This window comes from Phyllostomus discolor, chromosome 1, assembly GCF_004126475.2.
Source record: "Phyllostomus discolor isolate MPI-MPIP mPhyDis1 chromosome 1, mPhyDis1.pri.v3, whole genome shotgun sequence".
NCBI classification, from domain to species: Eukaryota; Metazoa; Chordata; class Mammalia; order Chiroptera; family Phyllostomidae; genus Phyllostomus; species Phyllostomus discolor.
In genome coordinates this window covers 66744121-66856128 of record NC_040903.2, presented here as the reverse complement: position 1 = coordinate 66856128, position 112008 = coordinate 66744121, and the positions used below count along the sequence as shown (strand labels likewise).

The 112008-nt window shown below is 39.8% G+C and overlaps 3 protein-coding genes across 10 annotated transcripts; 1 reads left to right on the top strand and 2 right to left on the bottom strand.

Moving 5' to 3' along the window:
• Positions 1–9901: 9901 nt before the first annotated feature.
• MEIG1 (meiosis/spermiogenesis associated 1) lies at positions 9902–26427 on the bottom strand. 3 transcript variants are annotated; one of them, XM_028507775.2, is made up of 3 exons: positions 26311–26427; positions 15548–15714; positions 9902–10229 (listed from the first exon to the last, which is right to left on the bottom strand). In XM_028507775.2, the coding sequence occupies exons 2-3, from the start codon at positions 15683–15685 to the stop codon at positions 10101–10103; spliced, it is 267 nt and encodes an 88-aa protein (XP_028363576.1). In that variant the 5' UTR covers positions 15686–15714; positions 26311–26427; the 3' UTR covers positions 9902–10100. The 3 variants fall into 3 exon arrangements, with proteins under 3 accessions (XP_028363576.1, XP_035879963.1, XP_035879958.1); XM_036024070.1 differs by having other exon boundaries at positions 26334–26416; XM_036024065.1 differs by lacking the exon at positions 26311–26427 and adding an exon at positions 25959–26164.
• Positions 26428–33067: 6640 nt separating this feature from the next.
• Positions 33068–71277, top strand: DCLRE1C (DNA cross-link repair 1C). Of its 6 annotated transcripts, XM_036024047.1 has the most exons (15): positions 33153–33256; positions 36813–36864; positions 37891–37975; positions 39015–39099; positions 43314–43373; positions 45542–45597; positions 46151–46252; positions 46624–46696; positions 46851–46991; positions 50221–50322; positions 52880–53016; positions 53748–53802; positions 57310–57398; positions 58064–58158; positions 66540–71277. In XM_036024047.1, coding segments are annotated over exons 6-15 (1713 nt in total). In that variant the 5' UTR covers positions 33153–33256; positions 36813–36864; positions 37891–37975; positions 39015–39099; positions 43314–43373; positions 45542–45595; the 3' UTR covers positions 67457–71277. The 6 variants fall into 6 exon arrangements, with proteins under 6 accessions (XP_035879926.1, XP_028363200.2, XP_035879929.1 ...); XM_036024033.1 differs by lacking the exon at positions 37891–37975 and having other exon boundaries at positions 33068–33256; positions 66543–71277; XM_028507399.2 differs by lacking the exon at positions 37891–37975 and having other exon boundaries at positions 33068–33256.
• A 1765-nt stretch (positions 71278–73042) lies between these two features.
• On the bottom strand, positions 73043–99393 carry SUV39H2 (suppressor of variegation 3-9 homolog 2). The gene is given in 11 exon segments (XM_028507132.2): positions 73043–73246; positions 74044–74116; positions 74119–74164; positions 75980–75981; positions 76371–76415; positions 76418–76447; positions 76450–76513; positions 78160–78242; positions 78245–78824; positions 96503–96648; positions 99238–99393. Coding segments are annotated over 11 exon segments (1215 nt in total). The 5' UTR covers positions 99269–99393; the 3' UTR covers positions 73043–73131.
• Between the last annotated feature and the right edge of the window lie 12615 nt (positions 99394–112008).

The following is a 112008-nucleotide window of genomic DNA, read 5'->3' as shown; positions in this document are numbered from 1 at the left end:
GAAAACTGCTAGAGGCATTTATTTGATTGGAGTCCCAGAGGCAAGAAGAGAGGGAATCAAGGAGAAGCAATCTTCAAGAGGCAATGGCTAAGATTTTTTCAGAACTGCAGCATGATACCAGTCCAAAGATAAAAGATGCCCAGTGAATTCCAAGAAGAATACTTTTTAAAAAAGTAATCTACATATAGATGCATTATAATAAAACTGCAAAACAAAGAAAGAGTAAAGACAAAAAATATTCAAGGCAGCCAGGCAGTGAGGAAGTGGGGATGGACTGTTATCTAGGAAAGAATAGCAGTTAGACAGAAATGTGAAAAGCTACAAGAGTGTATAATGGCATCTTCAAGTGTTAAAAGGAAAATTGCTAAATTAGAATTCCCAACTTTTTTTTTATGCTCACCCAAGGATTTTTTAAAAATTGATTTTAGAGAGAGAGAGAAATATCAATGTGAGAGGGAAACATTGATTGGTTGCCTCCCCTATCCCCCTGACTGGGGATTGAACCCACAACCTCATGGTATACAGGACAACGCTCCAACCAACTGACCCACCCAGCCAGGCTTCAGAACAACTTCTAAGATACAGGGTAAACTAAAGACATTTTCAGATAAGTAAACATGAAGTTTGTCACCAGAAGATACTGTCTAAATGCAATTTTAAAGATAATACTTTGGGCAGAAAATAAATGATCCCAGATGGAAGATTTGAGATGTCAGAGGAATGAAAAATGAAGACAGCAGTAAATATTTGAACAAGTGTAAATAAATCACATTGATTGCATGAAATAGTAATGACTCACAGGCTTTTAAATATATATAGAATTCAAATACCTGACAGAAATAATATATGCTAGGAGCAAGTAAAGAAAGATCCTTATATTATTATCTTAGAGGTTTTATTAAAGGTAGGCTTTAATAAATATTCATGCTTTGTTTTTTTTTCAAGATTTTATTTATTTACTTTTTAGAGAGAGGGCAAGGGAGGGAGAAAAAGAGGGAGAGAAACATCAATGTGTGGTTGCCTCTTGCACATCCCCTAACTGGGGGCCTGGCCCAAAACCCAGGCATGTGTCCCAACTGGGAATTGAACCAGTGACCCTTTAGTTTGCAGGCCAGCACTTAATCCACTGAGCCACATCAGCCAGGGCCACCCCTGCTTTTTAATAATCAGTACTTCACTTTGGAAAACTGCCCCTGCAGTCTGAGACACCCTGGGATTTCAGCCAAGGCCACAGTGGTGCCCAGTGCAGGCTCCCAAGATGATGACTCATCAGTTCATTGTGGAGCACAGCTGCAAGACTAAGACTGCGGGGCCCACAGGCTACTCCCCCTCTGCACACTCTGAGATGGGCTGGTCTTCCCTCACCATTCTTAGGCCCCAGTATTGCTCTGCACTTCCCCCAACACTGTATTTCCTCTTGGAGTTCCTTTGTGTCCTTTCTTGCCCATCAGGAAAATGCTAATGTTGAACTTCAGAAATACAGAGTCTGCCCTTTCCTTCTGAGAATCTCCTAGGGTCATATAAAAATTTCAACACCTCTTTCTCTGCTAGTAGTTACACATACTGAGGGCTAATTGGGAAAGCCAGCCTTGCTTGAGTTATGAAAGGTCTATGTGCTCCTTAGGGCCATGGGTGTCTCTCTGCCTCCACCTGACTTAAGCAGTTGGAGACATTCAGGTTCTCATCAAACAGCCAACTGGCTCATACCTTAACTTCAGGCACTTTAGGAACTTCTGAAGTTCCACCTTGCTATTCTGTGTGTGTGTCTCCCTCTCTGTATCTCTCCCTCTCGTTCTCCTTTCCTATCTCCTCTTCCTCCTCCTCTTTCTCTTTCTCTTCTCTTCCTTTTCCCTCCCTTTTTTCCTCACTCCCTACCCCTTTGTTACTATTCATATGCTAATAACGATAAAGAAACAAAGGAATCAGTCATGCTTATATGCTTAAATTCAAAGTTACAAAAGGATTTGACCTTCACAGTCACCCATAATCTGGATTAAATTGGCCCAGAAATCCAAATTTATAAGTCTTAAAAATGAGAAAACCACTGATTTCTAGCAATATTCCTGCTACATATATAATATCACAGTATGTAAAACTGCTGAGTTCAATACTTACCTTCCTTGATGGAGGTAAGAAGGAAGGAAACTTTTTTTCCAAGAGGTGGAAATGAAGGGCAAGATTTAGTTGCCACCTGTCTGAATTTAAAAACATGTTGATTTTCATGCCCTCTGAGAACCACTTCAGAAATCACTTCCTGTGCCAGAAATGGCAATTTTGAGAAACTCTGTGCGTCTAGCACTTTGAACAGCAAGTCACAAAATTCTCTGTGGGGTGGATTTCATTTGTGTGTTTTATTTGTGCCTGGTCAAGAAGTCTCATACTAGGACACTCCCCAGCTGCCAATTACCTGCAAGGCAATAAGGCCAAAGGGCAGCTGTCAGCAATGGGTCTCCGGATGGCTCTGTCAGAGGGTTTTCATTAATTATGTGCAATAATAAAAGGAAATTTGGTAAACTGCTAAAAATCATTCTGTAAAAGACATAATAACATTAATTAAGCATTATTAAAATACATTTCCTCCACACAAAATGTGTAGTTGGCTATCATTTAGAACAAACAGGAAGGGCATAGTGAGGGCTTTGAACCCAGGACGTCTGGCCCATAACCTGTCTCTAATGTCAAGCCGGTTCTGTGACCTGAAGCCAGGTGCTGAACCCCAGTGGGTTACTATGAGAATTTGTGAGTCTCAAATTTTAGCCATAGTCACTTTGATCAGGAAAAATATGTACCAAAATTGTAATACATTTTGTGTTGGGCATGGAACCATAGGCGATTTAAAATTTTTCTACTCAGGATAATTTCCTAAATGTTCTTTTAAAAGTGTGTATCATTTTCAAATGAAAAAAGACAGTTATCCAATGTTTCCCTTTTGGAATCTACTTTGATTCCATTTTCTGATGTACCCGATTTGTCCCAGTAATAAATTATCCCCTACCTTTATAACATAGGGCCCTATCAAAGTTTTTATAATAGAACCACATTTTGTTAGTCATTAGTGATATTATTACTTCTTTGTTAGCATTCCCGTCATTCATTTGTCTATCCACCCATCCATGCTAGAACTACAGTGCCAAGAGATACAGGCAGACAAACACTGAAGGTTTTTGCCTCCACGAACTCATAGACGTGTGGTGGGGAGGGGGCAGGGAACATAAGAAAACAGATTTTTACAAGAGTGTGATAAATGCTGAAATAAAAATGCTCTGACAACATGTCAGGGGAACATGACGACATGATTTGGAGAAAATGAGGAAAGGCTTTTCTGAGGTAACTCCAGGTGAAGCAGAGAAGCAAGAGTGGGACCTATCCTGGAAAAGAACAGACTTTATGGAAAGAGTGGCAGCTAGCCAATGAGAAAGGTGTTTGCTGAGAGAAAGCCAGATGGTATAAGAATCTGAAATCCTTGCATCATCTGGGGTAAGAGGCTCTCAGAAAGACACCCAAGGCAAAAAACAGGGACAAGGTCACAAAGAACCACACAAGACATCTGGATGGCACTTAAGCTTCATTTTAAGAATGATGGGGTCTTCTGAAGAGTGTTTTAAATGGGTCAAATTTCAGAATTGTACTTTGGAAAGCTCATTCTGGCTGCAGTGAGGACAATGGACTGGAAGGGAAAGGAGTGGAGGCTGGGAGAACCAGCATGGCCAGTAGTGTGATTGTGCAGAAAGCAAGAGATACAGCCTGGCCTGGGGTGGCAGTAGTGGGGATGGAGACTGTGGGGAGCTTGGAGAGATAGATACCCACTTCCAGGACTTGGGGAACAAGGAAGAGTACAGAATTCAAACTGACCTCCAGACTCAGGGCCTGAGCAACTGAATGTTTCTGAGGGGAAAGAGGAAACATATTTGAGGTAGCATTCAAACGATGTATTAACAAGCCCTTAAAGAGCTACTCATACCAAAGCAAAAGAACTTGACCTTGTTTTTTATTCCTTTTCAATTAAGATAATAATAAGTAGGTTCTTCTGTAACTAAACAATAAGAAGACTCCCTGGGTTCTCAAAGATCCTTTCTGTTTGTCATTAGGATTTTTCTTGTGCCCTTGATAAAGCTTTGAGGTGATTTCATGAGGTCATCTTAGAGCTCAACTTAGAGCTTGTCTTAGAGCTCGACAGCACACCTAGAGTTACTGTACAAGGAAAGGGCCACACTCTCAGCTATGAGTTCAGCAATGACCTTGGGTAGGGCTGAGGTTGTATGGATGTGCAGAGACTATAAGTGAAAGACGCACACCTGGTCCAGGTGAGGTGGTTGCCAGCACTATCTACAGAGTACATGCAGAAATGCTCCAGAAGACTTAGGCTGGAGATAGAAGGAGGCAATGACACTTCTAGGAACTCAGTGGTAATCTACAACTTGTATCATCCACAGCTGAGTGACTGTTGGAACAGCCTTTGACTCAGAAAAGTTTCTCTTTGTCAGTCTTGCATATGTATCACCGATATGGCTATTGTTCAACCTAGTTGCATGTTCTCCTGTAGATTAATAGGCCCTGTTTGATTTAGCTACAAAATATTTTGTCAGTCTAAAGCTATCTGTGGCATTTTTCAATGTGGCAGCAAAGTCAGTGTCTTCCTTCCTTGATTCATTCAACAAACATTTACTGGGCACTTACTGTGTGTATGAGGCCCACCCACATTAGGCACTGTGTCGGGCACTGGACACAAAGATGGCTGAACCATGCTACCTGCCCTCCAAGGGACCATGCAGCCCAGTTGAAGATTTACTTGGTAAGACCTAGGAAGTTCTGCATCTATGACTAGTTTTAATCTGCTCAGATTTTGTACTTCAAGATTCAGCTCATGTTCAAAACTTTCCAAAAAGTTTACCCTAATTTCTCCAGCCTATAAAATTCATGTGTTTTTTTTTCATTTGTGCTGCAGAGCTCTTTACTCAGTTCAACATGAGTTTATTTTGTTGTCTTCTTAACTGGGCTGTGGTCCTGGGAGGGCTGTATTAGAGTTCTCCAGAGAAAAGAACCAACAGGAGATACAAGGAATTGTCTCAGGCCTTTATGGCAGCTGACAGGTCCCACAATGTGCAGATGGCAAAGCTGGGAGAGCTGAAGGTCTAGTTCCATCCTGAATAAAGGAAGACACTGATGTGCCAGCTCAAGAAGTCAGGTGGAAGGGTTCCTTCTTCCTCACAGGAGGGCAGCCTTTTTATTTAAGCCTCCAAGTGATTGGATGAGGCTCACCCACATTAGGGAGGGCAATCTGCTTTACTCAGTCTACCATTTTATATGTTAATGTCATCCAAAAACATCTTCTCAGACACACCAGAAAAAGTTTGCCCAAATACTTGGGCACCCATAGCTGACCATAAAATTAGCCATGACAGGGTCTACCAGTGTTTCCCCTTTCTTTAGCAGCATGACCTCACATGCCATGGGCTTAGGGTCTAGACCCCCTTCTTCCCCCTGGACAGGTAAGGCCTAGGCTCCATCATGGTATCAGAGAACCTGGTAATGTTCAGGGTTTGGGACTGTCTCAGCTCTCAGGCTGCAGTGCATGGAACCATGGGGCACTCTGAAAAGCAATATTGTGAAGGGAAAAAAGATACTCTGAGTAAAAGAGCCAGACCCACAGTCCAAAAAGTCATCAGAGTGAGATGAAGAATGTGGGATCAAACCTAAGGGAGAGGGAAACAATGCAAAGCAAAGAGTAGGAGTAGAGCCAGAAGAAATTCCCAGATCTGGGGAGTGTATGATATGTTTCTGCTCTTGGTAGAGTTAGGTAGGGGCTCCTAAAGTCACCAGCCTGAACCTGGTATCTTCTCCTAGCTCTAAATTCTGTCCCCTGACAAGGGGGCCCAACGGTCACAGAGCATGCTGGAAGTGGGCACTAATGGCACCTGACCCACTCAGGGGGTGGATGGGAGCTTCTTACAATAGCTCTATTTGCTGAGAGCATTTTTAGGGAGCCAGATGGTGAAGAGCTCATAGCCCCTCTCCTGCCATACAGTCAGGCACTCCACTGCGAGCTGAGGGGGGCTGCCATGGGGTACCAGACAGAGCACTGGGTGAAACAGGGAGGAGGATCTGTGCAGAGGGGGTGATCATTTTTCTCATTCAACAAAAATGTGTTAGAGAAAGACAAGTACCACTTGATTTCACTTACATGTGGAATCTAAAAAGTTTAATAAATGAGCAGACAAAATAGAAATAAAATTATAGATACAGAGAACGTTTTGATGGTTGCCAGGTGGGAGGGGGGCTGGTGGGGATGAGTGGGAAAGGGGGAGGAGTTAAGATGTGCAAATTGCCAGTTATAAAGACAGTCACGGAGATGTGAAGAACAACATAGGGAATAGAGTCAATAATATTGTAGTAACCGTGTCTGGTGTCAGATGGGTACTAGACTTATTAGGGTGATCACTTCACATGTTATATAAATTTCTAATTACTTTGTTATACATCTGAAGCTAATATAATATTGTATGTCAACTGTACTTTTAAAATTAAAAAATTATTAAAGAAGAAAATATATTATAAGAGCTTAGTTAATGCCTAGAGAATATATGTGCTCAATAAATGATAAGTCAGCTGCATTCATTTATTTAAAAAACATCATATTGAGGATGTATCAAATGATGGGAAATGGGGTAAGTGGGTGTGGTTTCTATATCATGAGTAATATGTTTTAGTACCAGTTGCCTCCACAATTTCTTATCATAAACTCATTAAAAAATTTCTGAGCACTATTCCTCATATATAAAAGTATATATTATTTTGTAAACTATATGCACATACTACTGTACTGAAAATTATGTACTTTATAAAATATATACAATAAATACCTGCAAAAGAAATTTTAAGAAGAAAAATCTGTTGAGAACTGAGCTTACTGGCCTGGGCAAAGCCACAGTGTTTAAGGGTTCCAAGTGTTCCCTCTGACTGGCCTGGTCTCAAAGAGTGAATATGTTGTTACTTTGGTGCCCTGGTGAGCCCCGCTTTGATTTGTCCTTCTGGCAATGAAATGTTGCTCAACATGGATTGCACAGCCTCACATGTCACAGAAGCTTCTCTACAGTTGCACCTGAAACTACCCCTGCGTGCTAAGTGCTTGTCTGGGATCCAGGCTTGACACTGGCAGTCAGGAGACGCTTGAATGTTGGGCCTGAACTATATAGAAAGCAAGAATCTAGGGCAATAGTTTTCAACCTTGATCACATGGTAAAATCACCTGGGGAGTCTTCACTCCGGCTTTTGAAAAATGAAAACCAATGCTTGTGTCCCATTCCCAGAGATTTTAGTTGAACTGGAATGCAATGGGGGCTCAGGCATCAGCGTTAACACTGAAAGTTCCTTGTGCTATTTCAATGTGCAACCAGGTCTGAAAACCATTCACCTTGGACGAGTGCACAGTTAGCGAGCACTTGCCCGTTTCTTTCGTTTTAGGTACACGGTTTTCTTAGCTGACTATTTTTAGAGCAGTTTTATGTTATAACGACATTGAGCAGAAGGTACAGAGTGTGCATACACGCCCTGCCCCCACACAGGCACAGCTCCTCCCACCATCAGTATCTCTCAACACAGTGGTGCTCAGTCTTACAATCAGCGAGCCTATATTGACACATCATTGTCACCCAAAATTCATAGTTTATATTAGGGGTCACTCTTGGTGTCGCACATTCAATGGGTTATGACAAACGTATAATAACATGTACCCACCATTACAGCTCCATACAGAGTGGTGTCACTGCCTTAAAAAAAATCCTCTATACCCTGCCTCTTTTTCCTTCCATCCTCCCCAGCTCCTGGCAACCACTGACTCTTTTACTGACTGTATAGTTTCTCTGTGGCTTCTTTCACTTAGTAATATGCATCTATGTTCCCTCCATGTCTTTTCATGACTTGATGCTCACTTCTTTTTTTTAACCTTACAATTACAGTTGACATACAATATTACATTAGTTTCAGGTGTACAACATAATGCTTAGAAATTTATATAACTTATAAAGTGGTCACCCTGAACAGTCTAGTACCCCCCTGACACCATACAGATTTATTAAAATACTATTGACTATATTCCCTATGCTGTACTTTACATCCCTGTGACTACTTTTAAAACAGGCAATGTGTACTTTTTAATCCCTTCACCTTTTTCATTACTTCCCCCCAATCCCACTTCCATCTGGCAACCATCAAATTATTCCATCTATGAGTTTACTTCTGTTTTGCTCGTGTATTTATGTTGTTTACTAGATTCCACATAGAAGTGAAATCATGTGGTATTTGCCTTTTTCTGTTGAACTTATTTCACATAGCATGATACCCTCTAGGTCCATCCATGCTGTCACAAATGACAAGATTTCATCCTTCTTTACGTCTGAGTAACATTCCATTGTATATATGTACCACTTCTTTATCTGTAATCAATTGTGTTCCAGGGTCAAAAATGCTGGACGATGATGCAAGCTCCTTGTCGATTCCAAGACTATAGACGGTTGTCTGCTCCATCTGTGTATGCTTCCTACTGCTGCTGTAACACACTGCCACAAACGGAACACTGTGAAACAGTATGAATTTATTCTCTCTCAGTTCCTGAGGCCAGAAACCTGCAAAATAAGGTATTGTTAGGGCTGTCTTCCTTCTTGTGATCTAGGAAAAAGTCCATTTTCTTGCCTTTTCCAGCTTCTGGAGGCTTGATGCATTCTTTGGCACTTGGCTCCTTCCTTGCATCCCTCAGACCTCTGGTTCCATCACCAATGGAAGTGATTATATTGGCCCCGCCCAGATACTCCAGGACAGTCTTCCCCTCTCAGGTTCTTTAACTTAATTACGTCTGCATGTTTGTTTTGCCATGTTAAGGTACCACATCCACAGGTTCCTAGGGTAAGGATGTGAATGTCTTTGGAGATGATCCCAAGCAACATTGGAGAAGGTGCAAGAGAGGCTTGCCAACTTATTTATCTTCTCCTACTGATTTGTTTGTTCAAAGAGAAAAAGTGCTGAAGGAGGACAACTTTGAATTGGGAAAACTAATCTTCATGTGGCCATAGTTCTGGAGCCAAAGCTGAATAAATCAATGGATATGAGTCCCCTCTACAAAAAAAATCTATGAAAGGTCATAACTTGTACATGGCAACAAATAAAAAAAAATCAGTGACAAAAGAATTAAGTAAAAAGGATATATTTTAACCATTTAATCTGAAATTACTCAGGAGTCACTAGTTTGGGGAGACCCTTCACGTCTTACAGGTTAATTATTGCCTTCCCCACGCATTAGCACTTAAGCTGCTTTTGCAGCAATTCGCGGCAGCACTGGAGCATGAGTTGTCCAGGTGGGGGGCCCAGGAGCCGACCCTGGGATAAGATGTTGAGTATAAGGCGGTGAGTCAGGAGAGTAAGAACCCCTGGCAGGCATGGGGGCACTGGCAGGGAAGGGAGGCAACCGATGGTTGATGTTGCCAGGTCAGATACAGCTGCAGGTGACTGAAGCTTAGTTCTGCTGGGGAAACTGCATGTAGGTGTAAACATACACCTGGGACGGATTCCCCCCAGGTGCCAGGTTGCTGGGCATTTATCTACCTTCTCCCCTTTGGTCGATCAGTGGCTGAAGGCTGCTCCCAGAGGGGCATGATAACTTGGGAATTTGGGTCTACTCAGCAAGAGGCAAAGGACTCCTAAGGGCAAGAGAAGCCCTCAGGCTGCAAAATGCAGACCTAACAGTGCAAAGTGACAGGCTTGTAAAGCGGTGGGTGACGGCTGAGGGATGTGCGGGTAGAGCGATAGCCTATTCACAACCTTCCTGATGGGGGAAAGGTTTCCAGTGGGGCTCTTCCCTGCGCATGATGGTATTTTACCACAGTTAAAATCATCAAAAGAACAGGACCAAGACAGGTGCAGCTTTAATGCTTCTGCTGTTACATTTTTGAATAGAACAGAATGGTTAATAGATACCAAGTTTCATGGCTTCTGTGTTTCAGAACATTCCATTGAAGTCTGCACCTTGAATTATTTTGTAAAATGACATTTACATGATGTAGAAATGGCAATGGAATCTTAAAGGTAATGACAACACAAAGAACAAAGGCCTAGTAAGCATAAATTTTCACTTTGTGGACTTCCTTGTCCTCGCATTCCCTCTGTTTGTTGTAGTAGTAGAAGGTGTTGTCCCTTCTCTGGAGTTTCTTCACGTATCCTGTCTCTGGCCAGCGATCTACCTACATGTCAAAAACCAAAACACAAACATTGTCATGTGGTTTTATTTTATATAATATTTTGCTATCAAATAGTTAAAGGTATAACTCACATCAAAAAGTTAAAGTATAACATTAAAATACTCGAGCTCTTAGAGAGTATTACACCCCCCCCCAAAACACATCACTGTAAGTTGCATCCTTTTACAGCAAAACAAATAATTTGGTGCTTTTCTCTAGATTCCAATTTTTAGATTTAAATTTTTACTCAGTGGCCAAGATACTCTAAACTTTATTCTTCTGTTTACAATGCTCTAAACTTTATTTTTAAAATAGTCTAACCTTTATTCTTATGTTTACAGATGATTTCAAATGTTTTTACTTCCTAACTTTGAAAAGCAATATCCCAGAAGGAATTAGTGTGAAGCCCAGAAGGGGTTCTGAAAGCACCTGCAGCCGCCTGTTGGGGTGCAGGAGTGACTGAAGGAAGCAGCCCGACTCGCTGTATCTATGGGCCACAGGCGTTTCCTCACACCTGCATTTCACGTTTACCTTGACACTCAACTTTTGATAGAAATTCGAGGTCATGATATAGTCCTCAGCCACCTTTTTCTTACCTCCCACCATAATTCTTTCTCATACGTCTTATTGGTTGGCTTACTTTATTGTTTGGCCTGATCTAGTTTGGACACTTTTCTCCTATTCCTCTCAGACTCATGTTATGGCCTCTTAATCAGGCCAATGTGTTTCTTGGATATTTTTTTTTCCTGGACTTTGTGAGATGTACTGTCATTGTCAAAACCCTGTTATTTAGGTTTGACGGTCTAGGAAAACCAAATCCTGTCCTTCAACACCATCTGTACAGGCAGCTTCACTTGTCATAGTCCCCTCTTATAAATCGTAATTTTCAAGGGGAATATTAATATGAAGGAACACATATCCTTTATTTCCAACAGCGTGTTTTCATTTTCTTCTATTGTCTCATTTATTTAGAAAGCAGCAGAAGTAGGTGGCGGCATATCTGATAAACCGTGGCAGGCTCCCTGACATATACAGTATAAGAAAAGTCATAAATTCTGTCACTTAGATCAAGCCTGCCTTTGGAAGCTCCCATTGCTCTCCGCAGAGAAAGGAAGGTGTTCTCAAGGCACCCTCACAGTTCTCTTCCTCCTGGGGCCAGTAGCAGGTTCCTTTCCATCTGCTAGGGTCCTGAGCAGCATGTCATGCAGTGAGGAGACAGTACGTACGCTGCCGCTTCCACAGGACACACACAGCCACCTCCCATGGGACACAGCCTCCAAACAGCTACTTGGTTCTGCACTCATCAACATCTTCGCTATTTCATAATTTTTTTCTTCTTGGCTTTTCATTTAATCACTCCCATTCAATCTAGGAAACCTTCACTCCTGAGAGAATATAGGCATGAGTGGCTAGGTCCAATTCCCTTGAGGCAGGGAGAGCAGCGACACTATTATTGCCCATGAGGGTGAGTGCCTCAGGTCAGGACAGAGAACTGCACTCCCACCCTTCAGACTGCTGGCATGTGCCACTCAAGGCAAGCCTTCAGCCCCGCCCTCTCCATCCTTTAAGGCCCACTGCAAATGCCTCCAGGGGCATGAAGCCTTTTCCAAGGATGATCCCCAAAGGAAGTGATACTGATCTTCCTCTGAATTCCTGTGCTTCTTTTTTTAAGGCCTATCATTTGGCTTGTGTAAGGTTTTCTTGTTCTTGTCATTCCCAATCTTCTTCAAGATATAGGAATAATAAAAATTATTATTCATTAAACACTTTCTGTTCATTCACTCAACAAATGATCACTGAGCACTACATGTCAGGCACCTGAAACCCATGCTTCCATTTCGTTGCTGTGACAACAGTCTCACGGAGGCACCGTCATAACTATTTTGCAATCGGGCTCAGTGAAATCAAAGAACGTTGTTTGGGATCACCCCGCTAGCCAGGGGGAGAGCCAGGGTGCAACCCTTGGACAAACTGATTGCAGATCCTGTACTCGTCCCACTGCCCTGCTAAATTTCTTGAGGTAAGGCATGTGCTTATATTTTTATTTCCAAAAGTGCTTGGCACAGAAATTTGCACATGGTAGGTGCCTAATAAACATACACTACTGAGGCAAAATGCAGAACCTCTCCAGAGCTGGCAAGTCATAGAGTGAATAGGTTGTTGTTTCTTTCTTCTCTCTCTGCCTCTCTCTGTCTCTGTCTGTCTTTGTCTCTCTCTCTCTCCCTCTCTCTCTCTCTCACACACACACACACACCCTTCTTAGGTGCTTTTTGGGGCTCCACTTTAAGGATGTCCTTATTTTCCTCTTAGACCTGATTTTACCTCATTTATAACAGTATTGGCTGTGGAGGTACAGGTGCAACTGTGCCTGCATGATCACATTATCATTGTGATCCTGGATCTTCTATACCTTTTAGGGGCATCCCAATCTTAAGGCAGGGTATGAAGCCTATTTTTGAACAGAATCAAAATGTTCATGCTTGTGTTGCATGTGTTTAAAAGCCATAGATGCAACAATAATGAAGAACATCTTTTGGTCACAGGGACAGAGGAGAATGTTAGATGTCAGAAGACGGGCACCGCTGGCTCTCTGTATCTGCCGGCTTTGGATCTGCAGATTCAACCAGCCACTCATTGAAAATATTTGGAAAAAAAATCTCAAAAAGTTCCAAAAAGCAAAACTTGAATTTGCCATATGCCAAGCACTGCACTGAATCCACTCAGGTAAAGTGATATATAGGTAGATGCTGCTGTAGCCTATCAGAAAATATAGGCATATGCGAATACCATTTTATATAGGGACTTGAGCATCCATGAGTTTTGGTATCCTGAGGGGTCCTGAAACCAACCCCTGGGACGCAGAGGGATGACTATACATGAAAATCATAGTCATCAAATCTTCATTTGATCTATATTTATAACTTCATTCCTCACCAGCCCTCCTAATGTGTGTCAAATTAATGTCCATTAAATTAAAGAGTCTATTACATTTTAGCTCTGAAATGCCTCCAATTCCTTTTCCTATCTATTTTTTTTTATTGTTGTTCAGTTACAGTTGTTCCATCTTTTTCCCCATTGCTCTCCCCTACCCTGTCACCCCCACTCCCACAGTCATCCCCTCAGTGTCTGTGCCCATGAGTCCTCTATTTGCATTCCTTTGTTCACCCCTCCCCTTCCTTTCCCTGTTATCCCTCCCCCACTTCCCCCTGGTCACTGTCAGTTTGTTCTTTATCTCCAAGTCTCTGGTTCTACTTTGCTCATTTGTGTGATTTGCTGATTAGGTTGCACTTATAGGTGAGGTCATATAGTATTTGTCTTTCACCACTTGGCTTATTTCACTTGGCATAATGCTTTCCCATTCCATCCATACTAAGTAGAGATCAAAGAGTAGATTGAAGGAAAAGAATATAGAGATCTGAAAAATCCACATGGGAGTTAGTCTCAAAAAAATGGAGGATAGCCCTGGTCAGCGTGGCTCAGTTGGTTGTAGCATCGTCCTGTTACAGGGTACAGCCAAGAGGGGGGCCCCCAAATAGGCATTTGAAATGGGGTCCAGAACTTAAGGTGTTCAGGAGATTTTGGGATGTCTCCATACCCCACCCCAGGGTGTGGGTTGGGGGAAGGGACAAATGGAGCAGGGCCATTGAGAGCTGTTTAGCATAGCAAAAGTCTTGCAGCTAAGCTCTGGTGTGGTCATTTAACATATCTATAGCCTTTGGCTGGTTGCATAGATATGTTAAGTAGCTGTGATCAGCTCTAAGACAGGGGAATAGAAGTAACTTCCCCACCCAGAAGTAACTTCCCCATCTAGATGTAACTGGGGGCGGGTCCCCTGCATTACAGCCCCTGCGTGGGAGCTCAGAGAGGATTGGCTCCAGGACATGGGGCCACACCTGCCCAGATTCAAGATGGCAGCCCAGTAAAGCTGGAAGGATACGAGTTCTGGCATGTGAAGCCAAGTGTGGGAGGAGTCGGAAATGAGGCTGCAGAGGAAGATTGGCCGTGGGGATTTAAAACCCAGACTTGGCGGCCATTGAGAGGAGAAGGAGAACCATGTGGCCTGGCAGAGTGGGGACCCCCACAGCTTTAGAAGGGGGAACCACCACCTGGTTTTAGCAGAGATCCCGGTGACTCAGCTGAGGGTGCCGGGAACCCAGGGAGGTCTCCCAGTCGAGAGGGAGTACTAACTGGGAAGAACCAGAGGACTACCTAAGCCATGGACTTCTATTTCCTTCCCTGAGATACAGTACTATGGACTGGGCAAAGGGGGAAGGAAGGAAGGACTGTGTGTTTGTGGGTGTTTTAAGGGACTTTGGGATTTTGGTGAAGACATTAGGTCACTACTTTAAGTTTGTATAGCATTAAATAAACGTTTCCTTTCCTTTTCACGAATCTCTGGTATTGATGTCTTTCCTCTGGTGGCGGACATAACGGACCCGGGGCCCTCTTTCAATAATAGTATATCATCCCAGGCCCCCCCTTGTTGTGTTCTGTAACAGTCCCACAAACCAAAAGGTCACATTTCGGTTCCTGGTCATGGCACAAGCCTAGGTTGTAGATTTAGTTCCTACTTAGGGACGCCTACGAGAGGCAACCAATCGATGTTTCTCTCACACATCCATATTTCTCTTTTCTCCCTCTCTTTTTCCCTCTCTTCCTTTCTCTCAAAAAATCAATAAGGATGTCCCCAGGTAAGGACTTTTTAAAAAATGGAGAGTAAATACTAAATAAATAAGTTAATAATAAATTTTGTTGTAACCTAAATCTGAGCATGAAAACATATTTATGAATACTACATATCACATTCTATAATATTCTTAAAAACCCTGTCTCCTAGTATTTGGTCAATGAACTATTTACAAAGCCCACTATGAACTGGTGCCGTGTCTGCATTCTGATCTAGTCTTTGTACAGCGAAGTCACATCTTTAATCTCTCAGGAAAGCCTGGGAAGCACAACCGGTGTCAGGGGTTGTCCTCTAATGTTTTTGTGGTTTTTTTGTCACCTGTAATAGCCATAACAAACAGAATTTAACCCCTTTACAACTCATGGTCAGAATGGAAAAGAAACTGGTGTTTAGCAGAGCACAGTTGTTCAATAAAAGCTAGAAAATCAGCTATTTGCATGCTGCGGAAGCACCTCTTTCCCCGATCTGCCTCAAAGTGACTCTTCCGAGCTTGGTCTCCTGTTCAATAAAATGAGAGAGTTGAAGAAGAATTCCCTTTCAGTTATTCTCCCTTTCAGTTCTTTGTTTTGTTTTCATGCTTTTACCACATAACGAACTCATTTTGAGCTCAGGTTTACAGAGGCATAAAACTTACCATAGATACTTGTTTCACTTGCTTATATTCAATTTCATCCCGATATCCTGCTTGTTGAAATCTGTACAGATTTTCTATCTCTTCTGACCATTTTTTGGCACGACTTATTGATTTTGGTTTCACGTCAGAACTCGCCATGGCTGCAAAGGTCTTATTACTGATTAATTCTGAAAGATATTAAAACAAAATTAATAGATGACATAACAGCAATAATGTGAAAGTTTCTTTAAGAATAAACAAAATTAGTATTTAAAGATAATTAACAGAGTTGAGAGTCCCACAGACAATGGTATGGTAACTGCCAGAGGGAAAGGGGGCCAGGGAGAGAAAGAAGAGGGTAAAGGGAGATAAATGGTGACCAAAGGAAACTTGACTTTGGGTGGTGAATGTAAAATGCGATATATAGATGATGTATTATAGAACTGTATACTTGAATCTGTATAATTTATTAACTAATGTCACCCCAATAAACTTAATAAAAGTTAATTGGTCTTATGTTTCCTCCTACTTCATCTAGATTTTTATTACATTACTTATTGAAGATTCTAAAGTTGTTTGGACTTAGCTCCAAACAATTTAAATGAACTGAAACGAAGTTACCTGGGTCACATAGTTCTTACCTAAGTGGATATATTTTTAGTATTGTTTTGCATTTTTTTGCATTTTTTGCAATGTGCATACCAACATATATATTGACTAGACCAAACAAAATTAAGGTATTGGTAATATTTGACATTTTTCAAAAATTTGATCTTTATTTATTAATTTAGGTTCAGGTTCATGTTGCATTTTAAAGCAATACATTGTTATGTCATTGTATAAGTTTATGTACAATTTGGAATACCTGACAAAACAATAGATAAACCGTATTTCAATGAAACCCTTGTCCTTCAATTCTATTCATTTGGGTGGGAGGTTCATGGTTTCATCACTGCACACCATGCTAGGTAGATAAGACGGGCAAGTGGGCTGGACGTGTGCTACAGCCCAACAACCCATTAATATACATGACTATATAAATATGCATTCCATAGGGAAAAAGGCACTAAAAATGTGAAAGGGGAAAAGGTGCTAATTCACTGTTAAATACATTTTCAAAAACTAGTCATGTTTTTATATGAATTCAGTAGCTCTATTACTTATGTTTCTTTTACAGATGAAGCACATTTTCTAGACATAGTGGTATAAGGCACCCAGCTAGCTCAGTTGGCAGAGCACGAGACTCTTAAAAATAGTGGTATAATCTTAATTTTGTCATACCCAAGTCATTTTTGCTTTATTCATATTCATTCAAAAAGCACTTTCCTAAAGTGCCTGAGTAACCTTTTGTCATTTTCAAACAAAAAATCATGTCAACTATACATATTAAAATGCTACATTTTTATGTAATGGGTGAAGAGGGTCTCAAAAAGTACAAAAGAATAAATAAATATGATGCATTTGTGAGCAACACCAGAAAAAAATAGTTATCATAGTTTTTATATAGTTGTCCCCCCTAATCCATGGGGGAGGCTTCCCAGACTCCCGGCGGATGGCTGAAAACTGGACATACCAAACCCTATACATACTATGCTTTTTCCTATACATACATACCTATGATAATGTTTAATTTATAAATTAGGCCTAGTGAGAAATGGATAATAACTAATAATAAAATAGAACAATTATAACAATATACTGTGATCAAAGTTACATAAGTGTGACCTCTCTCTCTCTCTGATTACTGCTAATAACCCATGTGGCTACCAGGTGACTAAGGGGGAGGGAGCATCTACAGTGTGGTGACATTAGTCAAAGAGATGATTTGCATACTGGGTAGGGTGGAGCAGGTGAGTGAGAGATTTTATTATGTGATTTTTAAAAAGATTTTATTTATTACTTATTTTTAGAGAGAAAGGAAGGGAGGGAGAAGGAGAGGGAGAGAAACATTGATGTGAGAGAGAAACATAGGTTAGTTGCCTCTCATAGGTGCCCCAACAGGGGACTCGGCCTACAACCCAGGCCTGTGCCCTGACCAGGAATTGAACCTGTTAAGTTTCACTTTGCAGGACAATACTCAGCCAACTGAGCCATACCAGTCATGGGTCATCATGAGATTTTATGATGCTAGTCAGATAGCATGCAATTGAAAACTTATGGTTTGTTCTGGAATTTTCCATCTCCTATTTCCAGACCATGGTTGACTGTGGGTAGCTGAAAACACAGAAAGCAAAACTCTAGTTAAAGGGGGATAGCTGTAATTATTTTGTGTGTCTGTGTGTTATCAGTTCAGGTACTCTGAAAAGAAATTTATCAGGGGTACAGTTTATGAAACATAAGGAAAGGAGCAGGAGTCTGCAGGAAAAGCTTTTACATTCAAGATGCACCCTGATACTTGTGAATGGAAAAAGAAAAGGAAGTAGAATTGGGTGGGAAGAGCTTCAGACATTGGGACAGCCCTAAGAAAATGTTGGTTCAGCCGATGGGGAAATGCAGCACAAAGAATTCCTATGGAGGACTCTTGCTTTAGGAAAAGATGGTCAGGCCTAGTCCCACCACCATTTCCAATCACTGACCAGGAGCTACCGGAAGAGAGCTTGACCTCAGCTCAAATGCTGCATTACATCCCAAAGGCAAGGGGGTAGTCAGGTCACTGCAGGGAGCAGCAGGTTCTCTCTTGTAGGGAGTGCTGAGAAGTGCAGTGTCATGGCTGCTACAGTCTGATTTGCTAAAATGCTCAATCTTCCAGGCCACAGGTGCAGTCATAGCCTATTTGTATTTCCAACATTTACTAGAGTGCCTGAAACTCAGTAACTGTTCAACAAATGCTTGATAAAATGACATTTTTATTTTTTAAAAGGTACTTATTTTATTTTTTTTGAGAGAGAGAGAGGAAGGGAGAGAGAGAAACATCATTTTGTTGTTCCACTTATTTATGCATTCATTGGTTGCTTCTTGTATGAGCCCAACCAGGAACAAACCTGCAAACTTGGTTGTATTGGGACGATGTTCTAACCAACCGAGCTACCCAGCCAGGGTTTTGAAATAACATTCGTAAATGCAGCATGGTAAGTTAGGCATTATAGATGCAAAATGTATACAACGTATTACCTGTTTGATTATATAAATCATATAAAAATATACATGACACTACTAGGTAACAAACCCTGGGTGACACAGGAAAAAGTGCAGACAGACATTGCTCCAGGACCATAAATCTTACACAGGATGGGCCTTGGGTCAGCTGTAAAGGTTTGGCAGATTTCACATTCCCAAAGCCATATCGACAGACAACTTTTGTTATAGCTCATGGGAATTAACTTATGAATGTGTTTGGCACAAGCTAGGATAACTGATGAAATTGAGAATGATAGATAAGATGTTCAGAACTACATGCACCTTTGCACAGTACATGGTGCAACTCTGAAACTTATGAGATCTGATGGGACCCTTGCCCACTCAGACTTGCCATGTGTCCACAGGAAAACCGCATATGATGGTGCTATAATCTCATACATCTAATATTATCAAGCAGTTTCTCTATTATGTACTCTAACTGGGCCAACTTCCTTGTGCTTATTTAGATAAATCTTGTTTGATCTACCCAAGTGGTATCTGAGTATGGCTCCTTTCAGCAATCTAAGCCTGTTATTAACATTTTCAATATGGTGGCTATTCAGATTGATGGCAACAGTGAAACCGATGCAAAAAACACCCCTCTGAGACCTATCATGGCTACATTCTAAGGAGAAAGTTCTGGGATGATGGAGGGCAGGGAAATAAAAGGGTGATGCCTAGCTGCTTTGCTGTCCCTCTATGATTTGAGATGATTATGACCTTAATGCAAGTGATGTAAGGGACAATTTTTCAGTGAAGACTGAGTAATGTGCCATTAAAGTTCAAAGGTCTGGCCATCTGAATAAAAAAATAATAATAAAAACTCCCAGCCATGATTGTTGTTACTCAGTGGGTTGGGTGTCATCCCACAAACAGAAAGGCCTCAGGTTCGATTCCTGGTCAGGGTGCATGACTGGGTTTTGGGCCCTGGTTGGGGTCGTGCAGGAGGCAACCAACCCATGTTTCTCTCACACATCAGTGTTTCTCTCCCTCTCTTTCTGCCTCCTCTCTCCCCTCTCTAAAAATAAATAAAATCTTTAAAAAAACTTCCAATGGCTGAGTAATTCTTGGACACAGTAATGAGGTACTTTTTAAAACTTGGGGAGTGATAGGAAGGAGAGACAAAGAACAAAGGTGACAATCAGTATAGAGATTTGAACCACAATGAGAGTTATATGATGGGTTGGGACAGTAAAAAAATACTTGAAGGAAAAGGTGAGTTTGAACCTAGTTCCTTCTTTTTAAATCCTCACCCGAGGATATGTTTATTGATTTTAAAGAGGGAGGGAGGAAGGAAGGGAGGGAGGCGGGGAGGGTAACATCAGTCGGTTGCCTCCTACACATGCCCTGACTGGGCATCACACCTGCAACCTTTTGGTGTATGGGACAACACTCCAACCAACTCAGTCACCCAGCCAGGGCTCAACCTAATTTTTAAAGCAAAGACATAAAAATATGAGTGGGTATTGGTAGAGGGCATTATGAGAAAAAAAGAGTTGCAGAAATAGAAGAGAGCTTACAATGTTCTACATATAGGAAGGAGGCCTTTGCAAAGAAAGGTTGAGAAATTACTTGTTCATTGATGTATGTATATCTTGTCTTGTTCCAAAAAGGATTTGTGGAAGATTATTGAAATATTAGATTTAGATCAACTTGTATAGGACCTTGCATTTTAGGACATAGAATTTATTATTCCATGAAGAATGAAGAGTGTCAGTAAGAACTGTGTTTGAGAAATTTCCATCTTTTAGCAAAGTGTAGAATGATTGCCTATGAAGATTGTATATATTTAAAAGCAGAGGCCCAAAGATTAATTTCTAAGGAGCAACCTTAAGAGGCACAAATATCTTTTCAGCCTATACCACAAATAAGGCAAGTCTTATTTGTGTATCTAAATCTTGTGTGCATCTATAGTACAACTGTTTACATTTATGCTGTAATTTCTAAGAGTTATAAATAGCTGCATTTAAAAGTAATAGCTGGCCCTGACATCCCACAAAGTGAAAGGTTGACAGTTTGATGGCAGGTCAGGTCACAGGCCTGAGTTGCAGGTTTAGTCCATATCAGGGTGCATACAAGAGGAACCGATCAATGTTTTTCTCTTATATCACTGTTTGTCTCCCTCTCTTTCTCTCACCCCTCCCCTCTCTTTAAAGACCAATAAATAAGATCTTAAAAAAATAAAAGTAAAGTCTGGAGGATATTATGCTAAGTGAAATAACTCTTCACTTATATGTGAGATCTAAATAGCAAAATAAACAAAATAGAAACAGATTCATAGATACAGAGAAGATACTAGAGGAACGCACGAGTTAAAAATTTTAGCTGTAGTTAAAGCTGATAGGCTTAAGTAATAAATGCATATGGAAAGCTATTATTCCAAAACTACAAGGATCTGTGCAACTCTAGGAGGTGGACAAAAAGTTCCACCTTTGTGCCCCAGGGAGTCTGCATGCCACTGTGTTCCAGGGAGGGAACATACTTTACGCAGATAAACAACTATTGAAAAGCATATAATGAAATACTAGAAAAATCATGCCAGACTCTCTTATCTGATTAAACATTTTTTCCAAACCCTTACCTAACTTTTTTCTTTTCTTTTTAAATATATTTTATTGATTATACCATTATAGTTGTCCCATTTCCCCCTTCACTCCCCTCCACCCTGCACACCTCCTCCCACCCACATTCCCCTCCTTTAGTTCATGTCCATGTGTCATACTTATACATTCTTTAGCTTCTACTTTTCCCATACTATTCTTACCCTCATTTTCTACCTACCATCTATGCTACTTTTTCCCTGTACCTTTTCCCCCTCTCTCCTCCCACTCCCCTGTTGCTAACCCTCCATGTGATCTCGAATTCTGTGGTTCTGTTCCTGTTCTAGTTGTTTGCTTAATTTGCTTTTGTTTTTGTTTTAGGTGTGGTTGATAATAGTTGTGAGTTTGCTGTCATTTTGCTGTATACATTTTTTTCTTCTTTTTCTTAGATAAATCCCTTTAACATTCCATATAATAAGGACTTGGTGATGACGAACTCCTTTAACTTGACCTTATCTGAGAAGCACTTTATCTGCCCTTCCATTCTAAATGAAAGCTTTACTGGATAGAGCAATCTTGGATTTAGGTCCTTGCCTCTCATGACTTGGAATACTTCTTTCCAGCCCCTCCTTGCCCATAAGGTCTCTTTTGAGAAATCAGCTGACAGCCTTATGGGCACTCTTTTGTAGATAACTCTTTCCTTTTGTCTTGCTGCCTTTAAGATTCTCTCCTCGTCTTTAATCTTGGCTAATGTGATTATGATGTGCCTCAGTGTGTTCCTCCTTGGGTCCAATTTCTTTGGGAGACTCTGAGCTTCCTGGACTTCCTGGAAGTCTATTTGCTTTGCTAGATTGGGGAAGTTCTCCTTTATTATTTGTTCAAATAACTTTCCCACTTATTGCTCTTCCTCTTCTCCTTCTGGTACCCCTATAATTTGGATGTTGGAATGTTTAAAGATGTCCTGGAGGTTCCTAAGCTTTTCCTCGTTTTTTTTTTTTTTTTTAAATTCTTGTTTCTTTGTTCTCTTCTTATTGGATGTATCTTTCTTCCTTCTGGTCCACTCCATTGATTTGAGTCCCAGTTCCCTTCCCATCACTATTGGTTCCCTGTACATTTTCCTTTATTTCACTTAGTGTAGCCTTCATTTTTTCATCTAATTTGTGACCAAATTCAACCAATTCTGTGAGCATCCTGATCACCAGTGTTTTGAACTGTGCATCTGATAGGTTAGCTACCTCTTTGTCACTTAGTTGTATTTTCTCTAGAGCTTTGATCTTTCATTTGGGCCATTTGTTTTTGTCGTGACAAGCCTGTTACATATAAGGGGGCAGGGCCTTAGGTGTTCACCAGGGTGGGGCAACCCACATTGCTGCATTGTGACACTATATGTGGGGTGGGGTCTGAGAGGGAACAATGGCGCTTGCTCTGCTCTCTGCCATATTTCAGTCACTTCCCCCACTTCCCACAAGCAAATTGGGCCCTTCTGGTGCTGATTCCTGGATGGGTGGATTTGTGTACATTCTAGGACCCTGTTGATGTCTCCAACAAACTTTCCTGTGAGGCTGGGAGTTTCTCCCACTGCCACCTCAACCCCCACAGGTGTTTTCAATCAGTGATTTGAGGCTTACTTCCCAGCGCTGGGGCCCTGAGTTGTGCAGTCTGTCCCGCTCCCCAGTTTTTCCTGGTTTATCTGCACTCAAATGTGGAACCACCCATTCCACCAGCCACCACCTCACCAGCCAGCTGCAGCCTTGAGAGCTCCAGTCCACCTACTGCTGCCTTCCGCCAGTCCTCTCCACCCTGCTACCTGACTCCGCCCCTTTTACTCGTCTGGATGAGTGTGTCTTCTTTAACTTATTGGTTGTTGGACTTCCATAAAGTTCGATTTTCTGTCAGTTCTGGTTGTCTTTTGTTTTTAAATTGTTATTGTCCTTTTGGTTGTGTGAGGAGGTACAGTGTGTCTACCTGTGCCTCCATCTTGGCTGAAAGTCTCTAACCTTTCTTCTCTTTATAAAAATGTTGGCTTGAGATGAGATATTAAGATGGTTTTTAGGTACATGACCCACCATCTTCTCCGATCACTGGCATCTAAATGAAGCGCCCATAAAGATTCAATCCTTGTCTCTACTTATTGGTTCTAGCAGTGACAGGCAGCACGAACACAGACTTTTCTGTTTCAAACAGACTAATGGTTGCCAGAGGGGAGGAAGATTGGGGGACTGAGTAAAAAAAGATGAAAGGATTGAGAAGTAGTACAAATTGGTGATTACAAAATAGTCATGAGGATGTGAAGTACACATAGGGAATATAGTAAATTATATTGTAATAACTGTGTATGGTTCCAAGTGGGTACCGGAAGTGTTGGGGGGACAGCTATATACCTGAAACTAGTAAAAATTATTGAATATAAACTGTAATTGAAAAATAAAACTTGCTCTGGTGGCATAGCTCAGTGGATTGGGCGCGGGCTGTGAACCAAAGGGTTGCAGGTTCGATTCCCAGTCAGGGCACATGCCTGGGCTGCGGGCCAGGTCCCCAGTGGGGGCCACTCAAGAGGCAACCACGCATTGATGTTTCTCTCTCTCTCTTTCTCCCTCCTTTCCCATCTCTAAAAATAAATAAAATCTTTAGAAAAAAAAATAAAACTTAAATAAAAGCCAAGGCTGGAGAGAGTGGGTATAGGTGAGTTACAGACTAACAGCATGATGTAAAACATATGTGTCTACTTGCAGGCCACCTAAAAGGGCAAAGGGATCTCTATTTTCAGTGGATAATCAAGAATACACACCTTCCTAAGCCACTCTTATATTTCATTGTCATTAACCATCTGGTACTCCCTAAATCTTTTGTGCCTTGGGAGCAAGCAATTCGCATGGATGTGTAATCTCAAATTGTTTCTCAAAAGCTCAAACTCAGAAAGTACACGTGAAGAGATCAATTGTAAAATCATGGACATGTCCAGACAAGAGCAAATAAGGGGGGGGGGGCAGATTGGAAACAGAAAAACAAACACAAGATATATCATGAAGAGTTGAAAGGATCTGGCAACTCATTAGATGTGGAGAAAAAGCTATATTTACTAGTAGAGCAGTAAATATGCTGCATTTAGTTGAATGACTAGGGCATTCAACCACAGTTTGAGAAAAAATGCCATTTTTCTCAAGAGAAATATACCTCTTGTAGACATATCAGGCATCTTAAAACTTTGTTTTCCCCAAATAGCTAAAGGAATCATGAACACATTTCATCACAACAGGAACCCTAGTGGCTACTGTAACTATACTGTAGTACTATAGTTGTGGTGCAAAAAGAAAGAAAGAAATTTCTTTCTCTTTTTTTTGTCTCTCATAACTTTCTACTTACTAAAACACAGAATGAAACTTCAAAGATCAACTTACAACTTCTTGATTAAATGTTTCATTGATTCTGGAAAATCCAGTGGCAGTACTAATTTTGCTAGTAATATTCAGCACTTTGAAATTTAACGGTTTCTCTGCTGACAGTCTTTGCAAAAAATATTTGATATAAAATATATTTGATCTCTATGATACTATTGTACCTGCAGAAACAGGAAATGGCAATGCCTGACTTTCCAGTTTTTGAAAATCAAATTTAATTAAACAGTATTAGGATTTACATGGGTACCAACATCAAATTCATGACAATCAAAGGCTCTTATTTAATCTAACAGAAGACTTTGATGTCACCAGTCACCTCAAACTCCCTTCTCTGCAAAACCCCTTTTCACCTGTTTTTTGCTCTGAAAAGCACTTTTACTTTTAGTGGTATTAAAACTTCAAGAGCATTAGTATCCCTAATCTTCCATTTCTTTCCACATTTTATATTTTTTTCTGTTCCTAGACACAGCAGGATATGGCACAGGGTCTGTTAACTAGCATGTAACCTCAGCCAAGTCAAGCAACATCCCTGGACCTCAGTTTCATGAACTGTGAAAAAGTCTCATTGGACAGTCTCTAAAGTCCTCACACTTCCCTTCCCAGAGTTTTTGGGTGTTCAGCTGAAAAACAAAATTGGTTCACAAAATAGGCCTTTGTGGTTCACGGTACAGGTGTGCTAACCTGCATTTGTCAGCACAAAGCCACTCCATTCCTGCCCACACACCCACACAAATGATTAACTTGCCTTCTCCGGTGCTTCACTTTTTTTTTTTTTTTTTGCCAGAAATCACCAGTTATGTGTGTAAGATAAAATCTGCCTGGCCCTGGTCAGTGTTTTCAGTTGGTTGTAGCGTCATCCCGAAAACCAAAAGGTCACGGGTTCAATTCCAGCCAGGGCACATCCCTATCTTTTAAGTTCCATCCCTGATGGAGGCCCAAAGAGGAGGCAACCAATCAATGTTTTTCTCTCACATCAATGTTCCTCTCTCTCTGAATGCAATGGAAAAACATCTTCAGGTGGGGATTTAAAAAAATCTGCCTAGGAAAGGCTGACATTGAAGAGGTATTCTACAAACTGGGGATCCATGTATATTCTTCAGCTAATCCTTTCACCTTTCATCCAGTCATCCCTCCCCTCTGCCAGCTGCCAGCTTGTTCCATGTGTCCATGCCTCTGTTTCTATTTTGTTCGTTAGTCAATTTTGTCCCTTAGATTCCACATGCGATCACAGATGCATCACCCATAGACAGAGACAACAGTGTGGTGATATAGCCTGAGGGAAGGGGGAGCGAAGGCTGGGTGGAGGTAGACAAAGGCAGAAAAAATGGGGACAACTGCAATACTGTAAACAATAAAAATACAGTTAAAAAAAAAAACCTGGGGATCCAGTGATTGGCCCGCGGCAGGAACTCTCGGAGGAAGCCCCAGAATCGCGGCCCCTAAAGCCCAAGGGGCCGAGGGGTGGCTGGGAAACTACTGGAGTATCGGAATCCGAAACTCAGGAGACCAAATAAAGATCCTCATTAAGGACGGGGAAGGTAACGCCAACACAGCAGCGAGCAGGACGAGTCTCTGAACCAATTAGGAGCACATACGTGAAAGGGGCGGAGCCTGGGCTTAGGGGCTGTACCTTGTGTGCTCAGGAGCGGGGCAGTTAAGGACAGTTCCCTCAGCAACGCATCCACCCACCCCTGGTCCAGCTCTTCGTGGTTATCCGCGTTTAGCCGACCTGGAGAGGATGGGTCACCCCGCCTGGAGCTCACAGGAGAGCGCAGAGGTGCTTTTGTTCCCCACTCGGGATCAGAGGGCTGGGCAGCGAGAGTCCTACAGTCGTGGCTTTGGAAACCCTTCTGTCTCCTAGCAACCTGCTGTAGCGCCCTACTCATTCAAGCCCCGCCCCCCACAAACTAGTCTGGGTACGCAAGCGCGAGGATTGGACGGGGCTTTGGCGTTAGGGGAGGAGGAATTCAAGTCGGTCCCAAAGTGGGAGGGACTCTTGAAATGTCTCATCCCTAAGAAGAGTTGGAGAGGCATAGGTGTTTTTTGGCTGCATCTTAAAACCTGGACAGAATTCCTTGAAACAGTGGATTAGAGAACAGAGACTACTGGCGATTCGGATCCCTGATAGTAAATACTTCTGGTTTGTCTTACCTCCTTTCTCATTTTGTTGGGATTAATTGAATCGATCTACAGGATCCTGAATAATGCCTGACAATTAGTACACCTATAATAAAAGACATCTACGGCTTTGTTTTTTCTGATATTACCTTCATTTTTATATTTGAAATAACCTGTTCACTTAACATCTTTCAAATTTATTTCCTCAGATTTTCAGATCTCTCTCTGGACTCTAGACTTGTATTACCAATATCCATCCGCTTGGTTGTCCAAAACAATACCCTCCAGAGCCTCCGCCCCCGCATCTGCTCTTAACACAATCTTCCCCTTTCAATAGATGGCTCCCGGAGTTCACACTTTCTCTTAACCCTCCACATCCATCCTTCAGCAAAACCTGTTGGCTTTACTGCTGCCACCCAAGTCCAAGCCACCATCATTTTATCCCCTCTGGTTATTACAATAGCCCTCAACATGTCTCTCTCAATCCCCATAGACTGTCTATTCTCAATACAACAATCAGTGAGATTTGTTTAAAATGTAAGTCAACCTTCTCTTCTGCTCACAATCCTGCAATGGCTCTCCATCTTAGACTAAAAAACAGAGTCTCAACAAGGCCATCAAAGCCCTACAAGATTGGCACACCTTCCTCGCTCTGTAGCCCTGGATCACTCCTCTCTAGCCACACTGGCCTCCTGGTTGTGCTTGGAGTAGTTCCCACACTGGGCCCTTATTTGTAGCTGCTCCCTCTGCCTGGAGTGGTCTTCCTCCTGTTATCTCTTTGGCTGAGTTCCTCATCTTCAAGTCTTCTTTAATATCTCAACTTGCCCCTCCCTATTTCTCCATTTCACTCTTCATCATGCTCTCTGTTCTCCTTACTGTGTTGAGATAACAAACAAACTGTGTTTGTTTGTTTGTTTGTTTTCTACAGCACTTGTCAGCTGATATACTATTTAAATTGCTTATTTTTCTAATTTTATTGTTTTGTTTCTTTTCTGCTAGAATGTAATTCCATAAAGACAGAAATGTTATTAACAAAACTCCCAAAACAATGCCTAGCACACAGTTGGTGCTAAAGCAATACATATTGGATGAGTATCTTTTACCACCACTACCACCACCACCAGTGCCACTATGACACCGTGGAAGCAGTATACCATAGCGGCTACTAGCATGGAGTCTGAGGCATGACCTTAGATTTGAACTTGGGTTCTAGTATTAGCAATATAACTTTGTGCTAGTTACTTAACTGCAGTTACCTTATCTGTAAAGTGAAGACAAAAATTGTATCTATCTGATGGAGTTATTCTGAGGGTGAACTAATAAATACAGATCGTTTATGATAGCATCTGGAACTATTATGCATAAATGACAGGTATTATTAGTTCCACTAGGACATGCACTCATTACCACATGGGTTTGTCTCTGCTTTGCGCACTGCTGTGTCTTCAGTGTCTAGAACAGTATCTGATACGCTGGAGGTGATCTGGGACTATTTGTTGAGTGAATCAGTGGATCCACAACATTACATTTCCTGGAATTTTGTGGCAGCATCCTACCCAGGCTCCCTGCCTCTGACTGTCTGGGCGTTCTTTCTAAACTTGATTCCAGTGGTTCTCAAATTTTGAGATCTGTCACAATCTCCTGGAGTGTATGTTAAACAGGCTACCGGGCTCCACACACAGACTTTCTGATTTAGTAGGTCTGGGCTGGAGTAGAAAAATTTTAATTTCTAACAATTTCTCCAATATTGTTGCGGGTGCTCTTCCAGAGTCCACATTTTGACAAATATTGTTCTAATCTAACATGTCACTCCCTTGTTTCAAACTACCCAGGCTGCCCACTTCCACTCAAGTTAAAGTTTAAAATTTTTGGCTTGCTGGACAGGCCCTCACAGTCTGGTTCCTTCTTATCTGGTTTAGCCTTGACTACCCTTGTTAAGTTCCTATTATTTCAACTCTTTTGAGCCCAATACTTTAGTTAAAAAGAATTATTTTCAGTGCCCAGAGTGAATGAAAGCTCATTGCAGGGACTTCCACTGTTCGAGGGCCTGGATGCTGGACTGAAATTTACCTTCTTTGTTCAGTTTTTCTAATGGCCCTTTCTTCTTGCAGAATTGAGTTCTCTTCTTGGTCTCGCACTACATCTTGAGCACACTTCCGTTAAGATTACTGTAAAACCTTTTTATCTATGGGTTTCTCTTCCTGCCAGACTGTGAGCTCTTAGTATGCCATAGCTAATTGCTTTATGTACTTCCAGGTTCAAGCACAGTACCTGACACTTAGTAAATGACCAGTAAATGATAACAGCTAATATTTATTGAATACTTATTATCTTCCAGGGCTTTAGTTAGTTCTCCTTCCTTCCTTCCTTTTTTCCAGTTGAATAATAATGTTTTTTAATCAGTCAGAGTGTTGAGGGTAGAAGGTGAGAAGAGGTAAAGGTGGTGGAGAGGTATATGTAACTAATATAAAATAAAAATACACTGTGATTTTAAGAAACCACCTTCTATTATGTGAGTTAGCCACATATGTCTTCTTAATCTATCAGCTCCTCTAGAGAAAGAATATCCTTGACGATCTTGTTTACTTTGTTGCCATTCTCCTATACACTGCTACAAACATTTTTTACAAACCTATTGATCTATAATTGAAATGCGAAAAACAGCACATATTTAACAGCATATAATTTTGTAAGTTTTGACATATGAATACACCTGTGAAACCATCATCATAATCAAGTTAATGAACTTGTTTCCTTGTTCCTTCAGATAACTGCTGATCTGCTTTATGTCCTTTTGATCAGCTCCCATTTTCTATAATGTTATATAAATGGAATAATACCATACATACTCTTCTTTTAGCTGGCTTCTTTCACTCAGCATAGTTATTTCGAGATACATCCATGTTGTTTTGGTTGTATCACTAACTCATTCTTTGCCCCTAGTTTTGAAATACAATTGTCACATAATATTATATCAGTTTAAGGTATACAACTAATGACTTGAGATATCTATATATCTATATCTATCTCCAAATGATTACCACAATTAGTTAACATCCATCACCTCATATAGTTCCAATTTTGTTTTCTTGAGATGAGAACATTTAAGACCTACTCTCTCAGCAACTGTCAAATACACAGACACAATTCACTGTTGTCAACCATTGCCACCAGGCTGTGCATTTTATCTCCAAAACTCATTCACTTTATAAGTGGAAATCAGTACTTTTCAACCACCTCCACCCATTCCTCCAACCCCTGCTACCAGAAAGGGGGCTTGGCCCTGAGCAGGTCTGCCTAGGGCTGGGTTCTTGCCTTCGTGCAGGAAACATTTCACAACAGGAGTCCAGGTGATTTTTAGAGAATGTTTATTAAAACTCGGGATGATGAAGCAAGGAAGGAAGGGCCTAGGATAAAAGAAGCAACAGGAGAGGGACTAAGTGGGGAAATGAACCTTGGCGGGGCTGCTTTAGCTCACTAAGAAGTCAGAGAAAAGGGAGCCTTGGGCACAGCACCAGGGGGTTAGCTCAGGATGAGCTGCTGCTGCTGCCCACCACTCCCTGATTGCAAGACTCACGGGGTCCCTTAGAGTTTAGGACACGAACGTCTGTGGAGGAAGAAGTGGGGGAGGGAAAGTTGTAGGTGTGCTCCTGGGAGGGGAGGGTGAGCTGAGATTCCTTCTAAAAGCTTTTCAGGGTGGAGACCTTAGGTAAGATCCTAGGGAGCACTTCAATAGTATATTCCTCAGCTTTATGCTGATGTACAAAAATGAGATTTATTCCCTTAAATTCATCTGTCCTTAGGTATGGTTGACAAATGGCAGTAATTGGATTTCTGCTATCAATCTCCCTAAGTAGGGTGGTTTAAGTTATTTACCCTCTGGTTGGGGAGAAGTGTAAACCATTCACTCTTAAGTGTCCATGGTTTAGGGAAGATAGGATTTATTAGCTGGTTGCAAACTGCTTGTTTAACTATCTGCCTCAGTTTCCCTATTCTGCTTGTGCTGGCTTACTGGCCTGTCTCACCCCCATTGGCACCAATCTATCTCTGGGAGACTTTATCTATTACCTCTATTTTACAAATGAGAAAACTGAGTTAAAGGAGTTTAACTTAACCAAGATCTCACAAATTGTAGTGGCTCTAACTGGGCTTCCAAAATCCAGTGACTAGACTCCTAGTCTCTGAGCTATCTGTTTTGAAATGTTAACTGGAATGAATCCAGACATTTCTCTGCTGGTTCTAAGCCAAATATCCTCTCAACATCTTCCAAAACAGAAATCAGAACACAGGGGAAAATCACAAAACTGAAGACACGCTATCTGCAGTTAAATCTTATAATTCACATAGTACATCTTGAAACTTAAAATTGTTCATCCTAAGTGGTAAGCATAGTACCTTATTTTTATATTAAAAACTTAATAAAATACATATTATGTACATTATTTTACATTGCTTTTTGTTATGACTTAAATTGTGCTCCCTCTTGCCCACTCATGCATTAAAATCCTAACCCTCAATACCTCAGAATATGACCGTACTTGGAAATAGGGTTGTTGCAGATGTAATTAGTTCAGATGTGTCATATTGAAGTAGGGTGGGCCCCTAATCCTTATTATAAGGACTATGTCTATAATAAGGGGAAATTTGGACACAGACACTGTTATAGACTGAATGGTGTTCCCCTATCATTTATATGTTAAAGCTCTCACCCTCGGTACGACTGTGTTTGGATATAGGTCCTTTAAAGAGATAATTAAGATTAAATAATGTCATAAGGGCAGGGCCCTAATCCAATAGGACTGATGTCCTTATGAGAGGGAGCGATACAGCAGTGTGAGCATCCAGGGGAAAAGACCGTTTTGAGGACACAGCAAGGAGCTGGATAGCTGAAGCTAAGGAGAGAGAAACCAAACTTGATAACATCTTGATCTCTGACTTCTAGCTCCCAGAGCTGTGAGAAAATAAATTTCTGTTGTTTAAGCCACCCTGTCTGTGAGCTCAGCTACCAGGCTCACTGCAGAATTTGTCTTTAGGTATAAACAACCTAGCCAATGCGATAGTCCTCCTTTGTTTTAAGACAAACCATCTTATACTGAATCAAAGGTGTTAGCAATAGTATATCAGCAGAGTGCTCTACTCAAATTAGTGATCGTGGTATCTATGCCTCTCTACCACCACCACCATTATTTTCTTTTCCTTTCTGTCTGCCACCACTTCCTCCTTTTTAAAAAGACATTTCCTAAGAATCTGTATTTGAATGGAACTCTAAGTAGCATTGCTGCAGCAACATGTTGATATTCTCAGAGGTGGCATTCTGATTCTTGATTCCCCTGATTAGAACTCAGTTGTTCCCAGATTTATTCCTATATTACTTTGTGTCCCTGTGGAAACATTCATTTAGAATGTTCTGCAAACTTGTCTCTGATAACTACTTGAATGCACACCTTAGTTACCTATGTAACCACTGCAAGGCTTGTCACTGTGCTATGCACAAAGCGTTAAAAGTGGGTTGTTTGTGTTTATTAATATTTTGGTGTCAGAATTACTAGGAAGAGGGCGACAAATGCCCATTGTGATTATTTGGTGAATCTTAATACTTTAACAAATTTTTTCCTAAAGTTGCTTTGGTGCTTAAAAATTTCCAAACCATTGCCCCATCATCCTACCACTTTTTTTTGTTTTATGGAATTCTCAAAAAATACAACTCAAAAGGGCAGTGGAGGGGGGAGGGAGGTTAGCAGCTAATCCAACCTTGGGATCTTCACAAATCTGCCGCTAGGAACAATGCATCTGAGTTGTGATCATCAGGAATTGTGTATTTATTCGGTTTGGAGTTATAAATGGAAACAGGAACTAATAGTTACCATGAGTCAGATACAATTTTTTTCTCATATCATCCTCATGGTTATCCCGTAAGGCAGAAAGTGGGAAGACAGGGGAAACTGAGTTCGGCTTTCAAGCTGTCAGTGGACAAGCAGGAAGAGGAACACAGTCCTGATTTCAAGAAAAGCTCCGCACCCACCTTGCATTCTTGGGTGTTGTTTCCCTTCTACCGCGGTTGTTTCCTTTCGCGCTTACTGTTCCTGCATAGGTATGGACAGCTCTTCACCAACCCCATACCGTGCTGCGCCAAGGTTTCTGGCAGGAGCCACACTCCTCACGCTGCACCCTAGATCTAACCTGGCTGCCCCGGCCCTAGGCTCAGCAGAGGCCTCATTTCACAGCAGCACGTCTCTGAAGTTTAAACCCCCACGGTCGCGGGCGGAGAAAACGCTCCCCGGCCCCGCCCCCTCACACAGGACTCCTATGATTGGATATGGCTGAGCTCAACCGGCCAATGGTGAGGCGGAAGCACCTTCCCGGAAGTGTCTGCATGGGTCAAAGCATTCCTGGGATTCCGGGCGGCGGGCTTGGTGGGGAGGCTAATCCGCCGGGGTTGACTGGCGCTATGAGTTGCTTTCAGGGACAGATGGCTGAGTATCCAAACATCTCCATAGACCGCTTCGACAGAGAAAATCTGAAGGCCCGTGCCTACTTCCTGTCCCACTGCCACAAGGGTGAGTGAGCGCGGCGTGCCGTCCGCTCCCCTGCACCCGGGCACCCCGGCTGCGCGGGTTCTGGCCCTGCGGGGATACCGCCTGCGGCCTGGAGTGGAGGAAAGTAGGGAGTCGGGGTCCTGGAGCGAGGGACTGCGGGCTGTGGGAGGTTAGAAGAGAGACCAGCACCTATACCTTATCCCAGTTTGGCTCTTCAGCCTCTGAGGCTTCATTTTTTTTTTTTTTTTTAAATCTATACAATTGTCAGTTGCGGCTGAACCGGCACAGTGTGATCAGGGACAGTGATTATGTTCTGGAAGCTCTCCTAGCGGCCAATAGTCGTAGACATTTATTAGCATGAAGGCACTCTCACACTAGGAAATCAAACATCCTGTCTGTAAGCTCAACAAGCGGCAAGCTCTCCCCCCACCCCTGCCCCGCTTTAGCTAATTTGATCACATCCAACAGAAAAGGTTCATTTTAGTCTCGAGGCAGGATATGGTTTACCATATATACGTAGATGGCCAGGTCAGGCAACCGTAAGACTTAAGATTTCACAGGTGGATACTGTTAGGGATGAAGCCCGAAGCTTCACCCCTAATGATAGGGCCTCCAGGCTAGATGCTCCCGACAAGGCTCCAGTGTCTCTAAAACATTTCAGCCAACCTCCAGAAATGAAACACCACGAATTTCACAGCCATTGTCCTTTTAAAATATCCATTATGCCGATTAATGTGTCTCTAACTTCACCATAGAATATCGTTATGTTAATTATCACAGCCTTTGGCACTGATGAGAGGCGAAGATAAGCCGAAGCACTCTAGTAGCTGCTAGTGGGATTCTCCCACCGTTCTTGGAGTGGGTTAGAGCACAGCAAACATATGCACATACATGTCACACGGTGTGATTTTAAAATAAATTACTGATATCAAACCCTGCCCTTCTTCACGGGGTTGGTGTGTAGGCCAACTGTTGTGTGGAATCGATCACTTTAATTTGCTATAAATTGTTGGTGTTAACTGCTTTGGGTGAACACAGGGTCCCTCAGAAGTAATGTGTGCTTGAGTGTGGTTGGTAGGGAAATAATGTGGGTGTAATAATGTATAGTCTTAATTTGAACTTTTCATCTAAAATGTCATATGGTGTGCTTGAGTGTGATATTGTTATGTTACAGAATTACATGCTTATGATTTTGTAATAAAAAGGACATCATTTGTGACAGATCCTGTACTTTTCTTGCTCTAAGCCACCAATTATCTCTCTTTAATGAGGAAAATTTGAAGCTCTTCTCTCCATTTGCTAAACAGCACTGTGAGCCTCTTTGAGGGTTTTTCTGCATATTCTTAAGAATAACATTATTTTGTTTTTGTTTTTCATTGAGAATCTGCCGCTGGATGTGGATGCCCCTGTTTGTTTGTTTGTTTGTTTGTTTGTTTTTGTTTGTTTTGTTTTTTTGTGTTTTTTTTTACCTTTTATGTTAAGTCTCTCTGGCATTTCTGATTGTGTTAGCCATGATTAAAGTTTGGCAGAGGGGTTTGCCTTCATATTTAGGAGTAATGAGTTTGGAGAAAGAATTCATCTCAAGGAATCTGTGAAGTCAAATCATTAGTTTGTATATTGAGCAAGAAATTGACTTTCAAGAAGTTTATAATGCTTCCTGTTCTGGAATCACATGTGGGTCTGCTTACCCCACCAGGGTGTAAACTCTTCAAGTGAAAGCACCCAACTTCTGCTTTTGGTGGTTTCCTCTGTTGCCTGACTTTTTTGTTTGTTTTGTTTTGAACCCCAAAAATTCAAGTGTTGAAGCTCTAACCCCAATGAAACTGTGTTTGGAAATAGGGCATTTAGGAAGTAATAAGGTGAAATGAGGTGATAATGGTGGGGTTCTAATTTGATAGGGTTTACTGGAAGAGGAAGAGCTCTCTCTCTCTTCACACACACCTAGGAGAAGTCAAGTGAGCAGACAGCAAGAAGGTGACTGCCTGCCTGCAGGCCAGGAAGAGAGGTCTTACCAGAATTCAGCTTTGGACTTCAGTCTCTAGACCTGTAAAGGATAAATTTCTGTTGTTTAAGCCTCCCGCCCCCACCCCACTCTATGGTATTCTGTTATGACAGCCCTAGCAAACTAATGCATACTATCTGATAAAATCCATGGACTCTTTTGCTAGAAAAAGTGCACATAAATATGTTAATGTAATATTTTGATACAATTTGGCAGGCCGTGGACCCACCTGATGCTAGTTTATGGGCCATCTGGAGCCCCATGCTGTGTTTGGAGTGGGGTGGGCGCCACTAGCCATCAGTGGGAGGATGAGAGGGGATGCATGGCCTGAAGTGGTCACCCTGTGCTGGGGAGGATTGACCCTGGTCAAGGAAGAGGAAAAGGGCCCTGGAAAGGAGTCTGGGTGCACTTCTAGCAAACTCACTCAGGCTCTCTTGGCAACCAGTCAGGAGTGGAGGGTTGGGGGGGTCTTGATCAAACAGCTCTAGGGTGCTGCCTGCTGCCTTAGTTTCAGAGCATAGAGCAGAGTCCTGAGCCTGTCTCCTTTTTGCCACAGCACCAACTCTCCAGAAACCCCAATTACTGAGAGTCCCACCCTCTGGTGTACCTATAGGCTCTAAGGGCCTGGGCTACGAGTGACCTGAGGAGATCCACCCTCTAAGGGGCAGCTGGACTGTCTGGCGGAGGCACCTGTCCAGTGAAGGCCTGCCACATGCTGTGCGGTGACCGCCTTGTGTTCACTGGAGTCAAGGATCACCACAGATAAGCTGAGGCGTGTGTGTGTAGGTGGTAATTAGAATAATTAGAATTGGTTTGATTTAATGAAATAATTTAGAAGTGTTTGGTCATTGTTATTTAGGCCTTTGTATGCTCAAGATTCAGAATGTATTTAGCATGCACTGTATATTTAATGTGCTGTTTGGTTTAAATGTTACTTTTCTTTAAATGTCATTTTGTGTCTGTTAATTTGGAAGGCTCTGGAGCAAGCCTGTGTGGATGGAAATGTCCCACTTTCAACCCAGCAGTCACAGTAGGCACGAAGAAAACAAACCTCTTCTTATTCTGCCCTCAGCCTGAAGGATTTCCTAGAGGATTCCATGAAAGCAAGATTGAATTTCAAGATGGACTAACTTAAGTGCCTGGCATTGAATGGGTCACAGAGAGGAAGGACTGAGGGGTGGTTGGACTGAAATGAAAGAAGGGGGTAAAGGAAATTGCTGAAAGCAGTTCTGAATGAATGAGGCACTGGTCATTCACTCTTCTCTGGCTACTCAGAGTGATTTAGACTCACCCCTAAGATTCAGGGGACCATTCTCCTTTTAAATGGCTTCTGGTGGTTCCAAGGAAGAAATGTCCAACTCTTAGTAGTTTCTGACCTATTTTCAGACGGATTCTTCACCTGCAGAAGAAAGAGTCCATACCCCATATGAGCCACCTCTCTTATAAAAGTGAACCTGTCATGTATTTTCTCTTAAAAGGAATTTTAAAAAGAGCAGATGACTGACTTCCATTGGGCTAAGTGAGCATCTGAAAAAAAAATAGTGTGTTTATGATTTTTGATTATTTTATTTTTAGATCACATGAAAGGATTAAGAGCCCCGGCCTTGAAAAGAAGGTTGGAGTGCAGGTAACGTATTTTGCTACTTATTTGTGTGTGTCTGTCTTTAAGTCACCATTTCCACTGAGTTGTACTACCTGTACAGAAGAGTACATTCACCATAATGTTACAATCTGATGAACTTTCACAGTTGAACACATTCTGAAGCTTCCATCCAAATCAAGAAATAGAACAAGCTAGTATTCCTCTTCCTCCTCCCAGTCAGCCCCCCTCTCTCTAAGGTCACCTCCGTTCTGACTTTTGTCATCATGGTTTAGATCTGGCTTTTGACCTTCATGTCTAAATAGAGTCACACTGAATGGACTTTTCTGTTTCACTTAACACCTTTGTGTGATTCACCCATGCTATTGGGTGCGGTGGCAGCAGCCCGTTTGCTTTCATTTCTGTAAGAGAGAGTATGTGTGTGTGTGAATGGTTGTCTTACTCTAAAGAATCATAAAATATTGTTGGGCTTTAAAAAAAAGATTTTATTTATTTACTTTTAGAGAGAGGGGGAGGGAGGGAGAGCAACATCAATGTGTGAAAGCAACATCAATCAGTTGCCTTTCATATGCCCCCAACTGGGGGCCTGGCCTGCAAGCCAGGCATGTGCCCTGATCGGGAATTGAACTTGAGATGTTTTGGTTTGCAGGATGATACCCAACCCCCTGAGTCACACTAGTCAGGGCAGATTGTTCCTTAAAGCTGAACTGTTGTATTCTTTTCCTGCAGCCATTACCTAAATTTAAACTCCAAATTCCCAAGATACATCTTGGGAAAGGGCCCCACTGACTTTTTGACTTTTGAACCACTGGATGTCAGGCTTAACGCTCTCTGCTAAGGGATATCAGTAGTCCATGTTCTTGATAATGATTGTTATATTTTAAGTATAGTAGGCACTACATACTTATTAGTTCAGTAGCTTCTTTGAGTGCCAGTGATGAGTGTTGAGGATACCATAGTGAGCAACCCGGATGAAAATCCCTGTCTTTTCATAACTGTTTGAATAGATATTATTTAGGTATTATTATTATAGATATTATTTCTATTTTACAGATGAGGAAACTGAGGAACCAGAGAGGTTAAATTAGTTGCCCAAGGTCACACAGCCAGTAGGTGGCAGGACCAGGATTTCAACCAGGTCTGTCTGATTTTAGAGCCTGTATATTAGTTACCTATTGCTGCGTAACAACTGACCCTACAATGTAGTGACTTAAGTCAACTAATAATGTATTCTCTCTCTCTCAGTCTCTGTGGGTCAGGATTCTGCTGGGGCACAGTGGGGGTAGCTGGTTTCTCCCTGACTGGGGCATCCTGTGGGGGCTGACCTTATCTCAGGGCTCATTCTTGCCATGTGTGACCCCTGGGAGAAGACTCAAACAGCTGGGGCACCTTGGGCCTATCTCTAAAAAATCTCTTACCATGGTGGTTTCAGGATAGCTGGACTTCTTAAATAGAAACTGAAAAAAAAAAGTGTTATGTCCCAGAAGAAAGCTAGCAGGCAGATATATGCCTGGAGATCTAGCTTCACAAATTTTGTAGTGTCACTTCCATCATACTTTGTTGGTTAACACCGTTACAAAGTTCTACCCAGGTTCAGGGGGAGTTTAACATAGAGACCTCTGGTCAGTGGAGGGATTTCCATGTCCATTTTGTAAGAAGAGTATGTATGGATGGGATATATATTAGTGTGGCTGCCTTTGGAAAATACAGTTTGCCACAGACTATATTCCTAACCTTCAATCTATACTGTTGAATTTTTAAAATTTATCATGAAATTGATCTCTGCTCACTTAAAAAAACAGAGTAGGTTTATATGAAGCAAAACACAGAAGCCTTCTGTCCTCCCCTCCACACCCCCTTCCATGCCCAGAGGTAGCTTAGAATTTGGTGGTATCTTTCCAGACATAGCCGATCATGTACAAATATGCATCTTTAACATAAAATTGGTGAGGAGGTCAGAGGACACTTTTTTTCCATCTGTTTCTTCCCTGTTCCTTTACACTCTCAATGGGACCGAGAGAATCACTGGGGTGTCGGCATACTGGGGACTCTCTAACACCCCTTGTGCCAGTTCACTTATTCAGGATGAACTGACATATGATGAAATGTGCTTCCTGGTCACCAAGGTGGCTCATTTTGGATCAGACTGAAATAGTTCTTTTTCCTTTCTCTTTCAGCTTGAAGGTTTACTTATACTGTTCGCCCGTTACTAAAGAGTTGTTGTTAACTAGCCCGAAGTACAGATTTTGGGAGACAAGAATTGTAAGTTTTATTTTTTTGAATGATGCTAATTCTTCTTTTGTGACTGGGAAGTATTTTTTGAGATGGATCGAACAAAGTGTTGGAATTATTCCATGCCCACTTACTCACACACTGTGTTTATTACAATATTGGTAGTCTTTGTAGTTCAGCAGTTCAGAAGAGGTCAACATTTTATTTTTTTTAATTTACTTTTCTTATCCCTCAACAGTTTGATCTTGGTTCTTAGTCTTGTTTTATCTCATTAACTCTCTTGCTAAGTTGCATTTTAATACTCTAAGTGTTAAATGGTTATTAACATAATTAATAAATCCTTTATTTAGACCATGGGAAAAATAAATAAAACTTAGGGGTTATAATAAGAAAGGGCTAATAACCAAAATAAAAATAGAATGAGTAGTTTTGAATCTGGCAGAATAAAATGGATCTAAGTAGTAGAAGGAAGATAGAGGGGAGAAAAACAGAAGTATGTGAAGATGGCAAGAAAAGTTCTGTTATAACAGTAATTACTATAAATATCAATGGACTTAATTATTGATCAAGAGACAAATTCTCAGTTTAGGTTAAAAAAATAAGAAAGATCCACTTGTCTTAGTCTACAGGAGACATAGTTAAAACAAAAGGATACATGCAAGTTGAAATGGAAAAACATATACTAAACAATTAGAAGGTAAAAATGCCAGAGTGGCAATTTTTTTATCATACAAAGTAGAATTGAAGGCAAAAAAAAAGGCACTAAGTTTCAAAGAGGATGCTATTTACTGTTAAAAGGAACAATTGATCAAGTAGATATGAATGTATGAATTAACAGAGTACCCTCAAACTGGATAAAGTAATAACTGATGGCCCATGTTTGACCACAGAACTCGAACCACAGTAAATGAATAGAATTAGGGTTTATTATGTGGGTTAAGCCCTAAATAATGTGGAAACTGGCACAGAAGTCTGAACAGGTGTCATAGTCTGTCTGTTGTTTGCTGACAACTTTCAACTTCCACTTCCTCTCTCTGCTTCTGCCTCACACCTGGGCAAGCTGATTCAAAAGCCTACCCCTCCTGGGGCACCCACTTGGCAGTTCAAACCAGGCAAGCTCAGCCCCACCTCCAACCACAGTGAGAACCAGGGCCACTCACTCCTGCTCTCTCTCTGACCACATGAGCCACTTCCAACCTGGTGCTGCCCTCCTTTTCCCAGAAAGCCCCGAGTTGTGACTAGTGCAGTGTTTTCATGCCCCTTTGGTGCACGTGTCGCCTCTCTTGTCTCCACCTCCAGCCTATCAATTGGGGTGGGGTCCACCCTCCTTCCACAAAGGGACACAATAGCAAGACTGTCACCTTGGCCTTGGTATTAGGCCTGAGTTGCTATGGGTCAGCCTGGTCACCAGTCAGGAAGAAAAGCTGAGAAAGAAATGGAGAAGAGCAGAGACAGGCTGGAATGCACAAGGACAAACTGGAAACTGTGTCTGTCCTTCCCTCCTCCCAACCCCAGTAGTGTTGCCACTCCCTTTGCCACTGAGCTCCGCTCACCTGGCCCAGCGCCCTGAGAGGCTGAAGGAGGACAGAGATCCCGCAGAGGACGGGGTGGCTGCCGTCCTGCCTCGTGTGTGTGAGTTGAGCCAGCAGATCAGCAGCACACATGAGTTGTTACAATTTCTGGCATCCTTCTCGGCATTAAACATGCCTGTTGGTTTACCTCTGCCTTCTCAATCTCAACCCTGAGTTGGAAGTTTACATGGCAGGGACTTCTAGGACTGTTTCAGCTCAGCTAAGTTGGGGTAGTACAGGCCACCTCACAATCAAAGGGGGAAACGGGAACTCAACAATTATTGCTGGCATGCTTCCTATACCACTCTCAGAAGCTAAAAGATGAAGGAAGCAGGAAATAAGTGAAAATATAGAAGATTTGAATGACATAATTGATAAAAGTGAACTAAGAGAAATCCAGACCTTCAAACCCAAACCGAGAAAACAAGACCTTTTATTAAATTGTCTATGTACTATGTCACAAAAGAAGTTTTAAGAAATCCTAGTGATCTGTTCTCTAACCATAATGCAATGATGTTGGAAATCAGAAATAAAAGCAGAGCTAAAGTATCCTGTTGTTGCATCTGGGAACTAAATGTGTACGATAAACAACTCTTAGGTTAAAGATGAAATTGTAAAGAAAAACACACACACGGCATAGAACTGAGGGGCAATGAAAGCAGAACGTGTCCAAATGTGTGGGACAGCTACATTAGTACTTGAAGGGAAATTGGTAGCACTAAATATATTATTTAGGGAAGGAAGACTAGAATTAAATGCAGTATCTTCAACTCACTAAGGAAAAAGAGCAACAAAGCAAATCTAAGGATATGTGAAAGAAGGAAATTGTCAATGTAAGGAACATTCAAACCTGGAGAAAATTTTTGTGAGTTTATTTGAGCCAAACCGATGACAGATGCCTGGAAGCAAAACCTCAGTGGATCGAGGACATGCTCCACAGAATGTCAGTTCTGCACCCTGCCTCATACGTTATAGTCAGAAGATGTCGGTGGGGTACAGGAAGTCCACTGGTGATAGATTAGGTGATAGATTAGGGAGGCAGAAGAAAGCAAAGCATGGAAAACTTTGGGGTTGTATAAAAAGCCAAATGATAGACTCGTACTTCTTTTACATAGGTGGGTACAGGATAGTTAACAGTCAACAATTAACTCAATAATAATAAAAATGAGGGGGTTTGTGATCTTCGGTGCTCTGGTGCGGTTCCTGTGCTTGAGGGGTTGGGAAAAGGGGAATTACTCTGCATTCCACAGGTTTGTTATTCTAGGTGTAAAAGGACAATAGGCAGGCTTAGTTAAGGTAAAGATTTACTTTTGTCAGGGAAGAGCCTAGGACATGGCTACCTGCCATAAACTGCTTTTAGTTAGGTAATAAGTTTTAATTTCAGCCCATCTTTGTGGTTACTTTAGGTCTCTGAGTTTTTAAGGCTGCCATACAGGCCTCCCTTGAGCTTACGAGATTAGTGTGTGGCCCCTTTTTACTTCCACAAAATAATAAAGAAAAAAGGACAAGATAGTGATATGGAGACTAAAAACTACCACAGAAAAAGGAATAGGAACAAAACTAAAAGCCGGTTTACACAGAACCAGAGAAAAATTTCTGTGAATATTGATTTAAAAAAGATTCATGTAAAAGTACAGAATGACAAAAGGAAAATAACTATTATTAACAGCAAAGCATTTTTGACAATTACTATGGTAGTGTATTTGATAATCTAGACAAAGTAGATAAATATCTGGAAAAGTGGGAAAATATAAAATTGAGGCAAGAAAAATGGAAAACTTGATTAAATCAGTAACCATCCAAGAAATTAAAACTATTTATTTATTTATTTGTAAGGGGCAGGGAGGGCAGAATCAACGGGGTAGGGGACGGAAGCCGAGAAGGAGGGAGGTGGAGAGGGGACAGGGAGGAGGAAAAGGGAGAGAAGCCTAAAACAATTTTTAATGATCTCTTCTTCAATAAAGCCCCAGGCCCTGATGGTTTTATAGGTGCATTTTGCCAAATGTCAGAGAACAAATAATCCCTATACTAGAAGAATTATTGTAGGAGATAATAAAAAGATAAAACCTGCTGGCAAAATAGTTAATAATAGTACACAAGAGGAAAAGGCCATTTCATGTGTGAACATAAAAGATGAAAAACTATGTTCATTCATTCATTCATTCATTCATTCATCATCTACTTATTGAGTGCCCCTCCATGTTAGCTGCTGTGCTAATAAATGTGCCTATCTACCTCGGAGCACTCTGCAGCAGCTCAAGTCAGTGAATCAGGCCAACTTGTCACGGACGGATCCAGACTGCTCTGCAGCACAAAACCTAAACACACAGAACACAGGACTGCATGTTTTACACAGACTCAAGTTCAAAGGGGTGGGAAGGTGAAAGGAGGAAGATTGAATTTGTCGAAATAGAATTGCTGTAGATATCAGTTTATAAGGCAGTTAATATACTTTGTCACATGAGCCTTGAGAAAGGTATTATTTTAGCTTCATCATGTTTTCAAGCTGTTTAAAACATTTATTGTAGTGAAATTAGAAATTGTTAGACAGACAGCCTGTAACTTCTTGTAGCCCCCTTTCTGTGTTTGAGATGGCAAAGACCTGTAAAGCCATGAAAAACTGTGACAGTATCTACTATGATGTACACATGACCTCTTATTTTATTTTAATAGATATCAATTGAAATTGAAACTCCTACCCAGATATCTTTAGTTGACGAAGCATCGGGCGAGGTAACTAAATATTAAAATTTTCATGCTTTTGAAAATTATTATTTATTGCTAAGGTGATTATTTATCTTTATCCTTGATTTTGAATGCTCATTTAACCATAAATGAAAATTACTGGAATTGAGTGAGTTTGCGGGGAAAAACACCATGTGTAACATATTTATTTGCTTCCTCCAAGGGCTTGGCTATGACTTCTGTCAGAATGGCTCCTGTTTAGTATGACATGCTGGTGATGGGGATGCCAGTTGTTGATAGTACGTGATGTCATTGTCACATTCAATAAGCTTATTATAATGTTCAGGATATAAAATAGTCCTTAATCTTTTTGCAGGAAATTTATGTACATTGTGCTTTTTTTTCTGAAGTTTTTTTTTTTTTTATTCAAGAAACAGACCCTGTCCAAGTGGGTCCAATATGTTGTCTTTAAATTTAAAAGCAAGTTGCCCTGGCCAGGTAGCGCAGTTGGTTAGAGCCTTGTCCTGATACACCTAGGTTGTGGGTTTGATCCCCAGTCAGGGCCCTTACAAGAATCGACCAATTTATGCATAGCTAAGTGGAATAACAAATTGATGTCTCTGTCTGTCTGTCTGTCTCTCTCCTTCTCTTCTTCTGTTCTTCCTTCCCTCTCTTCTTTCCTCTCTCTAAAATCAATTTAAAAAATTTAGAAGCAGGTGTTTTTGTGTTGTGGGTATATTGTTATAATAATAGTAGGACTGTGGACTACCTTTTATTTATTTATTGCCTCAGATTATATCTACGGCTAGGAGATATTTTCCTGTTTTTTGAGAATCTAGTGAATATTTGTTCTCCAGTCCGATAATAACCTGCTTTGTTGACAGGGTGAACTCTGAGGGTGTCCTTTGCTGTGAGGCTGTGATCGGACAGTCAGGGGCTGACTTTCCCCATTTCCTCTTTGGAGAACATAGGCCTTCAAAGTGCTCCTCATCAAATTATTGTCCTGAGGGAGGACTGCATGGCCAGTTCAGGAGGGGCTGACAAGGGACGGCCTGAACCTTTCTTGGAGTCCATCCTGGACTCCGTTTGCTGACTTGTTTTGAGCCTTACTTTCATTGCCTTTCTGTCTTGCAGCCTGTGTTGGTGGGAGGCTTTCTCAAAATTGGGCCCCTGACAGCAGGCAGCTGTCACTGAACAGTCTTGCTGTCCCACTGTGGTTCTTTACGTTTCTTCTTGTGCTCTGTGGCTTTGTGTGTTGTGTCTCAAGCTCCAACCAGTGGGATACCCTGTTTTAAAGGGGGCTTTGGAATGAATGTTCGGCTTGTGGAAGGAGCTAGTGTGTCCAGAGCTCTGCGCCCTGCACCCCGTACCCCTACCCCTGTCCTGAGGGCTGAGAGGCATTATTGCCCATCAGGCTCAGCCCCAACAGGACAGGGTGCAGTATGGTGACTTGGGGCCAGACTACATCATGCCTTTCACACACACACACAGCTTTATTGAGATATTCACATACCACCATATAATTCACCCCTTTTAAGGTACACAGTTTAATGACTTTTAGTATATTTACAGTTGTATATCCATCACCACAATCGATTTTAGAATATTTTCATCATTCAGAAAGAAACTGTACCCATTAGCAGTTACCCTCTTTCTCCCTCCCCCCAGCCCCTGGCAACTACCACTTTCCTTGAAGTCTCTATAGGTTTGCTTATCCTGGAAACTTCATAGAAACGGAATCATGCAGATGTGCACTTTTGTGACTGACTTCTTTCAGTTTACCTAAAATGTTTTCAAGGTTTATCCATGTTTTAGTGTGTATCAGTATTTTATTTCTTTTTATGACCAAATAATATTCCATTGTATGGAGAGATCACATTTTGTTGGTTCATTAACCATTTAATAGACTTTTGGGCTGTTTCTTCCCTTGGCTGGTACGAGTAATGCTTCTGTGAGCTTTGCCGTGCAGGTGTCTCTAGGTGCTCGTTTCTCTTGTGTGCGTGTGTCCGCGTGGAATTGCTGTGTCATGTCGTGACTCGGCATTTAACCGTTTGTTTTGTGGGCAAGAACTCCACTTGTTTCCAGGGTTTGGAGAGAGAGGAAGTGAGGAGAAAAGGCACATTCCTGAGAAGTACTCTAATATGTTTTATTAAACAGGACTTTGTGTAGCTGGGTCCTAATGATAACTTATTATTTTTTCTTTATTTTCTTTTTAGAAGGAAGAGATTGTTGTGACTCTCTTACCAGCTGGTCATTGCCCAGGATCAGTTATGTAAGGGGGCTCATCTATTTTGCCATTTTGTCTGTCTAGATATGTATAATATTTGTAGAAATATTACATTTTTAGGGTCTAGAAAATAATATGAATAGGGAGATTTGATTTTTTTTTGGCACTTTCTGTAATCTTTATTTCCAAATTGGACTTGTCGGGGGGGGTGCTGAAGTGAAGATCAGGTTTGAAATGTGGATTTCTCATCATGGCAGTTTTCAGTAGCTGTTCGCCCATTGGCTTTGCATTTTCCTGTCACATAGATTCTTCTCTCCACAAGCAGGAACGATCTCAATATATAGTCAAGCGTGTTAACCTATTTCAGGGGACATCTGTCACAAACTCTGGCATCTCCGTTGTGCCATTCCCCACCCCCACCCCCAGGGAAGAGGTGGCGGCTGAATGCCTGGTGTGGTTTAGAGCTACTGAAACTCCATTAACACTGGGTCATAGCAGCTGCGTTTGGCAGGACACACTCACTATGGCATTAGTATATATTTGCTTATTAGGGTTTCGTATGAGACTGAGAAGTCACTGATATATGTGTTCTTCACAGGTTTCTATTTCAGGGTGACCAGGGAACCGTCTTGTACACGGGAGACTTCAGACTGGCCAAAGGAGAAGCTGCCCGGATGGAGCTTCTGCACTATGGGGGCAGGTGCGGAGCTTTGTGTGACTCTGAGTGTAAGACCGCATCGTTCAGAGAGTGTTGTTGCTCAGCTTTCCCTGAATACAAGCCTTACTTCTCTTAGAAACCAACCTTGATTGTAATATTTGTAACAGTAAACTAATTTTTCTTCTTGAAACAGGGTATTGATTGAGGTAATAGTTACATGTATTTGTCAGAGTTCACTGAACCACACATGCAAAATGTATGTATTTTATTGTATAGAAATCATTTCCTAATGAAGTTGTTTTAACAAAAAAACTCCAAATGGAATGAAATATTATGTAAAATAACGGAGAGTTTGTAAACTTTCTACATATTTTATTTCACATTAGAGTAACACCAACTGTTTTTCCCCCCAGAGTGAAAGACATCCAAAGTGTGTACTTAGATACTACTTTCTGCGATCCAAAATTTCATCAAATTCCTAGTCGGGTAAGTCTCTCTGGAAAAGTTGGGTGAGAACCCGGGCATGGCATGTTTGTAGTAGAAAGTCCGAGCTACCAAATCCGATCACAAGTGCTCCCATTGCATTACTACCTGTGAACGCTAGGAATGGGAGCGTTAAGTGCCTTTGAAACCCCGCCAGGGAGAGTGTCTGAGTGGAGTGGTGGAGCTGGTTCGGAGCTGGATCACCCGGAGCCCGTACCACGTGGTGTGGCTGAACTGCAAAGCAGCTTACGGGTATGAGTATCTGTTCACCAACCTCAGTGAAGAATTTGGACTCCAGGTATGGTGGCGGCTCTTTCTTTTCTGCTGCTCCCTTCCATCCTCCACACTTCACCTCTCCTCCCCCTCCCCTCAAACCTGAAAACAATAAAGGTGCAAACAACCTATCCAAGTGTGTAGGGTGGGGGGCGGGGTACAGCTTGGCAGCCCCTCTGAAGTAACATGTCAGCTTTGTTCATTCCATCCTCATGGGAGGACTTGACAGTGGCCCTTTGGTGAAATGTCCCCTAGAGGAGGTGTTTTTTCAAAAAAATATGAAATAAATTTAGTGATTGTGATCAGCATTGAAAATAAGTTTGAGCTAGAGAATACTCAAGTATATTCCTTGCAGAGTAATTATTGTTTTGTGAAAATTTATGGCGGAATCAGATATGTACGTGTGTGTCCTGGGTAGCCAGGGAAAACATATTTCTTACTGTGGATCGTGGTCAGAACGTCTCAAAAACCTTGTCTTAGAGCACTGAGCCTTTATGGATCCGTGTCCGACCCGGCTGGACAGAGCTTTCCTGTCCCTTGCCGATGGTTCTGTGCTGGGCTCTCAGGACCCGGAGCAGCAGAGCCCAGTGTGTGTGAGCGTGTCCGCTGAGCAGGGAGCCCCTGCCTGCTGCGCCCACGGGGGCCTGGGGCTTCTGCTCTTGTCCCGGGAGACAGGATGGGTTTTGGTAACAGTGTTGAGCAAAACAAAGTGCTGGGACTAACTGGACATTGGAGTCCTACCTCATTTCCTATCTTTTAATATAGCTCCCCTAGCTAACAAACTTGTACAAGTTAAGGAGTATATACAATATAATTTAGTACAATAAAATGATCTAGTATTTTTTTTTGCATTTGAAATTGAAAAATTCTTCCCTCCCTCCCTGCCTTTATAAATCTTTACTTCCTAGGTCCTTCCTTCTTTAATTCCTTTCTTCCTTAAATCCTGTCCAAATATGTTGGCATGAAGTTGCCAGTTCTCCATTTTAGGAAGAATTTGCTTTCATTCTGAGATTTTGGTGTTAAAATGGCCTTTTAAATTAAAATCACAATGATAATAGGTTGTCCACACACACACACACACACACACACACACACACACACAGTTATCTACAATACTCTCCACCATTTTTTCCCTCATGTCCTCTCTTGGCAGAAGATAGAGGTAATAACTATATCCCAGTCCCAGGTTTGTTTTGCAGGTTTTAGTGGTGTGTGAAACTGAGCAGACTGGAAGCTCCTGCTCTACAGGCCCTGGGCGGGAGCAACCTCGTGCTGAGGAGGGGCTGGGGATGCCGGGGAGCAGGTCTTGGGGGGTGACTCAGTCACCCTGCAGGGAGCCCTCTCTTAATCTCATTTAGGGGATAGACACAATCTCAGATCAGGAATTTAAAAAGGGAGACTGAGGTTTTTGATTAAGGGACCTCAACCATGATCTATGGCCACTTTTTCAGGCTTCTTATTTTCATGAGGAGTTTCCTTACTGCCTCTATACATCTCAGAATTTACCCCTTTTAAAAATCGCCTTAGAGAGACCAGAAAAGCAAATTCATTGTTACTTCTTAGTCCTTAATAAATTTAAACTTAAATTAAACTTAGTCCTTAAGATAGTGAGTAGAACAGGCCACAGGCTAAGTAAGTGATTATGCTGGGATTCTTTTTATACCTGTCTTGGTATTAATTGCCACAGCAATTTGACATTATTCTAATCTCTTTGGTTCAAAGTGAGAATACTTTTTTTAGTGCCATTTCATAGTTCTCATATTAGGTACAGCAGGTCCTTGAATAACGTTTCACTGAACGTCATTTCATTAGATCATCTGTGAGATGCCCTAGGACAGGGGTGTCAAACTCATTTTCACCAGGGGCCACATCAGCCTCACAGTTGCCTTCAAAGGGCTGAAATAATTTTAGGACTGTGTAAATGTAACTACTCCTTAACTTTTAAGGAGTTGAAATTACGTTCAGCCCTTTGAAGGCAACTGAGAGACTGATGTGGCCCCCTGTGAAAATGAGTTTGACACCCCTGCCATAGGAATTTAACTCTTTTTTATTTTTTATTCATTGATTTGGGGAGTGGGGGGAGAGAGACAGACAGAGAGACAGACATCAATTTGTGGTTTCACTTATTCATGCATTCATTGGTTGATTCTTGTATGTGCACTGACTGGGGATTGAACCTGCAACCTTGGAGTATTGGGGCTAGGCTCTAACCAACGGTGCTACCTGGTCAGGACTAGGAACTTAAGTCTTGCTTGTATCAAGTAGTCTGTGATAAAATTGGTTTTGCTATGTGTCATTCTGAGCAGTTCCAAGAACCTGCCGATGACATAAAGTAAGGACTTACTGTATGTACATGTTATTTACTTTGAAGTAACTAGAAGAGAAGCTTTAGGTAAAACTGACACATTAGTTTTATTCTTCAAACTGCATTAGCCTTAAAATTCTAAAGGTGACCAAGGTTTTAATTTTTATTTATTTGTTTATTTGTTTACCTGCATCTGCACTCCCCCTTTCCCCCTAGTAAAGAGGAGTGTGGTAAGGGAGGACGGGTCTCCACTTCCTCGTCCAGCTCTCTTCTCCCTGCCATCTGCCCTCTGGTGGCATGTTGTGTGTGTGTTCACGAGTGTGCTCATGAGTGATTCTTGATTGCTCTTGTCTGCTGCATTCACTGCTGCATGCCCAATATTTAGACTAAAGTTTGATATATAGGTGCACAGTAGATATTAATTGAATGACTTTTTAAACATTTTTTAAAAGATTTTATTTATTTTTAGAGAGGGGAAGGGAGGGAGAAAGAGAGGGAGAAAAACATTGATGTGTTGTTGCCTCTTCAGTGCCCCCTTCTGGGGACCTGGCCCACAACCCAGGCACATGCCCTGACTGGGAATCAAACCAGCGATGCTTTGGTTTGTAGTCTGGTGCTCAATCCACTGAGCTACACCAACCAGGGCTAATTGAATGACTTAATGGACTGAAAGACAGTACTAGCATGATCCAGTGCAATCTACCAGCTGAGTCTCTGGATTTTTCTTAACCACCAACCGTAGGTGGTAACATGACTGGTAGGAATATGATCTTTGCCCTTTGCCTGTTGACATCCTGACAGAATACTAATGTGCACTGAAATGCTAAAAACTAGGTTTCAAGAAAGAAGAGTTAACTCCCTAACTGGATGATTTACCCCTGTATAATTACTCTTGAGTAATTACTCTTGAGTACAATTAAAATAATTTTTTACCTGTAATTTTCCTCAGGTTCATGTGGATAAGCTAGACATGTTTCGAAACATGCCTGACATTCTTCATCATCTCACCACAGACCGCAGCACTCAGATCCATGCATGTCGCCACCCAAAGGTACCGAGTCAATCACTTTCTGCATTGTGTGTGGGATCCATGAGAAACAGATTTTCAGGTCCAGAAAGAACCTCAGAAATTCCATTTTCTAGGCTCTTCAATTTACAAAGTTAAAAACTGAGGCTGAGCCCTGGCTGGCGTAGCTCAGTGGATTGAGCGCGGGCTGGGAACCAAAGTGTCCCAGGTTCGATTCCCAGCCAGGGTACATTCCTGGGTTGCAGGCCATAACCCCCAGCAACCGCACATTGATGTTTCTCTCTCTCTCTCTCTCTCTCTCTCTCCCTCCCTCCCCCTCCCTCCCCTCCCTAAAAATAAATAAATACAATGTTAAAAAAAAAAAAAGCACGCCTTTAAAAAAAAAAAAAAAAAGAGGTGAGCTCCTTCTTCTTTAAAAAAACAAACAAACAAACAAACAAAACTGAGGCTGAGATCTTATGTTATTAGCCCAAGGTCATGCAACTGTACATTGTTGATTACATGACCATAAACTTCATAATTAGTAAGTAGATACAAATACTTATGATTTTTTAATATGTATCCATACTCATTTGATACATGTTTACCTAATGCATTATGTAATTAATAATTTATCTGTAATGAAATTAGTAAAATATTAGAACTCATAATTTAAGAAAAGATTCACAATCCATTGCTATTTTTGAGACTCGATACGTATGCATTTGGAAACTGTATTTTCTTTTCATTTGAGATAAGTATCTAGATATAATTTTGCTTTAAATTTTGAAATAGTTACATGTTTTGCAGGTCTGATTTCAAGTGGATGTTTCTCATATCTTTGCAACTCACTTGTAATCATTTTTTTAAGATTTTAGTTATTTATTTTTAGAGAGAGGGGAAGGGAAAGAGAAAGAGAGAGAAACATCAATGTGTGGTTGCCTCTTGCACGCCCCCCACTGGGACCCAGCCTTGAACCCAAGCATGTGCCCTGACCGGGATTTGAACCAGCAACCCTTTGGTTCACAGGCCGGCACTCAATCCACTGAGCCACACCAGCCAGGGCTATAATTGTTTTTTTAATGCCTCCATAGAACTCACTCTTATTAAATGACCTTCTGTTATCAAATCCCAGGTATTAAGTTTTGAATTTGCCTTTCACATTTAAAAAAATTTTAATTTATGTAATAATTCTATAACACTAAGTAGTGATCTTCAAATGTACTAGTACGCATGATCATAATTTTCCTCTAGATTTAAAGTTTCTTAGCATTCAAATGCTGAGTACTTTTAATTTTAGTGAACACTGCCTTTATGCATTTAGATAATTACCATGGTAGTAATATTGGTTTCATTGGCTAAAAACCTAAAGTTGCTCAACCCTAAAATAAAGCATAATTTAAAAAAAAAAGAATTCTTATCCACAGCATGGAGTACCACTGTAGGGGAGCTACAAGGTAAGAAATTACTTTGAAGATCAGTAAGCTGCATATTATAGTTTTTATTCATGAATCTATTTCATCCTTTCATTTGTGTGTATACACATACGTACACACAGCCAGTGAATTCGTGGATGGACAAAAATGATGTAGATACAAAATGAAACTGTCCTTTTTCTGTTGGACTTGTAGTCTTTGGTTTCCCCTACATCCCATAAATCTCACAATTGGCCATTTTTTTTTTTTGCTCTGAGTTTTCTGACATCCCACAAAGTAGCATAATTTGTAACCGCTACTCCTGTCATTTCCCTCATAGCTTGAGCCACTAGTTCCAATGGCTTAAGAGATTTCTTAAGTCACATCGCCTTAACACCACTGAGTGGAGGAAAGAGCAGCAAAGGCCTGGATGACATGTGACCTTAGCAGAGTGCATGTGGTTTTGAAGGATCCTGATCTAAACGTGTCTTTGGGAAAACAGTCCCATTGTTTTTCAACCTTCTAGAAACACTTATTTTCTCCAACTTTATTTTGAAAAATTTAAAAACAGTAAAATTATGAGACTGGATCCCCTAGTTAGTTAACCTTTTGCCACATTTGCGCTCTTGCCCCTCTGTCTCCGTGTAACTAGCTCCCCCAGGTCCACCTCCAACCCATTTGCGACTCAGTCACAGACTTCGTGGCACTTCACCCTAAACCCTCACATGTATCACTGGAGAAAGGACCTTCTCCTGTATTACTACAATACGATTCCCACACTCAGGAAATTTAACACGGATATGATACTGTTGGGTATAATATAGCCCGTATTCGGTTTTCCTCAGTTGTGCCATTAGTGTCCTCTGTAGCTTGTGGAGGGGATTTAACGACGAATCACGTGTTGCATCCACCCAGTCCTCTTTAGTCCCACATAGTCCCACGTTTTCACGTAGATCCCATCTCCAGTTTTTGCTTTTCTTCCATCACGTTGATACTTTTGGAGAGTCTGGGCCAGTTGTTTTGTAGTTAGTTTCTCACTTTGAAATTATCTGATTGTTTCCTCACGTCTCCATTTCTTTTCATGTCTGAAAATGTATTTACTTCTTTTGTTACTGAGATCCTGCCTACACATATATTTGTTGAAAATGTTAAACTGCTTCACTATATGTTTAAATCTCTTTTTTTAGGCAGAGGAATATTTTCAGTGGAATAGGTTACCCTGTGGAATTACTTCCAGAAATAGAATTCCACTCCACACAATCAGCATTAAGCCATCCACAATGTGGTTTGGAGAAAGAACCAGAAAAACGAATGTAATCGTGAGGTAAGAAAGCAATGTCACAGGTTTTCTCAGGGAAACCCTGCTTTGAGGTAGATGATCTGATTTAGTTTAGTTTAGTTTATTTGAGTTTGTTTTTTTTTATTTTTAGAGACAGGGGAAGGGAGGAAGAGAGAGGGAGGGAAACACCGATATGTGAGAGATATCAATCATTTGCCTCTCGCACGCCCCCAACTGGGAACCCAGCTTGCAACCCAGGCATGTGTCCTAACTGGGAATCGAATCGGTGATCTTTCGGGTAGTTTAAATGCAATCTAGCCTAAGCCCAAGAAGAGGATATATTATAATTGTGGAAAATAACTTTTGACATTTAAAGTCTATTTAAACTGAAGACAAGCTGCTTCCAAACCTATCTCAAGGCCAGTTCCACCAGTCAGTACTTCCTGAGGCCTATCTAGTTGGGTGGGTAAGATGGCTGGAGACTGAGTCTTGCTTGGCAGGGGGTTATGGATTGATGTGGAAGGGAATAGAGCCCTTACTGAAGTAGAGGTGTAGCATAATGATCATCATTTTAGGGGAACATTTCCTTAGTGTCGGTTCTTTGGAATGTTTACAGATATTTATATTTATGGAAAGAATTCCCTCATGTTCCAGGAAGAAATTCATGAATGTAGGGAATTTTTACTGGAATAGCCTAAATGGAAAGGCTCAAAATTTAGAACTCAGCTTAGTTTTGAAAAGTGACCTTTTAATTTTGTGTTTTCATTTCCCTTTAGGACCGGAGAGAGTTCATACAGAGCCTGTTTTTCTTTCCATTCCTCCTACAGTGAGGTAAGAGGATCCCATACACACAGGACCCTGTTGCTGACTGCTCCGCAGCCTTCGCGGCTGAGTGCCAGTCTCCTTGACTTCCAGTGGCACCTCTTTTCCTACTGCTGAAGATTTGTTGTGGCTTTTCCTAAAGGAATTGCAGGGGGAACATCTCAGTGGATGAGCTATGTTACTAAGTCCAAAAGAAATTGCTATTATTACCTGTTTTCAGCCCAAACATTGAAGGGTGTATTTATGATTAAGGTTTTCTTGCTTCCTGAATTAATTTAACTTTCCCACTTTGGTTGTATTGTTCACTTATCATAAAAGAATCATAAATATTATTTGAAGGAGTACTACAGGTAAAACAACCTTATATGTCCAGATTCTTGGCCTCCTCCAAAATTTGTTTGTATTTAAGCCACTTAAAAAATAGTCCTGTGTATCCAGCATTGGGGAAGAACAAAATGACTGCACTATAGGACCTTGTCCTATAAGGACGTAGTATACTAGAATTACCCAGTTTTAAGAGGAGTTAAAATGGTTCAGTTATGGTACTTTTTATGTAGGAAACTGACCTGCCAAAATGGGAACTTGATATATGTAATTTATTTGCAAAAACTCCTGCATTTCCAAAGTAAATGCTAGCAACTAACAAGTCCAGAGATTCAGTAATTTCTCATACTGGAGAAAAAGCAATATAAAAGCAGGCTTTTGATGACACTTTAAGACATACGTAATTTTAGTTTTGCCATTTCTGCACTTAAAAACCCATTTCTCTGACAACTGTTATTTTTGTATTTGGGATACATGGCTACAGTGCTGGAGCAGTGAGCCGCAGACGTGTTAATTATTTGAACAGGTAGATTTTTCCAGAACTCCAAGTAGCGGTATCCTTATCAAGTCAGCCATAATAACGTAAACGATTCTTCATCATATTCTCTAAATATCACCATGACATCTCTATTAAATAACCAACCTTAACTTTCATGTGCAAACAGGTTATCTGAGAGTAGCTTGGAAATAATTCATTTTGGTGCTATAATTTGTTTTCTTCACCAGTTTCTCCTGAATCTTAGATTGTTGTCAAAGCCCCTTCCTGGTGTTGTCCTTGGTGTGGCATCTGGCTTCGCATCAGGGGCCCTTCCTCTTGATTGACAGAATATCCTTTCTGTCTCAGCCACAGGGAGGGCATCTAATCTGGGGAAAGGGGAGGCCTTCCTTTTTCAATCAAATCTACTCCTGTCTTATTTCTCTTCCTCAGTATAGTTAGTAGCCAAGTTGGGAAGCATAAGCCTTCACGGGACTTTATGAAATCACCCCCCGTTAAGGATATATTTCCCTGCGACTCAAGTAGAGATGAAGCAGACCTACTTCTCTCCCATCCTCCGTAGGTCAGAGCCAGTGAGCACGCACAGGGTAGGAGCACTCTGAGCTCTGCGTAGTCATCTTCTTTCCCGGTATTGCTGAGAGATGGGCTTTTCTGAATGTTGGTTTAATTAATTTGCCTGTATCCTATATGTAGAACATGAACTGTATTTAAAAATATAAATAGATATAAATATTTCCTTTCAGTTTTTCCTAAATACAGTTGATCTCCTGTATTTATGGATTCCTTACTTACAAACTGCCTCCTCAGGAAAATTTCTTTGTAAGTCGCAAATCAATATAAGCAATGCTTTGTGGTCACTGCAGACATGCACAGTGGAGTGGGGAAAACGTGGGTCACCCAGTGTGCACGTTCCCACCTCAGGTCGACAAGCTGGCATTGTGCCTTCTTGCTTCAGCTCTCAAGAGAGTGAACAACTGTCCTTTTTGCAGTCTATTTAGTCTGCCTCTTTTGATTTCACTGTTTGAAGCAGCCCCTGAGCATAGTGCTGAAGTGCTGTCTGGTGTTCCTAATGCAGGACTGCTGGCGTGTGCCTTATGGAGAAAATGTTTGATAAGCTTCGTGCCAGCATGAGTTATAGTGCTGCTGTTGGCCATTAGTTCAATGTTAATGAGTCAACAATATATACATTAAATAAGCTGTATAAACAATATATACACAAAATAAACAATATATACATTAAATTTGCTGTATTTTTACAGCAAAATCACACTAAAACAAGGTGATGCTATTGATCGGTTAACAAAAACACTGAGCAGAGGTTTACAGGAACCTACCCCTGCATTTCCCCCAGAAGTAGTTCCGTGTGTGCTGGTTCAGTGTTCACAGGGACTTTATGCAGAACGTGACTACTGTGAATAGCGAAAACTGACTGTTAATGAACTGTTGTAAGGCAGGCATCTGGCAAAAGGCCATCAAGCTGTACAAGTGAGAGAGAGGGTGCCCTTCTACTGGGTGTTTCTTGTCTCCTGTGGCCACTTTGTCGCTGAGTAGAGTAAGTGACTCAGTTATGGTACAAGCTTGGACTTACTTTTTAAATCCTTGTTTCCTTCAAAAAGCTTCCACTTTCTACCAGCCTCAACTTTGGTCTGATTATGCAAAATCATACAGGTTGTAGGCACGTAAATAATGGTTTCTATTTGCATGTCTGCTCTGCAAGTATAAAGGAAATTGTTTATGAAAAATATCTGAAGAATGGATCTTCCTGTCTTTTCCCATTTTAAGGTAGCCATTTTATTGTAAAGTGAAGTTATTGGTAATTCCTGGGTTAACCTCCTTTACTTGAGAAAGTCAGGTACTAATAACTGCTTTATGCTTCAATATCATCATTTGAAGAAGGGAATAAAAATCTTTGTGCTGTCATCATCAGCTTTGCAATAGATAAGTTTACTAAATAGTTGACCAGACCCAGTCCTGGGCTAAGCAGTTTACACGCATTTGTTCATTTACACTTTTAGATGAAGAATCAAAGACTTAAAGGCTCTAGGTAACTTGCCTGAGAGCATGAGCTCACCAAGATGAGTAAGTTGAAGACTGACTGGTCTGTAGAGGTGTTTTGTGGACTAGTGACAGAGTTCCTCTGTTTAGCTTTCTGAGCTTTGCAAGCAAAATCAAGGTATTCATGAAGTTTTGCAGGCAACTGTCCTTGTTGGGGTTAGAATAAACTATTACAAAAAATCAAGCAACCTCAAAGGTGCAATTCCCTTGGTATTGCCAACAATTATGTAGGTGGAAAGAAGTGTACTTCTAAGACCTTGTTTTCTTGTGTGTATTAAGTACTCAACTAAATCTAACATACATGAAGGGGGTGTGTTAAATATGACTGTCCTTTTTCGATGAGGACATTAAGGTCTTATGAAGAAATATAGAATTTTTGAATCCCATTAACCAGTGACTCTCAGTCCTTATTGTGGAACAGACCACCTGGAGAATACAAGAGTTCCAGCCCCCACTGCAGCTTAGCATTAAAAGGATCTCTGGGGCGAGGCTGAGTGTCCCCAGCTGAACCCACATGCAGCAAGCATTGAGAACACAGCCATGATTTTCCTGCTGCTTTTCCCTGGCCTTCATTACTTGCTTCTTGTACCCAGATTTTTCACTGTTGAGATGATTGATCCCTTTTATTTCCTTTCTTCTAGATTAAAGATTTCTTGAGCTACATCTGTCCTGTGAATGCATATCCAAATGTCATTCCATTGGGCACAACTATGGATAAAGTTATAGAAATGTAAGTTGTTGGTACTTGTGTTATTGAATGAGATGGATCTGGGAATGGTATTGGGCCTGAGAACAGGGGCAAGAACTTTAAGTGGATGGGGCTGTGGATGTGTGTCAGGTTGAGAGCATAATGGCTTTCTTCAAGTAGGTATGTTATATGTAATCTTAATGGCTTCTGGGAATCTGGCATAAGAAAGCAGTTGGCAATAAGGGCCTTGAAAAAGGGCAGGGCACCCTCAAATCTTATTTCTGTGCCCTTTTATATTTTATCGTACTGGGTCTTAGTTTCCAGCCTCTAGAAGGAAGTGATCAAATTTGTGAGATTCTTGCAAGAGATAAGTAAACATCATTAAACAGGGAAGGGAAAACAACTAGCTATGTTGTATTCCCTGTGGGCCAGAAGGTGTCACTGTATTAAGTTTTTAAGAATAGGGACTTGCTTTTTTGCTGTTCAAGAGCAGGTAGAGTTTTACTTTCCCTCGTGATCCTACAATTAGATACCCTCCAGGCTGTATCAGCACTTTATTATATTGAAGTAATTTTAAATTATTGAATAATACTTTTCAGCTTTTAAAAGCATTTATGATTTCCCCTATGGTAAAGTTTTTATAATCTATAAATGATGCTTACATTCCAGCAGCTTTCCTAGCAATAAAATATTCATACTCATTTCAGCTTAAAGCCTTTATGCCGTTCTTCCCAAAGCACTGAGCCAAAGTATAAACCACTTGGAAAACTGAAGAGAGCTAGAACAATTCACCTAGACTCTGGTAAGGATTACCCAGGGCCAGAGGTGTGGGATTTCCTGCAAAACTGCCTTTCAGGATGCTCTGGTCTCATGAAAGGTGCACTGGGCAGAGGTGGACCCGGGACTTGGTATCACTCAGACTTGTCACAGGATCTCAGAAAGTGCATAGCTTTCCTGTCTTCAGCTTATAAAGCCACAAGTTCCATCTCCTCTCCAGGTTTAGAACAAGTGAAAAAGAGAACTGTGCCTATATTGAATGTTCTCGGCTTTCTGGAAATATGCCCCTTGGTTTGTTAGGCTGTAAGGAGAGACTGTGTTTTTCCTTAAATACTTCAAGATACTAGAAAATGCTGACAACGGGAACTTTTCTTGCCATCATTTCTGATCAGATCGATCAGTTGTACTTATACAAATGGACTTTCTCTATACTTTCTTTCATCGCTTTCATTTCCCATTACAAATTAAGGGAAAGCTCTGAGGTGGAAATCAGAACTTCAGATTCTCAGCAAAACTCTGCTGCTTCACATGATTTCATGGTTAGGATTCTGAGTTTTCATTGTTCTGGTGAAGAGCCAGTCACTGTAATACTGGCTAATGCAAGACAAAAACATGGCAGATAAAAATGATACTATTTATTGAACACCTACTGCATGGCAGGTACTGTGTTAGGTCCTTTCCATATATTATAGCTACACCTCAAAACAAACCTGTAAGGGGTCTCATCCAATTTTACCAATGAAGAAACCAAAGCTGTTGGGTGTTCTGTATATGCCAACTAGGTCAAGTTAGTTGATGATGTTTGTTTTCTATATCATCACTGCTCTACTTGTTTTACTTGTTCTATCAGTTAGTCAAAGTTGCTGAAATCTCCATTTATTGTTGTGAATGTGTGCTTCTGCTTGCCGCTCTATCACTTTTTGCCTCATCTATTCGAAGCACTGTTACTAGGTATACTGATGTTTTAAGACCGTTACGTCCTCTTGAGGAACTGACTCCTTTAATTTTAGGAAATATGTGTATCCTGGCAATAGTCTTAGCTCTGAGGTCTTTATTAGATATTAACACAGCCATGCCACTCCACTTTCTTCTGACAGGGGTTAGCGAAGTATCTTTTAGCGTCCCTGTATTTTTAACTGTCTTTAAGGTGGGTTTATTGTTGGCAGCGTATCTTTGGGTCTTGCTTTTTATAGCCAATCTGATCATTTCTGCCTTTTGATTGGAGTATTTAGGCCATTTTAGGTGTGATATGGTTAGGTTCCCATTTACTACCTTGCTATTTGTCACATCTGTTCTTTGTTTCTTCTCTTCTGCTTTCTTTTGGATTGAAAACTGATAGATTCCTTTTAATCTCTTATTGGCTTATTAGCTGTAATTCTTTGTTTTATTTTAGTGTTTTATACTGGGTTGGCCAAAAAGTCTGTTTAGTTTTTTCCATAAAATAAAAGACACATTTTTCATATTCACCAATAACTTTATTGATCTGGATATTTGGAGTATGCCAGCTGTCTCCCACTACTGGCTGCTAGTGGGTAGAGGCCAGGGGTGCTGCTCAATATCTTCCAATGTATAAGACAGCCCCACAGCAAAGAATTATTGTTCCAAAATGCCAGTAGTACCAAGAAACTTCACAAATCACTTTTGACACACTCTATCAGTCACAAAACCTTCTCCATACACTGCACAAATCTGTTTTTGTGTTTCAGTTGCATTTTACCTTTCTTGAAATAATAAAGCATGATACACCAAAAATGTTGCATACCTTCTTCTATCTTCGATATTAAAATGGCTGCACAAAAACTTACCAATTTTGATGTTTTAAAAAAATGCACACTGAAATAACAGCTGTCACAACACAATCTAACAAAATTGTTTTGAATGAAGTTAAAGACAACTAAGCTCTACTGGAGCCATCTTACAGGAAAAATGTAATGGGCTTTTTGGCCAACCCAACAGTATACATTTTTGACCTATGAAAGTGAAAAGTGAATTATTATTCTACTTCAAGTATAAGAAGCTTCCAACAGTCTAGTTCCATTCCTTCCCCCATAGCCTATACTATTACCGTCATACATTTTACTTGTTATAAGTTCCACAAATACATTACCTTTTTTCTTTAAGTTGTGCATTTTTAAAAGCTTTGTTGAAATAATTTATATACCAAAATTTCACCCTTTTAGGCAAACAATTCCATTATTGTTATTTTAACAGAGTTGTGCAACCATCACCAGTATCTACCAATATTTTTTTACTGTATATGATGCATACCCATGTTTTTGTACACATTATACACAGATTTATTATACTCACAGAGCATGCAATCATTATACCCATGTATAATGCGTACCCTTATTTTTCCCTCAAAAATTGGGGCAAAAAATGTGTGATTATACATGGCAAAATATGGTAATTTCAGGTATTTCCATTACTCTGAAAAGAAACTGTGCCATTTGAAGTCACTCCCCTTAACCACCTCCAGCCTTACACAACCACTTACTCTGTGGTCTGTCTCTGTAGATTTACCTCTTCTGGACATTTCACATCAGTGGAACCATGTATTTGGTCTCCTGTGCCTGGCTTCTTTCACTTAGACAATATTTTCAAATATTCATCCATCTTGAGCATGTATTGGTTCTTCATTTCTTTTTATTGCCAAATAATTATTTCTTTGCATGAGTATACCACATTTAACCATTTGCTAGTTGATGGGCATTTTGGATTTTTGCTACTGTTTAGTTACAAGTAATGCTATGAATATTTATATATACAATAAGTTTTTATTTGGACACATACTTTATTTTAGGTGTAACATAGAATTTCTGGGTTATGTGGTATCTGAGCTGCAATAGCAAAATACCACAGACTGGGTAGCTTAAACTAACTTCTTTCTCATTGTTCTGGAGGCTGGGAATTCCAAGATCAAGGGGCTGGGGAAGGTTTCATTCCAAGGCCTCTTCTCTTGGCTTGTCGGTGGCTGCCATGTTGCTGTGCGCACACATGGTCTCGACTGAGGGCAGGGGATAGTGGGAGTGTTCTGTGATGTCTCCTTATAAAGACAGTAATCTGTCGGATCAGGGTCCACCCCTAACTTTACTTCCTTAGAGGCCCCATTTCCAAATTTAGGGCTTCAACATTTTTTTTTTGGCAGGGGGGACAGGAAGATACATTTAGCCCATAACATGTAATAAATCTGTCTTAACATTTTAAGAAACTGAGTTTTCCAAATTCAACACATCATTTCCATTCTCGCCAGCAATACAGGATTAGTTTTTTCACACCCTAGCTCAGATATTATTATCTTTTTTAATTATAGCCAGTCTAGTGGGTGTTAAGTGGCATCTCATTATAGTTTCAATCTGCATGTCTTTTAATGTTGAGCTGTTCTCCAGTGCTTATGGGGCATTTATTGATCTTCTTTGGTGCAATGTCTATTTAACTCTTTTGCTTGTTTTTAAATTGGATTAACAATCTGAGTGTAAATTTATATAATCTGCATATAAGTCCTTTATCAGATGATTTGCAAATGTTTTCTCCTAGTTTACAACTTTTTACTTTCTTGATGTCTTTTGAAGGGCAAAAACATAAATTTATTGCTTGTGCTTTTAGTGTGATATCTAAGAAACTATTGCTTAATCCAAGATCATGAAGCTTTATCCCCATGTTTTATCATTTTGGGGGTTAGTTTTGACTTTATTTTCCCACCTTTCTGTATGTTGGGTAACTTTTTTTTGTTGGATTCCATACATCCTGAACTTATACTAAGTTCTGTTTAATTTTGAATTTCTAAATATATTCTTCAACTCTGTAATGGCATGTGGTTAAGTGACTTGGAAAGTTTGATTGTTTTGTGTACTGCTTTTTACAGAGCAGCACTTCATCTAGAGTTCACTTTCCCCGCCACTGAGGTGAGGCCCTTGGTTATTCTTACAGTAAAACATCTCATAACTAAGCTGTTGTTCCACTCTGGCTATTGAGAACAGGCACAATTCCCAGCACTGTGTGCATTCTGGGCATTCTTTCCTCTCATGCTTTTGAGTGATCCTTTCTCCAGCTGAGGGATGTGCCACATCACAAGCATGCACTATGGTCAGTATGCTGGATACTCAAGGGGCCCTGCTGCAGCTCTTGGGAGCAATTCTGACTGCTTTCTCCTCTGGGAACTCCAGTCACCTTGGCTTCCTCAGATTTCCAGTTATATCTCAACTCAGGAGTGCTGGTGAGCTCTAACTTGGAGTCCCCTTTTCCCTGGAAACCAATAAGCTGGGGTAATCTCTGGGTGAGTTCTCAGGTGTCACTGTCCTTTCTTGCCTAATGTCCAATTTCTTTTGAGCCTTTCTTACATTTTGGCTTGCTTTTAGTTGGTTCAGATGAGAGGTTCAATCGAACTCCTGCTACTTTCTTGGCTGGAAGTAGAAATCATTAAATTTTTCAGTGAATTTAACCATTTGTATCTCTTATGTACCTACCAAATGATGCTTGATTTTTTTTTTTTGACAATGTTTTTTGGATTGGGCCACTCACTAGTGTAAGGTTGTTTTTTTTTTTTCCACTTCCGTTTTAATTTTTCTTGCTTTTTCTGTTTTGTTAAGCTTTGATTTTGTTCCTTCTAGATTCCTTAGCTTATTCCTTATGTAATAGCAACTTTTATAGCTTTTAAATTATTTGAACAGGTCTAGATCTTTCCACAGTCCTTTGGTGTCAGTCTGTTGTAGATGTTTTCAGATCGATTTTGTAAGCTATAGGTATCATCACGTTCATACGCCACTGACTACCATTCCTATTCTGTCCTGTGTGCTTTAAGGTTGCTGTGGTGATCTCCACCCAGGCAGTTACCAGTCTGTCAGGTTTTCTTCTTGATGCAAGTCATTTTTAATATGTGTGGCATTATCAGTGGTTTTAAGATTTGTTATTGTTTTAGAATCTGAGGTGCAAGTCATTCTTCTCTTAGCCTCTTTAAAAAAGCATTTTAGTAGAGCTCTTTGTTCTCTGATTTATCTTTATGTAAAAGTGAACCATTGTTATAATTATCCCCATAGACCAATTTTAAAAAATTGTTTGTTCTTATAAAAGAAGCATATACTCACCGTAGACAATTTAGAAAATAGATAGAACCCTGTAACTCCAAATTAGCATTTTAATGTATTTTATTTTTTCCCTATCATTTATATAAATATCTACTGAAATCAAAGGGGTAGATTGAAAATTATTAAAAAGCAACATTGTGTAGGCACCAATGAGAACAGTATTAACTGTAGTGCAGGAGCAGTGCCCTAAAGTTCTCCAGCTGTGTAAGCCTCTCAGCTGTTGGAGTGTGGAGAGGTGGGCAAGAAGTAGGTGCCAGGGCAGCGGTGGGCACAGGAAGGACACTTGGGGATTAAGGAAAGGCATGTTTACTAAATAGTGTGACAGTATGTAAGTAGTCTATTATATGACTATATACTGGTATACAGGCTGAAAAGCAGCTTGGAGCACTGTATATACATGAATGTATCCACACATCCACATATATACACACAAAAACTTTTTATTGAAACAATTTTGTTACTCAAAAACGCCAAACTTAATGGCTGTATATTTTGCATTAAGACTAGATAATGGTATATTTATGTATTCTTTATCATTACACATTTAGGTTATTTTGAACTTTTCAATTTTACAAATAAAACTGTGATGAACAATACTGTATATTAAGTCTATTTCAGTTTTCTCATTATACTGGGTTACATTTTAGAAATTCAAGTTCTTGATACATATCGTTAAATTGTCTTCCAGTATGATTATACCAATTTATATTGGATGATACCTGTGAGTTTTTTGACATTTGTCCCTTTTTAAATTGGGTTTTAGCTATACCAGTTTGTAAACACTATTAAGAATTTCAACACTTTTTGTGGTATTTTGTCAGTGTCATCAACTACTTGTTTCAATACACACAGGTGAGTTAAGTGAACATGTTTGGACAGATTAAAGCAGAATTTTACAGCTGAACATACCATGATGCCGGTATAGCCACAGATCCAGAAGAACATGAAAGTGTCCAACTTAGGATACACAAACATTTCCTAAAAAGATAATTCTGACACAATAGTGGGAGAACTAAAACAAATCCGTATCTTGTAAACTATGATGATTCAAAATAACATAGCTAGACATCTCAGTCACCTTAAGTCCTTTAGAAAAGAAGGCTAAGATAAATAGCTGCTTGTTTAAACAATTATTAATCGTAACAGAACATGGAACTTGAAGAATTGGGTTTGATTCCTGGCTCTATCTTTTGACCTATGCATTATCATATACCTTCTCTGGGCCTGCCTCCTCATTGATAAAATGGGAGCTGGATGATGGTCTCTGTGGTCCATCTTTTTAGTGGCTTTAAAAAAAATGTAGCCTTGCTCTGGCTGGGCATGGCTCAGATGGTTGGAGCATCATCTCGTACAATGAGGGTTTGTGGGTTCAATTCTCCCAGTCAGGGCACATGCCCAGGTTGCAGGTTCAACAATCCCCAGCTGGGGAGTGTACAGGAAGGCAACCAAATGATGTTTCTCTTTTACATTGTTTCTCTCTCTGTTTTTGAAAGCAATGGAAAAAAAAATGTCTCAGGTGAGGATTAGAAAAAAAGGAGCTACATCCTTTATGACTGGGAAAATAGTTATCATTTAAAGAACTAGGTAATTATAAGTTAATATCAGATTCAGCGCTAGAACAAAAAGTCTCATAAGCATTTAATTTCTTTGGTGTAGGTGCTGTTATGGGGCAGTAAAATGTGTTTCTCCAAGTCTGCACCTTATTATTTTATATAAATTTCATATATTAAATTTTAAGAATTTCATTCTCTTAAGTAAGGTTTTAAGAATTTATGTGGACTGGGCTTACTATATATATATATATATACTAACACAATGTGTACAAAATCAGCAGACTAAATTTTCTTGACTTTTAGTTCTTGATGTTGATGTGTTTTATTTAGTATTCTGGTTAAAGGTGAGTAATCTGTGTGTTCCCCTAAGTATTTGTCACAGCCTTGTGAGCTATTCAGCTCTGGCTGCTATAACAAATGCCACAGATCAAATGACTTAAATGAACAACAGACATTTACTGCTCACAGTTGTGGAGGCCGGGATGTCTGGGATCAAGGTGCCAGTGGATGTGGTTCTTGGTAAAGGCCCTTTGTCTGCCTTGTGGACAGCTGCCCTCTCACTGTGTGCTCTCAGGCCTTTCCTCTGGGCATGGGCACTGAGAAATCTGCCTTCCCCTTCTTACAAGGGCACTAATCCTGTCACATGGGCCCCACCCTCAGGTGCTCATCTAAACCTATTGTCTTCTGAAGGTCTCATCTCCAATTATTACATTGGGGCTAGAGCTTCAAATTTTGAATTTTGGGAGGACACAAACATTCAGCTCATAACAAGAATGAAGGAGGTATCAGTAAAATGTTTCTACAAGGAAAACTTTAGAAAATAGTTAACTGTTGTCATATTAAATCAGCCAATTTGAACAAATAGTATTTGCAAACCTCTCTCCTAGTCTGAGTGGTTCACAAACCTGGCCGATGAACAGAATCAGCTGCAGAACTTAAAATACCTCAAAAATCAAATTACTGGGTCCTACCTTAAGGGATTCAGTAAGTCTTGAATGAGCTACACAAAGTGGTGTTTTCTTTAAAGATTATTTATTTTTAAGGAGAGAGAGAAAGAGAGGAAGAGAAACATCAATGTGTGGTTGCCTCTAGGGTGCCCCTTACTGGAGATCTGGCCCACAACCCAGGCATGTGCTCTGACTAGGAATCAAATCAGTGACCCTTTGGTTTGTCACAGTCTGGTGCTCAATCCACTGAGCCACTCCAGCCAGGGCTAAAGCTGTGTTTTTTTGTTTGCTTGTTTGTTTTTAAAGATTTTATTTATTTATCTTTAGAGAGGGAAGGGTGGGAGAAAGAGAGAGAAAGAGAAACATCAATGTGTGGTTGCTGGGGGCCATGGCCTGCAATCCAGGCATGTGCCCTGACTGGGAATCGAACCTGCGACACTTTGGTTCGCAGCCTGCACTCAATCTACCGAGCTACGCCAGCCAGGGCTAAAGCTGTGTTTTTTTAAAAAGCTCTCCAGATGATGCTAATGATCAACCAGGTTTGAGAACCACTAACATAGGTATTGTGGACTTAATTTGGTGAACACAGGTCTATATTCTCAACTCACTGTCTGATATTATAAATTGAAGGGTGGTACTTAAATTGTTCAGAATATCCCAAGAATAGGGGCCTTCTAATTTCTCTTGGAAGAGTAAACTCCCTATTATTTGTAATTCTGTGAAGTAACAACAGCTAAATGCTAGAAATTGGATTTTTAATTAAAAACATAAGTTGGCTCCCTTTACACTGTGCGTTTCTTATGAACCTGGTTTGTCCCCCAGAGGAGGAGGAGGAAGATGAACACGACCTCTTTGATGATCCTCTGCCAGTACCTTTAAGGCGCAAAGTTCCAAACCAGCGAACTCTTCACCCTAAGGTATTTCAAATGACTGCAGTATCACAAAACCAGCCTGAAAAACTAGGACAAAGCACAGGATGCAACAGAGCAGAGAGCATGCAAACCTCTCTTTGGGCAAACTTTATAGACTGTGAAGAATCCAACAGTGAAAGTGAGGAAGAATCACAAATCCCAGCATCATCTCAAGGAGATCCGTGTCCTGTTACACATCACCAACAAAAGGTAGATGCAGAAGTACCACAGTGGGAAGTCTTCTTTAAAAGAAATGATGAGATCACAGATGATGGTTTGGAAAACTTCCCTTCCTCCACAGAGGGAGGCGGCTCTCAGTCACCAAAACTTTTCACTGACTCTGATGGGGAGTCAACGCACATCTCCTCTCAGAACTCCTCCCAGTCCACACACATCTCAGAACAAGGAAGTCAAGGCTGGGACAGCCAACCTGACACTGTTTTGTTATCTTTCCAAGAGAGAAACAGTGGGGACATGACTTCCTTGAACAAAGGTGGCTATAAACCAAGAATCAAAGAGAATCTTCCTGCCTCTCAGATGGAACAAAGTGTACTTTGCCTAAAGGACTCTTCCTCTGAAGATGTAACCACAGTTCCTAGTGTTGGAGAACCAACTACTGTAAGCGGTGGGAAACACATACCTCAGGAAAGAAGGCTGCCAGCTCTCAGCACCAATGCAGACTCACAGAGCTCCTCTGATTTTGAAATTCCCTCAACTCCAGAGGCTGAGCTACCTAAACGAGAGCATTTACAGTATTTGTATGAGAAGCTGGCAGCAGGTGAGAGTATAGTACTTGACAAGAGAAAAGGCTCACTTATAGATACTTAAGAATTCATTCCAGAGCTGTGACTAAAGAAACCTATACAAAGAGGTAACAGTTGAAATCTTAATAAATTAAAATGCTTATATAACCTAAAAGGAGGGGGAAAAAAAATGAATATGATACGGTAGGACTAAATCCAAATAGATTGATAATTACATTAAATGAAAATAGTCTAAATACACCAATGAAAAGATAGTCTGGAAAAATAAAACATAACCCAACTATATGCTGTCAGTAAACAACTCACTTCACATGATATAGGTTGGTTAAAAGTAAAAGGATGGGAAATATACCATGACAGCTGGTGTGGCAATAAAAGGTGCAGTTCACTAAGAAGGTATGATTTTAAATGTGTATGTACCAAACAGCAGCTTCAAAATACAGAGACACACCTCAGAGAGATTGCAGACTGGGTTCCAGATCACTGGCACAAAGCAAAACCACAATAAAGCAGGTCACATGACATTTTTGGTTTCCCAGTGCACATAAATGTTTACAATATACTACAGTCTATTAAGTGTGCATAGCATTATGTATAAAAACCCCAGCATGCTTTGATTTAAAAATACTTTGCTAAAAAATGCTAACCATCACCTCAGCCTTCAGCAAGTTGTAGCCCTTTGCTGGTAGAAGGTCTTGCCTTGATGTTGATGAGAACGCGCTATCTGTGAAGCGCAATAAAATGAGGTATGCCTGTACGAAGTGCAAACAACTAAGAGGAGAAACTAATGCACGATTATAGTTGGGACTTCAACATTCCTCTCACAGTAACAATTAGTTTACAGGAAGTCAGCAAGACCATCTACCAAAGGGATCTCATTGATATTCTATCCAACAACAAAAAACATGCTTTTCAAGAGGACATAGGGCATTCATCAAGATAGATCATATACTAGGTCATAAAATAGTTCAAACTGAAAGAATAAAAACTTGGACCTATTACTGTAAACTAATGGCTTTGGGAAAAGCCAGCCCCCTACTTAACTCAAGAGATGTTACAGAACTTACGAATGTTGGTGTGAATACAATGGCAAAATTAAAACTACAAAAATTAGGACATAAAGGAAAATAATTAAATGGTCAAAGTATACATGTGTTCTGTGAGTCATTCAACTTTCCTGAAGTCCACCAATAGGATATGCTTTTGCACAGTATGTATGTGGATTTAATAAAGTTTTATTAACACATTAACAAGCACTTTAGTATCCTGATATTTTGTAAATTAATGTAGCAAAAGCAGAGATTTCTCTTAAAACTAGTTCAAGTAGTCTCTAAAAACAATGTCCATCAATTCAACTAACACGATATGCGTTATCACTGTGCTGCAAGGTAATTAGACCAACAGTAAGTAATGGATCCACAAGACTAATTAGGGAACAAGACTTACAGTTAGTGGGAGAGGAAGATAAAAGGGGCACTCAGAGGAAGCAAAGCCAAGAGGACCAGGAAGCCAGTCCTCACTTTTCCAGAAGGGAATATTCCATTCCCAAATGTTGGAGGCAGATTTGCCTCTGTCCATTTACATGAGGAAAAACTAGACAGTGGCACCTCGACTTCACATTCAACCAAGAAACTGACACAAGAGGAGGGATGAGAGGAAGAAACTGTTGTCGTTATTACGGGATAGGTTTGAGACGAAGGACCTGGTCATTTCTGATTGGTCTTTAAGGACATGTCGGGTCACAATTTTAGGGAAGTATCAACCCTAAATAACTCAACAGTAACTTTTATCAACATCTACACCAATGGGAATGGTCTGAGCACAGTTAGGTACCTGGAGCAAAGGAGTATAAGGAAGGACACAAGGAGTTTTATGGGAATGCTGGCCCCTTTTTTCCTAGATCAGCTGCTGCTCTGAGCTTTGGATGAAATACAGTCTACAGACTTAGTGTACGGGGCAGGATTAGAGTTGTAGTCATTCCATTTTGCCCATCTCCCCTTTGAGTACTACTTCATGAATTCCAAGTGAATATAAAGACTCTAGAGAGAACCAGTGAGGATTGCAAATCATTCATTTGTTGAGTATCTGGTAACAACTACAACAGGCCCATTACTGAAACCCAGAGACTTCATATTTTATTTATAGCTCTAAAAATTAGTTATAGTTCATTATCATAAATCATGTAATCAAATATATATTTGTATACACTGACACTTAAGATTTCATCTTAATAGTATAGCTTATGATCTAAGGGAGGGGGTGGTGTTCAAAACATGCCTATAAACATTCTTCTGAATATATTCTTAGCATTTTATGATCACACTATTAATTTAATACTACATACTGCCACATTTTCATAATTATATAAGAATCTAGCATAATAAATGCTGGCTGAACTACTTTAAGGGCTAAGAACACTAGAATGGACTTAGGTCACAAAAGATGTTTAAGTAAGTACAGTGTCATACAGTTGACCCTTGAACATGGGTTTAAACTTATCCATGGACCCCCAAGTTCAAACTTGTATTGTTCAAGGGTCAATTGTATAAACCTGTACTGGTTAAAGTACAGGTACTTTATAAACCTATACTTGAAGTACAGAATAATTATAGCTAATGCTTAATATGGTGCTTACTCTGTGATAATGCTTAATTCTTTTACATACTGTATATTAACTCCTTTAATCCTCACAGCACCCTTTGAGGTAGATATATTTGTTATCCCCATTCACAGATAAGGAGGCTAAGGCACAGAGAGGTTGGTTCATAGCTAGTAGAGGGTGAAGCCAGGAATCCAATACAGGCAACTCAGGCCCCAGAGTCCATGCATGCTCTTCATCACCATGCAATAAGGCCTATCAAGAAGAGCTTAAGAGTGGACAGGATTAATTACAGTGGCTACTTGATTTTTACTTGAACTATAAAGTATAAAATGGAAGGAAAAAAGTTTCAAAGTGCCATGATATATGAGAGAAGAAACTCAGTAGCTACCCACATTTGCCTTAGAGAAGAATCCAAGGCTTAGAAGTTTGTTTAAACTAACAGTATAAATTGGTTTTTAAAAACTGCCCAAAGTTGGTTAAATTCATTAGGCGTAGGTGTAGTTTATTGCCTCCCAGCTGCATGATCTTGTTACCTAACCAGTTGCAACCTGCTTCCTCCGGTTTACTATAGGGATGACGGCACCTACTTCATAGATTTACAAGAAGCACATGATTATATATAAAGGCCTAAGATTTGCTCAGGAATATTACCTCTAATTCTAAAATTCCTTTGCAGTTCCAGGCAGTACTTAGCAAAATTGGCTTAAATACATGGTGACAAATAATGCTCAAAAATTTTAGAAATATCCATCCACATTATGCTAAGTGTAAAATTATACTTTAATATCCAAATGTATGAACTGTGACAATAAACTTTTTCAAAAAAAGTTTGAAAGGAATGGTATATAAACCTTTGGTTAATCTCAATAGCAGGCAGTCAGGAATACATCAGTATTTCCACCCCCCTTTTTGTAGCCTTCCTGGGAAAGACAGTAAGATAATCAGAAACAAAGCTAACACATGATAAATAGAAAATCAAGTGCCAAACTAAATTTATTTGCTAAATAAAAACTGTTGTACTATAATAAGTGCTGTCGAGATTTTGCATGTATGAAAAAAACCCCTGAGATTACCAATTGTGTATCAAAATCCTCATATGTAGATACTGAAAACAACAGTATTATTACAACTTGTAGAGTGGACTGGCAGTTTAAATTTGATCTAAATACTGCCCTTGAATATGTGCTTTATACCGAAAGAAAAAACTCTGACAATTTAGGAAACTAATGTAAAGAAGATAAATGTTGATTTTAAATGGTTAATGCTCCTAACAGCTTCATTTTTTTAAAAGTTTCTATTATTTTACTGCCTAAGTTCAGCTTTTTAATAACAGAAGGTTAACACAGATAATTAAAGTCTCAAAGGCCCATTAAATTTATATTTAATAAGGACAAAATGAGTTGACTGAAAATAGCCATTTTCCCTTTGCCCTCCAGTTTTACATTATAGAACAAGAAATAGACAAGATTAAGTTACTAGACAGTAAAACACTGACTTTTTAAAAAAGAATGTGAAAATTGTATCTTTAAACTTACCAATTATAATTCAAAATGTGCTTGGCCACTGGGAGCAACCTGTAAAATCAATGATGCTGTCTTGCCCTGACACCAAAATATGTATTTTTTCTTGATACCTTCTGCTGGTTTTGGTTAGTAGATATATTCTGAGGCTCTAAACATGTAAACAATTTACCCTATATTATGAAAGAGCAAAGTCAAGTAATACCAATATAATACTGAAGTGAAGTGTAGTTTCTCCCAAAAAAAGAGGTTAAGGGTTAAGAAGATATTTCAAATGATGCATTTGTGAAGTCAGTTCAGTTTTACTCAAGCTTATTTTAGGTCATTAAAGTCTAGGGCAATGAGCTTAGGAATACTGAAAGCTGGATTTATTTGCTGCATTTACCTTTATGTTGGCCACCATGATTAGAAAACCCAGAATCAGAAAGAGGTGAAAAGAGTTTTTTCTGATTGTGGTTTTACTATGCAGGAAAACAAACAAAGCCAACAATGAATATATCCCAATTCAAGTAATAAATGGTCTTATATTTAGGCACACACTTTGGCCAGCCAAGTTAGCTTTATCACATTTAAAAAATTCATATATAAAATAAGTACTAGCTCAAAATATAGATCATTTTAAAGAGCTTGCAGGAAAATTATTTTAAAGAGCTTGTAGGAAATATAAAAATAGTTAAATTTCGTGGAAAGGAAATGTTAAAATAGCTTGACTCCAGAACCCGTAGTGTTGATATGTGGAACACAGCGACTCTCAGGGGCATCCTGCTTTACTGTTTAGACCAGAGGCACTAAACGTGGGTCTCCACGTCGCGCTTTTGAAAGGGGCCTTTGGAGCAGCCCCCTTCCTGTGCCTGGTACTCCAAAGCACCTTTTTGGTTCTACTGCTGTGTCATTTCCAAGAGGCTGTTATGCCTCTTGGAGACCTTTTGAAGATTTTTCTTCTACAGGGTTAAAAACCATTAAGAATTGCTGGTTCAAACATATACCCTTCAATAATGGTCTGACTTGCTTCAAAATACAAAATTGAGCTGCAATTAATTTTTTCATGTTTAATTTTAGACCTTAAATTTCTGTATCAAGCTCTCAATGTTTTAATGAAAGAAGTAGAAAATAGGGTGTAATTCAGTATCACCTATATGTCTCCAAAACAAGGACAATATTTACAGTAATAAATAGGTAAACAGGAATAGCAACATAATAACAAAAATAGAACTTTTTGCCTAAACTAAATTAACTATTTTTCTAATTCAAGGTGTAGGCAAGTTGAACGTTTGATCTTATTGTGTGACATATCAGATTAACACTTAATAGACTGAAGGAGGCATTTCTCTATTCACACAGACTTCTTAAGTATGTATATGCTAACCTGTACTAGTTTTCCTTGCTTGTTTGATATCTAACCACTAATTACATATATTTCAAACTTGGTCTATGTGACCCTGTGTTCCTCTCTTCAGAAGTATCAGTAATGCATTTTGGCCAATGGTTTAAAACAGGCATTGTAAATTAACATAGAGTATAATATTCATAATATGAAAAGGGTCCCAAATATTATTTTAAAAATGTTAACATTGGAAAACAAAACTACAATTATCCTCAGCTCTATTTCCTGAAAATTCAGTTGAGGTAACCTCTGCAAGTCACAGCTCCACATTTGCACACAGTTCTCACTCTCTTTTTGGCTGGGCTGTAGTCAATAGAATCTGAAGATATATCCCCAGAACCTGAATATGTAGAAGAAGAAATACAACAGAAAGAGGGTTAAGACAATTCAGAATGAATTTCAAATTTTCTATCAGCTTTAAATATTGTAAATGTGAATATTCAGAGACAAATCATTATGAATTTCCTTGAAAGAATGGTGTGGGCTAATAAGAGGTAAAGTGAATGTGATTAGCCCATGTTTATAAGAATGGATTTCTGAAATGATGGAAGTTACTGGGAAAATCCAATATACAATCATTTATTTCTTATACTGTTTAAGAGCATAAAGTGAAGTTAAGTAGTAAGAATATGTAAAAGGCATCATGCTTAGAAAGACAATGGAAAGAAAATATTTATAGTATCACAATAAAGCAAATACAACTAATGTTCTTTTAAAAGTCAAATTCCAGTAGAAATGGAATAAGTTCATGTGTGATTTAAATCACATTTTAAATATTTTGAATATCCACCTCTTAGTAAAGATTCGGTAATGTAGGTTTACAATTTTTAAAATACAAGTAGTGTTGAAAAAAGATGTTTTCAAATAAATAAGCTTCCATAATGGAAGTTCTGAAATAAGCAAGTAGTAATAGTGATGTAGAAGAAATGACATTACTCAGTTCAAGGTCAGGGAGAACTGGATTCCAGTTTTAGCTGATGGATTAGCTTTGAGATCTTGAGTAAAAAAAGACATTCTTATAGCCTCATTTTTCATCTTTAATATATCATTTCGTTCAAATGATCTAAGGCCTTCTCCCATTCTGCAGCAGACTCTTTATACTAAAACACGCCAATGGAACTGTACTTGAAAGCCATACCTTTCATTTGATATCAAAAGTGAGCTCTTCTCCAGCATTTATGGTTCTTGTGGAGAATAACGCTATCCGGGGAAGACGGTATCAAGGTTATCAATGAAAACATTGAACACCTGAAGATTTGGGTCACACTAAAAAAGAAAACGTGAGAACCCATTTAAGTAAAAATGACATGAGTGAGCTCTTCTACATGCCATTTAAAATTTTCAGTTGCCCAGAGGATTTGTTTTTAAGATATACTGGAAATTTAGTTGAATATTTAGAGGTCTCTGAGACATGCACATTTAAAAATACTGTTTTCACTTACCAGAAAATTTCAGATATACATACGATAGTACATACAACTAGAGAAAGTATTAAGTCCACATGTATCCACTATGCAGCTTCAACAGTTATTAACATTTTTGCCAATTTGTTTCATCTATTCTGACTTTTAAATTTTTCTGAAGAATGTTACTGCAAATCCCAGGTACATTATCAGTTCACCTGTTAATATATCAGTAAGGCATACTTAAAGAATTAGAACTGCATTTAAAAAGTCAAGTTAGAATTATATAGAACTCAAACTTCTTATTGCATGGGGCTTCATTGCTTAAATTGGTATTTGGAATTGTTTGATATTTGGAGAACTTTACACTCAATTCTGGAATATGTAAGAAGAAAGATCCAGGCAATAATACTAAGAAACCAAAACAAGTATTTAATTGTCCTCAAATAAAATACATCTGTTTGAGAGTATCTCGAATTTATTATTAAGAACAAAATTAAAGTAAAAGTTTAAGTAAATCAGAAAGCTAACAGGGAGTCAGAAGGTCTCTGGCATTTCACTACTAATCATAAATTAGTCTAGGTATAAAATCCACCGAAAATTTAACAATCTACTACCTTATATGGCCAGCTATATAACTTATTCCTTGAAATACATTTCCTTTTAATCTATAAAATGGAGATAATATCAATCTCACAGGACTAATACTATGTTATCTACATGGCATGCATTAGGTGCCCAATAACTATTAACTTCCCTTAGTTTTGGAAATAGTTTTTACAGTATAAGATTCTGGGGTTAAGGTTCCAGCTGTATTCTAAGTTTTTTTCCAACACAAATTAAGAATATTAATTTATAATTTAGCCCTGACTGGTGTGGCCAGGTTGGGAATGGTCCTGCAAAGTGAAAGGTCACTGGCTCGATTCCCGGTCAGGGCACATGCCTAGTTGAAGGTTTGGTCCCCAGTTGGGGTGTGTTTGAGAGGCAACTGATCAATGTTTCTCTCCCTTTTCCCTCCCGTCCCTCTCTCTAAAAATAAATAAAATCTTTTTAAAGAACACTGCCCTGGCTGTGGCTCAGTGAATTGAGTGCCAGCCAGCCTATGAACCAAAAGCTGCCAGTTTCGATTCCCAGTTAGAGCACATGCTGGGTAGCAGGCGGGATCCCCAGTTGGGGTTGTATGGAGGCAACTGATGATGCATCTCTTTACACATTGATGTTTCTCTTTCTTTCTCCCTCCCTTCCCTCTTTCTAAAAATAATAAAATCTTAAAAAAAAAAAAAAAAAGAAAGAAAAAAAGGGCTAAGTTAAATTTAAAAAAAAATGCCCTAAGCCCATGGCTGGGTGTGACTTAGGGGAATTAACGTGAAAATGCCTGAAAAGCAAAGGGTCACCAGTTCAATTCCCATCAGGGCACATGCCAGGTTATTGGCCAGAAAAAAAAAAAAAAGAAAAACCCCAATAGGGGGTGTGTGAAGGAGGCAACCACACATTGATGTGTCTTCTCCTCCCCTCTCTTTCTCCTGCCCTTCCCTTCTGTTTAAAAATAGAATTAAAAAATCTTAAAAAAACAAAAAAAAAAAAAGAAAAGAAAAATGAGCCCTAAATACTTCAATACTCTACAAATTTTTAAATCTTATAAAAGATGTTGAACAGTTTTTCATTTTAAGAGACTAACACCTATCTTAGTTATATATCTTAAAATTTAGCTGTGTTCACATTCTGTATGAAACCCTGATATAAGTGTGTTTCTTAAAACTCTACTTTCTAACCCCATAACTCCGCTGTTCATGAATTTCCTCCTCTATGAGGATAATACCTATCTTAAAATGTTGTGAAAAGTTTAAATGAAGTAACATAAGTAAGACTTGCAAATGCATGGTATTTGCATTTTGAGTTTTCCTAATACAGCAGTAGTCATGACTTAAACAGCAGAGACCCTTGTACTAAAATACTCTGAAAACACTAAAAGTCTGTGGTTCAAATATATTATATCCTCAACTATGGAAAAGCATTAAACACAGTACTAAGTCAATCAGTCCTGTCTATACTTAAGTATTTCTTACAACTGTGATTCACAAAATGAGATACATTTCCATATCGAGCTGCATCACTGTGAATTCATCAGATTCATAGTCCAGATCAAGAGATATGTGATTCCTTTGTTGTCATATAACTGCCCCCGCTCTCTAGCTTCTTCACTTGTGATCACCTAAAAAGAAAAAACTATAGTATATTCTACGGCTATTGCTGAACTAAAGAAGCTCTCATCCATAAATCAATTAATCAACATACTGGTGCCTACATATATTTAAAAAGCACACATCCACACAAATGACTCTAGAAGAGCTAGACAGAAAGAGGTGGGAGAACACAGGGAGGAGAAATGATGGTGTAAAACAACTATGGCTGTTTAAAGAGGAATTAGGACAACTCAACATTAAAGTTGAAACCATGTAGTGCTTCATTCTAACTTACTGAGATGTTAAAAAAAGCTACAAAGCTATAGTTCATAGGATGTAACAGAATATAAAGGACTAAGTTACAAGTATATATGCTTTAAATGGATATTTTTCATATAACTATAATCTGTGTGCAGTTACAAATGAAAATTTATTACAAATACAGGAGAGAAGGTATGTTAAATTTGCAGTCAAATAACAAAGTTTCGTTTTATAGAATAGGTTGTTTTCATGAAATTTGGCAGCTGAAAACCATCACTTACAGTTCTGTTCTAAACAACAAAGCTTTACCACATGATCAGCTTAAGAAATCAAAGATGTCTAGTCATTGTGTCAACCAAATTTAGTTGCTGTATTCATGAAGCCAAAAAAGAGAAAAAATTGTGTAGATCTAGTATCCCAAATAGTGATTTATAATAATCTGCCATCATCTAAAAATAGATGGATCAATATAGGGATCCAATTTAATCTTTAAATTAGGTGGTCCAATTCAAACAACTTTTAAAATGTCAGATTTTAAAGCCCTGACATTCACATTCATACTCATGCTTTTCTAGTCACAGTTAAACCCACTCTTCAATTTGAGGAAGTGTGGTACAGTGGTGAAATGTACTGATTCTAGAGCCTTGGTTTTGAATCCTGGCTCTTCTTGACTACTGTGTGACCTTGGGCAAGGTGCTTAATGTCTCTGTGCTTGTTTCCTTGCCTATAACAATGGAGACAATGCTACTACCTCAGAGCTGAGAAAATTAATGTGTTACTACATAAGGTGCTTAGAATAGTATGTGGCACAGGGTAAATACTACTTTTGTATATGTACATATATATAAAAAAATGTTTGGTTATGTAGGACATAGTCTTTGTAGCTGAGTTACAAAGAATTTGGATTTTCTTATGAATATAATAAATGCTTTTATGTTTGTCCTACAACTCTTGCTCATGAAGCACTGGTCTACTATACAGTAGTTTTCAAGTTGAGACAAAATTGAGTTTTGGCAACTACATTTAACACAATATTTGGTCAAAAGAATGAAGTAAATTACAATTTAAAAGTTTCAAAGTCAGCATGTGTTTAGATCTGATTTTCTTCTTAGGAATTTCGTGTAAAAATACCTGTTATTTAAAATTTACAAATTCCAGTTCTATGGACTATAAATGGGTGTTCATTGAGAGATGACTATCTGTCTCATTTTTTCATATTTCTTTTTTCATATTTTTGTTTATATTCAAGTTTATATTTCTATGCTAATGGGCCCCTCTCTTAAACCTGAAATTTCTGCATATTTGCAAATGATAATATCAAAATTCACCAACTATTTGTTACTGAGGTAAACAGGTAACTTTTCAAAAGCATAATCCTTCCACGCACATTATGTGCTACATAAGTTGAACGTACCTCTCCAACATATTCCATGACAAAACTCATTCTTTTAATCTTCACAAGGGTCTTTACACCCCAGCCACAGCCATTGCTAGTTCGAAGATGCAAAGTGAATACTGTGTGCCTTTTTGTACAATCCTATTGGGACAGTCAGGTCCACATTGACATCTTGAGTTGCATTCATAAATGGGAGTACCGGGTGGGATTTTAATTTGTTGGTTTTTATTATAAGCCAAAAGAACTCCAGCTTCAGCAGGACAACATTTCTCCAGGAAGCAATCTGTGCATGAACAACCAAAGGTAGCTTCATTTACTAAGCTGATTCCAGGAGTGGGTTTGTATTCATTAATGTAGTAGAAGTCTGAAGGTGGGCCCTCTAAGTCAACAGTATTTTCAACAAAATCATTCCTTTATGATTTTTCTTCTGTTGAGTTCTCTTGCCATCTCTGCAGAGCTATCCTTTGTTTAGCCTTCTTTACAATGTATTCAGCAATGGCAGGTTTCAAAGCTTTGTTATTGTTTAGAGTTACTGCTCTGCCTTTCTTTACCCGAGATAAATAATTATGCTTGTCATTAGAGAATTGTTGGAGTAGTAATGGGCACTTGAGATTTTGCAAAGGTTCCCAAGTATTTGTAGAATCTGGCCATCCTTTCCATTTTACAAGATAATATTCCATATCCTTAAAATACAAAAGAAAATGAAAATCAGATATGACAGTCCCAATTATTTAAATAATACTGTAAAGAGTAAGGTGTTCATTATCGTTTTTCTAAATAAAGTTCAGAATATATAAAGTCATAGATTTCTAGCAATTAATGTACAGATCATAAAAATAAAGCTGTTTTTCTTTATATCATATAAAATATTTATAGAATTTAGATGTGGCAGAATATGCTTGACCACAGGCAAAAGAATTACACCTACAGAAAAAGTACTGAAATTCACAAGTATTTTACCAAACAGTGACTAAACAAAAAGTATTTCTCTTGATCACGCAAACGGCCAGTCCCAGAACTAATCTAGATGAGAGGCTTACTTGGCCACCGTAGATGCAGGTATCCTTTAGCAGGGGTGTCCAACCTTTTGGCATCTCTGGGCCACACTGGAAGAGTTGTCTTGGGCCACACACTAAATACACAAACTAACAAAAACTGAGGAGCAAAAAAAAAAAAAAAAAAGTTTTAAGTAAATTTAAGATTCTGTGTTGGGCCGCATCCATAGCCATCCTCAGCTGTATGTAGCCCACAGGCTGCAGGTTGGACACTCTGCTAAAGGTCTGTAACTTAATATTTTATACTAGATGTGAGGGTAGTTCTATTTTTCAATGTCATGGGCACATAAAGCCTAGATGTTCTAGATATACATTGTCCAATACAGTCATTGGCCATATGTAGCTATTGAGCACCTGAAATGTGGCTAGTCTAAATTGAGATCTGCTTTAAGTGTAATACACACTTTCTAAAAATATTGATTACACATCGATCAAATATACAATTGAAAGCAATTACACCTGCTTCCTGTTACTTTACCGTGGTTACTAGAAAATTTTTAATTATATATATGTAAGTTGTATTATATTTCTATCAGACAGCATGATTCCAGAGAATTCTTACCTTATTTAGACTAAATCATGACTGGATTAGGTAGCATTAGGTTGGCATTCAAGCCACCAACAATCAAAATATTTTGCTTTATCCCTCATCCTACTGTTGACCACTAAGGTACCTGCACTCCTGCCTTCCTACCCCAGTGACCTGACTATGCTTTCTTCCCTTAAAGCTGGGAATGCCATGTTACAGTTCTCTTTAAAAAGGTAGTCAACTGTGTGTATAATAAAAAAAGTTCTGAAGCAAAGTCTCTCAATTTTTATTTTTTGTCCTCTTGAATAGCCAACATATATCCATGTGCCCTTGGGTAAAATACCTTCTAATATATGAAAAGTGATTAAACTGCAGTCTATAGTTTTTAGTTATTTTAATTCATAGATATTGATAAAAACTTAATTGGGACACATTTATTTTTCCCTGAAATTTTAAATAAAGTTTTTATTATAAAGTAAGGATGACCGTGACAGCTGCTTTATGTTCATAACTGGCTAACGCCAAACAACCAGGGAGATCTAGGAAATGTGGTGTCAGACATGTTCAGGAGGCATGAATCGGGCTGAGGAACACTGACGCGGCTTTGAAGAGTGAGAGCTTATTTTCTCCCCACTGTCTTCATCTCAAAGCTTTATGTATTTCTGTTCAATAAACAGTAATGTTTGTGAATTTAGAAAAACTTTGCTTCTTTATAAAAAGTCAAAATGTTTTCTGTTTAAAAAAGGTGGTTAAATTATGGTGTAAGAATATGCACCAAAACTGTACTTCCACAGAAATCTATATTTTGATTCCCCCAAAACAAAACAAGCCCAGATATACATTTGTTAGTCAGGTTGGCTAAGATGCAACATGGCTTCCTCCCTTCTGTCGGGTAACTACTAAAATGTGGGACTGTTGTTAGCAGACAGCTGCTCAACAACACTGAGCCACACTTGGCAGTATCTGACTTTATTCCCCTTAATTGTAAAAGTTTTTAATTTTTCTGATTCCAGAATAAAGCAATGCAAGCTTGCTCGTCTTTTTTTTCTGTTACAGTTTTCCTACTATAGCTCTGGGCTATGTCAAAGTTGCAGCAAACACTGAAAGAAACAGAAACACCAGCTTTAAGTCAAGATGATTAAGATCATTCATCATTCAGCAAAACTAAAAACACTGTTTAACACTGAAGTTTGTTTTCAAAATAATGCTACTTGCATTTTTAGTGACTAAGTTTTGTATTTAACCACACTGTTACTTAATTTATGGAAGGTAAAGATGCTTACAAAACATGAGTATCTTTGCAAAATAATGTAGAAATGTTAGTAATATGTAATTTCTACTTTGTAGTTTTATTTTATATGCATATTTTTTAAATCCAAAAAAGTTATTTCCACTCTGAAAAAATAACAGAACAAAACAGTGTGATTTAATAAACTCAATTGATTCAATACCCTAAATTCCAAATAAAAGCCAAAGTTTATAAGACTCATATCTCATTCATTCTGATATATAATCAACTCTTGATTACCCACAGAAATGGAATACAGTCATAGTAATGATTCATAAATTACTCTTGTATAATTTGGAATGCATCATATGAATTTTGATTAAAGACATTTTCCTCCACTATCTTTACCTTAGAGTAAATTCATTAAAATATTTTAGTATTTATAATAAATACGTGAAAATTCAGTCACTAGAGGGTGTGATGAAATGTAAAGTAATACTAGCCTTTAGGAGTAAAATCTCATTGGAAAAAGAAGATAGTAACAGGTAGAATAAGTAATAATGCAAACCAGTACAATTTTAACTGCAAACACAAGTAATACAATAAACACCACCGGACTATTAAGAGGGAAATAAAAACAGGTCAATGAGGATACAGAGGAAGTAGAACAAACTTCACTGAGAAAGACTGATAGGATTTGTTAGGTAAGGGACAGGGCAGGAAGGCTGAAAAACATGAGCAAAAGCCTTCATGAAGCTAAGATTTGCATGAAGTATCTAGAAGACATGAAGAGATAGATTTGGCTAGCTTTGAAGTTCAGATATTAAAGAGAGAGAAAAAACTGTAATAGCACCCTGATTGGTGTGGCTCAGTGGCTTAGACATCATTCTACAGACTGAAGGGTTGCTGATTCAATTCCTAGTCAGGGCACATGCCTAGGTTGTGGGCCAGGTCCCTGGTTTGGGGGGCATGTGAGAGACAACCCATGGATGTTTCTCTTTTGATTACATATTGATGCTTCTCTTCCTCTTTCTCCTTTCCTTCTCTCTAAAAACAAACAAACAAAACCTTTAAAAAAAACTATAAAGACAAAGCAAGAACAAATTTAAGATAACCTTGGACACCTGACGAAGGCTTATGAACTTTTTAAATAAGCCAATGTTTATTATTACAGTTCTTAGAAACCATGGTGTTTCTGTGGGGAGCTTCACTAAATATAAATACATTTAATTCCATACTGTTTTATCAGGAATAATTTTACCATTTTCTAATTGCCCAGCCAATGCCTCTTTAGTCCTCACCTTCTTGACAATTCTCCTTGGGCTTTACTGTCACGATTCTCTCGACACTCTTGTTCCTTTTCTGCCTTCCTTACTGGGACCACATCCCTGCCCATCACTTAAAATCTAGGCAGATACAGTACTAAGGGCTCTGTCCTTAGCCCCTTTTCACACTAAACAAATGTTTACCCCCTTTGAGAGTCTGAAGAAAGATATGGGCCTTTCCTTAACAAAAATATTTTGGGTAATTTCAGGATATTTGGATTTCAGGTTGAGAATTCCTGCTCTAAATGCTCTCTGTGGGCAACCTCATCACTTTGGTGGTTTTAATTATATGGTGATGACTCCCAAAATTTAATGTGCAACCCAATGTATCCTATAGTCTACTACTCGATGTCTAACAGGTCCCTAAATCAACCTATCCACATGGAACTCATCACAGTCCTTCCCAGATTCTTTCTGTTCCGTGTTTCCCATCAAGAGGAATCTTACCTGTCTGCCTAGTCACACAAGTTGCAAACCAGGAGATCAATCTCGATTCTTTCTTCTCCTCAATCCAATCCATCATCAAATGTCTTTAGATACTTGTTCCTGTCCATCTCTAGTAGCTACAGTTATTTCAGGTCTTTAACTGGTTTCCCCAACTCCATACTGACCATAAATCCAACCCACCCTTCTTTACTAAAGTGTAGTTTTTAAAAATAATAAAAATCCACTGTACCAGTCATTTTGTTACTTTCTTGCTTCAACATTTTAATGGCTTTCCCACTGCCTAAAGAATTAAATTTATACTTCCTATTATAAACAAAGAAGACCATTCTTGACTGGGTCCCTGATGGCTCTCTGTCCCAATCTTCCATTACGGCCCCATTCACACACCTCTGGCCACACTGAACTGCTATTAAGTACTTGGATGTAACAGGCCTTTTCATGCCCTCCTGTTGCGTCATTCATGAAGTTCTCTCATTAGAATGGCTTCTTCCATTTGCCTAATGATCCCTTGCTTATTTCAGTCTCATCTTTCATGTGTAGAAAAACATACTCATCTATAAAATTCAGCTCAGATGTCATCTCTTCAGTGAAGATGTCATCTCTTTCCTGCTTCTCTTGCTCAAGGAGAACTGATCACTGCCAACCTCCTGTGTTCCCATTTCTAACCTAAACTATAAGCCGTTTGTGGGAAGAAATGGAATCTTATTCCTTGTAGCCCCAGAACCAAGCACAATCGCCTACAACAGCTTAAGCTTCCTCTAAATATTTCTGAATGTCTAACCAAAATGACCACCAACTTGTATGCAAGATAAAAATTACAATAGTAATGATATGAGTCCTTAAAATACAAGCTGCTAAACTTACCCTGGAGATAGTGGTTTTCAATATTTGTTCTGAAATCCGCTGTCTGTAGCAATAAGTTGTAGCAAGCACAAAAACTTTAAAAATATATACATGGGAGGACAGAAAACAACAACAAAAATCTACCCTCCCATTAGCTGATTGTTTTCTGCAGGTTCTGAAGCAATCATCACATGCAGCAGTAGTGGTAGAATGGCCAGAATCTGATTATGGAAACACCAGTGTCCCGTGGGAACACAGTCTGCCGACTAGAATGGTCCATGGAAAGCCACTGGATGTTCATGCCAGTAACTGACAGAGAGTAGGAGTTTTAAGACCTGGTTAGAGGCCCAAGACGGACATATATGAGCAACATGACCTTGAAATAGTCCTTTCTTGAAGCTCTGTTTTCCTGATCTCTAAAATTTTAATCTTAATCTAATGATTTCTATGTTGTTCCCATTCTTGACAAATCATTCTGCGTGTAATCAGCCTTTCAGGAATATTAACCTATTGTTAGATGTGGAATATTCTGTTAGTAAGTACCATGTAGTATAGTGGTGGTTCTAAAGACTCAGAATTACCTAGCTACTTTAAGGAGGAAATATTTGCTAATTAGGGGAGAAGCCCCACCAATGTGCATGGGGGTTCTAGTTTTTCACTGATGAGCTAAGTATGTTAATAAAGAGTACCCATAGTTCTGTTAGAAATTTCTCTGTTCGAAGTAGTCACATGGCAAGAAAATGGCATGAAAAAAATCAGAACACTGAGCTTGACTATCTCAATTTACATCCTTTAAGTTAACTGGAACCCAATAAACTCATAATAGTAACAACCCTGTTGGTTCCCCAGTTAGAATTCTTTCCATTTCCTAAGCTGGCTATTTCAGACCTCCCCCACTGTTTGCTCAAGGACCCACCCCACTACTTTCCTATTGTTTTCAGTAGCACATGAACTTTGCTCCTAATGCAGAGAGAAAACAGAAACCACCCGGCATAAATTCCCTTAATTTCCACACCTCCATGGACAAATAACTGGAGAAGAAGGTGAATGCATACAACAGAAGAGATGAACTTTCTTCATCAATTATCCCTTCTCTCCTATCTCTTCAGTTTCTCTCAATGGTTCTCACTAACAGTGAAACCTCCCTCATTTTTAAAAAGCAAAATTAGTCCTGGCTGGTGTGGCTCAGTGGATTGAGTGCTGGCCTGCGAATCTAAAGGTCGCTGGTTTCATTCCCAGTCAGGACACATGCCTTGGTTGCAGGCCAGGTCCCCAGTTGGAAGCATGCAAGAGGCAACAGTTTCTACCAGTGTTTCTCTCCATCTCTCTCTCCCTCCCTTCCTCTCTCTCTCCCTCCCTTCCTCTCTAAAAATAAAATAAAATCTTAAGAAAATAAAAGTAAAAAATTAAAAGCAAATTTAAATTAAGCCTCCTTTAAGATATAAATGCTTAAATATGTAAGTAATTTCTAAAAGATACAATAAATTACTAAAAGTTGAGAGGCTGGAGAATAAGGTTACAGGGGTAGAAGATTTCAGTATATTGCCTTTTTTAGCTTTCAGTTTTTAAAATGACATGCACATATTACCTAGATTTTTTAAAATTTAAATTCATAAACACCCTCATACCTTACATTGCCCTTACTCCCTTTCTTTAAAACTGGAATTCTTGAAACAGTTTTTCATACCATTTAAATCTCTCACCTCCAATTATTCTTTAATTCTTTCTACTTTGGTTTCTTCTACCCATGCCACTGAAACTGTTCTAAGAGCATCAGCAACCCTTCTCCCATTGCTCAATGGGTACTGCAGTTCTTTGGCCTACGGGTCACTACTCTACTTTGCTGATATTATCGCTATCAGGCTTCCACGATTTACTTTTCCAGTTTTCTTCCTACCTTTCTTACTACTAGTTTGTCTCAGTCTTTGACAGTTCTTCCCGTGACCTCTCCCCAACTACTCCTCAGCCCTTGTCTCTGCTCACATTTTCTTTGCTTGGATTACTGCAATAGCCTCTTACTACTATCAGCCCATTCATGGCATCACAGCCAGAGTAATATTTCCGACACATCCATCTTATCATATTATTCACCTGCTCAAACCTACTAAATTCTTCCCTACCTCTCTAAGATAAAGTCCAAAATTTTCATCTTGGCCTATAAGGAATTACATTTCTGGGTCCTGCTTATTCATCCTGCCTCGTTTCAATCCCTCTAACTATGTTTCACTCACACTTTCTATTCCTTGAAGTCAAGTTCTCTTCTACCTCAAGACCCTTCCCTGCTTATCTTTTCATTCTTTGGCACTAAGTTTAAACAGCAGTTTCTCATGGCCATCTGTCTAGTCTCTGCGGGATAAGTTAGATCCTCCTGTTACATTAGCACTTACCTGAACTTTTATTAAGTACTTTGTACAATGATATTTAAGATTTTTCTACTATCACTAAAAAGAAACTCCATAATACCAGGGACCTCTGTGTCATTCATTTCTGAGATCTCTAGTGCCTAGCATATGATGTGGAAGATGGCCCATAAATACCTGTTGACTTAACATATACCTGTATGTGTCCCTTCTGCTTTACTTGTTGTCTTTTTGCCAATTACTTCAAGATCTACATTTCCAGTTAGTTCTCACTCTTGATTAGAATGACATTTCCAACAACCTACTGGTCAGCTCACTTCAATGTTCTCAACCTTCTCATTCTTCTTCTCCAAAGCCAAACTAGTCCTCCTACCCTAATCCTCCTATATTCCTGGATTTTGGTGAACGGTATTATTATCTATACTACTGCAAGTCAGAAACCTATGTTTTCTAGATGTGGAACCCTCACTGCCAGGTCCTCACCTAACCGCCTGACTATTATACCACAGAGTTATAAATGTCACATCCTTGGTAACTAAAAAAAAAATTTACCCACTTCTCTTCATCTTCAGTGTGATAACTTGAGTTCACACACCATCATTTCTTGCCCGGACTGTGTAAGTGTGTGTGTCATTCCCCTTCCTGCCAATCTACTCTGCTCACTGAACAGAGAAAATTCTGTGAATTACATATCTGATCATGCCACTCTTTCTAGAATCTTTCAAATGACTCCCATTGCTTAGAATGGCTGAAAGTTCCTGCACTCGTCTTTCATCTTCTCCCACTCCCATATCATACGCTATTCTCTATAGTAAAGCCATAATCAATCATAACACTTGTTTGCTCAGTCCCTGTTGGACATCAACTCTTTGAGGAAGCTTCCTGTGCCCTGGCCTTGTGTATCTCCCACTGACACTGTGATAATGTCTGCCATGGCACTTATTGTACTGTACTGCAATGGATGATTTACTTGTCAGTCTTTCTCACCAGGCTATGAGTTCCTTAAGCTGAGGGACAGTTTCTTGTTAATCTGTACTGTCCCAGTGCATAATATAGTACCTGACACAAAGAAGAAAATGTTTATTGAGTGAAACTATATAGAAAGAAAACACAGAAGATACTAGTCAACAGATTGCTACTATGGTCTAGTCTAATAGTGATTGTTAGGACTAGAGAAATCACAGAAGCAAAAGCCAATTAATAATCACAAACTAAATATCCATTATGTACTAAGGACTACAGTAAGACATAGTCCTGGTCCTTAAATGGCTGACAATTTAGTAGAGAAGTCATGAAACAAAGCTATAAAATGGGAGAAGTTTTAGAAAACTGACAAGATCAGTGCTTTTTAAGTCCTGAACATAAAGCAATTAATTTTACTAGAGGTGTGACAGGGAAGAAGGCTCTATAATAAGTAGTAACCTTTCAGCTGGACCTTGCAGGTCAAGAAAGATTCTAAGACAGGAAACAATAATATTCCAAAGAGGGAACTGGATGAGAAATACAAAAGGGCATGCATAAAGGTGCAGGACTGTTCAAGGAATTAGACTATAAGCCATGCTTGTTCTTAAGCTATGATTCCAGTGAATGCTTAGAAGAGTGCCCAGCTTATAGTAGGTGGTTGGTAAATCTTCAGAATTTACAAGTATTTCAATGTGGATAGAAAGACACGAAGCTGGAAAGGTAGTTAGTGGCTAGATGATAAAGAGCCTTAGTCCAAAGAGTCTCAAGCTTAAAGTGGTAGACAACAGGGAATTATTAAAAGGTTTAAGGGAGGCCATAATGCAACTAGAGCTGTTTCAGAAACAGCTGTAATGAGTTTCAGGAATATGGCCTTGAGACAGTGTCCTTTATTAACTGTATAAATGAAGGGGAAAACACAAGTGAAGGATAGGGTCATAAGATCTTTCACTTGCCTGAATATCTCTCTCTCTCTCTCTCTCTCTCTCTCTCTCTCTCTCTCTCTCACACACACACACACACACACACACAGTGAGTGAGAGAGGGGGGGGGGTATGTGGCTATAGATTAAATAATTTACACTGCCAGTCAAGATGGCAGAGCAGGTAAATGCTGAGCTTGACGCCTCCCATGACTGCATCAAAATGACAACTAAATTATAAAACAACCATCACTGAGAACCACCTGATGACTAGCTGAACAAAAGTCCTATCACTAAGGATATAAAGCAGCAGCCATGATGAGACTGGTAAGAGGGGGCAGGGATGCAGGACAAGCTGGCCCCATACACATGGTATGGCAATTCAGAATTAGGAGAAATACCTCAGCCACAGAGGTATTTGCAAGGGGGAGCAAGGGGTCCCAGCCCCATACTAGGCTCTCCAGGCCAGGGCACCAGTGACTGGAAGTAAAGTCCCCAAAACACCTGGCTGTGAGAACCAATGGGGATTGCATCTGAGTGAAATGGAAGGCTGTGAAAGACAGAGGTGATCCTCTCCAGAGGCCCACCCACAGACGCACTCGCTCACAAACCTACTTGCTCTGGGTTCCAGTGGGAGTGGCAGCTCTAACAGTGCTGGGGACATGCGTGGAGGAATTGAATTGACTAGCTTCAGGGTGAGGGTTGGAGGGTCAGGGGTTGGGGCTGCCCTCTCTAGAGACAGAAGCATTGACAGGTACCACTACTCCTTTGTTGAGCCTGCCACCCACGCAGGTGCAGGTGGATGCCAATTCTAAGCTCTCCATTCACCCTGCCCTGGTGATTCTTTGAGACCCCACCCAACCCAAGTGCTGGGCTGAGCAACTTCCACTGGCTTTTCCACATAAGTGGTCTGCCTTGCTTCATGCTGCAGACTTTCCAAAACCTGTCAAAGGTTCACAAACCTGTACCAAGCAGGAGCACGCTGAGATGTGCCCCAAACCTCTTGCTAAGTGGTCTCAAGCACAGCACAAGAAGTGACCAGTCTCAGTTTGCCCAAAGCCTGGTATAAGTTGTGGCCAGTGTTGGCCTAGAATGTAGCTCAAATAAGTGGCCACGAACCTAGCACAAGAGGTTGGTTGGCCTTAGTTCACACTGTGGTGCTCATGAGAGTCCCAAGCACAGCACTAGTGGCAACCAGCCTTGATTTATAGCATACCTTCTCCCAGGAGCCTCTAGGCCTAGCACAGATGGCTACCAACTGCATATCACTTTGCAGCTCCCCCAAGAAGGTACAAAGGGAGGCTGAACATGGCCTGCACTGGGGCACATCCCAAGAGCCTCCAAAACCAACACACCTGGTGGCTGGCTTTAGACCACACCAGAGCACTACCCAACCAGCTCCAAAAATGAAAAACCTGAAGGACAGTTCAGCTGGCACCCACTCTGTGGCATAAGCTCCAATGTAACAGCTCATCTGCTGTAGTCATGGCCATCCCTCATATCCAGTCAGGCTTAGGATCAACCCCACTCACTAAGGTGCCAATAGTAATCAACGTTCAACTACAGTAGGGGGCACATACAACACACACTAGGGGCACTCCTGGAGCACCCAGCTCAGGTGGATAAGGAGACAGTACCACTGGGCCTCACGGGACACTGACTATATAAGGCCACCTTGCCAAGACTTGGAGACAAAGTAGATCTACTTAATAAAAAACACAAGGAGTCAGCCAAAATGAGGAGGAAAAAACATGCCTCAAATGAAAGTACAGGACAAAACTCCAAAGATGAACTCACCAAAATGGAGACAAACAACTATCAGACACAGAGTTCAAAACACTGTTTATAAGGATGCTAAATGAACTTAGAAGAATAGATGAACTTCATGAGAAACACATCAAAGAGATAGAAACCATAAAAAAAAAGTCGGAAATGAAGAATACAATAACTGAAATAAAGAACATATTAGAGGCAATCAAACAGATCAGATGAAGAAGAGGATTGAAACTAAACTGGAAGACAAGGTAGCAGAAAACACCCAACTGAAACAGCAAAGAGGAAAAAAGAAGGATAGTTTAACAGATCTCTGGGGCAACATCAAGCACACCAACATTTGTAACATAGAGGTACCAAAAGGAGAAGAGCAAGGGATTAAGAATCTATTTAAAGAAATGACTGAAAACTTCCCTACCATGAAGGAAATAGACATACCAGTCCAGCAAGCAGAGTCCCAAATGGGATGAGCCCAAAGAGGCCCACACCAAGACACATAATAATTAAAATGCCAAAGACTAAAGACAAGGAATCTTAAAAGTAGCCAGAGGAAAGTAGTTAAGTACAAAGGGAATCCCATCAATCAGCTGATTTTCAACAGAAACTTTGCAGGCCAGAAGGAAGAGCCATGAAATATTCAATGTGGTGAAAAGCAAAGATCTGCAACCCAGATTACTTCACCCAGCAAGACTCTCACTTAGAATTGAAGGAGTGATAGTTTCCCAGACAAGAAAAAGCTAAAGGTGTTCATCACAACTAAACCAGTATTATAGGAAATGTTAAAGGGACTTATTGCAGTAGAAAAGAAAAGATAAAAAATACAAATAAGAAAATGGAGAAAAGGAAAATATTCTACATGGCAAAGTCAAGCACTTAAAACTAGTAGCTCAACAAACTATAACGTTAGTACAAAGGTCAAAAGGCAAAAGTAGGAAGATCATATGTGATTACAACAAACACATACAAAAGTACAAAATAATAACAAAAACTTAAATGTGGAGGGTGTGAGTAAAAACTGTAGTGATTTTATAATGTGTCCAAACTTCAAACACCATTAAGTTAAAATAGAATGCTATAAACATAGCCTGGTGTATATGAAGCATATGTTAACCAAAACCCAAAAATCTACAAGAGACATACAACAAATAAAGACAAAGGAACCAAAACACACTATAAAAAGGCATCAACATACAAAAGAGAAGAAGAGAACAACACAGTAAAGAAAACTACAAAAGCAACAAGAAAACAATAAAATGACAGTAAGTACATGCTTATCAATAATTACTTTAAATGTCAATGGACTAAGAGGTATAATCAAAAGACACAGGCTGACTGAACAGATTGAAAAACAAAACCTGTACATGTGCTGTCTGCAAGAGACCCACTTCAGACTGAGATACAGACTAAAGTAAAAGGACAGAAAAAGATGCCCTCGCTGGTGTGGCAAGGTTCAGTGGATTCAGTGCCAGCCTGCAAATCAAGGGGTTGCTGGTTCGATTTCCAGTCAGGGCACATGCCTGGGTTGTGGGCCGGGTCTCCGGTGGGGACGCACATAAGAGGCAACCACACATTGATATTTTTCTCCCTCTCTCCCTCCCCCTCTCTAAAAAATAAATGAATACAATCTTGAAAAAAAAAAAAAGAAAAAAGACACATCAAGCAAACGGAAATGAGAAAAAAAGAAGCTGGGGTAACAATACTTTCATCAGACAAAGTAGACTCTAAAGGGACGTCACAAACGACAAAGGGCATTTCATAATGATAAAAGGATCAACCCAAAAAGGGGATACATAACTCTTGCAAACATCTATGTATATAACGTAAAAGCATCTAAATATGTAAAGCAAATATTTACCAGCATAAAGGAGAGATCAACAGTATTACATTCCGAGGAGGGAATTGTAACACCCTTTGACGTCAATGGTTAGATGATTCAAACAGAAAACCAATAGTAGCCTTAATGAGATATTAGACCACATGGATTTAAATGATATTTTTAGACCATTTCACTGCAAAGCAACAGAATACACATTCTTTTCAAGCACACATGGTACAGTATCCAGGAGCAACTTGCCACAAAACAAGTTTACATCATATTGAGCATCTTCTTCAATCCAATGATAGGAAACTGGAAATCAATTATAAGAACAACACTGAAAAACATGAACACTTGGAGGCTAAACAACATGCTACCAAACAATAAATAGGTTAACAGGTTCAAGGAAGAAATCAAAAGATACACTGAGACAAATGGAAACGAATACACAATGACCCTAAATCCATGGGACACAGCCAAAGTAGCTGTAAGAGAGAAATTCACAGCAATATTGGTCTACCTCAAGAAACAAAAAAAACCTCAAATAAACAATTTAACCTTAACCTTACATATGAAGCAACGTGAAAAAGAACAAACAAAGCCCAAATTTAATAGAAGAAAGGAAATAATAAAGAGTACAGTGGAAATAAAATAGAGTCCAAAAATGCAAAATATCGAGACCAAGAGCTGGTTCTTTGAAAAAATAAACAAGACTGATAAGCCTTTAACCAGACTCATTAGAGGAAAAGAAAAAGCTCTTTTTAAGAAAAAAAAAAAAAAAAAAAGAGCCCTGGTCAATGTGGCTCAGTTGGTTGGGCATCATCGTTCAAACTGAAAGGTTGCAGGTTCCATCCCTAGTCAGGACACGTGCCTGGGTTGTAGGTTCAGTCCCCCATTGGGGCACGTGCAAGAGACCACCGATCGATATTTCTCTCCCTCTCTTTCTCCCTCCCTTCCCCCCTCTCTAGAATCAATAAAAGAATATTAGAAAGAAAAAAAGGAGACTGAAATAAAATCAGAAATGAAAGAGAAGTGCCAACAGACACACAATAATACAAATGATTTAAAAAAACACTATCAACAATTACATGCCAACAAGTTGGACAACCTGGAAAAAATAAATTCTTAAAAACTATATAATCTTCCAAGGCTGCATCAGGAAGAAACAGAAAATCTGAAAAGTCTGAAAACTATTAATGAAATCCAATCAGTAGTTACATGCAAAGGAAATTTAATGCCTATTTTCTCAAACTGTTACAAAAAACTGAAAAGGAAGGAAAGCTCCCTACCTCATTTTATGAGGCCAGTATTACCCTGATACCAAACCAATCTAAGACATTACAAAAAAAGAAAATTATAGGCCAATATCCTTGTTGAACACAGATGCAAAAATCCTCAATAAAAAGTCAGCAAACTGAATTCAGCAATACGTTAAAAAGATCACATACCATAATCCTGTGTGTTTATTCCCAGGATACAAGGCTGGTTCAGTATCTGCAAATCAATGTAATACATCACATATACAAAATGAAGTATAAAAATCATGATATCACTAGACGCAGAAAAAGCATTTGACAAAATCCAACATCCAATTATGATAAAAACTCTCAGCAAAGTGGGGATAGAGGGAACATACTCAGCAGTACAAAGGCTACGTATGACAAACCCACAGCTAACATCATACTTGATGGTAAAAAGGCGAAAGCTTTTTCTTTAACATCAGGAAAAGACAAGAATATCCATTCAGCACACTATCAGAGGTCCTAGCCATAGCAATCAGACAAGAAATAAAAAGTATCTGAATTTTAAACTGTATTAGATTATTTGAAATTTTTCTTGTTTCATGGGGATTTTTACATCTATATTCAACAGGGATATTGGCCTATAGTTTTATTTTTTTGGTAATGTCTTAGTCTGGTTTTGGTATCAGAGTAATACTGGTCTCCCAAAATGAGGTAGGGAGACTTCCCTCTTCAATTCTGTGAAATAGTTTGAGAAAAATAGGTATTAAATCTTTGAATGTTTGGTAAAATTTACATGTATGTCATTATTTGCAAATTACATACTACGTAGAGACCCAAAAAGAATACACTAAAACACTGTAAGAACTAATAAATGAATTCAATAAAGTAGCATGGTAAAAAATTAATACTCAGATATAGGCTGTAATTTTGTATATCAATAATGAACTATTGAAAGAGAAACTAAGAAAGCAATCCCATTTACAATTGCATGAAAAAGAATAAAATACCTAAGAATAAATTTAACTAAGGAGGTAAAAGAACTGTACTTGGAAAATTGTAAGACACTGAAATATGAAGTTGAAGAAGACACAGATAAATGGAAGTTTATACAGTGCTCATGTATAGTAAGATTAACATTTTTTAAATGTTCATAGTACCCAGAGCAATTTACATGTTCAATGTAATCCTTATCAAAATAATCAATGGCATTTTTCACAGAACTAGAACAAATAATCTTAATATTTATTTGGAACCAGAAAAGACCCAATATCCAAAGCTATCTTGAGGAAAAAAGGAACAAAGTTGGAGGCGTCACACTACCTAATATCAAACTATACTATAAGGCCATACCAATCAACAGCATGGTACTGGCATAAAAAGACACAAAAATCAATGGAACATAATAGAAAGCCCAGAAATAAACCCATGCCTATATGGTTAATTAATCTATGACAAAGGAGGTAAGAATATATAAAGAGGGAACGACAGTCTCTTCAATAAATGGTATTGGGAAAACCTGATAGATACATGCAAAAGAACCAAACTGGATCGCTTTCATATGCCATCTACAACACGGATTAAAGACTTAAATGTAAGACTCTAAACCGTAAAACTCTTAGTGATATTTCTTTGGATATGTCTTCTTGGGCAAGGGAAACAAGAAATTAAAAAATGGCACTACAGCAAACTAAGTAGTTTCTGCAATGAAGGAAACCATAAACAAAATGAAAAATAAAAATCTACTGAATGGAAGAGGATATTTGCCAATGATACATTCAATAAGGATTAATATACAAAATATATAAGGAACTCATACAACTTATCACCAGAAAAAAAAATCCGGTAAATTAATGGGCAGAGGACTTGAACACACATTTCTCCAGAAAGAACAATATGAAAGATGTTCAACATCACTCATCATCAGGGAAGTGTAAATTAAAACCACTTCACACCTCACAGAATAGCTATCATCAATAAATTCACAAACAACAAGTGCTGGGGAGGATGTGGAAAAAGGAGAACCCTCATGCATTGGCAGTGGGACTGTAAATTGCTGTAATCACTATGGAAAACTGTATGGAGGTTCCTCAAAGAATTAAAAATAGAAATACAATATAACCCAGCAATTCCACTTCTGGGTATTTATCTGAAAAATCTAAAACACTAATTTAAAAAGCTATATGTATCTCTATGTTCACTGAAGCATTATTTACAACAAAGAAGCAACCTAAGTGTCCATTAATAGAGAAATGGATAAAGTTGTGGTGCATATATACAATGGACTATTAGCCATAAAAAATAAATTTTTGCCATTTGCAACAACATGGTTGGACCTAGAGGGTATTATGCTAAGTGAAAAGTCAGACAAAGAGAAGTACCATATAATTTCATTTATATGTGGCATATAAAAGTAAAATAAATTAACAAAGAAAACAGAAACAAACTCATAGATACAGAGAACTTGATGGTTGCTAGATGTGAGTGGGGTTGGGAGGTGGGTGAGAAGGGGGAAGGCGTTAAGACATGCAAACTGCCTGTCATAAAAACGGTCACAGGGATAGGTTTACGAATTGAGATAAAACAGTGGAAAGAGAGAGCCTGATATAAAAAGACATCACAGATTAGGTAAAGTCCTAAAGGTAATGGATAACAATCAAGACAGATAGTGATACCTCTGAAACCACACATAAGTAAAGATACAAATAACTGGTATGAAGGTAATTTGAGAGTTTATTTTTGAGGGATCCAGTTTTCACTGACATAGAAGTAGTCTGCAAAGAGAGGGCGAGGAATAGATAGAATAAGAGGTCCAGAAAAAAAAAAAAAAAAAAGCTGGGGAAACTGTTTACAAAAATATGGGGGAAAGAAACAAAAAGCTTATCGAGCATAATTGAACTCTGTGAGATACAAATAAACACTATAATGGAGCCAATATGTGTGATTATACGATTCAGCTAGATTTTCAGGCCAGAGTTTATAAACTGTGAAGGCAGACTGGGCTGTTTTGGTGTCGAATGAAGGTTCTTATGAAGAGTGTTGGTGAAGTGCTTGATTTTAAAATCCCAGAGTGAGGAAGGCAGTGATACCAAAAAAGATGGATGTTTCCAAGGAAGAACTGGATTTAATGACTGAATGGATATGGAATCTGATAAAGGAAAATAAAGGCAAACAAGATTCCTGATTATCTGATAGAACTGACAAGACTAATGTCCAAAACAGAATTCTTGGAGAGGGAGCAGGCTATACAGATTACCCAAAATTTATTGTAAGATTAGATTGGAAAAGCTTAGAAGAACAATCTTGCCATTTTTAAAAGGAATAGGAGTAAGGCATGTCCTAGAGAAGTTAAGTGACTTTGCTGAAGTCTTAAGGCACTAAACAAAGGCTAGAAATGACTTTAAACTCCAGGTCATTCTATTACATCACAGAATCTCACTTGACATGATAGCAGGAAATACAGATGGTGATGCTTTTTGAGGAGACTCAGTAACACTAAAATTGTTTGAATTTCTAGGTTCATTTTAGGTGATAGTGGGGATATATGATTTAGGAACAAAATGAATCTCAGAGAAGCCAATCTGAGATAAAACATTTCCTCTGGTAATCCACATGGAGATAATCAAGAGTTGGATGTAGAATGATATAAGCAACTTAAAATATTCTAATGCAAGAACATTTTATGCTTCAAAATCCTCTCAATGTTACTTGGCAATATAGATGATAGGACATATAAATTATTATGGCTTAGAATCTTAAACATTAAGAAGAGCTTTGCTTACTTTTAAGGTTCTTTTTATCTTACACAAATATGAAATACTGAAGTCTGATTCTTGTTTAAGGGGCTAGACATTTGCCTTACCTTTACTACCTTGTAGTCACACAAGTATTCCACCTCATAATTGTTTAGATTCCTTTTGGTGATTCCAATCGATTTACATGTGAGCTTTTCTTTTCTACATAATTCCTGAAGAGTATCAAGTGAAACTAGGCAAGGCACACACCAAGCTACAATAAGAAAATAGAACTCTTTACTAATGAAATAGCTACTGAATAAAATCAAAAAAGGAAAAGGAAAACTTAACACTTCTATATCCCCACCTTTCTACTGGCAATTTTCTAGGACTAAAAATTCTTATGACAAGAAGCCATTTTTGTGTCTTCAAGACAAAGTTAAGTATTAAAGAATTATTGTGGAAATTGGTCTTCTTGGACTTTCTCATGGGTTCCTACACTACTGTGTTAACTGATGTCAATTAATTTCTACTGAGCCACCTGAACAAAATGTTTCATAGAAAGTCTGGAAGCTTTCTTAAGATTACATAAAGATCCAAAGGTTAAAAGGGATAATGTTTTTGACTTTTCCAGTAGAGTCTACACAGGATATAATTGCTATTTTAATAAAATATAGATATCTAGGATATACTTGTTGTTAGAAATATCTTCAAGATATCATAAAACAATCTTGTAATTTGTTAAAAATTTAAAACCTTTTCTCCCTTTTTCTTAGTTGGAGAGTAAAAACTGAAATCTAACTGAAATATAGTTCTATAGTTACTCGTGTATCACATGTCCTACTTTTCCCAGTTTGCAATGTAGCATGAAATTTTAACTCCACTTATCTTGCCCACGCTCCAATGTTATTATTATGAAGATGAGTAATCCCCAAAGTTATAATAAAACAATGGAGAGCATATTGAGTTTTGCCATACTCATTTCCTGTAGTTTTTTAAAATCAAGAATTATAAAACAGAGTATTCAATTTACATGACCCATATATCAAGCTTGAAGAAAATCAGACACATTCATAATCAATCTTACAATAAGCCAATACCTTATTGTACTACAGCAGATTTCACCCTCAAATTTCTGCTCCCACAGTGCTAATAAAATATGTTAACACAAACTGATGTTTAGAAACCTGTAATAAGCTTGGTTTCGTGGATAGTGTTATGGTAAGCACTAGAGAGGACCAAAGGTCTTCTGCCCCAGCCTTTGCTAGGCCACTTAGCTATATGACTTTAGCTAGATTTTCACCATTCCAAGTTTTAGATTCACTGAGAAAATGTGGGAGTTTAAGTAAATTGTGGTTACAAACAAAATCTATCAATAAACTCAAGCTTTACTTGGTAGCTCTCCAAGGTAGTCTCGATAACCTTTTGTGTTTTGAAGTAATTCAGAGACCACAGCTGCTCTTGCTAGATCCACTCCTCACCCTCCACTCACACAGGGATTTCATTGTCAGAAACCCTGAAACAGGGTTTCCACTCCCCCCCCCCCACCACCTTCCTACAAAGGACAATTCCTAGATCAAGAAAGTAAAAGACATCCCTCTCTCAAAAAAAATAATTGGGAGGAAGAGGGTGCTTGCTTTGGAGTGGTGGTTTGGGGGTAGAAGAGTAGCAGAACAGAAATGAACCTTAAATCCTTTCCATTAAAAATCTTCAGGACGTTTTGTGTAAAGTTAACCTCATTATGTTGATCACATGCAAAAGAGGTTCCTTTAGGATATCTACCCCAGGTGATTTGTCTGCTGTTCCTACCATTCTCACCTAGTTGAAGTAACAAGAAGATTCAAGACACAACCCTCGATGGAAATGCTTTTGAGAGTTTTTTTTAAAAAGGACAAAGAAAAAGGGGAGCGGGCATAAAACACTTTTGGTAATAATCTCGATTATCTATAATGTAGGGGGAAAATTCATTTACAAAATTACACATTTTATTTCCACCATAAAAACCTCACAATAGTTCACAGTAACCTCAAGTGGAAAAACACCTGGGGAATAAAGACTTGATAATCTATGTGGAGAGAAATAGTCTGGAAAACACCTTCAAATTCTAGAATGCAATGCAAGTTCCAGTCTTTTTCAAAGGGCGCACAAGAATGCATTCAAGTTCAGTAGCTAATTCTTTGGCGTCCACGCAAATAACACACAAGTTTCTGGTGGATATAAAAATGACCCCAGGCTAAAGGATACATTATCCAATACCCACTTACTAGGATAAGCTCCGATGAGGAATTTCACCTCCTAGTGAGACCGAATTGGGGTGTATCCTCACTTAATTTCCTTTATTAGCAGTCATAGGTCAGGCCCAATTTCTTTCTTTTCCTCTGTTTGATACTGAGGTCACATTTAAACCACCGGTACCCAGCTAAAACGCCAGCCCCAACTGAAAACGTCCCGCTCAAACCACCACAAAAGAGTCAAGCCACTCGCGCGCCCACGGGAACACGACCCCCCTGGGGATCAGCCGGCGTCGCGGCGGCCGCCTGAATACCTCTACACGACCACCGGCTGGGGAGGGGCCGCGAGGCCCAAGAGACCTCGGCAGGGCGGAGGGGGCCGATCCCGGCGGCCGGCGCACCGGCCGGGGCGCAGAGGGAAACTCCGGGGAGCGTGCCGGCCGAGCCGCGAGAAGGGTCAGGGGCCGGGGGAAAGGTGAAGCCCGCGGCGCGCATCTGGGGGCCCAGGTGTCAGCAGGGCGGGAGGCGGCGCCGCACTCGGCCTGGACCGCGCGTCCCGGCACGCTTCCCGGGCCTGGGGAGTTTGCCGGGAGAACGGGTGCTAGTGAGGGGCGCCGCTCTCTAACCCTCACCTTCTCGCGCCTCGGCCCCGGCCGCCGCCATCTTGAAGAGCTTTCATTCAAACTGGCGCGGTCAGACAGGATAGTGCAACGGGTCTGCACTCCGCCCCTGCCCGGCAAGCGCGGGAGTGGGGGGCCGGGCTGAGGGGCTGGACCCCGCGAGGCGTGCTGACGTCACTGGAGGCCGACCCCCGGCCGCAGTGGCGAGCGCGCCTGCGCTCCCTGTCGCGTACCGGCGCGTGGGAGGGTGCCGGAGAGAGCCAGGGCCGAAGAGGAGAGGGTCTTGTAGGTGGGGTGGGGCGTGTCGGGGGTGGCATCCCCTGGCGGAACTGGCGGCGCTCCGTTAGATTATTAGCCACCTTCTCCTGTCTGGCTGGTTTATCGCCCAATCAAGGGGCATCTCAGTCAGGCCTTCCCACGCGCGTTTTAGCTTTACATGGCATTACGTGAGTACTGTGCAAAATCCAAAACAGCGGGACTATATGGTGCATTCCCCTTCCATGCCTGTTCTTCGGTCACCTGAACTAACCATTTTTTGTAAAGATTTTATTTATTTTTAGAGAGGGAGAGAAACATGAATGGGTTGCCTCTTGCCGCCAACTGGGGACCTGGCTAGCATCAGGGAGTTGAACAGGCTACCTTTCAGTTTGCGGTTCCAACGCCCAACCCACTGAGCGACACCAATCAGAGCAGTGGACTAACCATTGTTGTTTCCTCCCATGCTACTCAGATCACAGGCTATGGAAATTGGCTGAACATTGGGGTCCCTTCTGGAGGGGTTTTTCTTTCTGGTCCCACTTACAAAGATTGATTTAATTGGTATGGGGTGTGGCCTGGGCATTGGAATCTTTACGGCTCCCCAGGTGATTCCATTGTGTGGCAGTTTGAAACCACCGTTTAGATCAGTGTTTCTCTCATACCTGAATGGGCATAGAATCATCCTGGATTGTGTTAAAACAGATTCAAATGGTAGATCTAGGCTGGGTCCTGAGGTGTTGCATTTCTGGTGAGTAGTGTTCTGATGATGCTTCTGGATTGGGACCATACTGTTGTAGCGAGGCTGTGTTCACACCCAGGCACTCTACTAGGACAACTCCTAATGGGTCTCTATCTCTCCCCACCCACACCCATTCTTCACACTGCATCCCTGATGGTTGTTCTAAACCAATGATTTTCAAACTTTTTCATCTCACAGCACACATAATTACAAAAATATTACAGCACACCAAAAATATACCAAAAATATTTTTTTGCCTTTGTGACAAAAAATAGGTATAATTTTGATTCATTCACACTGGATGGCTATTGCTGTTGGCTGTTGTCATTTTTTTAGTTGACAATCTAAGGGAAAAGTCCCCTGACTAAAAATCAAATATTGCATGTTTTAAAAATTCTTGTGGCTCACCAGTTGAAAAACATTGTTCTAAACAATCGAAAGCAAAAATCACAAAAGAGTAAATTGCAAAAACTTTGGTAGAAAGCAGTTTGCTAGACTTTTGGCCAAGATGAAGGTGCAGGTAGACACACTGTGCCTCCTTGCACAACCAAAATAAGGACAACAACAATTTAAAAACAAAAAACAACCAGTACTGACAGAAAATTGAACTGTATGGAAGTCTTGACAATCAAGGAGTTAAAGGAAGACATATTCATCCAGACTCGTAGGGGGGGCGGAGTTGGGCGGCTGGGGCAGAGTGGGCTCGTGGCAAAGCAATGGCTGGTGGACCCCGCTAGGCAGCCAATTGTGGGGCGGAGAGCACAAGGTGGCTGGCAGACCAGGCAGTCCCACATTCTCTTGCAGATAAACCAGGCAAAACTGGGGAGTGGGATGGACCACGCAACCCAGGGGAAATGAAGCCTCAAAACACCGATTGAAAACACCTGTGGGGGTTGAGGTTCCAGGAGTGACTCCCAGCCTCACAGGAGAGTTCCTTGGAGGAACCAACAGGGTCCTAGAACGTGCACAAACCCACTCACCCGGGAATCAGCACCAGAAGGGCCCAGTTTGCTTGTGGGAAGCAGGGGAAGTGACTGAAACATGGCAGAGAACAGAACAAGCACCATGGTTCCCTCTTGGACCCCTGCCCCACATACAGGGTCACAGTGCAAGGACTGGGTTGCCCCACCCTGGTGAATTCCTAAGGCTCCGCCCCTCACTCCTAACGGGCACATCAAGACAAAAAAAAAAAAAAGACCCAAATGAAAGATCAGAGCCCCCCCCAAAATACAACTAAATGATGAAGAGATAGCCAACCTATCAGATGCACAGTTCACAACACTGGTGACCAGGATGCTCACAGAATTGGTTGAATCTGGTTGCCAATTAGATGAAAAAATGAAGGCTACACTAAGTGAAATAAAGGAAAATGTACAGGGAACTAATAGTGATGGGAAGGAAACTGGGACTCAAATCAATGGAGTGGACCAGAAGGAAGCAAGAAACATCCAATCAGAAGAGAACAAAGAAACAAGAATTCAAAAAAATGAGGAGAGGCTTAGGAACCTCCAGGACATCTTTAAATGTTCCAACATCGGAATTATAGGGGTACCAGAAGGAGAAGAGGAAGAGCAATAAGTGGGAAAGTTATTTGAACAAATAATAAAGGAGAACTTCCCCATTCTGGCAAAGCAAATAGACTTCCAGGAAGTCCAGGAAGCTCAGAGCCCCAAAGAAGTTGGACCCAAGGAGGAACACACCGAGGCACATCATAATTACATTAGCCAAGATTAAAGATGAGAGAATCTTAAAGGCAGCAAGACAAAAGGAAAGTTTTCTACAGAGGAGTTCCCATCAGGCTGTCAGCTGATTTCTCAAAAGAGACATGGGCAAGAAGGGGCTGGAAAGAAGTATTCAAAGTCATGAAATGGAAGAACCTACATCCAAGATTGCTCTATCCAGCAAAGCTTTCATTTAGAATGGAAGGGCAGATGAAGTGCTTCTTGGATAAGGTCAGGTTAAAGGAGTTCATCATCACCAAGCCCTTAATATATGAAATGTGAAAGGGACTTACCTAAGAAAAAGAAGATAAAAAACATGTACAGCAAAATGACAGCAAACTCACAATTAACAACCACACCTAAAACAAAAACAAACTAAGCAAACAACTAGGACAGGAACAGAACCACAGAAATGGAGATTACATGGAGGGTTATCAACAGGGGAGTGGGAGCAGGAGAAAGGGAGAAAAGGTACAGAGAATAAGTAACATAGATGGTAGCTAGAAAATAGACAAGGGGAGGGTAAGAATAGTATGGGAAATGTAGAAGCCAAAGAACTTGTAAGTATGACACATGGACATGAACTAAAGGGGGGGGGGATGTGGTGGGAGGGAGTGTGCAGGGTGAAGGGGAGTGAAAGGGGAAAATAGGACAACTGTAATGGCATAATCAATGAAATATATTTTAAAAAAAGAAAGCCATTTGCCATCTACAAAGGATTTAAAAAATAAATTTACATAAAAAATTACAAAAATATTTCAAAGCATCTATAGATTTTGCAATATCAAAAGTAAACATAGAACATTAAAAAATTATGTTTGTTTCCATTATGAAATAGTGTCTGGCCACTACAAAAGATCTTTAGGAAGCCTTTAGTATCATGAGGTTTATTTAATATGTTAAGCGAAACAAAAACTTGTAAAATATATGGAGTTTCAACTGTGTAAAAAATGTATAGGAAGATAAATATAAATTATCTGGGGATTATTTTCAAAGACAAAAATTTTAACTTACCATCTTTACAAATTTAAGCAGAAATCCCACCAAAGATGGAAATACAGGTATTTTCTAAGCAAGAAGCAGAGAATTGACCAAAGACCTGGGGATAGGGAGCAAAGAATATTCAAAGTTATGAATTAGAATAGGAGGAAATGATGAGCAATGAAGCTTGAGAAGTGGACAAGAACTGTATCACAAAGAACCTCCATGTGATAGGTTGGATAGGACCTTTTATTCCTCTTTATCAAGGCAACGGGATAAGGGGAGAGGACTTGGATAGAGCCTTACTTCCAATCAGGGCTTCTCTCACTCCTCCTTCCTAAGTGTAGTCACTGGAAGTTCTGACGGCACCTCTCGAGTATCCATTCTTCGGCAATTTCTTTTCTGGTTTTCCTTCTACCTCAGTGGCAACTCTTCACTCCCCTTTCTGGCTGCCTTTCCTCTATCTGACCTAAATGCTGGGGTTTCTCAGGGCTAAGCCCTGAGACATTTCTCTTATGCTCTTTCCCTAAATGACTGCCTCAGTTCCCATGGATTTAAATACCATCTTTATCATCTTCATGCCTTTTGTCTCCAGCCATGATCTCTGTCCTGAATTCCAGACTTTAATATCTATAGTGCCTAGCTGACATATCCACTGAGGTGTAGTACAAACACCTCAAGTTGATTAAAATGATACTCATAAAAGTACCCTTGATTTTTGCCACCAAACCTGGTTCTCCCTACAAACTTTCTCATCTCAATACACTGGCACCATCTACTCAGATGTTTAAGAAGGAAATCTAGGTGTTCTTGGGTCACCCTCTCCTCACATTCTCCAAATTCCATTAGGAAGTCATGTCAATGGCATGTCCAAAATATGAGGTCTGTCCAGAAAAAGTCAGGCCATTGATAATATAACAAGAACAGTTTGCATGACATTGATATAAACTGATGGCCAAGGAGAGTGGACTGGAATGTGCATGTGTGAACAATGATGACTTCACTGCACTAGTCAGTGGGGGTGGTAGATGCTGTTGAGTGAGGATGTGTACTGTGTGGCTGTCACATTCAAGGTGACTGAGTGAGTTGAGCAATGAATCTGCATCAAATTTTGCATTAAGCTTGAACATTTCCTCTATGGAAACTATTCAGATGATTCAGAGGGCTTTTTGGGGACGATACAAGGAGTGCAGTACAAATAAAAGTGTGGCACACATGCTTCAAAGGTGGTTGAGAATCTGTTGAAAGTGACCCATGTTCTAGAAGGTCTGCGACAAGCAGAACACCTGAGAATGTTGACTGTGTAAGGGCTGCAATCAACAAATATCAGCAATTGACAGTGTGAGGATTAGAAGCTGATCTGGGTATTCCAAAACCTACTGTGTCTGAGATTCAGACACAGGATCTTGGCATGAAATGTGTCATGGCAGAATTTGTTCCACGGCTTCTGTTATCAGAGCAGAAGGAACATTGTGCTGCAGTTGCTAATGACTTGATTCAGACTGTTACCAACAAACCAGATTTCCTCAAGAAGGTTACAGCTGGAGATGAATCATGAGGTATCATTGTCCTACATACAGTGTTTCTTATAGCTTTTATCCTCTTCAAAAAATATCTCTATTTTTCATATTACATGGCTGGTACTTTCTCGTAGACCTCACTTCTACCCCGTTTCCCAATTGCTACTGCTATTATCTTAGTGGTACAGGCCATTTCTCAACTGGAGTCTTGTAAAAGCCTACCTGGTTTCATTGCCACTATTGCTACCCTCTGTTGGGAACCACCCTGCCTGGTATCAGAAGCTGTAACCCCCGCCAAGGCTAAGGCTGAGGGAATGACTTTGGCACCATAAACCACCAAGGAGACAAGCTTATCTCCCTGGCAGGGGCACTGCTTCTGCTACTTCATCCATAACTGGCCCTCAATGCTTGGTCGGTTAGCCAATGACGGGTAAGTAAGATTCCCCAAGGGGGGAATGACCTAACACAGGCATGATCATGTGGGAGGCCCCCAGAAAAGGATTTTGGGGGCTACAGCAAAAGAGGTTGATGGACCCTCACCCCTTGGCTTTGACATAGCCTGAGTCCTCATTATCTGCGAGAAAATCTCCTAATCTCTTGGCTGCCTTACTTCCCTTGCTCCACCTAAGCCTGAAACAATGACAGAGGGTGGTGCAGCTCTGTGCTGAAAAGGGCGGGTTCCCCGGGTGATCAGGCCTAAGAAAGAATATGTAAAATCCTGTGAAACCTGCTTTGTTTAGAATGCTCACAGTTGAATGATAAGGGTCCAAGGAAGAAGTAAGTTTGTTCCTTAAAGTTTTGTACAGCTCTTTGACCCTGACTCAAAATAGGCCCTCAGACTTCCTTGTTATCTATTGTTTGATCCTTACTTCCTGGCAATGAGTAATAAGCTTTACCTGAATTCTTATGCAAACGAACCCAATAAAAGCCTGCTCGGGCGGGAGAATGGGGCGCCCTCCCTTAGGGGTGCTCTCCCCTAGAGAGGGTGGCCATGATGCTCTCCACTAGAGAGAGTGGCCGTTCCATCCCTATTTCCCCACAGGACTCGGTTGTCTCTGTGTATGGTTTTCTCATGTTTTGACAAGCTATCCGCAGCGTTCCATGGTCACTGCTGGTCGGTGATCACGCCAACCCTCCGATCCACTTTCCACATAACCACAAATGACTTTAAAACATAAAGAAAAAACATTTCCTTTGCCTACTTTTAAATACTTCCCAATGGACCCAGAATAAAATTCAGACCATTTGGATGGTCTCTGGGGCCTTATGTGATCTAAACCCTGCCTCCCTAATCTACTTTGTGCCACTTTCCCCTTTGATCATTATCCTCTAGTACTGTTTTTCACTCATCCAGAGACCATTTATTGTGCATCTCCTCTGTGCCAGACAGTGTATGAGGTGCTGGGAATGTAACAGTGGACGTGAAAGAGAAAGACCTGGGAGGAACAGATAAAATGAACAGGGAAATAAGTAACTTATAGCAACTCTAAATCACTTCCTAGTTTATAGGATATGCTCCCTGGTTCTTCATGTGACTACCTTCTTATCACTTGGGTCTCAGCTTCAAGGTCACTTTTTCAGAGGTCACTATTGGTCGTCCTATCTAAAGTAGGTACTTCCTATTTCCATTCTCTCTTCTTTGCTCCCTTAAATGAACTTATCAAAATCTGCAGCTATCTTGTCTATTTTAGGGGGTCTACATTAGTTTCAGTAAAATTTCAAAGAACAAATGTATTAAACTCTTTTGTAAATCAACTGTTTCCTTCATTTTCCTAGTCTTGAATCCCATTAATCCCAGGGAATAGAGTAGGCCTTGTTTCTTCAACATGCATCATTGTGTCTACTGTGTAGAGCAGCAACTCTCAAAGTGGGGTACCGGGACTTGAAACCCTTCAGAGGCTCCTGAGTTCAAAACTATTTTCGTAATACCAAGATGTTCCCTGCCTTCTTTATTTTCCTTTCATGAGTATACAGTGAAGTTTTCCAAAGGTACACAACTTGGATATTGCAAACAGATTGAAGCAGGTACCAGAACAAAGCTACCTTTGTAAGTCAGATAGTACAGATTTCATAAAATATAAAAAATGCAAGTCCTTTTTTGTGCAAGTTATTTTTCATAAAATGTTTTATTTAAAAGTGAATAGTTACTTTAAGTCTCTTGGTTTTAATTTCTACATGGTAAAAATAATATATTTATCACCAATATAAACAAATGCTCTTTTGGTTCTCAGTTATTTTTTAAGAGTGTAAAGGAGTTCTGAGACTAAACAGTTTGAGAATTTTGGCAAACCCTGGCTGTAAGTGGAAAGGAAAATTAAAAGCAACTGAGAGACATATAAACCAGTGTCCTCAAGGGAAAAATACGGTATGCCTGTACCCCATAATTTTTTTCATAAAGACCATTGAAAACATGAGGTCCATGAAGTGTCTACTCTTCCATTTAAATAAATATTCTTCAAGAGGCAGAGAAGAATCTAGAATGGACACTGGAAATGTGAATTTAATTGAAATAATGCACATGCTTCTAATAGTAAGGCAATCAAAAAAATTGTTTAGAAAACATCTGAATGTGAGTTCAAAATTCACTGTTTATTTACTTTGAGACCTTGGGTAAATTATTTCACTTTGAATCTACCACATCTACACCACAGAAATATATGCCATAGTACTCTCTATGTATTGCAACTACTCATGGAGTTGTGGGGAGATCAGAATTAAAAGATAATGAATAAAAGCAAACACTAGTGTTGTTACATATGTTACATGGCCACTTGCTGTAGAAACCTTGACATTTCCCCATAGGATCTGTACCCAGACAGTCACTCTCACACATGTAAAGGCTCTCCATTTGTGATGACACATTCTGTGGCCTCCCAAGACTTCCGCAGTAGTATATGGGTATTTCTATTTTTATATATGGCCCTGTCCTTTAAGCAATGTCAGATGTGTACATAGGCAAAATTATGGTAATTTGACAAAGCTTTTTGCTGGTAAAAATGCTCAAGTTTTAAATATATATGTGACACTGTAAAAATAACTTGCATATGAATGAAAAGATTAAGTTGTTCATCAAAAATATCTTAACAGTTGTTACCCTGCATGCTAGAATATAGGATGTTTTATATTTTCTTCTTTTTTAGTTTTACTTTTATAACATTTATCATTTTATGATTATAAGAATGTTAAAGCTATTTTCACCTTGAAAAATAAAAAAACGCTAGAAAAGTTAATTGGAGAATCTTACACAAATTCAAAAGAAAATAACTTGTCACCCGAGGACACAAGAAAATTTGGGAGTATATTTCATTAGGTAACAGAGCAGTTTTGATGACAATATCAAATTTGGCATGTTTTGGGGAAAAAACATACAAATCTGACCAATAAAGTCAGAAGCAGTGGTATTTCTTTCCTTATGTTTTTCAACAAACCATAAAATATGCAGCAGATGTCCTTAGTGGCCATGTTCCCATGGGACACAAAGATGACATTGTTATTTTTTCTTCTGTGTAACTCACTGACTTGATAGACTCTTCCTGAACCCTATGTCAGGTACTATTATTCTAAGGGCTGGGACACAATGATCACAGAGACTGAGAGTCTCTGCTCTTACAGTGCTTAACAATCTAGAGGAGAAAGCAGTCAAATAAGTAAATTATTAATGGGTATAAAAGAAAAACTTTTTTTGTATTTTTTTTTAAAAAACTAATCCTCACCTAAAGATATGCCTATTGATTTGAGAGAGACAGGAAGGGAGAGAAAAACATTGATGGGAGAGAAACATCAATTGGTTGCCTCCTGCATGTACCCCAACCCAGAATTGAACCTTCAACATAGATACGTGCCCTGACCAGGAATCAAGCCTCCAACCTTTTGGTGTATAGGATGACACTAACCAACTGAGCCACCCAGCCAGAACAAAAAGAAAACTCTTGAATAAACCCTTATGATATTTGATTATACAGGTTTCAAAATCTACTTAGGGGGTGACAAACTTTTCTGTAAAGGGCCAGACTGTAAATACTTTCAGCTTTGTAGGCCACAGTCTCTGTTGCAACCACTCACTCTATCATTACAGTGTGAAAACAGCCACAAACAATACATACACAAGTCAGTGTGTCTATGTTCTAGTAAAATTTTATTTACAAAACTAGGCGTGGGGTAGAACTAACACACTGGCCATGGTTTTCTAATCCCTGATCTAACAGTAAAAAGAACTAATACTAATTTCAAAGTAAAATCTTAATACATTTTTCCAAAGATAACTGAAAGCATTTAGACTTAGCAGTTCAACTACCTGAGTTGGGATTTTCCTGTTTTCTGAAAACTTAATGACTTACACATATGATTAGTTTATTTCATTTTTTATAACTTGGAAAAAAACCGTAAGATATAACTAAGTACTCATCCTTAAGAAGATATGCCTAATCAAAAGGCTGCTTCTTTTTGAACTTAAAATCATATCTGAGTTCTCTTTGTGCTTCTGTCAATAATCTGATGCAGAGTAATCGTGAACAAATTTACTTTTGGTTTCTGTATCTATCTCCATAAAAACTAACTACAACAATAAAGCACATCCGCAAAGTTTGAACAGGTAAAAAACAAAACAGTTTTTGAATTTTGCCACTGAGTAAAAGATATTTCCTCTTTTCAAGTCTACTGGGCCTTCGGAGAGAAATAAGTGGAAAATCCTCTGTTGGTAATAAGATCTGGAGTCTAATGTGCGCTACTCACCTTCCATCTGTTTCCTCAACATAGGCAGCTTAGCTGTCATCTTTTACACAGAGAATAAGCTTTTTCTTTAGTAACCCACTGAAGATCTCAATGTCCTAGTGAGTATTTTCTGATGAATAGAATGTAGTTTGCTCTCTTTAAAATACAAAAAAAAATTTTACTTCAAAAGAACCTTATGTTTGTTTGTAAGAGGAAACAGTCAAGCTAAATAAAACTGTAGAAAGAGAAGTCCAATCTTCAGGCCAAGATGGAAGTGTAGGTAGATACCCTTTGCTTCCTTGCATGACCAAAAGAAGGACAACAACAAATTTAAAAGCAAAAAACCACCAGAACTGCCAGAAAATTGAACCGTATGGAAGTCTGAAAACCAAGGAGTTAAAGAAGAAATATTCATCCAGACTGGTAGGAGAGGTGGAAACAGGCAGCCACAGCAGAGAGTATGGGCAATGCAACAGACCTGGCTGGGCAAGGGGGCAGCTGGTCGACTGGGTGGTCCCACATTCCGGTGCTCATAAGTTGGGAGGAACAACGGGGAAGCGAGATAGACCGTACAACCCAGGGTTCCAGAGTGGGAAACTAAAACCTCAAAACCTCAGGCTGTAACAACCTGTGGGGGTTGCAGCAGCAGGAGAAACTCCCAGCCTCACAGGAGAGTTCATTGGAGAGACCCACAGGGCCCTAGAATGTACACAAACCCACCTACCTGGGAATCAGCACCAGAAGGGCCCAATTGCTTGTGGACAGAGGAGGAAGTGACTGAAAGCAGGAAGAGAGCTAAGCAAGCAGCATTATTTCTTCTTGGACTCCTTCCCCACATACAGCACCACAGTGCAATGATGTGGTTGCCCTGCCCTGACAAATACCTAAGGCTCTGCCTCTTACTATGTAACAGGCACGCTGAACAACAAAATATGGCCCAAATAAAAGAACAGACCAAAACTCCAAAAAAAGAACTAAGTGACAAAGAGATAGACAATCTAACAGATATAGAGTTCAAAACATTGGCAATCAGGATGCTCACAGAAATGGTTGAGTATGGCCACAAAATAGAGGAAGTGGAGGCTATGCAAACTGAATAAAGAAAAATATACTGGGAACCAACAGTGAAGGGGAAGAAACTGGGATTCAAATCATTGAGTCCAAATCAAATCATTGATTTGGAACGAAGGAGGAAATAAACATTCAACCAGACCAGAATGAAGAAGCAAGAATTCAAAAACACAAGGAAAGGCTTAGGAACCTCTAGGACAACTTTACAGGTTCCAACATCCAAATCATAGGGGTGCCAGCAAGAGAAGAGGAGGAGCAAGAAATTGAAAGCTTATTTGAAAAAATAATGGAGAACTTCCCCAATCTGGCAAAGGAAATAGACAAGATACCAAGGAAGTCCAGGAAGCTCAGAGAGTCCCAAAGAAGTTGGACCCAAGGAGGAACACACCAAGGCACATCATGTGGCGGATCCTGGCCTGCAGGATCCAAGTATGTTGTGGCTGTTCATGAACAAATACACATGGACAACAGAAGTCCTGTGGAGAAAAAGGGATGGTGTGGCCACTCTTTGAGAGACAGAGAGGGCGAGAGGGCCAGAGAGCTCAGTCCCTGACTGGACAGGCTTTTATTGCTTCTCTGGGTACATTATATTGAGGATTGTCCTCATTTACTATGCACAGGTTCACTGCAAGGGATTACCTTTTATAACAAAGGAAAGAATGTTGTTAATTACTTCAAACAGAAGGATGTTGCAGACCAAGGGGAAAAGTGGTTGAACCCAGTCAAACTCCAAACTTGGGAGGCTTAGCTCAGATTTTAGGAAGTTGCAGTAAGCCCTTGCTGCCTCAATTCAGGGTGAGGCACTTTTACCAAAAGCAAGTCTCATAGCAGTCTAGGTACAGTGCAGGCCTGATTCCCCATGGGAAAACCTATCCATGGGCGTGGTCCTATGTGCCATTCACTCCCTACTGGCTTTCCACATGAGTGCTGAGCTACATTTCCACGCCATGCGAAGTGGTTCCCTACAACATCATAAGTAAATTACCCAAGATTAAAGATAGGAGAGAATCTTAAAAGCAGCAAAAGACAAGGAGATAGTTACCTACAAAGGAGTTCCCATAAGACTATCAGCTGATTTCTCAACAAAAGAAACCTTATTGGCAAGAAGGGGCTGGAAAGAAGTATTCAAAGTCATGAAAGGCAAGGACCTACATCCAAAATTACTCTATCCAGCTAAACTCTCATTTAGAATGGAAGGGCAGATGAAGTGCTCCCCAGATAAGGTCAAGTTAAAGGAGTTTGTCATCACCAAGCCCTTATTATATGAAATGTGAAAGGGACTTATCTAAGAGAAAGAAGAACAATAATATAAACAGTAAAATGACAACAAACTCACAACTATCAACAACTGAACCTAAAAAAAAAACAAACTAAGCAAACAACGAGAACAGGAACAGAATCACAGAAATGGAGATCACATGGAAGGTTATCAGCGGGAAAGGGGAGGGGGGAACATGGGGGAAAAGGTACAGGGAATAAGAAGCATAAATGGTAGGTACAAAATAGACGGGGAGGTTAAGAATAGTAGAGGAAATGGAGGAGCTGAAAAGCTTGTATGTATGACCCACAGACATGAAGTAAGTGGGGGAAGTCTGGTGGGAGGGGGGTGCAGGGTGGAGGAGGGATAAAGGGGAGAAAAAAATGGAACAACTGTAACAGCATAGTCAATAAAATATACTTAAAAAAACTATAGAGAGAAAAAGTTAAAGTAAAAGCACGTCCCCTTATTGCCCTTCACAAAAGAAACCACTGTTTAAAGAGTTTGCTATTTAGTCTTTTAGGC

What these genes read in the sequence shown, in the direction of transcription:
- MEIG1 (XM_028507775.2), bottom strand. Translation starts at nt 15,685, where the DNA reads ATGGCGAGTTCTGACGTGAAACCAAAATCAATAAGTCGTGCCAAAAAA. An exon ending in AAGTGAAACAAGTATCTATG is followed by an intron (nt 10,230 to 15,547) that starts GTAAGTTTTATG and finishes TTTGACATGTAG; the next exon opens with GTAGATCGCTGGCCAGAGAC.
- DCLRE1C (XM_028507399.2), top strand. Translation starts at nt 33,073, where the DNA reads ATGGGTCAAAGCATTCCTGGGATTCCGGGCGGCGGGCTTGGTGGGGAG. An exon ending in TTGACGAAGCATCGGGCGAG is followed by an intron (nt 43,374 to 45,541) that starts GTAACTAAATAT and finishes TTTTCTTTTTAG; the next exon opens with AAGGAAGAGATTGTTGTGAC. An exon ending in ATGGATAAAGTTATAGAAAT is followed by an intron (nt 57,399 to 58,063) that starts GTAAGTTGTTGG and finishes TACTCATTTCAG; the next exon opens with CTTAAAGCCTTTATGCCGTT.